The sequence below is a fragment of the Callorhinchus milii genome, unplaced genomic scaffold (assembly GCF_018977255.1).
Source record: "Callorhinchus milii isolate IMCB2004 unplaced genomic scaffold, IMCB_Cmil_1.0 Scaffold5, whole genome shotgun sequence".
Taxonomy (NCBI): domain Eukaryota; kingdom Metazoa; phylum Chordata; class Chondrichthyes; order Chimaeriformes; family Callorhinchidae; genus Callorhinchus; species Callorhinchus milii.
This window is the reverse complement of record NW_024704746.1, coordinates 51987861-52108465: the sequence shown is the minus strand read 5'-3', so window position 1 is coordinate 52108465 and position 120605 is coordinate 51987861. Positions and strand designations below refer to the sequence as shown.

The window sequence follows — 120605 nt, the reverse complement described above, 5'->3', positions numbered from 1 at the left end:
CCCCCACACACACACACACACACTGCCCCTCGTGGGCCGTGTTTTACTGGAGGCCCAACCCGCAGCCTCCCCTCCCAGACACCACCATCAGCACCGCTGCTCCCCCCACCCCACCCCACCCCAGGGCTGCTCCCCCCCCCCCCCACCCCCAGGGCTGCTCCCCCCCCCACCCCACCCCCAGGGCTGCTCCCCCCCCACCCCCACCCCCAGGGCTGCTCCCCCCCCCCCCCCCACCCCCAGGGCTGCTCCCCCCCCCCCACCCCCAGGGCTGCTCCCCCCCCCACCCCCACCCCCAGGGCTGCTCCCCCCCCACCCCCACCCCCAGGGCTGCTCCCCCCCCCCCCCACCCCCAGGGCTGCTCCCCCCTCACACCCCCAGGGCTGCTCCCCCCCCCACCCCACCCCCAGGGCTGCTCCCCCCCCCACCCCCAGGGCTGCTCCCCCCCCACCACCTCCCCACCCCCAGGGCTGCTCCCCCCCCCCCCCACCCCCAGGGCTGCTCCCCCCCCCCCCACCCCCAGGGCTGCTCCCCCCCCCCACCCCAGGGCTGCTCCCCCCCCCCCACCCCCAGGGCTGCTCCCCCCCCCCCCCCCCCCCACCCCCAGGGCTGCTCCCCCCCCCCCCACCCCCAGGGCTGCTCCCCCCCACCCCCAGGGCTGCTCCCCCCCCCCCCCCCCCACCCCCAGGGCTGCTCCCCCCCCCCACCCCCAGGGCTGCTCCCCCCCCCCCACCCCAGGGCTGCTCCCCCCCCCCCCCCCCAGGGCTGCTCCCCCCCCCCCTCACACCCCCAGGGCTGCTCCCCCCCCCACCCCACCCCAGGGCTGCTCCCCCCCCCCACCCCCAGGGCTGCTCCCCCCCCCCCCACCCCCAGGGCTGCTCCCCCCCCCCCCACCCCCAGGGCTGCTCCCCCCCCCACCCCCAGGGCTGCTCCCCCCCCCACCCCCAGGGCTGCTCCCCCCCACCCCCAGGGCTGCTCCCCCCCCCCCCACCCCCAGGGCTGCTCCCCCCCCCCCACCCCCAGGGCTGCTCCCCCCCCCCCCACCCCCCCCACCCCCAGGGCTGCTCCCCCCCCCCACCCCCAGGGCTGCTCCCCCCCACCCACCCCCACGGCTGCTCTCCCCCCCCCCAGGGCTGCTCCCCCCCACCCACCCCCAGGGCTGCTCCCCCCACCCACCCCCAGGGCTGCTCCCCCCACCCCCAGGGCTGCTCCCCCCACCCCCAGGGCTGCTCCCCCCCCCCACCCCCAGGGCTGCTCCCCCCCCCACCCCCAGGGCTGCTCCCCCCACCCCCACCCCCAGGGCTGCTCCCCCCCCCCACCCCCAGGGCTGCTCCCCCCCCCCCCAGGGCTGCTCCCTCCCCACTGCCCTGAGGACACTCACAACAGGTCTCCTGATCATCAGTAAGTTGGCAGCATTCCAGCCGCCCCGTGTCAGTGCCGGTGCACAGGGACATCAGTGCCTGCCTTAATAACAGCAATTCTTGCATTCAATACAGCACCTTATCGCGTCGCTGAGACATCTCAAAACGCTTCACAGGATATACTACAAAGCGAATTGACTGCGTTTTGTGGGCAAAGGTTCGGCACTGGCTGATACAGGAGGCATTGTCACCTACAGACGCAGGGTTTCGGTGCCTGGATCTGTTAGAAACCCTGTTCTGGTTTTGTGACGATGCATCCTGTATCTGCGGGGGGTCCCAGTTGAGTGACACAGTTGTAGACTGGTGGGAATGAATCCTGTGTCTGGATAGTTACTGATTATGTCAGGCACATCTCTGATCTGACCATCACAGAGAAGGTCATTTCGGATGAGGCCATTTCCTCATCTCCCTCTCCTTCATCTCCCTCTCCTGCACCACTCTCCCTTCTTCCTAGCTCTCAACCATCTTTTTGTGATCTTGGATAAAGCTTCCACCTACGTCCCTCACAAACTTCCTCGGATCTCCTCTCTCGGGACTTCCACCCGGAGCGATCAAGCTGCTAAAGGGATTCTTTCCCCCGTAAAGTGATCTGCCAATCAACTAACAACCGGGTTTCTACTTCCTGCTAGGTAAACAGGCGTGTGGAGTAAGGAAACTTGCCTGCGGTATCATCCCGAACGGGAGTCAAACCCAGGTCCTCTCGCTTGCAATGCAAGCACGTTAACCACTATGCCACGGGATTCCAAGCTTAACAAGAACCAAGGCTCGGAGATGGCAGAGTTTAACCAGTTTGTCATTGTGGAGGACTGGTCAACTTTCCATTGCTTCTCGAACAAAGACTATATGGTAAGGCTTTAGTTTGCAGGGTTAACCAGAGCCGAGTGGGAAGCCCGGAGTCCAATCCCTGCCGACATGCATGCCAGGACAGTTAGTCATCAGCAGTGCTTTGAAGTACTGTGAAACCTGACGTTTACCTATCCAAAAAATCCAAATGTACAAGCTGTCTCCATCAGTGCTTCAAAGCGAAGCCAAAATGGCTGACTTCTAAGTTATTTACAGTGACATTACATTACATTTCCTGCGTAATGACCTGGGCCAATAGAAAAGCACAGATATTTTTGGAAAAAAAATGCGGAGCTCTTTGGGGAAATTGTGGGAGTCTGCTTAGTTTTCCACGAAAATTGCGGGTTTGATTGTGCTGTTGAGGTATATTTGAGGTACACAGAGAGACGCATACACAGATACAGAGAGAGAGAGACAGACACAGAGAGAGACACACAGACATAGACACGTTCTCAGAGAGAGAGAGAGAGACACTCATAGACACAAAGAGACATACACGCACAGACACTCATAAACACACACACATATAGAAGAGACATAGACAGACTCACATCGAGACACACACAGACAATCACAACAGCGGGGCCTCCGAGTGTAGCCCATTTGCCACTTGCGCCGCATTGCGCATGTTGTAGTGGAAAAGGTGTGGCTGCACTTTTCTATTGGCCCAGGTGATGACCTGATGAAGGGGAAGTTGGCCTCTTTGGCTTCCCATGAAATGGATGATGTTTTGAAGCGTTGACGGAGCAGTCTTTAGACATGAATGAGCTGACTGGCCAATACGGCTCAAGCTGTTGTTGGGATTTTATGGATCCACAACTTCCGTGTTATAATTAGCCTCTCCTGTAGTAGGTCAATGAACAGCTGACAGATGGAGGTTTGAATCCTCATTGGGTGGATGGCAGGTGCCAGCAACCTCTCATAAGTTGCAAGATGGCGTGGAACAAAGGCGTGGAATACACCAAATTTCGGCCACAAAATCATTTTGTCCATAAAATACAGTCAATCCACTTTGCAGTGTATCCTGCGAAGCACTTTGAGGCGTCTCAACGACATGACAAAACACCATATCAAATTCAAGGATTATTATTATGCATGAGCAGGAAGGCGTGTGTGCGCAGACATGCACTCTCTTGTGTGGGTGGGTGCTTACAATGTTCCTGTTTACACAAACACCCTGAGCTGGTTCTCTTCCTCAGAGCTGCAGACAGATGGGTGGTTCGGCTCGGGAATCCCTCCTGGTTGGGAATAACGAGGAGACTCCTTCAGGTAAATCCCTGTTTTGACTGGAAAGTGCTGCTGAGCTTCTTGCTTCCTGAAGCTGGACCGTGAACAGTGGGTTCATCATTCCTGAACAAGAAGCATTTAATTATCTAATTACGCCTCTGTTTATCTAGCAGTAAGTTGGAACCCTTGTTGGTTGATTGGCGAATCGCTTTCCATGGTAATATTCCCTCAATAAAAATTGGTCACTGAAACCACAACTGTTTGTGGAACTGCTGTGCGCAATTGGCTGCCATGTTTTGCCCTCAAAATGTATAGCCAATTCACTTTACAATATATTCTGTGAAGTGTTTTGAGACGTATCAACGATGTGATATCAATTGCAAGGATTATTATTAATATAAATATATATTTCAGCATGAATGAGATGTACCTGAGCCCGATCGGCATGGATCCACTCAGTACTTCCTCCGTCAGCAACAGCCTCCCTGTTACTGGCAGTCACCTGGGTCTGACCTCACCCACCCACAACCCTCTCCCTACTCCGGGTAAGAATGGCATGACCAGTACAGGGTGTTCATAAAGTCCTTTTATCCCCAGTATTTTTTTCTTCTCTACAATGCTTTACAACTGAATCATTTGGAAAAATGATGATAATTGTATTTAGAAGTACTTAATTGTATTCATGACAAGTTTTTAACTATTTCGATGTCCAATGGATCAGTGTGAGTGAGCACCATCATTTTCATGGCAGATAATTGAAGGCATGTTAGGTGTGACATTTTCTGTAACATGGATGGAGTGACCAGGACGTTACTGGTATCAGACATTCGACTCTTCTGCAACAGAAAATAAAATATTCATTGTAAGAAAAAAAGAGGGTAACAGAACTTTGTGAACACCCTGTACAGTAACCTTGCAATCTGAGTGCGCACACACACAACCTGCACTGACATACCCCAAACATCAGGCATCTGAAGTCCAACAACATTCTCTATATCACCTCAGGAATGAGTTACAGCAGCGGAACTCCAGCCGGTTGATCACCGCTAGGTGGCGTCTCGCATAGACTCCTAACAACAAGAGGAAGGAGTGATATTTACCACAGTTTAAAGTTTGTATTTTTTTATTTTGAGATGCATGAAATAATTTGTGAGTCTGGCTTTGTTTTCAGTTGGACTCGTCCTTCGTATGAGACATTAAACTGAGGTCCCGTCTGCCTGTTCAGGTGGGCGTTAAAGATTCCATGGCACGATTTGAAAAGGGAAGGGAGTTTCGCCCTCCCAGTGTCCTGGCCAACAATCCCCCCAAATAAAAATTGGTCACTCACTCCATGACTGTTTATAGGATATTGCCGTGAGTTATGTGCTGCCACTTCTGTCTACTAATACACCTTCACTCCATTTCACAGCAATTCCTGTGAAGTATCCTTCTGGCGTGAAAAGGCACTATACCAAATGCAAGGATTATAATTTTCAGATCAATGCAGTTGATGCTGCAAGATGCTCCTTCCTCATCTTTTTGATCATTCAAGAGTGCTGCCTTTGCCTTGTAACGATCGCCTGGTTAGACACCACTGAGTTATAGGCTTGAATCTGATCCATGCGTTCGGGAGTTATGGGCTGGAACCTTAGCCCGGGATGATGGGGAAGCACCTTGCGAGAACCCGTGTGCTGCTGATTTTCTTTCTTTCTGATTTTTGATTTAATTAACTGCAGGAATGCCAGTCGCAATCCCGAACCTCAGCGCCTCCTTGGGCTCTCTCCCATCCGCTCTTTCCTTGATGCTGCCGATGAGCATTGGAGAGCGTGGAGTGATGTGCAGCATTCCTGAACGGAACTATCCGCTCCCTCCTCCCCCTTACCCACACCTCGAGAACAGCTACTTCCGACACATACTGCCCGGTAAGTGATCACCTCTCGTGACCGACTGTCAGAAATGTGTCTCCCTGCCCACCGACCCCCCCCCCCCACCCGTCTCCCTGGTCCTCCCTGCCCACCCCTCTCCTTCTCCACTGGTACTGTTCCCACCCCTCTAAAAACAGCTGTCATCAGCCCCATCCTCAAAAAACCTTCTCTGGAGTCATCACTACACTCCAGCTAACACCCCATTACCAACCTACCTTTCCTCTCCAAGGCCCTGGAATGAGTCATTGCATCCCAGCTTCGCTCTTTCCTCTCCCGCCATCTCCCTTCCATTCGGGTTTCCATTGGAAGGGTACCCGCAGACGGGGTCAGGGAGACAGCATCACACTTCGTGGATGCACTCTACACCTCACGGAGCCAATATGGAACCTCGGCCTCCTGTTCGTCCCTCAACTAACCTTCATCCTCCACATCCGTGCCATGACTCCATCTTTCCCCACGTCTGCAACATTGCCCAACTCTGCCACTGTCTCACCGCAGGCCGCCGAGACCCTTATCCACGCATTCATCACATCCACATCCGACTATGCAAATTTCCTGCTTGTCGGCCTCCCCAACTCCTCCCTCCACAGGCTGCAGATCATCCAGAACTCTGCAGACTGTGTCCTCTCCCACACCAGGCTCCGCGACCCTATCCCCCCAAACCTCGCCCAACTCCACTGGCTCCCCATCACTCAGAGGATACAGTTCAATATTCTGGTCCTCACCTTCAAAGCCCTCCATAGCCTCCCTCCTCCCTACCTCTGTGACCTCCTAACCCCCTACCAATCTGTCTGCTTCCTCCGCTCAGTGGACTCAAGGCTCCTTCACGTCCTCTGCCTTGCCCGCCCCACCATTGACGGATGGGCCTTCAGTCTCTCTGCCCCCAGCCTTTGGAACTCCATCCTACAATCCCTCCGCCTCCCCCCCCTCTTTTGCCTCCTTCAAGATCCAACTCAAGACCCTCCTCTTTGACCGTGTCTCCTAACTCTACCCTGCCCGCCCTCCACTTCTCCTGATCCCAACTACCAGCTCAGGTACGGACCCCTGACTGTCCAGCGCCTTGGGACGTCCTGCTGATATGGAAGGTGCTATACAAATGTAATTTGTTGTTGTTATTGCTGGAATACCTGTCCCCTCCGATACCCAGAGCTCTGCAGCCCGTGTCCTTTCCTGCACCAGGCTCTGAGCTTATCACCCCCCCCACCCTCCTTGCTCAGGTCCTGGCCTGCTTCACCCCCCTACCGGATCTGCCCTGCTGAGACAGCTCTCTGCCTTCACTTTCTGGAACCTCTGCCTTTGCCTCAGCTACTCATTTCTCAGCTTTAAAGCTCGCCTGAAGACCAATCTTTTCAATCTTGCTGTCAGTTGCCTTTACCCTCCCATCCTTCTCAACTCCCCCCCACCCTCCCCAAACCCCCACTTCCCATACACACATCTCAGGCACCTAGTCAGCTGTGTAAAGCACTTCGAGACATTCTTCCAACATGAAAGACACTGTATAAATGTAAATTGTTGTTGTGTAGTTAAATATATATGTGTATGGGTCGAATAGAGTGGGAATGGGTATTATGCTTCTGGGTGTGGGCATAGGTGTTTGTGTGTGCAAGATGGAGTGTGTGTGCATGTGTGGGGGGATGTTTGTGTGTGGGGGCATCGGTGTGTGTGGGCATCGGTGTGTGTGTAAGAGTGGGAGTGCGCATCTGCTTGTGTGTGCAAACGATTATGGGATAGAATAATAAAATTAGGCTGTTCTCCATGTGCAAGTAATGGGTTGTACTGTTGCTCCTTGCAGGCATATTATCGTACCTTGCGGACAGACCACCTCCCCAGTACATCCACCCGAGTGCCATCAGTGTGGACGGGAGCCCTGCTCTGCCCATGCCCAGCACACCAGCTCCTCACGACCACTACGAGCCCAGTGGGTCAGTGGGCCTGGAGGCCAGCATTGTCTCCATCAACTCTAGGCAGGTGAGCACTCACAGCTCCCAAAATCTACGTCAGACCAGCAACCAGGATGGTCCTATGGACACGGACATCTCCATGGAAACAGTTTCCAGAGTAACCAGCCCCATTGCCACCCAGGGGATCAGTGAAGAGCTGACTATGGAGAGGGTAACTGCAGAGCCACAGCCATTGACATCCGGCTCAAGAAACCACAAAGCCATGGTCGTAGACTCGGTGGGAAATAACCTGGAAGCTGAGGCAGTGGTGGGGCAGAGCACGGTGGTCATGCCGATTCACACCAGCTCCCTCGAGCTACCTGTGGTCATGCAAACGGAGCCAATGAGCAACATCTCGGACAATCCCCTGAGTGATTCCATCCACGCGGGTGCGCTGACCGCCAACCCTGTCCCCGTGGCCCTCTCGTCCTCCCACACATTGCCTTCACTGGATCCCGGGCCTCTTCATGGATCCGGCATCGGCCTGGACCCAGTGTCCGTGTCCACCATCACTACTGAGGTCCCCGTGGACTCCAGCCAGGTTGCTGTCTCCTCAGAGAACCTCTCGTTCGTGACGGCGGCGTTGCAGATGGAGGATTCCAGCTCCAACAAAGAAAACCTCTCCGAGTCATTCACAATCTGTAAGTGCCAGGTGCAAACCTTAGACCAGCGTCTTGGGACGTTCTCCCGACATGAAAGCTATTATACGAATGTGAACTGGAGTCTCATAGGATAGTGGTTAGCACGCTTGCCTTGCAAGTGAAAGGACCCAGGTTTGATTCCTGGGCAGGACGAAACCTAATGCAAGTTTCCTTACTCTACAAGCCTTTATTTACCTAGTAGTAAGTTGGAACCCAGTTGTTTGTCGATTGGCGGATTGCTTTCCAAGGGTAATAATCTCTCAAAATAAAATCCACAACTGTTTGTGGGACACAGCTGTGTGCAATTGGCTGTCATGTTTTGCCCACAAAATTGTACAGTCGATTCACTTTACAATATATTCTGTGAAGTGTTTAAGACGTCTCATCGAGTGATAAGGCGTTATATCAAATGCAAGTGCTATTATTATAATCTGGCACTCCCGTGTCAGGTAGAGCATGGGTTAGCTACAACATCAACAACAAATTACATTTATACTGTGCCTTTCATATTGGTAGGACGTCCCAAGGCTCTGGACAGTCAAAGGTTTGCACCCAAACTGGAGTCAGGAGGAGTGGAGGGCAAAGGTGGTAGAAGAGCCGGTACAGACACGATGGGCCGAATGGCCTCCTTCTGTGCTGTATCATTCTATGATTCTATGATACTCCCAAGTCAAGTAAGGCACAGAATGAACAATAATGAGAATAATTATTAATGAGAATTCCATGCACCCCACCTACAAATGGAAATTACAGAGATATATTGTTGGAATGAAATGTGCACTCTCTCCCTGGTGCCTGCCCAGAGTGACACCTCCAGCACTTGCCTGGTACCTGCTGTGCTAATCTGGTTCATTCTAGATTTGTATTTCCAGTGTTTCACCGGGTGACCCAGTGTAATGTAAGTTCTCTCTCCTGTGTTTCAGGGTGTACACTGTGCGACAGGGCTTACAGTTCAGACTGTCCAGAACACGGCGCGGTCACTTTCATTCAGGATACTCCTGTCGAGAGTCGAGCGAGGATGTCCATCCCCAGGCAGCTGAGCCTCCGGTCCTCGGAGACAGGAGCTGACGTGGGTGAGTAACACAGGAGTCTTTTAAACAACCATAAAAAACAAATTGCATTGATACAGCGCCTTTCACATCAGGAAGACATCCTAACACGCTGGACAGATGAGGGTTTGCTTTTTTTTTTGGTAAGCCATGTCTAACACAGGCGGAAACCCATCACCATGACAGTTCTGTGCTCCCAATCCAAACATGGATATTTATGTGTTTTGAAATAGAATATGCAGTCTCTCTCTGGAGGGACACATCTTGCTTACCTAATTCAAGAGAGTATCAGGTGCATGTTGGCATGAGCCAGTGTTTGGGGATCCCAGAGTGTGCATTGGAGGTAACTAATGGAGTCTAACCATCTTAAAACTGCATAGTTTCCCTTTGATATCACTATCCGGCAAGCTTTCCCGCTGTCCGGCAAGCTTACCCGCTGTCCGGCAAGCTTACCCGCTGTCCGGCAAGCTTTCCCGCTGTCCGGCAAGCTTTCCAGATAGCTAGAGCTTTGGCTTGCAGGGTTAACAGGAGTGAAAAGAATCCCCATTTGATAATGAGCCAGGCTGACTATGCTGTCAACAGCAGTGCCCTGTAATTCTAGCCAGGCTCAGGAGCTGGATGACCAAGACTGTCATTGAAGTGGGCTCAATTCTGACATTCCTTTGCCAAGCACATCACCTGGGATACAATTCAGCTCTAGGGAGACCCAGCTCTACCCTTCCCCACTCCAGGATAGTCATATGCCCTACCTGCTTCACCATCGGCGGGCAGTTTTTCAGCCTTTCAATTCCTGTTCCCTGGAACTCATTCTCCCGACTCCCTCCCTCAACTTCCTCTTTCACTTCCTTCAAGGTCCATTTCAAGGGCAACCTCTTTCAACGGTTATCTTTCTCTTCCCCGCCCACTCCCTCAGCTCCTCAGCTCCAACATCCTGCCCCTCAGCTCCCACCCCCCCATGGCCGCTCAGCTCCTACCCCCAGGTCGGGTGCCCAGCCCGTACTGTTAAACACTTTGGGATGTCATCCTGACGTGAAAGGCGCTGTATAAATGTAAGTTTGTAGTGTATCATGTCCCAATCTCACTCACAGTGATTCTCATTTGGCAGGAGTGTGGTGTCAGGAAACTATTCCTGTACGGGCCTGCTTTGGACCACTGATTGGACAGCAGAGTGATCCTGCTGATGTTCCTGATTGGTCAAACAAGAACAGTCCTGACGTTTGGCAGGTGAGAACGTGTTGAGGAACCTGCTCCTGACCAGCTCTCTGATCATCCAGCTCCTCACTCGCACTGTGGGGCTCATTAACTTCTAATACTCTTACCCCAACCTATCTCTGTAACTGTCTAAAACCCTATCAATCTGTCTGCTCCCTCTGCTCGGTAGATACTGGCCTGCTTCACGTCCCATCCCGTCCCACCATCGGGGGTTGGGCCTTCAGTCTTTTTGCCACCATCCTCTGGAACTGCATCCCATCGTCCCTTTGCCTTGAACCCGTCCTTCAAGACCTTCGTCTTTGACCATTGCTTTGGTTATTTTCCCAATCCATCTCCCCCTGAATCCAATCCCCAGCTTGGCAGCAAGCCCTCAACTGTCCAGCTCCTTGGAAGTCCTCCGGACACAAAAGGTGATGAATAAATTTAATTTGTTGATGTTGATCAGAACCCTAATAATCCAGGTCCTCACTCGCACTATGCAACAACAACAACAACAAGATTCCATTTATTGAGCACCTTTCACGTCGGGAGGACGTCCCAAGGCGCTGTACAGTTGGGTCAGGACCCGAGCAGGGGGGAAATGGTCAGGGTGAGGGGAGGGAAGGGAGGGAGCGAGGAGGGGGTAGAGAGTCGAGAGGGGAGCTGAAGGCACGGTCAAAGAGAAAGGTCTTGAGACCAGCCTTGAAGGAGGAAAGGGAGGAGGCGGCGAAGGCACTAGGGGATAGAGTTCCAGAGCCTCGGGGCTGAGAGGCTGAAGGCCCGGCCACCGATAGTAGGGCGGTTGGGGCGGGGGATGTGGAGCAGACCGGAGCCAGAGGAACGGAGGGTACGGGCGGGTAGGTAGGGGGATAGTAGGTCGGAGAGGTAGGAGGGAGCAAGGCCGTGAATGGCAGTTCAGTAAGTAGTGTAAAATCTGAATCTAGATGCAATAGTTTCCACCTACTTCCTAAACTTTTGTGGCTTATCTCTCTAACTCACTGGATCAATGTGCAACCTTGGTTTCTAGTTTGACCTTCAGTTCTCTTTCTTCCCTCACATCCAGTCCCACGACCATCATTTCTGCATCCTTGGAACATTGGCAATTTCTATCTGACCACCCCCCACTCCCCTCAATAATACCAAAACTCTTATTCATGCCTTCGTTGCCATCAGACTTCAAATTTCACACGTTCTCCTCACCATCCTACTCAGCTCCACCATCCACAAGCCCCATCTCATTCAAAAATCTGCGCTCTCATCTTTACTCGCAGAAAACTGGGTGCCATCACTTCCGCCCTTGCCAGGCTTCACTGTCTCCCAGCGGAGTTACTTGAAGATACTCACTTGCTTTCACAAGCACTCCATGCCATTGTACATCCTTACATTTGTTATCTTCTCCAGCTTCACTCTTCCACTTGTCCTCTCTGTTTTACAAACCCGAGCCCTCTCAGGCCCACCTTTGGCGTCCGAACCTTCACTGTACCTTTCACCCTCTGGAACCCACTCCTCAAACCCTCCGTCTCGCCCACTCTCTTTCAGTTTTCAAAAGCTGCTTTTATGTGTATTTTTTAGCCCATGATGTTATTTCCCTGTAGCAAATGTTACTCTTCTGTACAAAAAGCGGGGCAGAAGAATAAATCCAGGAACTACAGGCCAGTCTGCCAAACATCAGTAGTTAAGAAACTTCTAGAGACGATAATCTGGGACAAAATACATTTTGCACTCAGAAAAATATGGGTAAATAAAGGATTTGTTAAAGGCAAATCATGTCTGGCAAACCTGATAGTCTTTGATGAAGTAATGGAAAGGGTGGATGAAGGTAGTGCAGGTGATGTAGTTTATATGCATTTTCAAAAGGCCAATGTAAACCCTGTCCTCTGTACAGGTATTGACCACTGTTAGGAAGTAGACGATTGATTGGGTTGTACTTGTCCATTCATCTCCCCCTCCAGCTAGTCGAGCTGAAATTTAATGTGAAGATCAGCTTTGTGGGAGGGGGGGTAAGCAAAATATAAGTCGTCCCAGAAGAAGTCGCTGGAAGGAAAGAGACCTCCGTAGGGTGTAACAAGCTATTGTCAGTATCTGTAGGCATAAAGTGAAATCTCCGTTTCTTTAAACACTTTAGTTGGTTAATATGATTGCAGTAAAGTTGGTGACCATCATGTGAAGTGGGAATAGAAATTTAATCTATTTGTGCTACTGCCTCAAAATACTTGCATTACCGGCTTTACCAGGGATTCATTTGTAGCTTGGACATGATCATCAGCTGCAAAAACAGTTTCACTTTATGTAGAAACCAAAGGGTTAACTCCCTCTGATCAGCCTGTGCTGGTCAGCATGAAGCAGTGTCCGTTTGTTTACACAAACCAGGGTGCGAGCAGTCAGTGAATTTAAACTACTCACAGTCAGTGGCTACAGTCAGTGATTTTTAAAGTTGCTGTGCTGTATAAATTTCTTTTCTCTTGTTTTTTTTAATGAACCCATCCTACTCTCTCTCTGTCAACTTTTATTAATCTCTTTACTTGAGAGCATTTTGACCTTTCCTGACTGCTCACAAGTATCAAGCAGACTAAACTGTTTGAGGGCTTTCAGATTAGCCAATAAGTCATCTCCCTGTCTGGTCTGGAGGCATATCGGTGAGACATAAGGATCTATACATTGCTCAATCAGTTGTCTCATTGCTTTTAACTCCTTCTGTAATCTTTCAAATTCAGAAGTAATCTTTGTCCTAATCTTTCTTCCAAATTTGACTCTTTAGTACCTTTCTTAGTTTCACCTTTACAATCCTTAGGTATTGGTGGTGTTGTCATTGGATTTAAGTTTATCTCTTTACCTTTGCCCCTTTTTCCTGCAGAATTAATTTGTCTTGTTTTGTCTTTTAAAACTTGCAGTGAACCCTTGTTTTCCTGCACTTTTTCAGTTTTTTCCTCCACTAAGGCTGCTACTTGTGCTTTAAATCTGGCCACTTCATCTTTCTCATGTTTAATTCTATCAATTTTGTTTCTTGCTTCATCTCGTTCTGAGTTAAACTTCTCAGATTCATGTTTAGCTCTTCTTAACATTTCTCTTTCACATTTAAGTTATTCCTCCAACTACAGTACCTTTTTGTGACACTGCATATGTGACACAGGACATCCTGTCTAGATTCCATGGCCATACCTGCCTGTGTTTTTACAGTAGCTTTTAAGGGTAAGGAACTGGAGGTTTTACTGATTTGAGGACCGCCTCCAGTCGCCTGCTGGAGGGTTAATAATGCAATCAATTTATCCAATTTTTGGTCCGTGGGAGAAGGTTTAGAGGTGACATAGGGGAAATTTTCAATTTGGTTAGATCCTGGTTGTGGCTCGCTCGGACAATCACGAGCAAAGTGCCCTCTACCCCCACATTTATAGCATTCGCTAGAGGCATTGCTCCAATTACTACCTCTTCCTCTTCGTCCTCCGTAAGTACCTCGTCCGTATCCTCTTAATTGACCAGGCCATAAACCTCCCTGCCTAGCGCCTTCTACTTCATCATCATCATCATCCTCATATCTGTAACTCCCGTCTGTCACCGTGCAAATCATCGCACGATCGGTTCGCAACTTCTGTTTCAGCTTTTGTATTTCTAACTGACACCGACGATGATCACATCCTTTTTCTTTTCGTTCTTAACGTATTCTCGGATCGCACCACGCGCATCCTCGGGTTCTGTTTCTAATTGTTTATTTTTTGCTCTTGCCTGTTTTAGCATACTGAGACGCTCCTCGTGATTAATCCTTTCTGCCTGAGCTAGGTTTACCGCTTTGGTTTGCTGGTCTAACATGATCCCTAACTTCCTGATTTTATCCTCATATTTGCTCCCTCTTTCACTCTCAGCATATAGTTCCATTTTATGATTGCTAGATTCGCTTTCTTTCTCCTCTAATGTCTGTTTTAACTGGATTGTTTCTACTTCATGCCTTTCCCTTTCTCCCTTTAATTAATTCTCCTTTTTTTCTAACAGAGTCTTTTCCATTTCATGTCTCTCTCTCTCCCTTTAATTCATCCTCTTTTTCTGCTAGGGTTTTTTCTAGCTCTTTAATCCTTTTCTGAGTCCCCAAACATCCTCTCCACTTCATTACTTCATTAACGATCTACAATTCTTTCCCCCTGTCTTTATTTCTCCTTGTACTACCTGATCCTCGATCCATGTTAAGCCTTGCTCAGATGTCTTGATGACCCCTGGATGTCCAAGTGGTCAGCTCTCTGTCCCACATTCTTGCACAAGTCTTTCTCATATTTCTGTACCCATTTCTTAAACATTTCCCTTATAATTGTTTCTTTTGATTTGTCCATTGTTTTAAAAAAAACTCCCCGAGTCTTTTATCTTGTAGGTCTCCCTGAGCCTACACTGGTAAGTTTTACTTTTATCCTGACTTTCCTTGGCTCTCTGAGCCTCTTACTACGTAGATCTCCCCAGCTCTACTCTTAAATTAAACTCCCTGAGTTTTATGCTTACGACTCCCCGAGTCCGGTCTGGAAGACCTTCCTTGGTTTATACTCAACTTAAACTTCCCGAATTTATTCTTATAGCTCCCTAAGGCTCTATCTCGCAGATTTCCCGGAGTCTGCACTCATAAAACTCCCTGAGTTTTATTCTTACCACTCCCTGAGTCGCTGCTTATTTCATCTGTTGGCCCCGGCCTTTCTTAGTTGCTGATGACAAAAAATCTCTTATCACTTGTCGGGGATTTCCGATCCCAAGGTTCAAATAATGACCCGACAATCCAATTAAGGTGTAATAGAGATTTATTAATACAAAACTAGTAAAATAATACTTCCGCTACAAGTAATAAAACTTATACTACCAGTTTTGGAGCAGTCAGTCAGTTGCGATGGTTTCAGCACACCTTCTCTCCGGTGGTTCGGCTGCCCTCTTTGTCTGGCTGGATCTGCTGCCTTACTTGCCTAAAGTCAGGGTAGTTATACTTTTTCCATCAAGGGATCTTCCCCCCTTCTTCTCCAATCAAGCATCTTAGCACGTACCCAACGTACTCGACCCTTGCACGTCCTTGTACCCATATCTTTTAGATAAGCAGACCCTTTTGAGACAAAGCAGCTTGCTTATTATTCTTCAACACATGACATTTTGCTTCGCCCTTCCAAGGCCGGAGCCTGTCTCTATCTGGTAGAAACATTTAATGTGATCGGCATGTGTTCACAGAAAACTGAGCAGCTTTACTTAGGTGCTCTCATGGAATGCAGATTTCTTGTACCCTTCTTGAAGCCTGTTCTATGCCTTCTCTCACCATCACGTTGACCTTTTAGAACCAGGATGGCTCATTCTGCAAATTCTTAAAATGTTAGGAAAACAGTTTCTAATTACAGCTAATAGTTTCTTTCTCCCCCTGTTTGCTACCGTCACACATGTATGTGTATTGATATACATCTATAGATATATGTATTTATTATTAATTCTTCTATTACTCTTCTTACAAATTATAGTAAAATCAACCTAATAGTAGAATCAAAAAAAATTAAAGACAAATACCCTCACCTGATAATGCAAGGATTATTGTTGTTATTATTACCCATCACGGCTTTGGCTTGCAGGGTTAACAGGAAGTGCCTCTAGTGTTCAATCTGCCCTTCCAAGTCCTGCTGCTGATGACCTGTGCAGTCATCACCAGTGCCCTGGAGTACTGCGAGTCCGCCATGCTCTGAAACCAAATTTCCAAGACTGCCACAGGGGGCTGGCTCAGTTCCAATATTCCATTGCCCGACATGTCACTTTGGAGACAGTTCAGCTCCAAGGAGACCGTGCTAACCTCTCATCCCTTGCCCCCCCACCTCCGGAGGATAGTCTCACATTGTAGCCGAGCTGTAACTGCTTTTGATCAATGCTGTGCTGCATCTCAGTGTACGTTTTCCTCGCTTTACTCCAGATTTTTGGTAACTACGTGCTGGAGTCGCTGCTGCTGGTGGCGGATGAGAATGTGTGTAACTGGATGATGTTCGTGCGTAAAGCCAGGTGAGCAGAGCAGAGATTCTCAATTCAATGCAGCTTATAAGTGAGTATGTGATGATGGGTCAAGAGTACATTTCCCATGATTCAATACAGCCAGTAGTGCGGGAGTAATGGAGGGTGGGGGATCAGTGCTCTGAGTTAGGAGGTGATTAGTATGAGTAAAGAAATCTAAATGGCTTTGATAAGAAACTGAATGGGACTCGGTAAATGTACGACTTAGGCGATTATAAAGATAAGACTTATGCAAGTTTTACTGCATTATAATAACAATTATAATACAATATTATACAATATGGTGAACAAAATATCAAACCCCTGCAAAAATTAGTTATTTTAGGAAGCTCAAACAAACTAAGAAAAGTAACATTCATTCATATGTAATTGTTATTGGTCAGGCTAACCTGACACTGAAAAACACTTAGATACTACTGCTATGGAGTGATTTAAAATAATAATTAATAATCCTTATATTTAGGATGTCTCAAAGTACTTCACAGGTTAAATTGTAAATTGAAGTCACTGTTTTTGTGGGTGAATGTGGCAACCAATTTGCACATAGCAATGTTCCACAAACAACCATGGACTCTTTTCGAATCATGTCATGGGATCTTTAATGTCCACTTGGAAAGGTGGACATTAAAGATCCCAATGTCTTATCCAAAAGCCAGCAACTCAAACAATGAGCAGACACTCAGCATTGCAGAGAATGTCAGCCTAGATTAAATGAGTTCCAAGTCCCTGTGTGGGGTTTGAACCAATGACCTTCTGATTCAGAGGTGAGCGTGCTACTATCTGGGTTTACTCACGGCCAATTAAATGTCAGAGTAGTACTTACATGTCAATAAGAATAAATGTGCATTTTTTAGCGCCTTATTGCGTTGAAAGATCTCACTGTAATTACTGTGAAGTAGTGATTTTTTNATATATAATTTCTGCAACAATTTTGCACACAAGCATTGTCCCACAAACACTATGTGCTGAATGCTCAATCTTATCTGGGGAATTGCTAGCCAATATAATGGGCGAAATTCCCTTCTCTTTTCGAACAGTGTAAGGGACCTTTAACATCCACCTGAACAGGTAGGTGGGACTTTGGTTTAACTTCTGATCCAAAGGGCAGCACCTCTGACAATGCACCCCTAATTTCAGCTAAGATTGAGCTCAAGTCCTAATTTGGGGCACAAATCAACAACCTGACCCAGATTCTACCGCTATGGAGTTGAGGGTGCTACCGACTAAGCCAGACTGACATCATTTGAGATTCTTCCCATGGGGACCCTGAACACATCTTAATAATAATAAAATAATAATAATAATCCTTGCATTTGATATAGCGCTTTTCAAGTCGGGAGGACGTCCCAAAGCGCTTCACAGAACACACTGTAAAGTGAATTGACTGTATATTTGTGGGCGAACGCAGCAGCCAATTGCGCACAGCAATGTCCCACAAACAGTCGTAGATTGAAAATGACCAAGTTATTATTGTTTTTGGTTTTGGAGGGATTATTATTAGGCGTGTGGAGTAAGGAAACTTGCCCAAGGTTTCGCCCTCTGCCTGGAATTGAACTCAGGTCTCTCACTTGCAAAGCGAGTGCTCTAACCACTGAGCTACAGGACTCCACAATTGTCAAATCAATGTTCGATTATGTCAAACAGCAGCACGGACTCAATTTATCAGTCCCATCCTGCTGGGCGGGGCGGGGCGAAACCTTAGGCAAGTTACCTTACTCCACACTTCTGTTTACTTAACAGTAAGTAGGAACCCGGTTGTTAATCGATTGGCGGATCGCTTTCTAGTAATAACCTCGCCGATTTTTTTTTTATTTGATCACTCAATCTATGACTGTTTGTGGGATACTGCTGTTCACAATTGGCTGCCATGTTTTGCCCTCAAAATAGTCAGTCCACTTTACGATATATTCTATAATGTGCTTTGAGACGTCTGAACGATGTGATAAGGCGCTGTATCAAATGCGAGGATTATTATTGTGACTTGCTGCAAGGTAAAAGACATTTGATTCTGATGAGTTTTCTTTCTTGTTGGAGCAGAACTCAGGAAGAGCAGAATCTTGTGGCTTATCCTCATGATGGGAAGATTTACTTCTGCACCTCCAGGGAGATCCCTGCAAATCAGGAGCTACTATTTTACTATACCAGGGACTATGCCAGGCAGCTTGGTAAGTGGCACCTGGGACTGTCAGGAATGTGTGATAAGGATTGTCAGGTATGTGTGATATTGTAAAGTGGATTGACTGTATTTTGTGAGCAAAACACAACAGCCAGTTGCGCACAGCAGTGTCCCACAGACAATCATGGATTGAGTGACCTATTTTTTTAAAAATTGGAGGGATTATTACCCCGGAAAAAAATCCACCAATCGATTAACAACCGGGTTCCTACTTACTTCTGTGCACATTAGCTCCCGTGCATGCTTGCCCTCTACACATTTTTCACCCACAAATATACAGTCTATTCACTTCACTGTCCCTCAGGGCTCTGTCTTCGGTCCCCTCCTTTTCACCCTCTATATGCTCCCCCTTGGCATCATCCGCAGACATGGGGTTAACTTCCACATGTATGCGGATGACACCCAACTCTACCTTTCCTCCTCTACCCTCAACTCCACGACCACCGATGTCCTGACAACCTGCCTGTCCGACATCGAGTCCTGGACGAGAGACAACTTTCTCCAGCTCAACTTGCGCAAAACTGAGGCCCTCCTGATTGGCTCACGTCAGCGCCTCCGCACCTCAGGCGCTAACACCATCAGCATCCAAGGCTGCACTCTCCACCTCTCAAAGCCAGTCAGGAACCTCGGGGTACTGTTCGACCCTGAGCTGTCCTTTCTCCCTCATATCCGCGCCACAACTGGCACTGCCTTCCATCACCTCCGGAATGTCGCCAGACTACAGCACTACCTCACCCCTCACGCAGCTGAAACTCTGGTCCACGCCTTTATCACCTCAAGGCTGGACTACGGGATCTCTCTCCTCGCCGGCCTTCCCGGCACCTCCCTCCACAAGCTGCAGGTCATTCAGAACTCTGCAGCTCGTGTACTGTCCCGCACCAGGCTTCGCGACCACATCACTCCCACCCTCGCTCGCCTCCACTGGCTCCCCATCCCCCAGAGGATCGAATTCAAGATCCTCATCCTCACCTACAAGGCCATTCACGGCCTTGCTCTCCCCTACCTTTCCGACCTACTATCTCCCTACCTACCTGCCCGTACCCTCCGTTCCTCTGGCTCCGGTCTCCTCCACATACCCCGCCCCAACTGCCCTACCATTGGTGGCCGGGCCTTCAACCTCTCAGCGCCGAGGCTCTGGAACTCCATCCCCCAGTGCCTTCGCCGCCTCCTCCCTTTCCTCCTTCAAGGCCGGTCTCAAGACCTTTCTCTTTGACCGTGCCTTCAGCTCCCCTCTCGACTCTCTACCCCCTCCTCGCTCCCTCCCTTCCCTCCCCTCACCCTGACCATTTCCCCCCTCCTCGCTCCCTCCCCTTACCCTGACCATTTCCCCCCTGCTCGGGTCCTGACCCAACTGTACAGCGCCTTGGGACGTCCTCCTGACGTGAAAGGCGCTCTATAAATGGAATCTTGTTGTTGTTGTTGTTTACAGTCTATTCTGTGAAGTGCTTTGAGACATCGAGAAGATGTGAAAAGCGCTACATCAGATGCAGTGATTATTATTATTATTTTGTGTCAGCTTGGCTCAGTGGTAGTGCTCTCGCCTCTGATTCAGAAGGTTGTAGATTCAAGCCTCATGTCAAGACTTAGAATCACATTGTTTAAGCTGACACTCCAGTGCAGGAGTGCGGACTGTTGCATTGTTGGAGGTGCCATCCTTTGGATGAGACATTAAACAAAGGTCTGCCTGTTCAGGTGGACATTAAAGATCCCATGGCACTATTCAAAAAGAGATGGAGTTTCTCTCTCCCGGTATCCCGGCCAATAAATCCCCCAAATAAAATTTGTCCATGGGGCTGCTTGTGGGACATTGCTGTGCACAATTGGCTGCCGAGCTTCACTCACAAAATACAGTCAATCTACTTTGCAGTATATATATATATATCCATCCTATGAAGCACTTGAGATGTCTCAACAAGGTGATAAGGCGCTATATCAAATGCAAGGTGTATTCTTATATTTACCTGCGAAGTGTCGGTTCACCCTCGTCGGCAGTGATCTCAGAACTCCTGATGGCCCAAATTGCTTGGCATGGCCCAGCCCAGCACCTTCCAGCCAAGCTTTATCTTGACATTCATCAGCCCAGTCCAGCCAGATCCTGGTCAGCCTGAGCGAGTCATGATGACTGTATTTTGTTGCAGGAGCTGCAGAGCAGCCGCAGGGGCACGTGTGTCACTGTGGGAAGTCATGCAGGAGTCTAAGCGAGCTCAAGTCGCACCTGAGCAGCCATGGGCCAAGCCGGGAGAGGAAGTGGCAGTGCTCCATCTGCCCGCGGGCCTTCACCTCCTCTACAAAGCTCAACGTCCACGTCATGGGCCACATGGGCATGAAACCCCACAAATGTGATTTCTGCAGCAAGGCTTTCAGTGACCCCAGCAACCTCCGGACACACCTCAAGATTCACACAGGTGAGTGTGACAGTCACAATCCCTGCATTTGATAAGATTGCCAGAAACTTAGCCAAGTACTTCACAGGGAACTGTTGTCCAGACCCTCTCTGCCCTCCACCCCTCCTGATCCAAGCCCCAGCTCGGGTGCAAATCTTTGATTGTCCAGCATTTTGGGACATCCTGCCGATGTAAAAGGTGCTTGGCAAATGTAATTTCCTTGCAGGTGGTCAACGGAAGTGCCCACGTATCAGTTTTACACTGCATCTTGTTGAACTGCAATTATTATACAGGGAACGTTGGAATTTGCTGCTGTTTGGTGGGGCGAAGGAGAAAGAGTTTGGGTGGGACCCTGCAGCGGTTGTGTTTTTTTTTAATTTAAAAAAAAATGGTCACTCAATTCAAGACTGTTTGTGGAATACTGCTATGTGCAATTGGCTGCCGAATTTTGCCTTCAAAATATAGTCATTCCACTTTACAGTATATTCTGTGAAGCTCTTTGAGATGTCTGGATGACATGGTAAGGCACTTTATCAAATGTAAGGGTTACAAAAGGGAAGTCTTGCTTGACTAACCTTTTAGAATTTTTTGAGGATGTATCCAGCAGGTTGGATAAGGGGGAACCAGTAGATGTGGTATATTTGGATTTTAGGAAGGCATTTGACAAGGTGCCACACAAAAGGCTGTTACTCAAGATCAAGGCCCACGGGATTAATGGGAAAATATTAACATGGATAGAAGAGTGGCTATCGGGTAGAAAGCAGAGTAGTGATAAACGGATCATTCTCGAATTGGCAGGATGTAACTAGTGGAGTGCCACAAGGATCAGTGCTTGGGCCTCAGCTATTTACCATTTACATCAATGATCTGGACGAGGACATTGAATGTAATGTGTCTAAATTCGCGGATGATACTAAACTAGGTAGCAGAGTGAGCTCTCAGGATGATGCAAAAAGATTGCAACAAGATATAGATAGGCTCGGGGAGTGGGCAAGTAGGTGGCAGATGGAATTCAATGTTAGCAAGTGTGAAATTATTCACCTTGGTAGCAAGAATAAAAGAACAGATTATTTTCTGGAAGGGGAGAAGTTAGATAGTGTTAGTATTCAAAGGGATTTGGGTGTCCTTGTACACCAGTCCCAAAAAGTTAGTTTGCAGGTGCAGCAAGCAACTAAGAAGGCGAACGGCATGTTAGCGTTCATTTCGAAAGGTTTAGAATATAAGAGTAGGGAAGTCTTGCTGCAACTGTATAGGGCTTTGGTGAGACCGCACCTAGAGTATTGTGTGCAGTTTTGGTCTCCTTATTTAAAAAAGGACATACTTGCCCTAGAGGGGGTGCAGCGTAGATTCACTCGGTTAGTTCCTGGGATGAGGGGACTGACCTATGAGGATAGGCGGAATAAACTAGGGCTGTATTCTCTAGAGTACAGAAGAATTAGGGGAGATCTTATTGAAACTTATAAGATTCTTAAAGGGCTGATAAAGTAGACACTGAGGGACTGTTTCCCCTGATAGGAGAATCTATAACCAGGGGTCAGTCTTAAAATTAAGGGTCAGCCTTTTAGAACAGAGTTGAGGAAACATTTCTTCACTCAGAGGATAGTGAACTTATAGAATTCACTACCCCAGAAGGCTGTAGATGCTCAGTCCTTGAACATTTTCAAGGCTGAGACTGATAGATTCTTGAAAAATAGAGGGATTAGGGGATATGGGGATAGGGCAGGTAATCAGAGTTAGGTGAGAAGATCAGCCATGATCTTATTGAATGGCGGAGCAGGCACGAAGGGCCGAATGGCCTACTCCTGCTCCTGATTATTATGTTCTTATGTTAGTATATTCTAGGGGGTGCGTAGGCGGTATGGAGTTGGGGTGAGGTGTTGGAGGGGGTTGGATTCCAACTTTGAAGACTGCTCTTTCAGTCACCCACCTACCCCCACCTTCCCTAGCCTCCACCCATCCTGATCCCAAACCCCCAACTTGGGTGCAAATCCTTGACTGTGTAGGGCTTTGGGCAGTCCCCCCAATGTGAAAGGTGCTATACAACTGTAAGTTGTTGTTGCTGTTGTTGGAGTGTGGTGCGGGGGTGGTGGGAATGCATATTGTGTTGATTCTAGTGGGTTTGGTGTGTGTTTGTGGGTAGGTGGGGGGTGCTTGTTGGATGCTAGGGTGACTTGTTTGTTGCTCAGGGTGACTTGTGCTGTTGCTGACACAGGTCAAAAGAACTATCGGTGCGAGATGTGTGACCGCTCCTTTACCCAGAAGGCTCACCTGGCATCACACATGATCATCCACACGGGGGCCAAGAACCTCAAGTGCGATTATTGTGACAAGATGTTCATGAGGCGGCAGGACTTGCGGCAGCACATACTAACCCACACACAGTAAGGCACACGAGTGAAGCAATGTCACGCGCGCTCCATCCCATCGACAAGCTGTGGTGTCAAGGTCTCAGGCAATCGGCAATCATCCTGTAAAGTAAGGGTTACCGCAATTGTCTCGCAAGCGAGAGGTCCTGGGTTCGATTCCCGGGTGAGGCAAAACCTTAAGGCAAGTTTCCTTACTCCACACGCCTGTTTATCTAGCAGTAAGTAGGAACCTGCTTGGCAGTCAATTGGTGACGTTCTGGAGGTAATAATCCCTCCAACTCTCCCCATCCCAAAAATTTGGTAACTCACTCCACGACTGCTTGTGAGACACTGCTGTGTTCAATTGGCTGCTGAGTTTTTCCCACAAAATACACAATCAATCTGCTTTACAATATTCTGTGAAGCGCTTTGAGATGTCTCAATGGCGTGATAAAGTGCTATATCAAATGCAATGATTATTTTTATGCTTATTCTCCCTCTGTCTCGTGTGCACTACATGGCTATTGACCAGTGACATGCTGACAGTCAATATTTCTCATGTTTCAGTCCCTCTAACCCACCATCAGCGGTCGGACCTTCAGCCTTTCCGCCACCACCCTTTGGAACTCCATCCCACAGTCCCTTCGCCTCACCAACTCCCTTGCCTCCTACAAGGCCCGTCTCAGGACCTTCCTCTTTGAACGCACCTTCGGCCACCCTCCTACCCCCACCCTCCCTGCCCTCCAGCACTCCTGATCCCAACCCTCAGCTCATGTGCAAATCCTGGACTGTCCAGCGCCATGGGACTTCCACCCGATGTGAATGGCACTATACAAATGTTGTTGTTGTTTGTTGTTTCTAACTGAGCCAGGCTGTCGCTTTGTATTATCATTATAACACCATCAATTTCATTCAGCAGTCTTCCTTTTCAATTGGTTTTATGCAGAGAACGGCAGATCAAGTGCCCGAATTGTGACAAGCTTTTCTGGCGTTCTACCCACTTAAGGAAGCACCTGAACTCACACGAAGGAAGGAGGGATTTCATCTGTGAGAAGTGCTCCAAGGCTTTCCTCACCAAGTACCACCTCACCAGACACCTCAAGATCTGCAAAGGCTCCAAGGTATCCCTGCCCACACGTGAACTGGGTGAAGAGGAAGAGGAGATGGACAGTGAAGAAGATGGGCTGTTGCAGTCGAGTGATGCAGTTTGCCGGCTGAATGATGGAGCATACACCACAGCAGATGGCTCACAGTAGACTCGTTGGTTTAAGTACACATAGTTCAGTGTTGGGACATCTTCATTCAGCATTCTCTCTCTGGCAGAGTAAGTGACTGACCAGCAGATGCCACTGTATCAGAGGTCCTCAAAATCCAGAATATTGTTGCTGCAATGTGCTGAGTCTAACAAATGGGGAGAGAAGCACCCTCAATGAAGTGCCGGTGCAGATTTTGCAGGGTGCAGTGACTGCTGATCATTTCTGGTGAATTTCATAATGAATATGCCTGGCCAGTGTCAATCCAAGCCAAGTAATACGTATTACATGTGTGTGCATATATCTCAAGATATTTGTGTGTATTCCCCAAATATAAAGGATGTGGAATTGGGGTGTGGGGGAGGTACCTGGTGGGTATATGTGGGTAAAAGCAAAGAATTGGAGTGGACGAATGCTGTGTATCCCTCTCCCACTAATTTCCAATCCATGTACTGCAGGGCAGTCACATTCTTACCCTTCCACGTGTTCTGGGTATCTTTATTTTATCTGAATATCTCCCCAGTAAATATCTCCCCAGTAAAATTCCCGTTCCATATTTTCTTAACTCCATCTGAAATGTGAGCAACTAGAGCAGGGGACGTGTGCATTACTGACTACCGACCCAAAGCAGAGTCATCGAGTTCTGGTCATTGATTGAGAGCTACAGGGGGAGTCTGCGCTGTGGTCAGGGAGCTCTGGGAGTTCCCAATAAGGACAGAGGGCCTTGGGAGAATCTGTTATGTACGGGACTGAGTGAGAGCTGGATGCAGATCTTGGGTTCTGGGAATGTTGGAGAAACAGGAAGCTCCAGGAGGCCTGATGTGGAGCTGCCTCGGGCCCTTTGATATTTATGTCATTTTAAGTGAAATTTAAATTTTTTTAAAATCATGTGGGAAGGAAAGGGAAGGATTTAGGCAGCAAACTGCATACTTCCATGTAATATTTGTAAATATGGTATTCTCTTAATATACCTTTCCCTTCTCCATAATAAAGGCTGATTGGAAGCCCAGGGTTCTTACGATGAAACCAGTATTTTTGTTTTTTTGGTCAGCTGTCCATCTGACGTGCAGCAATCTGTTGTTGTGATCAAGAATGTCCAAACCAGAAAAAGTTAAAACAGAAATTGGGAACTATGGATGTTTATAACACAAGAGGCTTTTCAGACTATGTCTTTGCCGGACATGGCAATTTCCTTGTGTTTTAAATGGAAGATACTTAAAAAGGAAAACTTTGCAGGGCTATGAGGTAAAAGCGGGGGAGTGGGATTAGTTGGAGGTTCTTTCAAAGAGTTGGCACAAACATGATGGGCCGAATGGCCTCCTTCTGTGCTTTAACACACTATGGTTCCTTGAATGTGTACTCTCTCCCTTGAGGGGCACACCCCACTTCCCTAATTTCTGAGAAGATGAGGTGCAAGTTGGTAAGAGTCAAGGATTGGGAACCTCCAGAGTGTTTAACGTTTTATTTGAGTATCTTGGCCTCAACCTTCCTCCAAAAAACACATTCCTGTTGTAAATTACTCTATAAAGAAATAATTTGTGTTTTTGATTTCATAACCTTAATAATATTAATTCTTGAATGTGATATAGTGCTTTATCACGTCTTCGAGATATCTCAAAGCGCTTCACAGTTTAAAGTGTACTGTAAAGTGAACTGTTTATATATTTTTATATCTTAAGGATGCAATTTTTGCAAGTCACAAGCAATTCTGCGTGAGGCTGAAGCCCAGGAACAGATGCACGTGTGATCATGATCTGTGTAATAGACGTTTATTTACACCAATTTACTTTCCATATAATTAATCAGGTGGACTTGCAGGTATGCACACAGAGAAGACCCTATGAAAAAAAAGACAAAAGCTTATGTCAAGGATTTCATTTCACAAGGTACATCTTAAAATCACCACACTGAATGAGGCACAGAAGTGGCTGCAGTGCAATTGAGCCACATACACTAAAAGAACAAGTTCAAAATCTAGACAGCTCAGACGCACCAACAGTTCGGGATACAAAACCTATGAGGCCTTCACCCACCTCAAGTTTAAGATAATTCAAAGATAGGTGGAAGTGTAGGTAATAATAATTAATAATACTTGCATTTGATATCGCGCCTTATCCAATTGCGTACAGCAGTTGTGGATTGAGTAATCAAATTATTCTAATTATTACGTATTATAATAATCCTAGACATCTCAAAGCATAATATGAAGCTCTTCCCATTTTGCTCACATACGTTTTGCAAGTTGAGAGCAGAAACAAAGAGAATTGGACCTGGACACCCAGACTGTCAGCTGCACTTCATGGGTTTGTTTCCCGGTAGGGCGAAACGTTGGGCAGGTTTCCTTACTCCACACGCCTCTGTTTACCTAGCAGTAAGTAGGAACCTGGTTGTTAGTCGTTTGGTGCACCACTTTTCCAGGGGTAATAAATAATTCCTTAAAAAAAACTAATAATAAATTGGTCACTCAATTCACAACAGTTTGTGGGACACTGCTGTGCGCAATTGGCTGCCACATTTCGCCCATAAAATATAGTCAATTCACTTTACAGTATATTCTGTGAAGCACTTTGAGAAGTCTCGAAGACATGATAAGGCGCTATAGCAAATGCAAGATTATTATTATATCACATCATATAGTCACTGGCATTAGGGCAATGTGCAGTGTAAGGGAAGGCTGGTGTGAAAGGCAAAGTCTTTTTACTGTTTTTTTTACTGTTTCAACCCCAACCAAGCAAGCACAGTTACACAGCCTTACTCTGAGTACAGCAGTTGCCTGTAAATAAATGACTTATTCTTCTTCATCCCAAGATCAGATTGCGAGCTTGTGAAAAGGAACGTGTTGGGATGGAAGGAGAGAGAGCGCGAGGGAAAGCGAGTGTGAGAGAAGTGAAAAAAAGAGGGAAGGAGAGAGCAAGCACGTGGTAGGTATGGGTAGGGTGATGAAGCTCATCTTTAGAGCTTTAGACAACACAGTGAGCCAGCAAAGATTGCTAACACCTCTCATGCCTACTGAACAGTCAGTATCTTGAGAAAAGATAGAAACTTGAGAAACAGATCCAGTTATTTATGAGGTAAGTCCTCATCATTGTTCCATACCTCTGAACAAGAATAATTTTTAAAAAGCCCTGAGAATGAAAGGGAGGAAGTATTGGGAGTAAAATAAGTGTTGTGGAAAAGTCCAGCAACCTCCAAACATCCATTGTACTTACTGCATCAGATCCTAGTTATTCTTCATCTAGGGGAGGGATACCCAGCTCCTCATCGGTCCATTTGGAAGGATCAGGATAAGGGAAGTGCCCCTGTCAGAAAAACAAATTACAGCTTTTAGAGGAACTCATGTAACACTCTCACTCCCACCACACTCTCATCACACTGTCAGCATGGAATAAATATACTGTAAAGCTTCCAATACAGCTTTGATTCAAACACTCCCAGGGCTGCAGCATATTTCAGATTCAAAGTTCCACCTTTCCAGTCAGTACTCCCAGAATATTTGCACCATAGGTTAGATAAGGAAATGTTATAGCCTATGTTACAGCTAAACATTTTACAGTAATTTGTGCTAAGTTTAGTTTTCCTTGCAGGCAACCGTAACAGCCATTTTGGATACAATATCCCACGAACCATGAGGTGGATGACAAATGTAGCTGGAGGATTGTTGGCCAGGTACTGGGAGGAACTCCCTCTCTTTCCCTACAGCTTCATCTTCGCTGTCCATCTTAAATCAAACGGGTAGGACCTCAGTTTATGTTAAATATGTAAGGTATCAGATTGGCTCAGTTGGCAATAATACTTGCATTTGATAGCACCTTATCACATTGTTGAGATTTCTCAAAGCCCTTCAAAGGATATACTGTAAAGTGTATTATAATAATAATAATAATCCTTGCATTTGATATAGCGTTTTTCACGTCGGGAGGACGTCCCAAAGCGCTCCACAGAACACCCTGTAAACTGAATTGGCTGTATATTTGTGGGCGAACGCGGCAGCCAATTGCGCACAGCAATGTCCCACAAACAGTCGTAGATTGAAAATGACCAATTTATTATTGTTTTTGTTTTTTGGAGGGATTATTATTAGGCTCTGTGTGGAGTAAGGAAACTTGCCCGAGGTATCGCTCTGCCTGGAATTAAATTCAGGTCTCTCACTTGCAAAGCGAGTGCTCTAACCACTGAGCTACAGGACTCCACAATAGTATTAACTATTTTGTAGGCAAATATAGGACACTGAGTCAGATTATGGGATCTACTCATTCACAAACTGCAACTCATCTGAAACTCCACTGCACACATCCTCGCCTGTACCAAATCTTTCACACCAATCACCCCAGTCCTTGCCAGGCTCCACTCTCTCCCAGAGGATCTTGTTAAAATCTATCACCCTCACCTACACGTCCATCCATTCTGTGGCCTACTATCTCTGCAATCATCTCTGACTCTACTCCTCAGCTAACTCTGGTTGGCTGCACCCCACCCCCCACTACCCTTCCCGCTCCACCATCAGCTGAGCCTTCCGTTGCTGCGTCCCGATCCTCTGGAACTCTCCCTTTACCGTTCCGCTATGATTCCTCTTTCTGCCTTTCAGACCCTACACAAATCAAACGTTTCAAATGTACTTATGACCACCACCACCCACTTGTGCCAACTCCTTTGCTCAGGATCCAACCCATCTTTGTAAAGTGATCCTATGTGAATATAAATGCAAGTTGTTGTTCAAGATCCACTTCGGGACTTTGTACACCAAGGCAATGTTGACAATGCAGTGGTGGGTGAGCAGCTACACATTTTTAATTTACCCCATACATTGGGACATTGCTGAACGCAAAGTGGTTCCCACATTGGCCTACAAATTGTCACTTCACATATAAATCTATAGCTCTTAGAGATTGGAACGTGATAAAGCACGAGATGAAATGATTTTATTATATTCCTGTATAGTTATTTTATCATAAAGATGGCACCTCCAGAAATGCAACACAAGTTATTGGCGCTACAATTCAACATGTGATATCACCTTGCAGGAGAAAAGGGAATAAAGTTACAGGAATTTTGTTTATAAACAGCTTCCATTAACCATGATTAACCATTAATAGCTGATGATATTACAGAAGAAGATAAGAGAGCTAGAAAAGATTGGAACAAGTTCCCTACTTAAGATTCCTGGTCGCCAAACAAAGTGTCAATTATGAGGTAACAGTAGGGCTCTGAGCTTGACTTACAAAGACTGCATCAGGGTTGTGCCACAGGTGCCAGAGAATCCAGAACCACATGAAACTGCTGAGAAACTGTGACTGCCACACCTGAGTCTTGGTTACTTCTGGATACTGTCTGTATCGGGACTCAATGTGGACATCACCACCAGCTCTGCGATAGAAGAAAAAATAAATGTGAAAGGTAGAATTAAATCAATCTGCAGGGTAACAATAGAAATTCAGTCATTTTAACTTTTATAAAAAGACAAACTGGCTTTTATACTTTGGGAAAAATGGCAGGAGATTAACTTTATCAGGCAGCCACAGATCAGTAATTCATGCAGGATTCTTGCATTTCTGAATTGAGGAAGGGTGTTCCAGAGTTTCAGGGCATAGTGGCTGAAAGCAAGGCCACCGATAGTCAAATGGAGGGCATGAGGGACTTACAAGAGGCAGGAGCCAGTCGAGAGGAGGCAGCTGGTAGTGGGTGGTTTGTAAGGTAGGACCTGAACCAGGCTAATGCGGTCCCACTAAGGTGAATGAGAGAGGAGAGGTGGTGGATGAGGATGGCATAGTCAATTGTGTTGAATGCGGCGGAGAGTTCCAGGTGGACGAGGAGGCAGAGGGAGCCCTGGTCACAGACAGTGTGGGTCGTTTGTGACCTTGACAAGCACCGTCTCTGTGCTATGGGCAGGGCAGAAACCAGACTGGAGGGACTTGAGGAGGCAGTGAAGGGAGAAGTGAGAGGAAAGCTGGTTAGCGGCAATGCATTCCAGAGTTTTGGCAAGGAAAGGCAGGTTGGAAATGGGATGGTATTTTGTAAAGTTGGAAGGGTCGCGGTCGGATTTTTTGAGGAGGGGAGTGATGACAGCAGTTTTAAGGGGGAGAGGAACAGAACCTGAGGAGAGCGACTGGTTAACTGTGATGACCAGCAGCAGGGAGCAGAGTGGCTGTTATAACGGGGTGCGGGTAGATTTGGAGCCAGACCTGGATTTCAGGGGGCAAGGTAGTTGAGGGTTGCAGTGAGACGATGGTTTTACAGCTTGATGGCTGCATCAGGGCAGCTGCAGGTGGAAGTCCGGAGGGAGAAGACATCTAAGGGACTCGGGTGGAAGCGTATTCTAAGGTCAGAAAAGATGGTGCAGGGCTTGGCAGAAGGGAGAGGGATGCGGGAGGAGAGATGAGAATATGGTTTGTTGCCACAAAGCGCTGTATCAAATGCAAGGATTCTTATCATCTCAAGACTGCATCCGACTCGCTCGCTCTCTCTCTCGCTCCCTCTCTCGCTCAAGGCCCATCTCAAAAACCTCCCTCTGACAAAGCTTTCGGTCACCCAGCCCCCCCCCCCCCGGCTCGGGGTGCACAGCCAGTGCGGTTGATAGCACTTTGAAACGTTGTCCCTACAGGAAGGCGCCTTCCCCCGTACACTGTCTTGTTAAGGGTTGACCTCCGCTTCACAGCGCGTTCACCTTGTCATGTAAACAGAGGCCATTCCCCCCACACTTTAATTTCTTCCCTACAACCCACACACATAACAGTCACACACCTCCTCAGTGGGGCCTGTCCTCGGCCCACTCCCGGGCCGGAGAAGCGCAACGCCCCCACTCCTCTATACAGTGCCGCTCCGACGGCTCTCAGCGCGGCCATAGTGTCAGCGCCGCCGACCCTTCGCCTCAGCAGCAACCACAGCGCCTCCCATTGGACAACCTCAAAGGCTGTACCTTCAAGCAACAGCACTCCCCATTGGACAGTCCGGAGCACGCGCTGACTCTGGCTCTGACAGTCGGGCTCGCGCCTCGGCGGTTGGCGGCTCTGCGCAGCTCCAGGAGTTTGTTGATTTGTAGCCCCGAATTCAACCAAACAGCGGCGGCGGCGGCCATCAGTACAAGTCCCTGTGACGGCAGCAGGTCATCCCAGGCCCAGGCCAGGCCAGGCCAGGCCCAGGGATCCGCACCCGAGCTGGTGGTTGGAATCAGGACGGGGGCGGTGGGTTGGAGGGTGACCAAAGGCACGGTCACAGTGGAGGGTTTAGCCGGTCTCGGAGGGGCGGTGGGATGGCGTTCCAGAGGCTGAAGACCCACAAACAGACATGGATTAAAGTGACATATTATTTTTAACGCACAGTACAGTACAAACCAATTAAAACACCCAATCTGGCAACATTGCCCTTCGCCGGCAATCACAGCGCCTCACAATGCACAGCCCCCGAGGCCCTCCTTTTGTGTGTGATAAACCCGGCTTTGGGCATTTGCTTTTTTTTATTTAAATCTGCAAAACTTTTTTGACTTTTCTTTGAAGAACTTTTTCTGACACGGTTTCAGAAGCACTAAATCTAAAGTGGTTTCAGAAGCACTAAATCTAAAGTGGCCAATTTGCTTCTCCATATAAGAGGCAACACAGAATTTTGGGCAAAAATCATATTTTTAATTTCTGGGAATCCTAGGAGGGAGGAACAAACAAAAGACATCTTGGTTTACTGCTGCCGATTCAACATGCTCTGACAGCAGGTGGATTGTTTTTGTCTGAAAGGCTGCCTGGCCCTGAAATACCCGCAAAGTCCAGGAGAGAAGCCAGCAAAAGGCTCTGCAAAAAGTTTCTCACCCAATAAGGGGCACAACATGGTAAGAGAGGGCCAAGAATCTGGGGTCTTTTAATAGGAGACATCCATCCAAGTGTGAGGGAAATCACTTGAGTGAGAAGGAAAATTGTCTGAGGAGGAAATGGTTTGAGCATGATTGGGCTGAGAGTCATGGTTTGGGTCTGAGAAGGGAATGGTGCTGTGAGTGGTGTGAAAAGGGCATTTTAGCTTTATGTGAAGCAATGGTGTGGTGGGTGAGGGATGTGAAGCAGGCTGGAGCCCGTTGAGCAGAGGGAGCGAATTGGTTGGTTGGGGGTTAGGAGGTCATGGAGGTAGGAAGAAGCAAACCTTCATGTGCCACAATGTCATCCACTCAATGCAGATCCCTGCCAAACTGTGGGAGTTCACCTGCAAATGCAGTCACTACACTTTACATTATATGTATGCTGTGTCATGCTTTGAGATGTCCTCCCAATGTGAAAGGTTATATATCAAACAAGAATTATTATCACCCTCAATTTGGTTTACATGTTCCCTGTTCTTTGCAACTCCCTGTCCTTCAAAGCCACAGTTTGGTCTCTTCAGCAAATTTAAGACTACTTTGTTTCTGTCAACATTACAATATTATGGGACTTCAATTTGCAGTCCATGTCCAGGTCAGCTGGGTGGGTGAGGTGTGGAAATTTGCCATGTTTCAAGAGTATGCAAACAGAGATCCACATCTCTCTTGTCTCCTACAAATAAAAAATTCCCTGTGTCTGGAATTGTGTATTCTGAGAATGTTACCCTGTGTGGAGGGCGCTATACAAGTACAAGTTGTTGCTGTTCTCTCTACTTGGAGATGCACACCCCATTTACTTAATTCCAGAGAACACCAGGTGCAAAGCAAAGGCTTGAGAACCCAAGAGTGTGTTTTGAGGAGCCAGCTAAAACTGTCAAAAGTGGAACATTAATCAGGTCTACTCTAGCCTCTCAGTGGTTAGAGCACTCGCCTTGCAAGCGAGACACCTGGGTTCAATTCCAGGCAGGGCGAAACCCTGGGCAAGTTTCCTTACTCCACACACCTAATAATAATCCCTCCAAAAAACAAAAACAGTAATAAATTGGTCATTTTCAATCTACGACTGTTTGTGGGACACTGCTGTGCGCAATTGGCTGTCGTGTTTCACCCACAAATATACAGTCAATTCACTTTACAGCTTATTCTGTGAAGCGTTTTGAGACGTCTAGAAGATGTGAAAAGCACTATATCAAATGCAAGGATTATTATTGTGACCTGCATCAAATGCAAGCTATTGAAACAATAGTTGGTTGTGGAACCTTGTGCATAAAATGGCTGCTGCATTTTTCCCTGCAAAGTTAGCACTGACATAGGTGCTAGTAAATGCAAGGATTACTGACTTATTTATTGTCCACAGAAACTCCTCCCAAGGGCGATTTGAACAGAATGAAGCCAGCGAAGAAAATTCAACAAGCTAATTTTCTCAGCACCAAGTAGGAATGGCAGGAGGACAAGAACTTTGATGAATAATGATGGATGGCTCAGATTAGCGATGCCGCCATAACTCATTAAACTCTGGAACAGCGTTGGGACCCAAGATTCTGGAACTCGGGTGTTGAATTCTGCACTCATCAGTTTGCTGCTGGAATCCAGGAGTTAGGTGTGTGATTAGTTGAGCATCACTGATAGTTTCTTACCCTCCCCGAAGGGCTCTGTAAGATTATATTTGTGATGCTTAATGTTTTTTAAGGCTCTTAATTTTAAGGTTTAAGGCTTTTATATACTATTAGAATGTAAACTTCCCATAATCCTTTCATAAGGTTGTTTGCTTTAATGACTAGCTTACGGCCCCTGAGTGGGTACATCTGCTAATTAGCATTAGCGAAGGTAGAGATACATTGGCTTTACCTGGCTGAGGTCAGTTTCTGATTATATTTCATATTTTCCTGGGAAGATGTTCACTCCTCTGAGATTTGAATAATCAGGTCCTGGAGCACAGATGTGGGAACAAACAACCTCAGAAAAAAAAGGCTACAGTCCCATCCACCTGCTTATCTCAAGACTGAGAAGCTTGCAAGCTGCAGAAGGCTGGCCAAAAGTTGTCCATCTCTCTCTGCAAAACAGCCTGGTCACTGGCAGCTTAAGGGTGGAGCTACACCTTCATTTTCTCAGGAAAAACTAGAAACAAAAGCAGGGAAACTTACAAATCTGATTCAAGGGGAGGCAGAGTTAAAAACACTTAAAAGAGAGATGCAACATCAGAAAGGTCGGAGTCGATGTAGAAGGTTAATGCATCTATGGTCTCAGAATAAGCTAGGCTAGTTTGAGTTTCTGGCCTTTTGTATTATTTAATAAATTATTGGATTATTACACAACTGTATTGGTCGTCTCTATCCAAATGTCTTACAGCTCTTTGAACTCTCGTATTGAATAAATCATAGGGATGGATGGATACAGTCAAGCCCAATCTTGTCCTTACACACTGGATAGATATCAGGATTTGAGCCATTGGTTGATATTTCTTCTCTCTATCAAAGCCTGTAGGCTCAACTGCTGCATTCATTTCCTTGTTCATTTCCCCAGGTATTTCAACATTCCAGATTGCAACGTGAAAACCATTGTGCAATAAACAGCACCACTTCACTCCTCATGGGCACGGTCAATAATGTGCCTGTCTCTTGGTCAACAATCTGATGATCATTACTGTAAAGCAGGTATGTCCTGGGTTTTCTCATTCAGAGAAAGTCTTCAAGGACAATGGTTGGACGTGCATTACTCAAATCAACGTGAAACAAAGCACAAGCCTGGACTAAAATGACACACTCAATGTGTCCATCTTGCTTGGCAGTTTGTTCAAGCCTCAACTCAGAATTTGAGCTTGTAATTGAGGTTGATACTCCAGTGCAGTTCATTGCAGAAATGTTAAGTCAATGTTAAATCCTGCCTTACCGTTGGGCAGATGTTGAAGATTCCCTGGTACTGTGCAGAAAAGATGAATTATACTGGTGTTCTTGCCAATAGTCTTCATTCAAATTCAATGAAATACAACAAGTGAAACATTGCTCACAAGATATGAGTTACAACATTTCATTTTAGCAGATTCCAAAGCAATTTTGCACTGTTTTAGGTATTGAGTGCAAGATCTTTTACAAGTATTTTATTACTCATGTATTTGGAGTCATCCAGTTTTACAAGTTATGTCTATTCTGAATATTAAACCCTTAAAGATCAATAGGTAATGTAGGTAACTATACAGAACAGCAATATAATAGATGTACAATAACATTTATAAACACTTACATTTATATAGTGCCTTTCATGTCAGGAGGACGTACCAAAGCGCTTAACAATACTAGCCACACACAGTTCAGTCCTCACATGGGTATATGTTGAGGCCACAGGCAACCAGCAATAAAGCCGATACATTGAATATCCAGCTCAGTTTTGAAGTGATTCACAGATTAGAAGTCACAGTGGTGCTTCTCTCTCCTTCAGGTACCTTGAAATACCCAAATTAAAATTGTGGAGTGATTTTAAGGTCCTCACTCTCTTGTATTAAACCCTTCATGCCATGGTATCCCCTTATCTCTCTGAGACACCACCCTGCATGGAGGGTGCTATATAAGTGCAAATTGTTGTTGATCTTAGACCCCACTCCTCTGATCACCCACTGCCTGACTTGCGTTTCTTGAGCATTCTCCAAAAGCCCCCACTCTTCCTCTCGCCACACCTCCATCAGCCTTCAGATTCTTATCCTTTACCTCTGACTCTTATTCCCTCTCTGATCTGTCCATGTACTGCTAAGAAACCAATCTCTTTTACTATACCTTTGGTCACCTCTTCCTTGCTGGGCATCCAACGATGTCTTTGCAAAGTTCTCCGAGAACTGAACCTACATTATGAAAAGCACTATATAAATGGAAGTTGTTGTTGTCTTGTAGCAATAGTCAAAATGCAAGGAATAGTTACAATTCACCTGAAGTGTGCTTACTGGTGAGATCACCTCACCCTTCCAACTCTTGCACCTACCACTTCAGGTAGGCTCTTAAATTTACATTATTTGTTGAAAAAAAGGAGACAAAACAAGATGAGCCCAGCACCACAAGGCACCATCAAAGCACAGCAATACAGCATTGCCACAGCACCACACAGCATCACCACCACAGCAGTCACACACAACACCATCACAGCACTACACGGCATCACCATCAACACCACATGGCACCACCACAGACCGTAACACATGGCATCACCAGAGCACAGCAATACATGGCATTATCACCAAAGCACAGTGACACACGGCATCACCACCAGAGCACAGCACCACATGGCAACACCGCCAGAGCAGTGTTCTAGTGTATCCTGATAACCCCTTGCCAATCCAAAGTATCAGTTCAATTGGCCTATGCTAATCATAGAATCATATAATATTACAGCACAGAAGGAGGCCATTTGGCCCATCATGCCTGTCCCGGCTCTTTGCAAGAGCTACCAACTAGTCCCACTCTCCCGCTCTTTCCCTATATCCTTCCAAATTTTTACTTTTCAAGTGCCTATCTAATTCCCATTTGAAAGTTGTTACTGAATCTGTTTCCATCACTCTTTCAGGCAGTGCCATTCCAAACCATAACTCTCTATATTAAAAATTTTTTCTTCATATCCCCTCTGGTTCTTTTGCTTATTATCTTAAATGTGCCCCGATTACTGACCCACTTGCCAGTGGAAACAATTTCTCCCTATCTACTCTTATCAAAACCCCTCATAATTTTGAATATATCTATTATATCTCCCATTAATCTTCTCTGCTCTAAGAACAATCCAAGCTTTTCTAGTCTCTCCATATAACCAAAGTCCCTCATTCCTGGTACCATTCTGGTAAATTTCCTCTGCACCCTCTCCAAGGTCTCGATATCCTTCCTAAAGTATGCTGTCCAGAATCGGACACAATACTCCAGCCGAGGCCTAACCATAATAATAAAAGGATAGCAGAACTTCCTTCATTTTGTATTCTCTAAAGCCAGGGATCCCAAATACTGCTTTTTTAAAAAAAACACACAGCTCTATCAAGCTGTCCCGCCACCTTCAAAGACAAGATGAGCGCAGCCACAGGTATGTGAACCCCAGGCCTCTCTGCTCCTGTAGCCCCTTTAAAACGGTACCATTTATTGTATATTGCTTCTCCTCATTCTTCCTCCCAAAATGCATCACCTCACACTTCTCTGCATTAAACCTCATCTGCCGATGTCTGCCCGTTTCACCAGTCTGTCTTTGTCCCCCTGCAGTCTACTACCATCCACCTCACTGTTTACCACGTTCCCAGGTTTTGTGTCATCTGCAAACTTTAAAATTTTGCTCTTTATACCCAAGTCCAAGTCATTCATATGTATCAAAAAGAGCAGTGGACCTTATACCGACCACTAGTGTCCCCACTGTATACTGCCCTCCAGTCTGAAAAACAACCATTCTGCTTTCTGACTCCCAGCCAATTTTGTATCCAGGCTGCCACTGTTCCTTTTATTCCATGGGCTTCAATTTTGCTAACTAGTCTGTTATGTGTCACCTTATCAAATGCCTTCTGAAAGTCCATATACACTACATCAACTGTACTACCATCATAAATCCTCTTCATTATATCAACAAAGAACTCAGTTAAGTTTGTCAGACACAATTTGCCTTTAACAAATCTGTGTTGACTGTCATTAATTAACTTACGTTTTTCTGAGTGAAAATTAATTTTGTCCCAAATTATGGTCTCTAGATGTTTCCCACCACCGAAGTTAGGCTGACTGGGCTGCAGTTACCAGGTTTACCCCTCTCCCCTTTTTGAACATTTGCAACCCTCCAGTCCTGAGGCATTACTCCCATATCCAAGGAGGATTGAAAGATTGTGACCAGAGCCTCCGCTGTTTCCACCCGAACTTTCTTCAGCAATCGAGGATGCATCCCATCCAGACCGGGTCACTTTTCCACTGAGACAGGAGGTTCTTAAAAGATTAGCAGCACTCAATCTATTTTTATCCTATCCAATTTCTCTACCACCTCCTCCTCCTTTACTGTGTCAAAGAGGTGGCATCCTCTTTTGTGAAGACAGATGCAAGGTACCTATGCATTCAGTACCTCAGCCATGCCCTCTGCCTCCACAAGAAGTTCCTTTTTTGGTCCCTAATCAGCCCCAACCTTGCTTTGACCATCCTTTTACTCTTTATGTGTTTATAGAAGACTTTAGTGTTCCTTTTTATGTTACCTGCTAATCTTTTCTTATACACTCTCCTTGCCACTCATTCCCCTTTTCAGTTTTCCTCTGCACTTTCTGTATTCTGCTCGATTCTCAAATGTATTTTGAATCTGACATTTATCATAAACCTCCTTTTTCTGTTTCATCTTCATGCCAATATCCTTAAGTCATCCAGGGAGCTCTAGCTTTGGATGCCCTACTTTACCCCATCATGGGAATGTGTTTGATCTGTACTCCAACTATCTCCTCCTTGAAGGCCTCCTATTGCTTGTTTACCATTTTATATAATAATAATCCTTGCATTTGATATAGCGCTTTTCACGTCTGGAGGACGTCCCAAAGCGCTTCACAGAACACACTGTAAAGTGAATTGACTGTATATTTGTGGGCGAACGCGGCAGCCAATTGCACACAGCAATGTCCCACAAACAGTCGTAGATTGAAAATGACCAATATATTATTGTTTTGGGTTTTTGGAGGGATTATTATTAGGCGTGTGGAGTAAGGAAACTTGCCCAAGGTTTTGCCCTGCCTGGAATTGAACTCGGGTCTCTCACTTGCAAAGCGAGTGCTCTAACCACTGAGTTACAGGACTCCACATTTTACCCATCAATCTTTGTTTCCATTCCACCTGGGTCAGATCCCTTTTCAACTCATTGAAATTAGCCCATTTCCAATTGAGTATCTTCATCTTTGATTGTTCCTTCTCCCTTTCTAATACTACTCTAAATCTAATGATATTGTGATCACTGCTATCCAGATGCTCTCCCACTGAAACCCACTCCACTTGCCCCATTTCATTCCCCAGGACTTAAATCCAGCATTGCTTCCTTCCTTGTTGGGTTGGAAACATACTGATTGAGAAATTTCTCTTGTACACATTTTAGGAATTTCCCCCCCTCCATGCTCTTTACACTGTTTTCTTCCCAATGCTATGTTTGGATGATTGAAGTTCCCATTATCACGACTCTATTGTTTCTACATTTTTCTGAAATTTACTTGGGAGATTTGCTCCTCTGTCTCCTTCCCACTATTTGATGGTCTATACACCCAACAGCGTAACAGCTCCTCTTCTGCTCCTTAACTCTAATCCAGTAATCCAGAGATTACCACATTTGAGGTCCTCATCTTTAGTCTTCCTCCTAGTGCCTCAAACTCTGCCTATAAAATCTCTACCCTTTTCTTTCCTACGTTGTTGGTTCCAATATGGACCACAACTTCTGGCAGTTCCCCTTTCCCCCACAGAATGTTCTGCACCTGTTCCGTGACATCCTCCACCCTGACACCAGGGAAGCACCACACCATTCCAGACTCACGTCTTTGGTTGCAGAAACACCTGTTTATCCCCAATTGTTGAATCCTCAATGACAATAGCATCGCTATACTTCCCTGTAGCCCCTGTGGAGTCGTTTACCCCATTGTGGCATTGATTTCCTAAAATTGCTCTTCTCCTGTTGTCTATTACAAGAGAACCATCCTGGAGTTCCCACATGGCACACAATGTGCATGCAACAGGTCTTTGTTGTTCTGCCATATTCCTAGAATATATATAAGCACCTCCTTCCACTCTGCACAGAATTTGCAATCTCACCAAATTCCTTCATCAAGTCTCACTGTTCCCACTTCCTCCATTCACAACTCACTACATTGAGGTCTGTGCTTGAGTGAGGCTCCCACAAGCCTCCATTTTAAATACCCCTGTATCACACAGAACCAGTTTCAACTGGTCAGCTAACAATTAACTATCAACTGCCTTGTTGTTAAGTTAAATGTTTTAATTCCCATTTGTAAACAAGGAATTCCCACTCTCACCAAATTCCTTCATCAAGTCACACTCTGTTCTCACTTCACTCGGTTCATAGCTCATTCCGTTAGGCTCTCTACTCCTCTCTGAAGGCCAGTTTTCTCTCCTATAATATAATGGTCAGAACGGTGTTCAGTACGGTAGGTGGGGCTGGACCACAGCTTTGTACAACTTTAGTAAAAATTATTTTGAAAGGGAGAGAAAAAAATCAAATGCAGATGTATACTCAATTCAAGTCGTTGTTCACAAAAAAAACTGCCAACCAATTGATGATAGTGTCAAGAGTCAAGGATTGGCTGAGTGTTGAGACTAGAAATGGATAGAGCTTTCCAGCAGCAGCGGTCTGACCAAATCCAGCATGTCCAGCTTAGGATCCAGAGACTTTCCCAGACTCTCCACAACCATGAGAGTGATAATGATGACGGCAGCATTACTCTCCATCTTAACCTAGATTTGGAGAAGTCAAAACAGACAATCAGTGATAGCAACAGCAACAACTCAACCAAATTTGGGCAACTCAATTCTGTACTGTACCTTGTGGGTCTTCAGCAAATGCAAGACTTGAGCCAAGAAATCTCCTACCTGCACCTGAACAGAGAGGAAACAAGAAAGAACGCCAGCTACAGCAGAGAATAGGCCTGACAATGCAGATTGCACCAATAGAACATTGAGCCATTCCTCTACAGTGGTCTTGGAGGTCTAATACTCGAGTCAGACAGGTTCGCAGTAATAATACCACATTATTGTTGGAAAGGCCAGCCTAATTTTGAAGCCAAAGCCCTGATGGGGTAAGGTGGTCTTTGATGGACAGGCAGTGGGAATATTGCCACTGTTTATAGTGGTAAGCTGTTTAATTTTAGCTGGTTAAGCTCCAGATCTACTCCAGTGCACACTCTTGGGTCTCGGCAACCTGCGGCCAAACTCTCCAAAAGTAGGGAGCCCTTCCCTCTGGCGAGAGAGCATGCACTCCATTAGAATTGGAAACTCTTTAAGCCTGGTGTAGGTTTCCATCCTAGTCAGATTACTGTCCTACCAGAAAAACAGCCCTGATATTGCAACACTATCAGCTCTGATTCTGACAACTCCAGCTTTCTATCACTGAGCTCATATGCTAATCCTGTGAATTCAGGAGCTACTTGAATGTGCTGCTGGAAGCCTGTAATTATCTAATTGTCTGTTAGGCATCAAGTCCTGGATGAGAGCCAACTTCCTTCAGCTGAATGTTGGCAAGACAGAGGCCCTCTTACTTCGCTTCCATCAGTGCCTGCTCACCTCAGACACTGACATGGTTGCATTCTACACTTCACTGAACCAATACAGAACCTTGGTGTCCTCTTCAACCCTCAGCTATCCTTCAAACCCTACATTCGTGCCATGACCCCTTCCGTCTTCCCCCACCTCCGTAACATTGCCTGCCTCCGCCACTGCCTCTCACCACAGGCCGCCGAGACACTGATCCAGTCTTTCATCACGTCTTGGTTTGACTACACCAACTGCCTGCTCGCTGGACTTCCCAACTCTTCCCTCCACAAGCTGTAGATTATTAAAAACTCTGCTGCTCGTGTCCCTTCCCACACCAGGCTCCGCAAACCATCATCCCCGATCTTGCCAACTTCAGACTCCCCATCTCTCAAAGAAGTGAATACAAACCCTTGTTCCCACCTTCAATGACTTCCACAGACTTGCTCCCTCTTACCTCTCCGACCTACTAACTCCATATCAGCTTGTCCGTTCCCTCCCCTCGGTGGACACTGGCCTGCTTCAGGTCCCCCACACTTCTCTCCCTACCATTGGTGGTTGGGCATTCAGCATCTCTGCCCCCACACTCTGGAACTCTATCCTGCAATCTCTCCGCCTCACCCACTCTCCTTCAAGTCCTGTCTAAAGACCTTGCTCTTCAACCGTGCCTTTGGCCATCCTGCCACCCCCACCCCATCTGCCCTCCTCCCTATCAGACCCCAACTCCCTGTTGTTGTTGTAGTACCTTTCCAAGTGATATAGCACTCTTCCTGGTCTCCATGACCAGTTGCACCATTTCAGATTTCAAATGCTGCGTATTCCAGCCTTCACTGGCCCTGGCGTGAGCGAGAAATAGCTCTGCGATCCACTCCTCCTAAACACAAAAACAGGAACTAAAAATCAAAGCCAGGTAATTGAATAGCAACCTCGTCCTTCCAGCTTACATCATGAAGGGCCTAAAGTGCCAGCCCAGTGTCAGCTCCCCACACCATGTGCCAAAGTGCAAGTCAGTGCACTTCCTGACGTGCTGATTATCTCATTGCAGACTGGTCAAAAGCTGATTGGTGAAAGCCAAACCTCAGCCTGGCGGGCAGCAGGGTTGAGCACACTGAGCAAGATAGTCTCGAGTCAAGGAGCCAAACTCCTGTTCTCCCAGTGTCCACTGAGTGTCATTACTGCAGACAACTTCAGTGGGCACCCTCCTTGGTTGTGAAGTGTGGAACAGTGGGTAGCATGTGACCCCTCAATAAACTAAAATGATTCTGACCTGCGTCTCTATGATAGCGTTGAAGGTGGCCTTGATATTGTCTGGAGGAGGAGGCTGTAGCTGGGCCACAATGTCTGCACCTAGAAACACAAGCTTGAATGGGCAGCAGGAGGGCTGCACGTTAACGACAAGTGTGTCACACATGTCCACAAGGGATGTTTTTTCCTCGCAACGCAGGTCAAGTTGACCAGCCCCTTGAACCCGGAGCTTTCCCAGGTGAAGGTCTCCATGAACAAAGTTGTCCACTAAAATCTACAGAGACCGAGAGAATGGCACATCAGCAAGGCTGTTCCACAACTCCAAATTCAGAGGAACTCCCTTCCTCCCCTTCCTCCCCCAACCCACTCTCTCCCCCCTTCCTCCCCCAACCCACTCTCCCCCCACCCACTCTCCCCCCCTCCCTCCCCCTTCTCTCCCTCCCCCCCCCCTTCCTCCCCCCCCACTCTCTCCCCCCTTCCTCCCCCCACCCCCACTCTCTCCCCCTTCCCCCCCACCCCCACTCTCTCCCCTTCACTCCATTCTCAGGCTCTTTGTCATTTACCATTTTCAACAGCATCTTCACTCCCATCCTTGCCAGCCATTGCTTGAGCCCATTGTGCTCATGCTCCTTCAAATACTGAGAGATTGGTTCACTATCCTACAAACAAGGGACAGAGCTGTAGTTAGTGATGACAAAGTTACCTTCCCCTCCTTGCATGGTGGTAGTGAAGGAGATTGAAGCCCCTTTATTTTTAGTACACCAAGGATTCTCCAGGTCCACCACTCTCTTGCCACTTAGTTTCATTATTTGCTGACCTCATGGGTCATGATGACTGAACACTTACAAAACTGGGATCTTACTAGAGATCAGATGATTGTTAAAGATAGTTTTTTTTGATGAAGTAACGGAGAGGGTGGATGAAGGTAGTGCAGTTGATGGAGTCTATATGGATTTTCAAGAGGCGTTTGATAAAGTGCCACATAAGAGACTTGTAAGCAAAATAGAAGCCCATGGTATTGAAGGGACAGTGGCAGCATGGATACAGAACTGGCTGGGAGACAGAAAGCAGAGAATGGTGTTGAACAGTTAGATTTCTGACTGGAGGGAAGTTTACAATAGTATCACCCAGGGGTCGGTATTGGGACCACTGCTCTTTTTGATCTCTATATAAATGACCTGGACTTGGGTATAGGGAGTGCAATTTCTAAGTTTGCAGATGATACTAAGCTAGGAAAAGTAGTAAACAGTGAGGAGGATAGTAGCAGACTGCAAGAGGACATAGATAGACTGGTAAGATGGGCAGACACGTGGCAGATGAAGTTTAATGTGGAGAAATGCAAAGTGATGCATTTTGGGAGGAAGAATGAGGAGGCAATATAAGCTGATGGTACAATCATAAAGGGGGTGAAGGAACAGAGAGACTTGGGGGGGTCATGTAAGTAAATCTTTGAAGGTGGCATACTAGGGTTTATAAATAGTCAGGAAGTTATGATGAACCTTTATAAAAAAACTGGTTAGGCTCAGCTAGAGTACTGGGTCCAGTTCTGGGCACCGCACTTTAGGAAGGATATCAGAGCATTGGAGAGGGTGCAATGGATATTACCAGGATTGTACCAGGAATGAGAGACTTCAGTTATCAGGAGAGGCTGGAGAAGCTAGGATTATTGTCCTTGGAGCAGAGAAGGTTAAGAGGAGACTTAATAGAAGTTTTCAAAATTATGAGGGGATTTGATAGGATGAACAAGGAGAAACTATTTCCACTGATGGGTGGTTCGTTAACCCTAGGGCTCCGATTTAAAATAGTTAGAAACAGAGGGGAAGTGAAGAAAAATGTTTTTGCACATTGAGTTGTTCGGATCTGGAATGCTTTGCCTGAAAGGGTGGTGGAAGCCGATTCTATAACAACTTTTGAGAAGTAGATAATTATTTGGGGAGGACAAGTTTGCAGGGCTATGGGGAGAGAGCAGCGGAGTGGGATTGATTTGGATAGCTCTCTTCAAAGAGCCGGCACAGACACGATGGGCCGAATGGCCTCCTTCTGTGCTGTATAATTGTATGATTCTACATTACCTCCTGCTGTCCTGTAAAATTTAAAACAAATAATTGAAAATGAAAAATATTAAGCGCATGAAAAAAAATGCAAGGGAGGAGGGAACTACATGGATAGCTCTTTTAGAGTACGAGCACAGGCACAATAGTCCCAATCACTTACCTGTGGTGCAAAATTCAGCACTAATTTTATATCGAAGATAAAAATGCCACATACTGAAAAATCACAACAGTTAAACTAAACCTTTCTTTAATCAGCAGTTAGCGTTAACCTGCTCTTGACTACTGTTAAAATTAAATTAAAAATTAAATCCTTGCATTTGATATAGCGCTTTTCACGTCGGCAAGACGTCCCAAAGCGCTTCACAGAACACACTGTAAAGTGAATTGACTGTATATTTGTGGGCGAACGTGGCAGCCAATTGCGCACAGCAGTGTCCCACAAACAGTCGTAGATTGAAAATGACCAATTTGTTATTGTTTTTTGTTTTGGAGGGATTATTATTAGGCGTGTGGAGTAAGGAAACTGCCCAAGGTTTCGCCCTGACCTGCCTGGAACTGAACCCAGGTCTCTCACTCGCAAAGCGAGTGCTCTAATCACTGAGCTACAGGACTCCAAGTATAACAAGAATCTATGAATGTACAGGACAAGACTTTTGTGGCTGGGCCCTCATTACTTGGTACTTGCTGTGGTTGGCATTCACTCTGAGTGTAAGGAAGTGGCTTCTGGTGACAGTCCGAGGCTGATGGGGATTTGCTTCACGTATATAAATTCAGTGCTATTCAGTCGGTGTGCACAAGCTGCTACAATGATCCACCCACACAATAATAAGCTCAAAATTAAGATAGATTCACTTAATGTGATAGCACTTGGTGTGATACCATACTTTCTGGGGCTCAAGGCCCCCCATGACAAGGCTACCTCGCACCACTTCCTCATCTCCTTCTCCTCTCACATCCCTCTCTCTTCCACCAAGCCCTCAACCGTACTTTACCGCCCGTGGAAAAGGCTACCCCCTGAGACCCTCACAAAGGTCCTCACATCCTCAAATATCCTATCGCTCTGGCCTTCCACCCGCAGAGATCCTGAAGCCTCCATCCAGCTCCTCCATGATCTCCTCTCCTCCACCTTCAACTCCCTTGTCCCCATAAAATCCAGGACCATCTCCAAACCCACCCGATCCCCCTGGTATAACAATCATTTCCGCTCCCTAAAAACCCAAACCCGGCTGCTCAAGCGCAGATGGCAGAAAACTGGCCTGACAGTTCGTCACCAACTGTGGCTCGAGCATCTCCACAGCTGCCGCCGTTCTTTAACGTGCATGAAAACGATCTTCTACTCCAACATCATCTTGGAGGCAAAACACAATCCCAAAGTCCTTTTTTCCCCCCACCACCCACTACCTCCTCCGTGTGTCCCCTCAGGCCTCCTCAATCTTCACATCCAATGCCAAGTGCGAGGAGGTCATGGACTTCCTTTCATTCAAAATACATAACTTCCGCCAGACAGCCTCATCCTCCTGCCTCTTGTCCCCCACCACCACACTCCCTCCGTTCCCTTCACCCTCATCAGCTCCTACCATGACCTCCATCCCCATCTCTCCCTCCTCCCTCTCACCCACCATCACCTCAATGAAACCTGCTGCCTCGACACCCTCCCACCAATTTTCTGGTCACCCAGCTCCCACTCTTCTGCCCACTACTGGCTGATGTCATCAACCAGTCCCTCTCCTCTGGATCAGTCCCTGCCCCCCTCAAGTCTACTGTCATCACCCCACTCCTCAAAAAACCTTCCCTGGATCTCTCAAACCCCAGCCACTACCACCCTATTTCAAACCTGCCCTTCCTCGCAAAAGTCCTAGAACGCGTTGTTGCCAATCAACTCCGCTCACACCTCTCCTCCCACTTCGCACCCCTCCCTCCGGTTTCCGCCAGGTCCACAGTACAGAGACTGCCTTGTGAAAGTCACAAACAACATCCTCTATCTATGACCAGGGCTCCCTCTGCCTCCTTGTCCTCCTGGACCTCTCCGCTGCTTTCAACACAGTCGATCATGTCATCCTCCTCCACCGCCTTTCCTCCGTCATCCACCTCAGTGGGACTGCATTCGCCTGGTTCGAGTCCTACCTCCCAAACCGCCAGCAGCGCATCTGCACAAACGGCTTTTCCTCCCGCTCTCACCCGGTTACCTGTGGGGTAGCCCAAGAATCCATCCTTGGTCCCCTCCTCTTTCTGATCTACATTAATGTCTAAAATCACACGGTCCTCACCTCCTCCACCTACCCGACCTCCCACTAAAACTCTCCAAACCTGTATGTAACCTAGGCGTCAGGTTTGACCCCCAATTATACATCCTTCCCCACATCCGGTCCCTCACCAGCACCGCCTTCTTCCACCTCCGATGCATCGCCAGTCTCTGCCAATACCTCATTCCAAAAGCCGTTGAAACCTTGGTCCATGCCTTTGTCACCTCTCGGCTGGACTATTCAAATGCCCTCCTCGCCGGTCTCCCCTCCACTACCATCCATAAAATCCAGATCATTCAAAACTCTGCCGCCCGCATTCCTACCCGCACCAAACTCCCGATTACCCCAGTCCTTGCCAGACTGCACTGGCTGCCTGTCCCAGAGAAGATCGATTTTAAGATCTTCACCCTTGTCTTCAAATCCCTCCACTCCTCTGCACCCCCCTACCTCTCTGACCTCCTCTCTCCACACAACAGTGCCCGTTGCCTTCGCTCCACCGGGTCTGGCCTCCTCCTTGTCCCCCGAATTCTCCGCTCCTCTCTCGGCGGCCGCGCCTTCAGCCACTATGCCCCGAGACTATGGCACTCCCTTCCCCACTCCCTTCGCCTCGCCCCCTCTCTTCCTATTTTCAGGTCTCGGCTGAAGACCTTTCTCTTCAACCACGCCTTTGGTCACCTTCTTCCCCCTCCCCATGGCTCGGCCCTGGGATCCGTTACTGTGAAGCACTCTGAGACGCCGTCCGGCGTGGAAAGCGCTATACAAATCCAAGTTGTTGTTGTAAGAATCCTGACTGAGGATCTCAACTCAGACTGCACGGGCTTTCTGAGGGCAGCGAGCATGGCCACTCGGAGGGCACAAGCCCTCTTGGCTCCAGCTCAGAATGGCATTATTCCACAGACACTAACTGGAATTGTACAACCTGACAACGTGCTTGGAGCCTGTTCCGTATCGGATCAACTGTACTGCAAGTTACTGTATGCAGTACTGTTACTGTAGAGCCTGCCTTTCAGCTGAGTGCTGGTCATAAGGATTCTTGGGGAGATCAGAGCTCACCAAATCCTGCCTTCTCTGGGGGTACTCATCGGGGGATTATCCAAAGGACCAGCTCCGTCCTCTGCAGAATGAGTTCCTCTACCTTGTGCCCAAGCATCTCCAAGTTACCCATCAGCAACAACAACAAAATTACATTTGTATAGCGCCTTTCATGTCGGGAGGATTTTCCAAGGCACTGGACAATCAGTGTTTCGGACCTGAGCTGGAGGTCGAGATCAGGGAGGGTGGGGGGCAAAGAGGGTGACTGAAGGCACGGTCAAAGAAGAGTGTTTTGAATTGGGTCTTGAAGGAGGCAAGGGAGGGGGCGAGGCAGAGGGACTGCGGGTTCCTGAGGATGGGGGCAGAGTGGCTGAAGGCCATCAGGATCTTGAACTATATCCTCTGTGTGATGGGAAAACAGTGGAGTCGGGCGAGAACAGGGGTGATAGGGTCATGGAGCCTGGTGCAGGAGAGGACACGGGCTGCAGAGTTCTGGATGATCTGCAGCCTACGGAGGGAGGAGTTGGGGAGGCCGACAAGCAGGGAGTTTGCGTAGTCGAGCCTGGATGTTATGAATATGTGTATGAGGGTCTTCGTGGCCTGCAGAGTGAGACAATGGCAGAGCCGAACAATGTTGCAGAGGTGGGGAAAGGCGGAACAGGTCATGGCACGGATGTGGATTATGAAGGACAGTTGAGGGTCGAACAAGATGCTGCGGTTCGGTATTGGTTCCGTGAGATGTAGAGTGCATCCATTGAAGGAGATACTGTCAGTGCCCGAGGTATGGAGGCGCTGTTGGGAGCTAAGCAGGAGGGCCTCGGTCTTGTTGACATTCAACTGCAGGAAGTTAGCTCTCATCCAGGACTTGATGTCTGTTACTCAGCACCACAAAAGGCTGCCCTGAAATACTTTGAACTCGAACCATGACCCCATAGGAGCCTGGCTTGGCCTTGCTGGTACATAATTCCCCATGGTTGACAGCGTTGAGGAGGTAGCCTTTCTCATCTGCCCCTTGTGCTGTGGGGGCTTCTGTAGCCCAACAAGGCTTCTGTAGCCTTAGCACTCACTGCTGCCCCCAATGTGTCTCGCAGCTCCATGGCCCTCCTGAAACCATCTCCCAAAGCGACAGCAGATACCAGTTTGGGAACCAATTTGGCACTTTCATCCCAGTATCGCACCAATCTTACAATGGAAATTTTACTGAACACATGATGTACAGAAAATATGTACCTCAAAAGTTTCAACCAGAACCCTTTTCGTCACAAATGGTCTGAGAGGCATCGGAAACCTGACACTTTCCACATCCTTAAAATTTTCTCGGAAGCGTTCCAAGTTCTCTGCCTCATATCGTAAGTCAATCTGTAGGACAACAGCAAACAGGAAACATCAGTCGAGATCTTATCTCAGGGATATGCTGAGAGAGCCTACTACTCACTGTTCATTCCAATCATTTCAAAATGAGATGTAGTAGCTAAGGATGTGACAAAGAGCTCTGTTGGGTCACTGTGTAAATTCACTCACTGGCATGGTACTAAACTAAATCATGCAAAAGGGTCCCAGCTGAGTTTTTGATCTCAGTTTGGGCTGATGTTGGCACCGCAACCAGCTTCAGTGCCACTTGTTGATGAGGAAAACAAGATCAGTATTCCTATTGCTGATTCCTTCTGGAAGGTGCATATGTGGATGAGAATAGCTTTGATTTGTCTTTCGATTATTCTGCCAGCACTCATCGTCAAGCCTCATGTGAAGAAAGGCTTCTTGAATGAGGAAGCCTCGAGTCCTACATAAACAGTTATTGCCTTCAAAAAGAGAAGAAATATTGGGGGGAAGGAAAGCTATATTTTTAAAACTTTATTTTGCCTCAGTGCATTGGAAGACAGCTGCTGCCAGCCCACCATGGGGCTTGGGTGAGGGTGACAGAGCAATTCCAACAGTCAGGCACTACTGATGGATATTCAGTGACACCAACTGCTTGGACAGGGCAAAATCCAGTCGAGTAACACATTGGAAATAAGGCTGTAATTAACACTGTTAATTATGATTATATTGTAAGTAACACTTGGAAAAAATAGGCAGCTCAGCCAGCCTTTGACAAGGATATGCAAAGGTTAGTGGAAATCTGGAACCTAAGCTCAGGGCATGCTGATGTTTGTGAGGTATGGGAAACCAGCACAGTTGGATGCCTCATCCTTTCCGCAACAAATACAGTGACATTACAAGATCTCTAAAGTAAGAGTGGACGCAATCTCAACTGAGAACACTTACTTTCTCACCTGTCTTCTCATGAGGATTTCAAACTCTTCGATCACCTCAGGCAGTCGCAACCACTTCAGCTTTGGCAGGAGGCTGAGGAGCCAGCTCCCGGCTTTCATTATTATGAGATCCAGAGCGACCTGATGCTCTATCCCAGGGTGCAGCACCTACAAAAATACAATGTCTGTATCTGAGCTGGGAGTGCTGGAAAGCTTGGGACCTTTTACTGATTTTCACCAATACCCCTTTTTTAGTTATTTTTTCAAATATTTTCTTAGAAAGTTCTCCACCTTTTTTGGATGTGTGTGCATCACTGTTCTGCCAATTTGACCTATAAACCCTGCAATATCGCACACGTGACTTCAGCCAGCAATGTGCAAGTGAAGCAGCTGTGTGCAACTCTACTATGAAAATGCTGTTGTGTTCTCTGATTATCTTTAACCTGAACAGAATATGCAAATCAGTATCAGATTTCTCACCTTTTTCTAGCTTCCTGTCTGAATTCACCCAATTTTTGGGGTCAAATTTATTTTGCTGGATGTGATTTATGTTTAGAATATAGCTCAATAAATACCTGAGTTTTTTATCTATATGGAAAAAAAATTACTTTAATGGACCTTATGCACAATGCAAAGGGAGCTGTGGTATCTCGTAGCATAGTGGTTAGCAGGTCTACCTCGCAAGCGAGGGAATCTGGGTTTGATTCCCAGGCGGGGCGAAATCTTAGGCAAGTTTCCTTACTCCGCAATCCTCTATGTAACTTGCAGTAAGTAGGAACCCGGTTGTTAATTAATTGGCTGATTACTTCTTGGGGTGGGGGGTAATAATCCCTCAAAAAAAACTATTTGGTCACTCAATACAAGACTCTTTTTGGGACACTACTCTCTGCTGTATTTCACCCACACAACACAGTCAATTCACTTTACAATATATTCTGTGAAGTGCTTTGAGAAATCTCAATGTCATCAAATGCGTGGATTATTATTACTCTGTGTCTCACCTATGGCATCAATACTTTACCAGAAATCCTGGATGTTGATTGTGGACAGTAACTATTAAATGATTCCTTCCTCCAGCACTGACATACCCTCCCCACAAAACAGGACAACTGCTTCACTCCCCCTACATATGAAAACAAGTGTTGCCCCCCACCCACCCTGTCAGAAAAGTCTGTTCTTAATGTTCTTATTTTCCCAAAATAACTTTTCTGGTGGTGGTGGTTAGGGGGAAAAGAGAAGCAGATTACCTTTATCGCCACTGGAATGCAATGGAGTTGCTTGCCTGGACCATTATATTCTTCCACAGGTTGAAGCCTATGGGGGCCATTAAAACCCTCCTTATGACTTTGGTGTAGAAAAGTCTCCCGTCTGTCACCAAAGAGGTGTTGAAATATCCCTTTAAGTCTGAAGATCTCCCAGGCTTCAAACAGATCCTCCTTTTCAAAGTCCTCTACTAGTTTCTGAAATTCAAGGTTATTAATATTTCTTGGATCAGTGTAAGCTCTGTAAACTTGGGTGAGGCAGCCCAAACCCATGGGATCTTTACTTTCCATCTTAAATATTTCTTTCCAGCTGGCTCCGAAAGCACTTCTGAAGCAGTGCTTGGTGTAGTCCCAGGTGTGTGGAATAACATGGACATGGAGTTTAGAGAACATGTCACAAATCTGTGTTGAGAAGAGGTCCTGTCTGGTGCTGAACCATTGCCCTAGCTTTATGAAAGTTGGCCCCGAAGTCTCTGTGGCCTTCAGCAGCTGGTCTCTCCAGATCGCCGCAAAACCAGTTGACATGAAACAAATTGGATAGAGCACTAACAGAGGTCCAAACCGTAGCATAAGTATCAAGGCTCGGAGTCCCAAGTGGACAGCAAAACAAAGTTTCCAGAGCAGATAATTCAAATAGAGGTGATCGGCTCTACACTTGGAGTATGGTAGTGGTCTTGTATCAGTGAGTGTTGTCTTCTTCTGACAGCTTGCTACATGCAGTGAGGCTTCCCTGAATCCCAAGCAAATAAAAGCTAATTTGGGTAAGACCTTTAACCTAAGGGTTCCTTTCAGCGTGGAGGTACCAAATCTCAATACAGGTGACCTAAAAAGCAAAGGCCTAAATGCTGAAAAACAAATCCTACCATTCAAGAGAAAGGCAGACATCTTTGATTGTGTTGAACTGCTCTGGACAGAGGTATACTTGGTGTAATTAAATGCCCTATTCATCCATTCAGAACATGTCAACAACAACTTACATTTATATAGTATCCTTCACGCAGGGTAGAGTTTCAGAGTGCTTAATGTGCCATCAAACAAAAGCTAATGCAGAGGATCCTGACTCCATTTTTGGTAGAAATTAGTGAGAAGCTGCTGTCCTCCTGCAGCATCATACAGAGTGTCGTCATTCAGCTGCGCTCCTCACCTGGAGATCAATCACTGGTCTATCATTTCCATTCACACGTCGATTATAAGCACAGCCTCAGCGAGTTCTCTCTCCCCAAGTCGGTGCTTGTGCCATTGCGGCTGCGGCTGCTGCCCGGTCTCTGTACCGTCTCCTGGATTCTCACGAGATGCTCAGTCACTGCCTGTGCATTGCTCCCGGCGGCTCACGAGCTGCTGATCATTCCGGGTGTATGACAACCGACAACTCAGGATCTGCCACCCCATCCCCTGCTCTCCCCACCCACTGCCGGCGCCCACACTGGTCACTCATCTCTCATTGGTCACTCATCTCTCATTGGTCACTGGTCACTGATCGCTCATTGGTCACTGGTCACTGATCTCTCATTGGTCACTGGTCACTGATCTCTCATTGGTCACTGATCTCTGATCTCTGATTGGTCAGTGATTGCTCTCACGCCGGGAGGTGGGTGGCCTCCCGGGGAGGACTCTGTTGCTGATTGGTTGCAGGTGATGAGGCAGAACACAAATAAATGAAGTCTGAACAGCTGCAAACCCTTAGTATTGTGGCGAGAACCATAGTTCTCATCCTGAATTGGTCAGAGAGGGACCCACTCTTCCTCTTTCTCAGCTCTTGGGAGGAGTGGATAGAGGGATTTCTCTGCTTTTCCCAGAAACAGTTGTCGGAGTTGGGATAGTGACTGTGTCTGCAATCCCTGAGAGGAAGGGAATTGTTGTCAATTTAGGGATTTGGTCCCTAGATCGAGCGGTTTAAATATACATCTTATATAAAAGAGGAGGGTTGGTTTAAAGAAAAATTCCAGTACAGTGGTATCAATATCAATGCAATTTTAAAATCTAATGGACGGGCAGCCAAACACCAGCCCACGGTGACATCCCCGCTCTAGGAAACCCAACTGCCCGAAACTCTCTGCGAGAAAGAAAGCTTTCTCCTCCAAAATGCTGGAGAGACGGGGACCTTCCCTCCTGGAACTGTGGAGGGAGGGTCACTTCTCCCCCTACCACATCAAATATGGAGAGAGGAACACCTCACCACTTCCCTTGGAACTGAGGGGAGAAGTCCAAACTCTCTCCTCCTTCTCCCCAAACCCCACCTCCCCCAACTGAGGAGTGCACCCGATCCCCCAGACCTGTGGAGTGAGTTGCTTATCCAATCCTTTTCCAAAAGTATGGCGATGGCACCCCCCACCCCCACCCCCGGGGACTAGTGGGAGAGGACCACAAACCCTGGGAATTGGAGAGAGAAGGATCCTCCTCCCCCAGCCCCGAACTGGAGAGAGACACACACACACACACACACAGGGGGGGGGGAAGAGGAGACACACACACACACACACGGGGGGAGGAGACACACACACACACACACGGGGGGGGAGGAGACACACACACACACACACAGGGGGGGAGGAGACACACACACACACACACACAGGGGGGGGGGAGGAGACACACACACACACACACAGGGGGGGAGGGGAGGAGACACACACACACACCACGGGGGGAGGAGACACACACACACACAGGGGGGGGGGAGGAGACACACACACACGGGGGGAGGAGACACACACACACACACACACAGGGGGGGGGGAGGAGACACACACACACACACACAGGGGGGAGGAGACACACACACACACACACAGTGGGGGAGGAGACACACACACGGGGGGGGGAGGAGACACACACACACACACGGGGGGAGGAGACACACACACACACACAGTGGGGGAGGAGACACACACACGGGGGGGGAGGAGACACACACACACACACACAGGGGGGGAGGGGAGGAGACACACACACACACACGGGGGGGGAGGAGACACACACACACACGGGGGGAGGAGACACACACACACACACACGGGGGGAGTGGTGGGTGACCGAAAGACACACACAAAGACAACGGGGCCTCGGGGCAGAGAGAGCTACACATAGTGAGAGAGAGAGAGAGAGAGAGAGAGAGCGGTGTGTGGGAGTCGGGGATAGATTGAGGACAACGGCGGATTGTATTTATATAGAGAGCCTTTGACATCTGGAAGACGTCCCCAGACGCTGGAAATTGACCCGGAAAATGGAAAGAGTGAGAAAGAGGCAGAAAACCAGAAAGACAGCGTGAGAACCGGGAGCCCAACCGCACAGATACCCCGAGCGGGTGACCCGCCCGCAGAGAGCAGTGCGAGAGAGCAGCGGAACAAGTCAAATCGAGTGCAAAGGAGACATCCATGGATCAGGTCAGTCAGCAGCTGTCTGTGCAATTCATGAAATCAGAGCAGCCTTTCAAAGTCCGTTGCTATGGTGTTCAGCAGTTCAGATATATTAATTGTACAGCAGATTGTTGTATTTAATTTCGCCCACAATATACAGTCAGTTCGCTTTACAGTCTATTCCGTGAAGCGCTTTGAGACGCCGAGAAGACGTGAAAAGCGCGATATCAAATGCGAGGATCATTCTTATTATGACTGCGTGATTTTAATTAAACGCAAGACATTCAACTTTTTGCGAGGTTGTAACTTGGATCATTTGAAAAGGAAAGGAAAGGAAAGGCGGGAAGGGAGCAGCTGTTTTCTGAAGCATTATGAAGGGTTGTCTCTGTTAAGATTGGTTGCCTTTCTGAATCGGTTGAAACAGGTGCAGACTGCATCGTGGAGTCCTGTGGCTCAGTGGTTAGAGCACTCGCTTTGCAAGTGAGAGACCTGAGTTCAATTCCAGGCAGAGGGCGAAACCTTGGGCAAGTTTCCTTACTCCACACAGAGCCTAATAATAATCCCTCCAAAACCCCAAACAATAATAAATTGGTCATTTTCAATCTACGACTGTTTGTGGGACATTGCTGTGCGCAATTGGCTGCCGCGTTCGCCCACAAATATACAGTCAATTCACTTTACAGTGTGTTCTGTGAAGCGCTTTGGGACGTCCTCCCGACGTGAAAAGCGCTATATCAAATGCAAGGATTATTATCGTGTGCGTAATGAACATCACCGACCTTGTGTCTGGCTGCAAGTAAGGTCTTATCCGTGCACTTCGTGCACCTATTTCATATCCAGGAGAGATGGTAAGGAACAGCAAAGATTTGCACTGTTGCGTCAGATGCAGGAATCAGTATTTAACAATAACAATCCCTGTATTTGATACAGCGCTTTTCGCGTCGGGAGGACGTCCTAAAGCGCTCCGTTTCAGATAAATCCCCTTCTGGAGAGGGAAGACTTTTCCTGGAAACTAAGTCCTTGCCGGGAAGAGCAAGACCTTCCTTTGAATTATCTCCTCGGATGAGACAAATGAATTGCTTCCTCAGCACAATATGTTTTTACATTTTTCATATATAAATAAAACTCCCCCATAGGGGGAGTTTTATTTATATATGAAAAATGTAAAAACATATTGTGCTGCAAAGCTCAATGGAAAGAATCCCCCCCAGTTCTGAGGGTCGTTGCCCCATTAACCGCACTGCCTGCAGCTGGAGGTCCCTATGGGGGAGTTTTATTTATATATGAAAAATGTAAAAGCATATTGTGCTGCAAAGCTCAATGGAAAGAATCCCCCCCTCAGTTCTGAGGGTCGTTGCCCCATTAACCGCACTGCCCGCAGCTGGAGGTCGCTCGCGTTTATGGAGAGAGTCCGGCAGAGTTGGAGCCGGGACAGACAGGGGTTGCCATGGCGATGGGCTGCTGGGAGGCAGCTGGTGATCAGCTCAGTGGAAAGAAGTCGAGGAGGAGGAGGAGGAGGAGGTCAGGACAGGAGGTGTGGGAATCCAGAGCGGGCGGTCCACCGCTGACGTCAGAGGAGGAGAGAGAGAGAGAGAGAGAGAAGTTGAGGAGACGCTGAGAAGAGAGTTGGAGCAACTCGAGTTGTGGGAGAGACCCCGAGTCAGACCCCCGGCGGCTCTTCGGGAGGAAAATTCAGACCAAATGCTGCAGAATTGGGCTTCAGACCGGAAACCCGAAGCCGTCCTCCAGAGAGGTCCACCGGCAAAGGCAGTGGGCGAGGAAGGGTCGCTGATCGCGGGCTTTGTTCCTCCCATTCCCCAACTCTGGAAGGTAACTCAATGACTCAGACACTGGCAGAGGGGTGGGTCGGTGGGTGGGTGGGTGGGTGGCCGACGAGGGGGGAGGTGTGAGAGGACAGCAATGCTCGGGTGTTTTCATCTTACATTTCGATTCAAGCCCTGTTGGGGGGTCCACTGTTGGATGCAGCCATTATTGGAGCAACTTCAGGAGAATTTGTACACGGTGTGTTTGTGAGGCTGACTCGCTGTAGGGTACCACTCATCCTCAAGGCTGGTCTTTGAGGTTGGACCTCTCTCCTGTCTGGATGCTTGGATTTCTTGAGCTGTTCAGTCATCCATCCTCAACTTGTAAGATTCTGTATAGGTGCAAGTTGTTTTGTTGGTCACTGTTGAATCAACACAAAAGAATCCTTCCAGGCCTCCAGCGACAGAGCCACTACTTTTCCAGGGTCTCGCAGAGCACTGCTGGGACTCTTCCTCACAGAGCACCACAAGGCTCCTCGCTGATGGGCAGCACCATTTCTGCCCCCCCATGGGCTGCCATTGCCTCCCCAGACATTTTTGCGTACTGTTATGCTGGCTCGTTGCATCTGAAAGTATTGAACTTTCTCAATCCCACTTAAAATCTTATGTACCTCTAAAGCATCTCCTTTGAGGACTGAAGAGCCCCACATCGTTTAATTGTTTCTCGTAGCAAAATTGATGCATACATTCATTGATCCTTCAGCCCATTTGGTCTCATTCTTCCCATCCTACTACCTTCCCTGTGGAGTCCTGTAGCTTAATGGTTGGAGCACTCGACTCGCAAGCGAGAGGACCCAGGTTTGATTCCCGGGCAGGGCAAAATATTGGGCAAATTTCCTTACTCCAAACACCTCTGTTTACCCAGTGGTAAGTAGGAACCCAGTTGTTAGTCGATTGGCAGATCCCTTTTCTCGGGGATAATAATACCTTCAAAAAAAATGATAAGAATTTGGTCACTCAACCCACGATTGCTGGTGGGACACTGCTGTGCACAATTGGCTGCTGTGTTTCGCCTACAAAATATACAGTTAATTCACTTTACAGTATATTCCGTGAAGCGCTTTGAGCCACCTTGAAGACGTGATAAAGCACTATATCAAATGCAGGGATTATTATTATTCCCGTCACAGTATTAAGCTTATTTTTAATGAATCCAGTGTCCTGGCCCCAACCACCCTTACTGGCAATCTGTTTCAATCGTTAATTTCTCTCTTGGTAAAGAAGGACTCCTCTGAGTCTTCTTCTATTGAGACTGAAGAGGCCTAGGTTGTCTAATTGCTGCTCATAATCAGGGCCAATAGCAAATTGTGGACATATTTACCAAAAATTGCAGGGAATTTTGGCGAATTTTGTGGGAAGTTGATTGGTGCTATTGAGAGGTACATTTTACTGCCATCTACATTTTTACACTTTATTGATTAAAAGATAAATGGGAAGAAATAACACAGGCAATATTAGATGCAAAACAAATTCTTAATGCTTTCCTTAACAAACCTGGGTGACCTACTTCGGTGGGGGGGGGGGGGGAGAGAATTAGTCCTGACTGAGGGGATCCAAGAGGTTACTAAACTCCTGACTCTCGGAGCCTGCCACCGCACACATGGACACGCACACGGATATGCACACGCACAGGGACACGGACACACACGCACGCAGACACACACGCAGAGACAGACGCATGGAAATACACATGTGCGGGGACACACACGTGGAGACACACAGGCATGTGCAGGGAGAACACATATACGCTCTCGGCGGCACGCGCGCGAAGACCCATGTGCGCAGAGACGCGCGCAGAGCCACGCGGAGTCAGACACACACACAGAAATACACGCACGGAGACACGCATGGAGACTCACACGTGCGGAAAAACATGCACGTGGAGACACACAAACACCCGGAGACACACACACGTATGCAGAGATACACATGCTCGGAGACACGCATGCACGGAGACACATGCGCGTGGACACGCACGCGGAAACACACACACACACACACACACACAGGGACACACACACAAAGGGACACACACACACAGGGCCACACACACGCCCGGAGACACACATACATGCAAACACATACACACAACGAGAGAGATACACACGGATAAACACACACACACGAAGACACACACACACACACGGAGGCAAACACTCACACATATGCAGAGACACACGGACACACACGGATGAATACATACACACGGCGACACACACACAAGCAGACACACACATGCGGAGACACACACATGCAGACACACTCACACGGAGACACACCCTCAGACACATATGCGGAGATGTACACACGGAGACACACACACGTGGAGAAACACACACACACATGGAGACACACACAGACACACATACGACTAAAGACAGAGACACACACACAGGAAGACACGCACGGACACACACACACACGAGTGGATAAACACAGAGACACACACAGGGAGACATCCGCGAGGACGCACACACACACACACATGGATAAATGCACACACGCGGAGACACACACACACACGGATAAATACACACGCGCGGGGACACACACATGGAGAGACACACCCACACACGGAGACGCACCCACACACGGAGACGCACACACACATGTAGAGGCACACACCCACATGGGGAGGCACACAGCCACACGCGAAGATACACAAAACCACACGCGGAGATGCGCACGCGTGGCGGAGACACACACGTGTGGCGGAGACACATACATGTGGCGGAGACACACACGTGCTCGGAGATATGCGCGGGAAGGCACACACATCTGTGGTGACACACACACACGTGCAGACACACACATGCATGGAAACACATACACGCACGTGGAGATGCACACACACGGATAAACACGAAGACACGCACAGGGAGACATGCACACACATGGAGACACACACACGGAAACATGGACACACAAACACACGTGGACACCCACATGCGCATGAAGACACATGCGCGGAGCCACACATGTGCGGAGACACACACACGTGTGGAGACATACGTGCACGGAGACACACGTGCGCGGAGACACACACCCGTGTGGAGACATATGTGCGTGGAGACACATGTGCGTGGAGACATGTGGAGACATACGTGTGGAAACACATGCGCGGATACACAAACACGCGTGGAGACACTAACATGCGCTCGGAGACACACACGCGCTCGGGGACACACACAGGCGGACGGGCGGACAGAGATAGATCGATGGACAGAGAGAGACAGACGAATAGAGAGAGAGACGACAGAGAGAGAAGAAAAGTTATTTGCAGAAATGTAGTGCTGGCGGTTTGTAAGTTAGGATTCGAACCAAGTGAGTGCAATCCCACTGAGGTGGATGATGACAGACAGGAGGTGGAGGAGGATGGTGTGGAGAGGTCCAAGAGGACGAGGAGGCAGAGGGAGAACCTGGTCACAGATAGAGAGGATGTCGTTTGTACTGGACTGGAGGGGTTTGAGTAGGGTGTGGAGGGAGAGGTGTGCACGAAGTTGGTTGGCAACGTGTTCCAGAGCTTTGGCAAGGAAGGGCAGGTTTGAAATAGGGCGGTAGTGGCTGAGGTTGGAGGGATCGAGGGTAGGTTTTTTAAGGAGGGGAATGATAACCACAGTTTTGAGGGGGAGTGGACTGATCCTGAGGAGAGAGACAGGTTAATAGTGGCTGCCAGCAGTGGGCAGAGGAGGGGGAGCTGGGTGATCAGCAGTGGGGTGGGGAGGGGAGGTCGAGGCAGTAGGTGGTGGGTTTCATTGTGGTGATGGTGGATGAGGAAGGAAGGAGAGATGGGGACAAATGAATGTAGGATGGGGGCCGTGGTAGGAGCTGAGGGCAGGGTGGGTGAGAGAGACGGAATGGGGGTGGTGGTAGGCGCGACGGGGCAGAAAGATGAAGCTGCCATTATATATATATATATATAGGCCTATATTCTCTAGACTATAGAAGAATTAGAGGTGATCTGATAGAAACCTATAAGATTCTTAAGGGTCTTGACAGGGTAGACAGTGTGAAACTGTTATCCCTGGTTGCAGAATCTAAAACTAGGGGTCATAGTCTCAGGATTAAAGGTCAGCCTTTCTAGAACTGAGTTGAGAAACATTTCTTCACTCAGAGGCAGTGAATTTATGGAATTCTCTACCCCAGAAAGTTGTGGGTGCTCAGTCATTGAAAATATTCAAGACTGAGATCGATAGATTATTAAAAACTAAAGGGATTAAAGGATATGGGTAGGGCGAGTAAATGGAATTAGGTTAGAAGATCAGCTATGATCTTATTAAATGGCGGGGCTTTCTTATGTTCTAATGCCAGGTGGATGTTGTCAATTTTAGCGGTAAGGAAGTCCATGACCTCTTCGCACCAGGCGTTAGATGTGATGATTGACGTTGCTTGAGGTGCCGCACGGAGGAGGTGGTGAATGGTGGAGAACAGGATTTTGGAGTTATTGTTGGCCTCCAGTATGATGTTTGAGTAGTGCGCAGTTTTTGCTTGCGAGGGTACGATGGTAGCCATAGCTATGGTGAACCGTGAGGCTGGTTTTCTGCCACCTGTGCTCAAGCAGCCAGGTTTGCGATTTTAGGGAGCGGCGATGGCTGTTGTACCAGGGGGAGCGGATGGGTTTGGAGATGGTCCTGGATTTCAGGGGGACGAGGGAGTTGAAGGTGGAGGAGAAGCGATCATGGAGCAGCTTGACGGCTGCTTCAGGATCACTGCGGGTGGAAGGCCAGAGGGATAGGAGATCTGAGGATGAGAGGGGCTTTGTGAGGATCTCAGGGGAAGCCTTTTCCAAGGGTAGAAAAGTATGGTTGAGGGCTTGATGGAGGAGAGAGGGATGTGAGAGAAGGAGATGAGGAAATGGTCCGAGGTGGCCTTGATGCACAGGTCAGAAATGTCAAGGCCATGTGCGATGACGAGGTTGAGGGATAGCCATGGTTGTGGGTTGGCGAGTTGATATGGAGGATGAAGTTTAGGGAGGAGAGGAGGCCAGTGAGATCTGAGGATGTGGTTCAAGGGGAGTTTAGGTGGAGGTTGAAGTCGCTCATTATGAGCAGGAGTTCTGAGCAGCGGGAGGAGAGGAAAGCGGAGATATTGGAGAAGAAGGAACCAGGGGCTTTTGGGGGGGCAGTAAACCAGGACACAGACAGAGAGAGATACCCACACACGAAGAGAGATGTGCGCACACTGAGAGATATGCGCACACTGAGAGACGCGTGCACAAAAGGACCGCACGCGTGCCCAGAGGGGGGCATGCACAGAAGGGGGCGCGCGCGCATGCACAGGGGGGCACTCTATGTCATAGATGGACACACACAAAGACACATGGACAGACACACACACACAGGTGCACGCATGCACACACAGGCAAATGCACAGACAGACAGAAACAGACACACACACATACTTCGCAATAGCGGTGTTGAATAAACAGTTGGAAGCAGCACGAGAGGCCCCCAAGCTCACTGTGTTTGTACAGGTTTGTAGCCGAGGGGGTTGTTTGTAGCCGAAGGGGGTGTTTGTAGTGGATTCTGCTGAAAAACTGCGGATATACTTTTCCTCATTCCTCGAACACTAAGGATCTTACTCAGCGCTCTCCTCTCTGCTGCACTGCCTCAAGGGCCTGGGCAGCTCCTTATGTCGCCTGGCCAGCTCCTTATGTCAGGCGTGACAATAAGTGTATTCCAAGTGTGGCCTGACGATAGCATTGTACTGTTTGAGTATGTGGTCCAGGGATCTGAACTTAACTGACAGTATAACTCACCATTCTGTTTGCTTTGTTTATTGCTACCATGCACTGTTTTGGCATGGTGATCGATGAGTCAATAAGACCCATCAATCTCTTTCAGTGGGATGTTCTGTCCTAACAATGTGCATTTGTGCTTCTTTTCTTACTTCATATATGCAGCACCTTGCATAGGTGTAAGCCTGGCTCACCTCTGAGTCAGAAGATTGTAGGTTCAATTCCCACAGCGAGACACGGCCTAGTCTTAGCTGACTCTTGAATACTGTGATGGGGGGAGCGAGCACTCCATTGTTGGAGGTGCCATCCTTTGAATGAAACTTTGAAGTCCTGTCTGCCTATTCAGGTCAAAGATTCTATGATGCTATTTGAAAAGATGCTTTGGCTAATAATTCTCCGGATGAAATTAGTCATTCACTCCTTGGCTGTGTGCAAATTCACTGTCCTGTCTGTTTGCAAAAATGCTTGTGGACCATGTTTAACATACCCTGACGAGAGGTTGCTCGGGAAACACTCGTCTCTGTTAGAACTTCACCCCTGCACATGTTTCTCAGCACATTCAATGTATCTATTCCTGTCCCAGCACGGTGAATATGCCCACATTGACCAGTCGGACTTTGAAACCAGCATCTGCTAGTCCAGTCTGTAGAACTGTGGAGTTCCAAGTGCTTAGGCTGAAAAAATGAGGAAATTTCTCCACATGTTTTGGCTAACAATTCTCCAGATTAAATTAATCATTCACTCCTTGGCTGTTTGTGTGACATCACTGTATTCTGATCCCTTGATTTGGCACCTGCAGAGCCTGGCATTGAGGAGTCAGGAACGTATAAAGCCTCCTCAAATGGTGAAGATTTGGTGGGATGGAGGGGAAATATGTTCCTTCCCAATGACTACTATTAATGAGGAGTGTCTACTGTGATTTGTTGCGGTTAGGTTCAACAACAATAACAACAGCAAATTACATTTGTATAGCGCCTTTCATGTCGGGAGGCTGTCCCAAGGCCCTAGACAGACAGTCAAGGATTTGCACCCGAGTTGGGGGTTGGGATCAGGAGGGGTGAAGGGCAGGGAGGGAGGGGGCAGGAGGGTGACCAAAGGCACAATCGAAGAGGAAGGTCTTGGGACAGGTCTTGAAGGAGGCAAGGGAGAGGCAACGGGATTGTGGAATGATGTGGAGCAGATCAGAGTCCGCTGAGTGGAGGAAATAGAGGTCAGTATGGGGTTAGCAGGTCACAGATATAGAGAAGAGTAAGGCCATGGAGGGCTTTGAAGATGAGTACAAGGATTTTGAACTCTATCCTCTGGGCGATGGGGAGCCACTCGAGCCAGGCGAGTGTGAGGGTGATAGGGTCATGGAGTTTGGTGCGGGAGAGAACACGAGCTGCTGAGTTCTGAATAATCTGCAGCTTGTGAAGGGAAGAGATCAGAACACTGACACGCAGGGAGGTAACATAATCGAGCCTGGATGTGATGAATGGATTAATTAGATAGTTCAGACAGAGAAAGGAGAGAAAAACTGTAAAATGCAGGAAAAAAAGTCATTCGTCAGTGACAACCTTTGACGTACTCTCAGCTTCCTGTTGATTATCTCTTGCCTCCAGCTCAGTCAGGAACTGATGTGGTTTGAGCTGCCTTTCTTGGATTCCAGCCTACTCTTTTCTCAAGCAAACAGATGCCTTGTGTTGTGTGAGTCGCATCCCTGCTCAGGGGCTCAGAGTGAGATTGTCCACAGTGTGAGCAACGGTGTGGTGGGATTGTTTGATGGTCAATGATGGTATGACACTGATGATTGGTGCTCATTCACTTTTGTGCTTGCAAGCAAAATAAATGAAGCAATTCCTATAACCTGTGGAAGATTGCATTGTATGCTGGTCTTGCTTGTGTTTTCTACAAAACAGACATGTTAGTGAAGTCCTGTAGCTCAGTGGTTAGAGCACTCGCTTTGCAAGCGAGAGACCTGAGTTTAATTCCAGGCAGGGTGAAACCTTGGGCAAGTTTCCTTACTCCACACGTCTAATAATAATCCCTCCAAAAACCAAAGACAATAATAAATTGGTCATTTTCAATCTACGACTGTTTGTGGGACATTGCTGTGCGCAATTGGCTGCTGTGTTCACCCACAAATATACAGTTAATTCACTTTACAGTGTGTTTGAAGTGCTTTGGGACGTCCTCTCGACGTGAAAAGCGCTATATCAAATGCAAGGATTATTATTATTATTAGGTAAGAGGTGATACATAGCCTGGGAATCAGAATACATGATCGTGACCTCACAGACAGGAATGAATGTCAAGTTCAATTCCATGACATGGGGTGAATGTAGAAGGTTAATCTCTGATGTTGGTAGATGTTAGCGCTACACTTGTGGGGCAAGGCAAGCAGCACAGGACAGCTGGAGCTCTGTCTGTGTGAGGCTGAACTTTAACCAGTCTCCTTGTTATGAGGGTGAGGGGTGGGGTTCCACTTTTGCTCCATTCCATAACAAAGTCATTGCTGGCAGTGAGTCAAATCTAGAATGACTTTCTGCCTATTTGACATTTATTGGGTCACCTGAGTTTGACATTTATTGGGTCACCTGAGATTGTTGGTGAGTAGCTGAAACCTGGTCACCTAACATGAAGACTTGAAATGGGTGTTGCTGGCAAGAAAACATGACTCTTCAGGTATAGGGATCAGGGGGTGATTCTGACAGATTTCTCCAGCTACCCGTTTATTTATGTCTACTATTGTTACCTTATTCCGGAGAGGTTTAGGTACACGTTGATCACAGCCATGGCTTGGGGACCCCAGCGTGTACATTGGTTTATGGCTGGGGTTTAACCAGCCATAGCTTGCCATTGAGAGTCTTGTTTGGCAAGCTTCCCACTACTTGTCCATATTGGACCACCCTGCCCATTAGGGCCTTGGTTCATATGGTTAACACAACTAAGTGGAAAGAATACTTGCTCCCAGTGACTGGGACAGACATTTTTTCCCTCCACAACTACCAGCCCTGTTGTTGTTATTATATTAACCAGCACCAGTGGCCTCAAGTCATTAGATTGATAGACTAGATTGAGCTACAAATGCATTGTCTTTGGGGCTGAGTGAAAATGCTTAAACCAAGGCCTGAGTCCAGCTCAGCCTACCCTGGCCAGATTTCCCACTGCTAGTATGGGTGCCAAGCCAGGACTCTCAAGCGTCTTGGGTTGTCCTCCCGATGTGAAAGGTGCTATGTAAATGTAAGTCTATTATATTCTTTGCGAACCAAGTCTGGAGCTCACTAGTCCTCATGGATTCAGGGAAAAGATCTACGAACAGTCAGTCAGCTGCTCACAGGCCCTGCTTCCTGGGTGTGACACTCTGCTCTATGTGTAACTGGAACTGTATGAATCATGGACTGCCCCTGCCCATACATGTCTGCAGAGGACTGTACACAAATAGCCATTGTGACTAGCTCTAATAATTGCAGTGCAAATCTAAATGATAACGAGCCAGAAACCTATCCTACAAAACAGTCTGTCCTGCTTTTAGGGTGTCTTGTATCCAGCCTGAAATGTAATCTTACCTGTAACTTATAATCCAACCTCACTTCACCTGGTTGTGCTGGATAGGACAATGTGGAGGAGACCTTTACTCTGTAACTAACCTGTGCTGTCACTGACTTGAGAGTCCTGGATGGGACAGTGTAGAGTTACCTTTGCTCTCCATCTAACCTGGACTGCACCTGATCTGGATGTTTGCTGATATTTTAAATGTGCTTACCATGCATTGCTCTGCATAATGTTTTTGAAGGATGATGCTATTTATCCTCTACTGAAAGGCACTATATTAAATTTAAAGATTTTTAAAACTGATTTCCCCATGGCTATTGGCTCCTATCATACAGAGCATACAAGATAAAGGACATACCCAAATGCTGCAGAAGTAAATTGAACAAAAATACACCAATAGGAAAAAAAAGGGAGTAAGGAGTGACCATTGGGCTGAACATCAGTTTCCAAAAATTAGAATGCATTAGAATATACAGCACAGAAACAGGCCATTCGGCCCAACTGGTCTATGCCGGTGTTTATGCTCCACATGAGCCTCCTCCTGCCCTTCCTCAACTAAGCCTTCAAGCATAACCTTCTATTCCTTTCTCCCTCATGTACCTGTCTAGTTTTCCCTTAAATACATCTATGCTATTTGCCTCAACAACTCCTTGTGGTAGCATGTTCCACATTCCCACTACTCGCTGTGTGAAGAAATTTCTTCTAACTTACCTATTTGATCTATTTGTGACTGTTTTATATTCATGGCCCCTTTTTTGGTCTCCCTCACGTGGAAGCATCTTCCCTATGTCACACTATCAAAACCTTTCATCATTTTAAAGACCTCTATCAGGTCACCCCTTACCCTCCTCTTTTCAAGAGAAAAGAGTCCAAGTATGTTCAGCCTTTCCTGATAGGTATAGCCTCTCACTTCTGGGATCATCCTTGTGAATCTCCTTTGCACCCTCTCCAGTGCCTCTACATCCCTTCTATAATGTGGGGACCTGAACTGCACACAGTATTCTAAGTGTGGTCTAACCAAGGTTCTATACAAGTTTACCATAACTTCCCTGCTTTTCATTTCTATCCCTCTAGAAATGAATCCCAATGGCTGGTTTGCCTTTTTTATGTCCTTATTAACCTGCGTTGCTACTTTTGTGTATATGTACCCCTAGGTCCCTTTGCTCCTGTACTCCATTTAGGTTTTTATTTTTCAGGATGTATGTGAGTTCCTTATTCCTTCTACCAAAATGTACCACCTCACACTTTTCTGCATTGAAATGCATTTGCCTTAATGTCTTAATAAAGGGAGCGGGTGAGGTGGAGGGACTGCAATGGTGGGGCGGGCGAGGCGGGGTACGTGAATCAGGCCGGAGCCCGCTGAGCAAGGAAAGGCAGAGCAGGTCATGGCACGGATATGGGTAGAAAGGATAGTTGAGGATCAAACAAGAAGCCAAGGTTTCGGACTGGCTCAGTGAAGTGGAGGTGCATTCTTGGATGGTGATGCTGTCAATCCTTGAGGTGTGGAGGCGTTGATGGGAGCCAATCAGGAGAGCCTCGGTCTTGTTGATGTTCAGCTGTAAAAAGTTAGCTCTCATCTACAACTTGATGTCTGACAGACATTCTGTCAGGACAGCAGTGGTCCTGGAATCGAGGGTGGAGGCAGAGGGATAGAGTTGGGAGTCATCCGCATACATGTGGAAGTTGATCTCATGTTTGCGGATAATGTCACCAAGAGGGAGCATATAGATATTGAAAACGAGGGGATCGCAGACAGAGCCCTGAACAACGTCGCACGAGACGGTGCAGGTGCTAGAGGAGAAACCGTTATGGTGAAGAAGTGGAGACGGTGTGAGAGGTAGGATCTGCACCATTCAAGGACAGAACCATGAAGGTTGAGGTGGTGGAAGAGGATAGAGTGGTCAATGGTATCGAACCACAGCAGAGTGGACGAGGAGGCAGAGGGAGCCTTAGTCACAGATGGACAAAATGTCATTGTCACTTTGACCAAAGCTGTTTCTGGGCTCTGGGTGGCACGGAAGTCTGATTGGAGAGGTTTGTGAAAGGAGTGGTAGGAGAGGAAGGAGTGAAGCTGGGAGGCAACCACTCGTTCCAGGACCTTGGAAAGGAAAAGGAGGTTGGAGATGGGGCGGTAAATTGAGAGCAGAGATGGGTCCTGGGAGGGTTTTTTTTAATGATAGGAGTGATGATGGACATTTATAAATGGGTGGGAACACTGCCAGTGGACAGGGAGAGATGTGAGTAGAGGAGCAAAGAGGTGGACCTGGGATGTAAGGCGAGGGATTCAAGGAATGACCTTCGAGAAACTATTTGTTAGCCTTGAAAAGAGATGTCTCACAGGGGACTTTATAGAGGTGTATTATATTTTAAATGGGAATATAATAATCCTTGCATTTGATATAGCGCTTTTCCCATCTAGACATCTCAAAGCGCTTCACAGAATAGACTAAAGTGAATTGACTATTTATTTGTGGACGAAATGCGGCAGCCAATTGTGCACAGCAGTGTCCCACAAACAGTCGTGGATTGAAAGGACCAATTTATTATTGTTTTTTTGAGGGATTATTATCAGGCGTGTGGAGTAAGAAAACTTGCCCAAGGTTTTGCCCTGCCGGGAATCGAACCCAGGTCTCTCACTTGCAAAACGAGTGATCTAACCACTGAGCTACAGGACTCCACAAGAAAGGATTGAGGAAGTAAACTGAAAAATATATTTTTAGGTAGTTGCAGTGACTTCATCCCCCTTGGGGAGTGAGGCTGTGGCAACTCACAGGAAGTCAGAAACCTAATCAGTGCTAGAGATGTCTTCACTCGCTCAAATGTCTGAGTGGTCTTTCCCATGTTACTACTTTGTTTCATTCCTGGGATGTTGAATAAATGTGCATATTCTGCATTAGTTATTCAAACCACTGGTCAGAGTGGTGGTGAGCAAGCAAGCTAGGAACGTACCTGAGAGTGATGGGGAACTACAAATGGGTGAACTGAGAGAGTTCGGCAAACAGTGTGTTCCCACACTGGTGGGTGGTGGTGGAGGATTCAATGGATGGTGTGAGGGAAAGAGGTGGCTTACAACACACTGTTTGGAGGGAGGTGGTGTACAGCAGATCAGGGTTGGAACATCTGGTCTTTTTTGTTCTTTTCAAATAGCGCCAGACAGTACCTCTGACAGTGCAGTGATTCCACCTGAACTGCATTGGAGTGTCAACAACAACAACAACAAGATTCCATTTATAAAGCGCCTTTCACGTCAGGAGGACGTCCCAAGGCGCTGCACAGTTGGGTCAGCCTGGATTGTGAGTTCAAAGTCCCAATTTATAGCTTTAACCCACAATCTTCTGAGCCAGAGAAAAGAGTGCTACCAACTGAGCCAAGCTGATATATAAACAGTTAGAAAAAAGTTGGAAGAGATAGAAACACTGTTCTCTCGTCTGCATACTTCAGATTACTTCCAGGAAAAATACTGGATGTCAGTAGCTGTTTGTCTGTGTCTAGGGCCAGCTTTGGAGAGGCCAGACTGGGGGTCTGTATGAAGAGCGCAGTCGTTGGGACTGTGAGTCTCTGCACTCTGTAACCTACTATAAGCCAGACTCCAACCAACCATTGCGAATCATGGCCTTCATGAAATTTTCTTGACCAAATTTAGTCAGAAGATTGGCGTATCTCTGTGTGTATGTGTGTCTGTTGAGTTTGGTTAGTGGAGTATAAATAAAAGAATGCAGGAGCAGTTAATATTCTTTCCAGCCCTGGGCCTGCTGCCAGATCCCAGAGCAGTGTCTGGAGGAGCAAGGCTCTGATAGTCTGAGAATGGTTTATTATTTGACTGGCAATGGTGTCTTCCTGTTGTTTGCAAGCTATGGGTTGCCATAGTTACTCTCTGTGTACAGTGAAGCCTTCACATCCAAGATGGGATTGGCAGGCAGAGCCTCACAGGCGGCTAAGATCCTGGAGTGGCCTAACAGAGTGGCGATGAAAGAGCAACAGTGTGAGCTGCCCCTCACTGGCCTCAAAAAGTAAAGTGACATTCAGTGATCAGTGAGGGGCTGGAGGGAGCAGTTCGCCCCCTCCACTCCCCAAACATTCTCTCTCAGCATTGCCTCCTTCATACAACTGCATGGTTCACTGAGTTGTGTACTAGCTGTTGAGCCAGGCTAGATATGCTGCAGTTAACCCGAAACATGGTGTTCACCCTCAAAACACAGTCACTACATTTTACAATATATCCTGTGAAACACTTTGAGATGTCCTTCCAATGTGAAAGGCGCTGTATAAAATGTAAGTATTTTTAAGCACTTGTGGCAAACAGGCAGGTGAATTGGGTTCATAGGCCATTCTGGAAAGGTTTCTTATGGTGATGAGCTAATCACACAATCAGCCTTGGGGTAATTGTTCCCAGCCAGTCCCCTCAGTGCAGCTCCTCATATCGTCACCCTTGCACTTGAGTTACAAAGGGTGATGCAGTGAGTTCTAAATTGTTGTCACTTTCTTTGTGAAGAAATTAATCCTAAACTCCCTATTTGATGAACAATGAGCTATCATATTTATGCTCTCAAGTCTTCTTTAAGTCTTCTGGTCCTTGACCAAGTCTACTTTGCCCTTATTCTCTGGCACTCTGTCACCAAAGCTCTCTATCTCGCGTTCTCCACTATGTTTTCAAAACTTTTTTTTAAAAAAAAACTCTCTCTGTTTGGTCATCTCCCTCCAACTTCCACCAGCTTGGGCTCCACCTTCTACTCTATTAAGCACTTTTAGATGTCTTCTATTTGAAAGGTGCTATATTTTTGTTTATACATCAAGTCCGACTATTACAGTATAAGTTGTTGTCAGACTGCATTGATTAATATTAATACTGTAATAGTTAGACTTGATGTATAAACAAAAATATTAACAATGGTATGTTAAGAATGGAATGATGGTAAGTGTATTACTATATTTTATAACATAAGTACTTTTGAATGTAGAAGATTAATGTGCCTTCAGTGGTTTAGTGGATATAAAGTCTGAGTTCCTGGTCTGGCTTCCACAGGAACAGGAACTAACTCTGTGCTGAGTTATTTGATCTCAGCTGAAGCTACAATGGGTGTCGGGCTCCGTCACTGTTAAGCGCTCGAGATGCTGCACTAGAAATGCATGTTGTTGGTGGTGGTGATGGAGTCAGGATTGGCCTTGGATCTTATGCTTTTGTAGTTGAAAACTCTGAACACTTTCACTCTAAGTTTACACACATAGAACAACCGCTTGCCTCAGTTAGCAGCACTCCTATCTCAAGGTGAATGTTCAATGCCCATGTTGGAACTTGAGTTCACAATCTGGGCTGACGCTCCAATGCAATAATGGGGAACTTTGTAGTGTCAGAGGTGTAGTCTTTTGAATTGTGATGTTAAATCAAAATCCATGTACCTGTCCTCCAGTGGATGTTCGCCAACAAAATACAGTCAATCTACTTTACAGTATATCATTTTGAGAAGTCTTTATTATTATGTTAAAGAACCCGTGACATTGTTCATCCGGTATTTTGGCAAACAATTCTTCAGATAAAATGGTTCATTCACACAATATCTGTTCATGGGATTTTGTTATGTGCAATATCTCATTTGGCCACGTGCAAATTGAAATAGTGAGGAACAGATTAGGAAAGTTAACACATAGCTAAAGGATTGGTGTGGGAAAGAAGAGTTCCACTTCATGGGACACTGATACCAATACTGGGATAGGAAGGAGCAGTACAAATGGTTCGGGCTCCACCTGAACCAGAAAGGGACCAAAGTCCTAGCGGAAACGGTAAATAGGGCTGGAGCAAAGGCTTTAAACTGGTAAACGGCAGGAAGGGATCAGAAGGAAATGACTCAAGCCAAACAAAAGTAAGAAATAAGGAGAATATAAGTGGTCAGGGAATTAATATAATTATAGAACAGAAGTGTGAAAACACTGTCAAAAATAAAATTAGAGGAAAATTAATAATAATGAATTAAACTGTCTCTTCAGCAATGTACACAGCATCCAAAATAAACAGGAGAACTGGAGGCAATAACTCGTAGTGAGGAACCAGATATAATTGGGATTACTGAAACGTGGCTACAAAAGGGACAGGACTGACAGCTAAACATTGCAGGGTGTAACGTATTTAGAAAGTATAGAGATGGGAAAAAGGACGGTGGAGTAGCTGCACTCGTTAGGGATAACATCATGGCAGTAGAAAAAAGGGACATAGCCAACAGTGACTCCACACGCTCTGACCTTATTCATTAGTCTACAGAAACAGAATTAGGATGGATAGAGATAAAAGATAAGAAGGGATCAATAACACAAATAAGGCTACTCTACAGACCTCCTAACAGTGGAAGGGAGGTAGAGGAAGAAATATGCAAGCAAATTAGGGAAATGAGTAAAAGACACAGAGTAATAATCATGGGGGATTTCACCTAACCCCAAATAAATTGGCTAGAAAAGGTAGGTAAAATGGATAAGGGAATGGAGTTCCTTCAATATGTACAGGACTCCTTTCTTACCCAGTATGTAAGGGGCCCAACAAGGGGGAAATCCCTGCTGGATTTAGTAATGGGAAATGAACCAGAGCAGATAAGAGAAGTAGGAGTAGTGGAATAACTAGGCAATAGCCATTATAACTTAATAAGGTTTAAGATAAAGATTGAGAAGGCCACGAGTAAGACAAAGACCAGGGTAATAGATTGGGAAAAGCTGATTTTGAGGAGATGAGAATGGAAGTTGGGAAAATAAACTGGAAAACAATACTGGAAAACAAAGAGATAGAGCAGCAGTGGGAAACATTTAAAATAGTGATCAATAGAGTCCAGGAGAAATATATTTCGCTAAAAAGCAAGACAAAGCTAAATAATAATGAGACACCATGGATTAATAAAGACTAAGGGCAAAGTTGAGACTCAGGAAAGAGGTGTTCACTAAGTATGTAAACAACAAGGGAGAGCGTGACAAAAAAGAATATGAAGAGGTCAGGAAAATAGTCAAAAAAACAATTAGGAAGGCAAAGAGGAATGAATTATTAAATTATCAAGGAATATAAAAAGAAATAGTAAAATATTCTACAGACAAATAAATAACAAAAGGAAAATCAAAATAGGAATAGGGCCACTAAGGGATCGACAAGGTAAGCTCACAGGCTGCGAGAGTGAAATGGCAGAAATATTAAACAATTACTTTGCCTGAGCTGTCCTTTCTCCCTCACATCCTCACCACAACTGGCACCGCCTTCCATCACCTCCGGAACATTGCCAGACTACGGCATTACTCACTGTACGACTACCCCTCACGCTGCTGAAACCCTGGTCCACGCCTTTGTCACTTCAAGGCTGGACTACGGGAACTCTCTCCTCGCCGGCCTTCCCGCCACTTCCCTCCACAAGCTGCAGGTCATTCAGAACTCTGCAGCTCGTGTACTGTCCCGCACCAGGCTTCGGACCACATCACTCCCACCCTCGCTCGCTTCCACTGGCTCCCCATCCCCCAGAGGATTGATTTCAAGATCCTCATCCTCACCTACAAGGCCATTCACGACCTTGCTCCCTCCTACCTCTCCAACCTACTATCCCCCTACCTACCTGCCCGTACCCTCCGTTCCTCTGGCTCCGGTCTGCTCCACGTCCCCCGCCCCAACTGCCCTACTATCGGTGGCCGGGCCTTCAGCCTCTCAGCCCCGAGGCTCTGGAACTCTATCCCCCAGTGCCTTCGCTGCCTCCTCCCTCTCCTCCTTCAAGGCCGGTCTCAAAACCTTTCTCTTTGACCGAGCCTTCAGCTCCCCTCTCGACTCTCTTCCCCCTCCTCGCTCCCTTCCTTCCCTCCCCTCACCCTGACCATTTCCCCCCTCCTCGCTCCCTCCCTTCCCTCCCCTCACCCTGACCATTTCCCCCCTGCTCGGGTCATGACCCAACTGTGCAGCGCCTTGGGACGTCCTCCTGACGTGAAAGGCGCTTTATAAATGGAATCTTGTTGTTGTTGTTGTTGCCTCAGTATTCACCAGGGAGACGGATCAGGTGGATATGACAGTAGAAGAAGAGAGCAAAAATAATATAATACATTTAAGGTACAAAGGGGAGATATAATTGAAAAACTAACGAAACTCAGAGAAGATAAAACCCCTGGTCCAGATGGATTATATCGGTGTATATTAAAAGAATCGAGGAAAGAAATAGCAGAGGTACTATTACACATATATAATAACTCATTAGAAAAGGGAGTAGTGCCAGAGGACTGGAGAATAGCGAATGTTATACCTACATTTAAAAAAGGAGATAGAACAAGCCCAGGGAACTATAGACCTGTCAGCTTAACATCGGTAGTAGGAAAGATAATGGAATCCTTACTGAAGGAGGTAATAGAAAAAACATCTAGAAACGATAAATATAATAAAGAATAGTCAGCATGGATTTCAAAAAGGAAGGTCATGCTTGACCAACCTCATTGAATTCTTTGAAGGGATAACAGAAAGAGTAGACAAACGTAATGGGATAGATGTAATATATTTAGATTTCCAAAAGACATTCGATAAGATGCCACATAATAGACTAATGAATAAGGTCAGAGCATGTGGAGTCAGGGGAAAAATAGCAGAATGAATAGCAAGCTGGCTGCAAAATAGAAAACAGAAAGTAGAGGTAAAGGGTATTCTAAATGGCTGTCTACAAAAAAATCACAAAAGATTACAGAAAATAGTGTGAAGGACTTTGAGAAATTTCAATATAGGAGACAATATAAAATGCCATTTCTTTGATTTGCACATGGCGAAGCACTGGTGGATGCCTGTGAATTCCCCTATCCTATGCCTTTCCTGATAGCTGCAATAATAATTCCTAAATAATTCCTATTCTGAAGTGGAATAGACTTAGTATGTTCTGTTCTCTCTATCTCTCGCAGGTGAAGAAAGATGCCTTTCGCCGACATAATGATTGCTGATAAGACTGCATTGTTGAGCTGGACAGTAGCCTGCAATTTGAAGCCCTCTGACCGGTGAGGTAACCCTGCCCTTAAAGCGACAAGCCGTCCTGGTGGAGTGACTTGCACATCTCTTTTGCCTGGTTTGAGTACAGAAGTAGGTAATATTGGGACTTGATGGTTCCCTGATGACCTTGTTCAAGTGTTTACTGAACAGTTTCCCAAAGCCGGTGGAGTCCGGTGGTGCTTCCCCGTGCAGTGGAGGTGCAGTTTCTGCTGTGCTGCCCCTAGGCCCTGGCAGCGCAGAGTGTGGGATTTTGGGATCAGGCTGTGGCTTGTGTTTGCAGGATCAAATTTCCTGGTTGCTTCCGGAAAAGCGTGGTTTTAAAGTAATGCCATTTAATGGGCAGATGCTGGCACCATCCAAGTGTCTAAATGTTGTGTTATGTTGGCGGTTGTAAAATATGAAATCATTGCTGTTGGCACCTCACCAGTTGGATCTGTCCTTCACTCCAAATTGCAGTTCTTACAGTCAGTGCTTTATCCCCACAAACCACAGACTGACAAATCTATTGTTTTTGCCAAATCATAGAAATTACAGCACAGAACGTCCATTCAAACCATTTAGTCTTGTTAATGCTTTTCTCCGCATGAGCCACTTCATTTTTTTCCACTCTCCTTACCTTTAGATATTCTTCTTTCTCAAGCAAATCATGGCACATGCAACGAACAAACCGCTGCTGTCCTGGCTGGCATGGGAGAGGGTAAAGGTGATATGCCTGAAATCCCCCCTCACACACACACAAATTCTGTGAGAAAAATTCCTCCAGTTTTGCTGGAGGGTTGTGGGAGCAAACAGTGACAGCCTTCATCTTAGCGTTGAATGTCACCGGTTGCCTTTTAGAAACTGAACTTACTCATTCACAAGATTGTTTTGGATGAAGATCCCTTTTCGGCTCATCCTATTTTATCTTTCCAGAACATCCACCCATCACAGCATCAAGCTGCTTTTTCAATGAGTCCAGTGTCCTGGCCTCAATCACCTTTTCTAGCAATCTGTTTCAGTCGTTGAACACCCTTAGAGAAAAGAAAAACTTCCTGGTATCTGTTCTGAAGTTGCTTTTTACAACTCTAAACCTATGTCCTCTTGTTCTGCTGTCTTAATTATTAATCTGGCTTTACTTTTTCAATCCCATTTAAGTGCCATATAGCTCTATAATACAATAATGATACTAATAATAATCCTTGCATTTGATATAGCGCCTTATCGTGTCATTGAGACGTCTCAAAGCGCTTCACAGAATATACTGTAAAGTGAATTAACTGTATATTTTGTGGGCGAAATGCGTAAGCCAGTTGCACACAGCAGTGTCCAACAAACAGTTGTGGATCGAGGTAACCAATTTTTTTTAAAGAAATTATTACACCCAGAAAAGCGATCCGCGATTCGACTAACAACTGGATTCCTACTTACTGCTAGGTAAACAGAGCCGTGTGGAGTAAGGAAACTTGCCCAACATTTCACTCTGCAGGGAATTGAATCCAGGTCACTCGCTTGCGAGGCGAGTGCTCTAACCACTCTATGAGGTCACCTCTGAGTCTCAAGACTGGAGAGCTCTAACTTGTCAAATTGTTGCTCATTTCCTGGCCAATAGAAAAGTGCGTCTGCACTTTTTCCGTGGAATCTGCAACAAACCCACTATAACTGTCGTTTCTGGCCTGTGGGCCGCTCGCGCTGTTTACCTGAGGGGCTACACTCAGAGCTCAGCTGTTGTGATTGTCTTGTATCTCTGTGTTTGTGAGTGTGTGAGTGTGTCTGTGTGTGTCTGTGTCTTTGTGTCTGGGTGTGTGTGTCTCTTTCTGTGAGAATGCATCTCTCTGTGTATGTGAATGTGTGCCTCTCTGTCTCTTAAGTGTGTGTGTATTTCTCTGACAATGTGTGTCTGTGTGTATGTGTCTCTCCCAGTGTCTGTGAGTGAGTGAGTGTGTGTGTCTCTGTGTCTCTGAGTGTGTGTGCGTCTCTTTCTGTGCCTGTGTGTGTCAGGCTTGGGGACAGCAGAGTGGGTCTTGGTGTACTGCTGGAGTCTAACCAGATAAAACCCAATAGCTTGCCATTGATGTTGCTATCCGGCAAGCTTTCCCGGTTCAGCTAGGTCCACCCTACCCGTTAGGGCTTTGGCTTGCATGGTTAACAAGAGCTGAGTGGGATGTCTCCCTGTCTCCAGTAACTGGTCTGCCCTTCCAGGTTCTGTGCTGTTATCAGCCATGTCCTGGAATTCTATGGACCCGCCAGGCTCAGGAACTGGACTACTGAGACCCTGGGGTACAGTTTATCTGACCCATGAGATTTAGTTTTAAGCCCCGAGCCTATTCAGAATTTCAACCTCACTTATGTTAAAGTCCTGGTGCTCAAACAATGTTTGCTGGCTGTTTAGTGTCCTCCTGATTTAATATATAAAAAAAACCTCTGGTAAGTAGTCATTTGAGTTCCTTAGGGTTTTAATGTCTTTCTTGACTACCTTCTTTCTGTTGTAATATTGAAAGAATTTTGGGGGTTATATTTTGGATTTGCTGCTATGTCCCCTTCCTCTTCATTCTTGGCTTCCCTAATCTCTTTTTTAACCTCTCTGTATAGTCTTGTATTCATCCTAATGGTCACCCTCTCCTTTTATAAGATTTATAAATCTTCCTTTTATTCTTTATCTCACTTTTTATTTTCCTATTGATCCTTGTTGATTTTGTTTGTTTTGCCTCTGCTGTGTCTGGGTATCTACTTGTCCTACGTGCACTGCATAATGTTCAAATGGAAAGTTCATTTATCCTCAACTAATTTGACCTTGAGTAACGCCTTCCAGTCAACGTCTCTTAACTCAGCTCTAATCCTCTTGAAGTTTGCCCACTGAGTATGGTTATGTACTCATGCTGTTTGTTTCCCAACAACAACAACAACAACGAGATTCCATTTATAGAGCGCCTTTCACGTCGGGGGGACGTCCCAAGGCGCTGTACAGTTGGGTCAGGATCCGAGCAGGGGGGAAATGGTCAGGGTAAGGGGAGGGAAGGGAGGGAGCGAGGAGGGGGGAAATGGTCAGGGTAAGGGGAGGGAAGGGAGGGAGCGAGGAGGGGGAAATGGTCAGGGTGAGGGGAGGGAAGGGAGGGAGCGAGGAGGGGGTAGAGAGTCGAGAGGGGAGCTGAAGGCACGGTCAAAGAGAAAGGTCTTGAGACCGGCCTTGAAGGAGGAAAGGGAGGAGGCGGCGAAGGCACTGGGGGATAGAGTTCCAGAGCCTCGGGGCTGAGAGGCTGAAGGCCCGGCCACCAATGGTAGGGCGGTTCGGGCAGGGGATGTGCAGCAGACCGGAGCCAGAGGAACTGAGGGTACGGGCAGGTAAGTAGGGGGATAGTAGGTCAGAGAGGTAGGAGGGAGCAAGGCCGTGAATGGCCTTGTAGGTGAGGATGAGGATCTTGAATTCGATCCTCTGGGGGATGGGGAGCCAGTGGAGGTGAGCGAGGGTGGGAGTGATGTGTTCCCGAAGCCTGGTGCGGGACAGTACACGAGCTGCAGAGTTCTGAATGACCTGCAGCTTGTGGAGGGAGGTGCCGGGAAGGCCGGCGAGGAGAGAGTTCCCATAGTCCAGCCTTGAGGTGAGAAAGGCATGGACCAGAGTTTCAGCAGCGTGAGGGGTGAGGTAATGCTGTAGTCTGGCGATATTCCGGAGGTGATGGAAGGCGGTGCCAGTTGTGGTGCGGAGCGGATATGAGGGAGAAAGAACAGCTCAGGGTCGAACAGAACACCGAGGTTCCTGACCGGCTTTGAGAGGTGGAGAGTGCAGCCTTGAATGCTGATGCTGTCAGTGCCTGAGGTGCGGAGGCGCTGACGTGAGCCAATCAGGAGGGCCTCAGTTTTACGCACATTGAGCTGAAGAAAGTTGTCTCTCGTCCAGGACTCGATGTCAGACAGGCAGCTGTCAGGACATCGGGGGTCGTGGAGTTGAGGGTAGAGGAGGAAAGGTAGAGTTGGGTGTCATCCGCATACATGTGGAAGTTAACCCCATATCTGTCCCCTTCTGGTATCCATCACACACAGAATACAGTTCAAGATCCTGGTTCTCACCTTCAAGCCCTCCGTAGTCTTGCTCCCCCCTACCTCTAATCCCCTGCCATCCTGCTCGCTCACTCTGCTCAACGGGCTCCAGCCTGCTTCACGCCCTCTGCCTCGCTCACCCCCTATTGGCGGGCGGGCCTTCTGCCACTCTGCCCCACCCTCTGGAATTCCATCCCGCAGTCCCTCCGCCTTGCCCCCTCGCCTCCTTCAAGACCCATCTCAAGACCGTCCGCTTTGGCCGTGCTTTTAATCACCCTGCTTCCCCACTGGCCCTCCATCCTCCCCGATCCCGCCCCCCAGCTCGGGTCCAAAACTCTGACTGTCCAGTGCCTTGGGACGTCCTCCCGACTTGGAAGGCGCCATACAAATGTAATGTTGTTGTTTTTGTTGTTGTACCTGGCACACTGAGTCAGGCATGCACTAGGTTTACAAGATCAGAGTCTTGCAAGGTTAACAGGAACTGAGTGGGATGACTCCCTGCCTCCAGTAACTGATCTGCCCTTCCAGGTCTTGTGCTGTCATCAGCAGTGCCCTGGAATACTATGGACCCGAAGCACGGGTGGGAGGGTGGCCGAAAGCACAGTCAAAGGAGAAAGTCTTGAGATGGGCCTTAAAAGATCCAAGGCAGCAGTCAAGGCGGAGAGATTCCAGGATGGAATTCCAGAGGGTGGTGCAGAAAAACTGAAAGCCAATGATGGGGCAGGCAGGACGGGGGACACCGAACAGGCCAATGCCCGCCTAGTGGGGATAGCATGATAATATCTGCAGGAGTGTTATTTCCAGTAAACAATGTGATAATATCTGCAGGAGTGTAACATTCTGTAAATACAGAATTATATAAACAGCTCCCCTCTCGACTCTCTTCCTCCTCCTCGCTCCCTCCCTTCCCTCCCCTCACCCTGACCATTTCCCCCCTCCTCGCTCCCTCCCTTCCCTCCCCCTGACCATTTCCCCCCTGCTCGGGTCCTGACCCAACTGTACAGCGCCTTGGGACGTCCTCCTGACGTGAAAGGCGCTTTATAAATGGAATCTTGTTGTTGTTGTATAATATCTGCAGAAGTATTACACTCTGTAAACATAACATGCATTAATAAAATGCCCTTTATGCAATATAGTGACTCGGAATGCAGTGTGAGTGTTGCATGATGTATATATATATAGTGATAATGCATCACTCTGGGAGTGTTTTTTCCAGAAACATGCTGTTAGATATGCAGGAGGGCAATACATCAAGGTCATCAGTCACCGCTGATGTCACTTCATACTTTCCCAATGGATAATGGGAAGTGACGTCACAGATGGCCTGCTGACCCAGAAATAGGCCATTTTTTTGTTTTAGCTTGGGAACTGGACAGTTCAGGGCAGCCGGTTACACAGTAAATCCACTGTTGTGCCTCAAAATAACAAGGCATGGGGTTTTACGGATTCCGAACATGTTAAACACCAAAATTCTAAAACAAAGCTGCACTGCACATACAGTAGCATATATACCCAAAAGCATATTATGTCTTAAATACAGGAGTGTTATATCAGTATGACGTGCGTATACAATTTTAACAGGTTTAAAATGCAATCATCAATCAAGGAGTTGTGCTGGTGTGTTCTCCCTGTAAATGCCTCAGTTTTGTGTAGGTTGGCTCTTTTTCGACGTTCTCAAAAAACGGTGTTTGTTCAGAACATTTAGTTTAAGCACAGGCTCCTGAGATCAATCAGTGGTTTTGCAGGACTTAACCACAGCATTTGGCTGCGGTTTTCGTCTGAGTAAAGGAAACACACAGCAGTGAATTCAGAAACAGCTGTGGTTTTACTTAGTCCTTTCCTAAATGTGTTTGTGTTTTAAAGAATCTCTCTGGTTTGCCAATTTTGAATTAAGTGTTGGTCACATAATGATCTATGGTGTTTCTTACTCCCTTATGATCAGCTGAATATTCTTCCCTTTAAGAATTGGTTTCAGGAGCGATGAGCTCTCTGCTTGATTTAGAAAAGCTGAAATATGTCCGGAAATAGGAAAAGCAGATATGTTTTGTTGTTTGAAGGTGCACTACCCTGATTTTCAGTTTACAGTTTATAAATTGTTACCAGCCATATGTTAGTTAATAATTAATAGATGGTATCTCAGGTGAGGCCTCGTTGGGGTTCAGTGGAACTGTTCCATGTCCTGTGACTAAAATATCAATGAAAAGAGCAGGGTATAGGCAAGGCCATAATTAATACAATATACAGTTACTCTTTCAGAATCTTTAACAGAGTATGTAGAAGTGCCCTTGTTTCATTTACTCCCCCTCCCAGCCCTGAATAAAAGGTGCCACGGGGTCGAGAAGGGATAAATACAGATAGAAAAAGCGATTTTCTTGACATTTCCTCACGCACGTATTTTCATACTCTTCCTTCTGAAATGGTGGGGGGTGGGGGGGGAGGAGAAGAAAGAGGAAAAAAAACAAGGCACAGAAAGTGTGAGTGGTTGTGTTTTCCCCCCCTTCCCCACTCTGATTTGAAGGTTGAAGGTGTTGTAGAATCGGTGGTGGGGGGTTGTTCTCCATGGATTGCAACACAATGGCAGCCACTGTGGAGGGGTTTGGAATTCCAGGTCTCAGTTGTTTTCGTCTCCCCTCCCACAGGATTCCCAGCTTTTTAACTCCCAACAGCGTTTTACACTTGGGTAGCATCTTTCATGTTTGGAGAACATCTCTAAGTGCAGAACAGTGCTCAAAGACTGAACAGAACTTAGGATGGGTGTGGGGAGGAGGTGGCTGAAGGTCCAGTCAAGGAGATAAGTCTTCCGGTGGGATTTGAGAGAAGGGGCAAAATGAAGGGATTACAGACAAACTTTTCAGAAGTAGGGGTCGAAACAGCTTGTGGCTTGTATACTGATGGTGGATTGGAGCATTCGAGATGCGTGAAGCAGGCTGCAGGTTGGAGGGAGTTGTCAAGTGAATTGAGTTGCTGGATATCGAACACATAAGGTGGTGCAAGGTTGAAGAGGCATTTGAAGGAGAGGTCGAGTCTCTTAAAAATTGGCATGAATTTTTGCCTCTCTGTGCTGTTCTGCTAGGCATATAATAAATAATAACGTGTCTTGTGCAACTTGAGAAGCAGATTCTGTCAGAACTGAGCTGTGCTTTCTGTCCAGCTCCAGCTTTAAACCTCCAGGGACACATTGCTTGTGTTGTACAATGATATAGGAATTTCCAGTGACTCATCCAGGAATTGAATTGAATTGCTAATATTACTGTGTTACCAGTTCCCCACTTCTTTTTTGAAATGCTGGAAGGTTCTGGATTCCCAGAAAGAATATGCATGAAGATGTTCGTCAGTTAAAGAGCAACCAATAGCAATTTGCTACAGTTCTAGGACTGTACACGAGCATGAGGTGGTGAATGACACACAAGATTGTTGCACGGCACACAAATAAATCAGTGTGTGGAGTTTTGCACTAACGCAACAACAAGATTACATTTGCATAGCGCCTTTCACGTCGGGAGGACGTCCCAAGGCGCTGGACAGAGTACAGCATTTCAGATCCGAGCTGGGGTCGGGGGGTGACCGATAGCATAGGAGGGTCTTGAGGTGGGACTTGAAGGAGGCTAAGGAGGGGGCGAGGCGGAGTGACTGGGGGATGGAATTCCAGAGGTTGGGGGCAGAGTGGCTAAAGGTTCTCCCGCCAATGGTGGGACGTGGAGCAGGCCAGAGCCGACTGAGCAGAGGGAACAGGCAGGTTGGTAGGGGTTAGGAGGTCACAGAGGTTGGGTGGGGCGAGGCCATGGAGGGCTTTGTATGTGAGGAACCAGGATCTTGAACTGGATCCTCTGAAGGATAGGGAGCTAATAGAGTCAGGCAAGAGTGGGGGAGATGGGGTCATGGAGTTTGGTGTGGGAGAGGACACGGGCTGCAGAGTTCTGGATTATCTACAGCCTGTGGAGGGAGGAGTTGGGAAGGCCGACAAGCAGGACGTTTGCATAGTCGAACCTGGAGGTGATGAAGGCATGAACAAGAGTTTCAGTGGCCTGAGGGGTGAGGTAGTGGCGGAATCGGGCGACGTTACGGAGTTGAGGGAAGGCAGAGCAGGTCATGGCTTGAATGTGAGGGAGAAAAGACAGTTGAGGGTCGAACAAGACACCAAGGTTCCTGACTGGCTTGGTGAGGTGTAGTGTGCAACCATGGAGGTTGATGCTGCCAGAGTCTGAGGTGCAGAGGCGCTGACGCGAGCCATCAGGAGGGCCTCAATCTTGTTCACACTCAACTGTAGGAAATTTGCCCTCATCCAGGACTTGATGTCCGACAGACAGTCTGTCAGGACAGCAGTGATCCTGGAAATGAGGGTGGAGGCAGAACGATAGAGTTGGGTGTCATCCGCATACATGTGGAAGTTGACCCCATGTCTGCGGATGATGTCACCAAGGGGGAGCATGTAGATATTAAAGAGGAGAGGGCCAAGGACAGAGTCCTGGGGGACGCCAGATGTGACAGTGCGGGGGCTGGAGGAGAAACAGTTAGAGGCAACAAAGTGGAGACGGTGAGAGAGATAGGAATTGAACCAGGCAAGGGCAGGTCCGTGAAGATTGAGTAAAGTGGAGAGGCGATGTATGAGGATGAAGTGGTCGACAGTTTCGAAGGTGGCAGAGAGGTCGAGGAGGACAAGGAGGCAGAGGGAGCCCTGATCATAGATGTTCAGAATGTCATTAGTGACTTTGACCAGGGCTGTTTCCGTGCTGTGGGTAGCGCGGGAACTGGATTGGAGGGGTTCAAAGAGGGAACGGCGAGAGAGAAGAGAGCGGAGATGGGACGCGACGACTTGTTCCAGGTCCTTGGAGAGGAATGGGAGGTTAGAGATGGGGCGGTAGCTGGAGAGGAGGGATGGATCCAGGGAAGGTTTTTTTCAAGACGGGGGTGATGACGGCTGTTTTTAGGGGGGTGGGAACTAAACTGGTGGACAAAGAGAGGTTGATGACATCGGACAAGAGGGGGGGCCAGAAGATGGAGCTGGGAGACCAGGAGGGAGATGGGGATGGGATCGAGGGAGCAGGTGGTGGGTTTGAGTTTGTGGATAGTTGTGGTGAGGGAGGAGGGAGAGATAGGGTCGAAGGAGTATAGGGGGGGATGGGTGGGGGTGGGTCATGAGGGAGACATAATGTGGGGGTGGCTGTGGAGGGGGCTGAGGTGGCTGAACATATCCCCTCGATTTTAGATTCAAGTAAGACCAGCATCTCCTCACAGTTGGAGTTTGAGGAGAGGATGGACAAGGTATGGGAAGGTGGATGGAGGAGACTGTTAGTGGTGGAAACTTGGGGTTGTCCTTTGCCTCCAAGATAACCTTACTCTATTATGGAATCGTAGTCATTGTCCATTATGTCATTGACAATGATCATAAAGTCATTCTCCATTATGACCGGGAATAGCTCAACACCTGTGCCCTGATGAACAGAAATCAAACACTTGGAGCAGCAGAACCCACTCAGAACCTCACCCCATCTTGCTTTACTCCATTAAATCCTCATTTCATTTCCTTGACACTGCTTTCTTCTTTACTCCTTCAGAATCTAACAGATTTGCCAATTCAGCACACAAAATATTCCTCTGAAGGAGAGATTTCTAGAAAATAGCCTTACAGCTCATTCCCTCCCCTCACCCTAAAGGAGTTTCTCTCTCTAGGACCATGTCAATGTGATTGCCTTTACTTTCAGCAGTATTCTCTTACGCAATCATTCATAATAAACTTGGCATCACCAGCCACAATTTCTCCATTGATTTTTCCTGCAGCTTGCCACCCTCAGCTCTGTACTCTTAATTAATGACACAGGTTCTGGAAGGGATGTGCAGCTTCACTTCAAATTATAGATTATTACAGTCTATACACCTGCCAAATAAAAGTCCATTAAGCCTCATGGGTCACTTACCAGCAGAAGACACTTTCCCACTCCAGTTGTTCTTGCTCAAGCTGCTCTTGCCTTTCTCTTTCCCTTGTCTTTCTTTTTCCAGATTCTCTCGTTCCTGGCGTTGTTGTTCCATCCGAATTGTGGCGAGGTGCACAATACATGAAAAGCAGGAGAATGAAGTGCTGTACTGTACATGAGAGATTGGGAGCATGGAGTGGTGCTCTATACATGAGAGGGCAGATACATGTGTTGGCAGGCATGTTGACCATAAGAGGGTAGGAGTGTAGAGGAGTGAACTCTACATGAGAGGGTTGGAGTGTGAAATAGTACATTAAAAATGAGATGGCAGGATCTTAGCCATTGTAGTTTGGAACATTCTCTCAGGCCTCGGTAGTTCTGCAGCTCATTTGTGTAAGTAATTGACCATCTAGGTTACTTCATACTGTGATCTCTAAGTCCCTATCAGTGGACAGAGTTTCTGCACAAAACCAGTGATTGTGCTTCATCACACCATGAATCAGATCTTTTTCTTGATGAATGAAAGTCCATTAAAGATTATGAATATGCTGCTTTGCTCTGCTGGCCTGTACTGTCAGAATAACCCATGTCTTTTTAATTTCTAGGGTTAATCCGAGGTCTGAAAGTATCCTGAAGAAGGACCAGAGCTTAGCCACAAAAGGTACACTGGCATTCAACAACATAAAGGTGAAGTGTTCAGTGAAGCCCATCAATAGCTGCTTGGACACAACACGACTGACCAGCCTGGAGCAGAAGATGTTAAATCAACAACTGATCATTAGTGACCCAGCGCTGGATATTAACAGCATCTCGGAAAAGGGACATTGCCTAAGAAGGAGGAATGCATTTGGGCAGAGTTTGTCTTTAAACAAAGCCGGTATTCGAGGTCGGAATCCAAGTATCAGACAGAAGATCTCTGAATGGGAGGGCAAGAGTGAGTTGACTTCTTTAGCAGATAGACAGCAATGGGAAAAAAAGGATGCAACAGAAGTTGGCAGTGTGCTTGATCCATTGGGAAGGCCAGAGGATATCTTTGACAGGAAAACTGAGCCCAAACTGTCGGTCATGTTGCAACTAGACATTGAGGGTGTTGGGAAAGAAAATGAATGCCAACTCGATGATGAGAAGGCCAAGGGATTGGCAACCGAGCACAGGCTGGTTGTGGGTAAGGAGAATGGCATGTCTAAGCCCGATTCATCAAAGCTTGATTTGGCACAGCCACTTATTACGAGGATGAAAGAGGCTGCCTGCACCAAACTTAGCACGTCACAGTCCAACAAAAGAAATAAGTCATCAGTATTGTGCCACATAGAGAAGCTGGAGGAAGTTTTGAAGGACAGTCCGAAGCATGGTGGACTCCAGTTGCCAGGCAGTTGCTACATCCCACAGAGGCAGGAGGAGGCAGACAGAGGCCGGGAGACTCCAGTACCCCAGGAGGAGAAGGATGAGAGCTGCAGCTCAGAGCTCAAACGAAAGCACCTACGTTCCAATTCAGAATCTGAGGCAAGTGAGCCTATCTTTGGGACTGCAGATAGCATCAAGGTGTGCTGGGCAAGCTGCAAAGTGCGAAATGTGGAGAATGTCTATTCCGAACCTGGAGCCCAGGATCAGGAAACTCCTGTGAATCCAGTACCCAAACCCAAGAGGACCTTCAGATATGGGCCAGAACAAATAGCAGCAAGGAAGAGTGGCCGGAGACTTCCGGATTTACCACCGGTTCCTCCCCCGCTGCCTTCTTCACCTCCCCCTGCAGTCAGCACTTCAGCTCTAGGTGGGAGATCAAGGAGCAAAGACCTCCGGTGAGTGCGCTTGTGTTGTTTTCTAGAGCTGTCTGAAGCTGTTCCAGGAGAGTGGATAAAGTTTTCCTCTTTATACAATGGAACTGCATTGCATATTACAGCCGCAAGGTATGCCTGAATTCTGGTCTCCTTCCTCAGATAATCACTGAGGAGTTGAACTAGAAGAATGTCCTAAGCAGGGGAGATTTATCAAGATTGAGAGTCAGTTCCTTTGCTGGCACAGAGCTCCCACCCCACCTCTAGGAGTTTTTCTTTGTACCTGACTTAGGAGTGCTGGATGGAAAATGGAGGGGAATTACTCTGGATCAAAGTCATGTTGAATCTGCCCTCAATGGGACAGTTTGGATGGGTTTCATCCTCTGTGCAGTGGCAAGCAGGATCTTTTTGTGGCTTAGTTGCCTCCAAGGTGATGTAGCTGGCTCCAAGGTTACGTACCTGGCAATTGGAATGGAGTCGATCCTCTGAGGTGGTTTCAGTCTTCTGGAATCCGAGTCCGGCAAAACTCCAAGCCACTGTTGACGACAGATCATCCAGCCTTACTCGTCAGCAAGACTTGGTGAGGCCAGTTGTTAGGGTCAGGGATTGTCCCCATTTGGCTCCTGTTAACCCTGCTAGCCAAAGCCTGAATAGTTTGGCTGTTCCTAGCTTGACAAGCAGCAGGCAGCTTGCCAGACAGTATCATAATGGCAAGCTACGTGGTTTTAGTTGGTTAAACTCCAGCCTAATTTCATTGCACACTCGATTCTCCAAGTCTGTACCTACAACTCTCCGGAATTAGTTAAACACTTTCCCTCCTGGGAAAGAATGCGTATTCCATTTCCACACATTCCATTTTCTTTGTACTTGATCTGGAACCAAATGGGGAATACTCATTCCATTCCCACACAGGAAAATTTCCATATGTATGCAGCGTGCACATTTGGTGCTCTTGATTTTTGGTTTGGATATTCTTAAGCTTGCCAATGGTATCTCTGTGTCTCTCATACACCCAGATGACCAAAAAAANGTGGGGAAACTTTACTCTGTCCCGAACTAAAGTGTTGTCTAACTTAGAATTGCTGGATGGGCCAGTGTAAAGGGAGCATTACTCTGTATCTACCCCATACTGTACTTAACCTAGGAGTACTTACTGAAACATGGTGAGTAATGTATGGAAGTGATGCGTATATTGAATCATTAACAGCAAATGATTGTGTTCTTGTGCAGGCGAAAGTCCTTTGAGTTTGAAGACATGAAATGTTTGCAGATGCTGCAGTTGTCCAGTCTCTTAAGGCAACGGCAGTTGGATGGGAGCGCTGTGTCCAGTCAGGCTCTGAACTCCACTGTGTCGGAGGAGAACATATACGAGGATATTGTAGGTAAGATGCTGGGCAGTGGGAATTGACGATTATGTGTTTGTTTTTGATTCTCTCTCACTTTGGAAGAGAGGAGAGAGAGCACACATGGTGATGTAGGAAAGGAGGAACGTGGAAGGAAGTATATTCTGTCTCTTGCTGGTGCACATAGGTTCATCAGAGATGTGGCGAAGGATGAATTCACAATTGGCGGCTATCTCCAGTAGAGCACATGGCAGAACATAGCCTGGAGATGTTGTACATACTGGACCTTACGCTAACCCAGTCTGTCTGACAGATTAGTATATGTGTTCTTCAGTGAATTCCTGTAGCTCAGTGGTTAGAGCCTCACAAGCGAGAGACCTGGGTTCAATTCCCGGCAGGGCGAAACCTTGGACAAGTTTCCTTACTCCACACGCCTGATAATAATCCTTCAAGAAAAAAAAACAATAATAATAATTTGGTCACTCAATTCACGACTGTTTGTGGGACACTGCTGTGCGCAATTGGCTGCCCTGTTTCGCCCACAACATATATAGTCAAGTCACTTTACAGTATATTCTGTCTAGAAGACATGAAAAGCACTATAGCAAATGCAAGAATTATTATTATTATCTGGAGGATAAACCAAGTTCTCTTTTCAAATTGTGTTGCGGGATCTTTAACGTCCAACTGAGCAGGCAGATGGGACTTTGTTTTTGTCCGAGGGATAGCGACTCTTAACAATGCAGCCAGTACAGCCTTGAGTGTACGTCCTGACTGGCTATATTAATCCACAAAAGGCATGCAGGCACTCAACAACATAGAGGTGAAGTGCCATCACCAGCTGCTTGGCCTCTCCCAGGACATGGGAGGCCTGGGTTTGAATGTCAGGAGTTTGAATTAGTGAGTCCTTCTGTAGAGAGTTATGGGCTTTATTTTTATTAAATTCTTATTCAGTTAACTAACGTCTTGGCTGGTGTGTGCTGCATCATTGTACTTCCTGGATTGGTGGTGGGGTGGGGGGAGGTCAAGTGACGAATATATTTATTCTTATTCTATTTCTGCTTGGTGTTTAAGATCCCCCCAAGGAAAACCTGTACGAGGATATCGAGACAGCAGATAGGCGCTTCACAGGAAAGCATTGTGTCCGTGTTCGTCCTTCATCAGCTGGGACCACACCCAAAGCAAGTTCTCCATCAGGAAGCAGGCCAGGGACTCCGACTAAGGTACAATCAACCTTAGCTCATGGGTCTGCCAGGAAGGGTTTTGTTGGTTTTATGCTTAGAATTAGAATGCATCATTTTTCATTCCTGCGTAATCCCAGCGCGACCATTGCCAGAGTCTTGAGCTTGAACAGACAATTCAGCCGACAACATATCTTATGAATCAGCAAGTGATTTCAATCAGGCTTCCCAGTGAATCAAGGCTTGTGCAGAAAATGAGGCATCCCTGAGCTTCCAGATTGGCAGGAGTAAAGCAGAAGCTTACTGACTGCCAAGATGGGAATGTACATGGGTATGCTGACATGATGAAATATTTATTTTATATGTATGCAACCCACACATGGAAATTTCCCTGTGTCTGGAATGGGATGCATACTCTCTCCCTGGAGGGATATACCCTGCTTTACCCAATTCCAGAGAGCTTTTGGTACAGCTTTGTCAGTGCCAAAGCTTGGGGACCTCAGAGTGCATTGGGGTACTGCTTAACTAACCGGATAACTTGCATCCAAGGATCCTTAAGGAACTAAGGGAGGAAATTGCAGGAACTCTGGCACAAGTCATTCAGCAATCACTGGATATTGGAGAGGTGCCTGGGAAATGGAGAAAGGCAGATGTTACTCCTTTTTTTTAAGAAAGTAGCAAAAGTGACCCAGGAAACTACAGACAAAGGAGCTTGACAAGGGTAAGGAGGCTCTAACTGTTGTATATCTGGATTTCAATACAGTTCCTCGTGAAAGACTGGTACTGAAAATAAAGAAAGCAAGAATCAGAGGAAGTATCTTGCAATGGATATGCAATTGGCTGACCTATAGAACCCAGAGGGTGGTGGTACAGGAAATGTCATCAGACTGGGAGAATGTTACCAGTGGAGTTCCACAGGGATCTGTTTTGGGACCTCGTTTATTTAACATCTTCATAATCCACCCGGAGCTAGGAGTCACAAGCACAGTGGCTAAATTTGCAGATGACACAAAGCTAATGAAGATAGTAGACTGCAAAGATGAACAGGATAGGTTACAGGAGGACTTGAACATTCTTGGGAATTAGGCAGATCGATGGCAGCTGAAATTTAATGTAGAAATTTTGAACAGGACCTGATTGATAATAAAATGAAACTATCCCAACAGTACTTGGTAGCAGTGAGTAAGGCAAACCAGATGCTGGGCTGTATTAAAAAGGCAATATTGAGCGAAATAGTGGGATAATCCTGCCACTTTACAAATCACTGGTGCAACCACACTTGGAAACTCTGTGCAATTCTTTTCACCGCAATATAAACAGGATATTGCAGTGATTGAGAGGATACAGAGGAAGGTAACCAAAATGTTTGAGGGTTGCAGAGACTGGACTACTAAGAGCAATTCGATAAACTTGGCATGTTCACACTGGAGAAGAGAAGGTTGAGAGGTGATATGATTATGGTCTTTAAGATTCTGAAGGGAATGGATAATATAAACCATTACAAGTTGTTTCATCTCGTACTGAACAGTAGAACCAAAGGACATGGCCTTCGACCGCAAGGGGGGTAAATTCAGAACAAATCTGCATAAACACTACTTTAGTAAGTGAGTAGCAAACATATGGGACAGACTCCCTAGGGAGACAGTGGAAGCAGAAAATGTCATTTGTTTCAAGAACAAATTAGATAGATTTCTGTTGGAAAATAATATCTTGGGATATAGTGTATATTTTGGCACACAACATGTCAAGCAACTGCCAGGATGGTGGAAGGCAAACTAAATGGACCTTGGTCTTCTTTCGCAAAGCAAATTCTTATGTTCTTAATGAGAGCACTGTCTGGCAAGCTTCCCACTGCTTGTCCCGATAGAATATCCCTGTACATCAGTTCTTGGGCTTGCAGGGTGTTGGGTTCTTTCTTATCATGATTGGATCCTCCCCATTAACCAATAAAGGTCTGAACACAGAGTTGTACAATCAAGACAGTTGATTCAACAATGTAACAGAATATACTACCAGATAAGCAGTCTTGCCTGATGACTAGCACTTACTCAGCAACCTGTAGTTCTTACTCTGTGGAGCTCACTTTTTCTTTGTGTGTCTGTTGTATATATACCCAGCTAGTTGGTGTACCCATGATCTGCTCGTGATGGTACTTTTCCACTATGTGCCCTGCTGAGACTAGTTTTCCTCCTTATCTAGCTCCTTGTCCGTACTCCCTGTTCTTTCTCAATCAGTATGTTTCATAATCTTGCATTCCAGTCTCTGGTCTCTAGTCAGGGGCCCTGCTCACAGGTCGCTGCATATGAGCCATCTATTCTGTTAACCTTTTCTTATACTAACAAGGGTTAACAGGAGCCAATTGGGAAGAATCCCTGTCCCTCCCAAGTTCTGCTAATGCAGGCTGATCTGTCATCATTAATGCCTTGGAGTACTGTGCAAAGGAGTACTGGAGTTTTGACTCGATTCCAACTTCATGTTGCCAAACTTCATGTTGCCAAACAGATCACCTTGGAATCAGCTGAGCTCCAGAGAAACTCTGTTTACCTATCTTCCCCACCCCTCCCCCCCTCCAAATTACGAGTTGGTCATTTGAGACAAATGCACAGATTTGAGATCTGACAAATGCACAGATTTGAGATCTGACAAACGCAGGTTTGAGCCTTCACTTGGTTGATAGCAGGAACTCCTTGCCAGCTTCTTGGTGAGCAGCACAGCTCAGCATTATAAGAGTGCTCCCCTTGGGTTATGGAAGTGTGCTGCTGGGTTAGGAGATGTACCCAACCTTTGAAAGGTCTAACGTGCTGCCCAAAATCACGAGGTACCCACTCTGAATCATCATGTGCTACCCTGCATCATGAGTTGCTCGGTTTGAATGAAAATTTATAGATGGAGATACGTTTCCTCTCAATAAATTCGCTCTCTGCACTCTCTGTGTCTCTTGATCATGATCACAATTTTGAATGGTTCAGTGATATCCATTCAGTCATCATTTATTCATGTTCTGGGTTGCTTAGTTGTTAGCTTTTATTGACCTTACCAAATTCATTGTTTATTTAAGAGACTTCATATTTTTACAGCTCCCCCTGAAGACTCCTGGTCTATTCAGGCATTCCTCAGAGAGGAGAAGCTTCAAGCTACTGGACTTAAGGAAAAGCAACAAAGATGGTGTAAGCTCACCATCAAAAGCAAGTCCACCATCCACTCCTAGCAGCCCTGATGAAACGCTTAGCTTACCAGGAGATTCGCAGCAATCGAGGAGAAGAAAAAAAATTCCAAAGGTATATCTTCCCTCACAGCAACATTGATTTTTTTTCATCAGTTTGAGCAGTGACCCCTTCTATGGGTTAGGTTTGATGATTCATTGGTTCAAGTTTATTTTGCCAATGTAGCAATGCCAGTCCATTGACTGGAAACAGTAATATCATTTGATTGACTTCTAGCAGTCATGCAGTCCCTTGACCTTTTGCTCTAATGCAAAAATGCCAATCAATTGAATGGGTTAGGGTTAGTTCAATCAATTGATCCTAATCTCTAATGTAACAATACTCGTCCATTGATCCTGATGTCTTAATGCAGCAATACCAGTCCCGAGTCCAAAGGCATCTGTGCCAGTCCATGGATTTTGAGCTCTGATACATTAATGTCAGCCCATTGTACCCTAGTTTAATGCAGCAATACCACTTTTCTTACCCATACTGTGACATAAGAACATAAGAACATAAGAATTAGAAGCAGGAGTAGGCCATTCGGCCCCTCGAGCCTGCCCCGCCATTCGATGAGATCATGGCTGATCTTCAGACCTAACTCTAATTACCTACCCTCTCCCCATATTCCCCTGATCCCTCTATTTTTTAAAAATCAATCAGTCTCAGCCTTGAAGATGTTCAAGGACTGAGCATCTACAGCCTTCTGGGGTAGTGAATTCCATAAATTCACTACCCTCTGAGTGAAGAAATGTTTCCTCAACTCTGTTCTAAAAGGCTGACCCTTAATTTTAAGACTGTGACCCCTGGTTATAGATTCTCCTACCAGGGGAAACAGTCCCTCAGTGTCTACTTTATCCAGCCCTTTAAGAATCTTATATGTTTCAATAACCTCTGTGGAGTGCTGGCAATTGTTCCTCTTTGCCTTTTAATGCAGGTGGTGTTGAAAATTAATGCAATATACGAGGCCAGAAGGGGCAAAAAGAAAGTGAAGAGGATCTCTCAGTCTTTGGAGACCAGCACAGGAAGAGGTAACTATAGATTATTCAAATCGGACGTAAAGTCTAACTCGGCACAGGAGGTGTACGGTATATAGTGCTGGGTCAGGTGGTATAACAGCCATTGTTAACCTCTAAAATCAATTTTAGCTGGTGTTATTTGAGGAATTCTTCAATAAGTTTCTTGTGAAATCATGTGATGGGGGAGAGCAGTCTTTTCACGTTCTCTCAGGCTGTTGCAAATTCCTAATAAGATTCTTTTCACTGATTTAGTTACAGATGAAAACAGTGAGACTGACAGTGAGACCGAGGAGAAACTCAAAGGTAAGATAAACCATCGTTGAATCCAGTTCATGAGAGAGATTTCTTTCAATAACTTTGAACAGCGAATCACAGGATTTACATAGATTTACATAGAATGTAAATTTGGTCCAGCGTGTCTTCGCTGAATCCATTTAATTAATTAATTAATTAATTAAGTATATCGGGAACAGTAACAGTCCTTACATTGACCCCTGTGGAACCCATTTCCTACCTATTCCACATGAGTCCCCATCCACTCCTTACTCCATCCCATACCCTCAGTTCCCTTCTCCCTCATGTGTATATCAATCTTCCTTTTAAATGCATCTATGCTATCTGATTGAACCAAAGCTTTGGGCAGCAAGTTCCAAATTCTCCCTACTCTCTTCGTGAAGTAATTCCTTAGTTCCTCCTAAATTCTCTTTTAGGTTCTCAAGGCACTCTCTTATACTTGTGTCCCCGGTTACTGACATTCCAACAAGTGGGAACAATTTATGTTAGCATAAATTTTGAACTCGTCTTTTGGTCCCCACTTCAACATCTTCTCCAGCCAAAAAAGGCTGAATGTATCCAGTCTATCCTGATAGCAGTAACCCTGCCAGTTCTAGTATCATCCTAGCAAAACTCCGCTCCGCTCTTTACATTGACACAGAACTCCAAATGTGGTATAACCAGGGTTTTATATAAATTCAACATTACTTCCTCACATTTATACTCTATCCCTCTGGATATAAAGCCCAAGTTGGCCTTTTTTATGACCTTATCTACGTGTATTGTTACATTTAGAAATTTGTGGATCTGAATCCCCAGATCTCTTTTCTCCTTTATTCCTCTTAGATTCTTAACAACTAGTCTATAGTTGGCTGCTTTATTTTTTCTGCCTAAGTAAATTACTTACATTTTTCTATGTTACTTCACTCACTATCTATCTACCTATTCTGAAAGCCTGTTGCCTGCATTCTTCTCCATTTACCATGCCTCCAATTTGGGATCATTGCAAAATTTTGACACCAGGCCTCCTCTTCCTGAATACAATTCATTAAGTGTATGGGGAACAGTAGCAGTCCTTACACTAACCCCCGTGGACCACCATTTCCTACCTCTTGCCAGCCTGAGAAGAAGCCTCTTTGCTTTCGGTTTTCTAACCAAGTAGCAGAATACATTCTGCTACTTGGTTACACATTCCCTGATGGTTAAGAGGAGAATCAGAGGATCACATCTCCTAAAGGACCAGCTATTTGAGTCTGGGAATATTCAGGCTGAAGTTATGTTGAAAGATTTAAAAACTGAGACTTTATTGACTGGAGTAGAGGGGTTTAAGTGGGGTTTCAATGGCAATCTTCAAAAGCACCAATCAAGACACAATCGGGAAAGACGAGGTAAACGGGATTAGAAGAGAGCTCCACTGTGGGCATGAGAATAGAGAGCTCCACTGTGGGCATGAGAATAGAGAGCTCCACTGTGGGCATGAGAATAGAGCTCCACTGTGGGCATGAGAATAGAGAGCTCCACTGTGGGCATGAGAATAGAGAGCTCCACTGTGGGCATGAGAATAGAGAGCTCCACTGTGGGCATGAGAATAGAGAGCTCCACTGTGGGCATGAGAATAGCGAGCTCCACTGTGGGCATGAGAATAGAGAGCTCCACTGTGGGCATGAGAATAGAGTGCTCCACTGTGGGCATGAGAATAGAGAGCTCCACTGTGGGCATTAGAATAGGAACTTGCACTAACACACATTGTCGATAAGTCAGTTAAGTTGTTAAAATGGAATCAGATAAATACTTGAATCACACACACACAGCTCCAGTGAACTGAAACCATCAGGAATGGGATTAGAGTATATAGATGTAGTGGGGAAGCTCTCACCAGCACAGACAAGAGGGGAAAAGAGAAGAGTAATGGGATAATAGAAGAGAGCCTCAGTGGGAACCTAGTTTCAGTGCCAAATGGCTGTCTGTGTTTTGAATTTTCTGTAAGCAGGAAAAAGCAACTAAAATCAAATATTAGGAAAAAACAAGGATGGAAAAGGACCCTTTCAAACTGCTGTGTTGATGTTGCTGCCTGCATAATCTCACCTGGTGTGCTGTTTCAATGTGTTACTTTGAGCAAAGGTGATTTTGCTCAGCTCTGCTTCAAATGGATTTCCCTGCTACAATTCAAAAGGTCTTTCAGAATTTTCCTTGGTTTAAGGTAAATATGCAGTTCACACAACCAGTTGACCACCTATGACTAGACCAGCCCCTGTATAGCACTTATCTCAATTATGTCAACTTTCTGCACCAACAACCGTCCTCTATTTTTAATACATTTCACAAAATCACAGGCTCTGTTTCCAGTCCCCGGGCTCTGGTTTTGCTCGGATCCCTGGCTTCACTTTCATCACCAGCTCTATTCACCATCTCCAGGCCCAGTATCAGCTCCTGGGTTTCAGCTATACATCCGGTCTCTTTCAAAAGTGGGAAGAAACACAAGCTGCTGCATGCTTTTCCCAATTAAATCAAAGTAAGTTTATTTGCAGGAGAGAGTGTTAAATAAATATTAAAGTCATATGATGAGCATAGATCCTGCACACAAAGAAAAGTAATGATCTTAGAGGAACCTTGCGTATGAAATTGCAAAAGTTGATTGAAGGGGAGATTTCATGAAGATGGTGGATGTATTTCATGATTGCCCAGTCATGGTGATGGGCTGTGTGACCCAAGCTTACCAAACCTGAAAACCACTCACATTTGTCTCTAATAAATTGAAGAATATTAGAATTGGGCTTCCTTCGATTTTAACAGTTTTTCTTTGATATTGAGCCATAGCAGCTCAATGTGTCATTGTAAGAAAAATCTTCTTTCATCTGCAAAATGAGTTCAGTATTCCATTTCAGGGTGAACCCCTCAATTTTATTAATAATAATAATCCTTGCATTTGATATTGCGCTTTTCACGTCTGCTAGACGTCTCAAAGCATTTCACAGAATATGCTGTAAAGTGAATTGACCGTATATTTGTGGGTGAAACGCGGCAGCCAATTGCACACAGCAGTGTCCCACAAACAGTTGTGGATTGAAAATGACCAATTTATTATTGTTTTGTTTTGGAGGGATTATCATTAGGCGTGTGGAGTAAGGAAACTTGCCCAAGGTTTCGCCCTGTCTGGAATTGAATCCAGGTCTCTCGCTTGCAAAGCGAGTGCTCTAACCACTGAGCTACAGGACTCCATGCATTTGTTCCAAATGCAGTATGAGCTCAGATTGATCTCCTGCTGCGGGTGGGTCCTACCCAACCTCTGCCCAGCTGTTGTTACACTGGTGTCAGGCTTTGTGATCCATGTATTCAAGCAGACCCTGTGACTACAGAATGGGACTTCTCATTACCCTTTGCAGAGAGTCAGCAAAGTGTTTCATAGCGATTTACAGATAGTTGCTGACAAGTGTAACGACCGTCTTTGTGGCATCCAGTGTAAACCCAGCAATGTTCCACGACATCCATGAAGTGAATAGCCAATTTATCTTTCTGAATGGTTCATGGAAAAAAAAACTTGTTCACCTCAACAGGCAGATTGGACTTTGGCTTGAAGTCTCATACAGAGGACCATCAACAGTAGATTAAATTTGTATAGCACCTTTCATGTGAGGGGGTCGTTCCAAGGTCCTGAATAGTTAGGGATCCACACCCAAGCTCAAGAGGGGTGGAAGGCAGGGAGGGTAGGGGTAGTAGGGTGATTGAAGGCACGGTCGAAGCGGAGGTTCTTGAGACAGATTTTGAAGGAGGCCAGAGTGGGGGTGAGGCAGAAGGACTGAGATGGAGTTCCAGAGGGTGGGGGTGGAGGCTGAAGGCTTGCCCGCCATTGGTGAGGCGGGTAAGGTGGGGGAAGTGAAGCAGCCCGGAGTCCGCTGAACCACACCTCAAACAATGCAGCACACCCCCAGTTTTGTGGGTGAACTATGGCAGCCAATTATACATTGCAGTGCCCCACAAACAGTCGTGGATTGAGTGACCAAGTTATTATTATTTTTAAAAATGTATTTATTGTTTTGAAGGGATTATTACTGCCGGTAAAGCGATCCGCCAATCAACTAAAAAAGCTCAAAGTCCCAGTTTGCAGTTTGAATCTAGAACCTTTTGATCCAGTGTGTTGCAAACTGAGCCAAGCTGACACTGAAGCCCCCTTCCCTCCAAAAAAAAATTAAGTAGTGTAGAACATGTGAACTGATGTGTTTAAACATGTATTAAATGCTCCCAAATCATTGTGCTCTGCCCACAGCTCACAGCCAGCGCCTGGTGCAGATCCAGTCCATGCTAAAGCAGACAGGCCGCTATCGAACCTTGGAGAGGGATCTGATGGAGTTGCAGGAGTGGCGGCTGTTTGAGTTTTTTGTGGTGGTGGCTTTGCATGTAAGGAAGGAAGGCGGTGCTTATGTACCCGAGGTCACCCAGCAGTTCCCACTCAAGGTAAAAAGTTGCCAGGACACAGGCCCCAATCAAGCATGTCAAAGTCCGAGCTGCCTGAAAATATTGAATGCAATGTTGGAGGGTTAGGACAGTTGCCAAATTATGAATCTTTGTGAGAAGACAAGGATGGACATTGGATGGGTGTTCCTTATCATACCTCTCAACTTCAAACTTTCTCCATGGCCACCTTACATATCTCTGTATTACATCAATCCTTTTCTGAATATTGTTGTGCTAAACTTTCTTCTCTGGCCCCTTCCTCTTTCTTTCTCTTCTCCCCCATCTCCACTCCAAACACACCGTTTGATCCATCTTTCTTCACTCTGCACATTCTCAATGTGTTGAACTTGGGACTCATTGCACAGTCTCCTCCAATTCATTTTCTAATTCATTCTTTTCCAGGGCTTGACCTCCTATCCTTCTCTAACTCTAATTCCAATGCAAATACAGGAATTAAATAAGAAATCCCAACACAACAACAACAAACTTACATTTGTATAGCACTTTTCACGTTGGAAGGACATCCCAAGGCACTGAAAATGCGTGTGAAATTTTCAAATCCCAAGCCTGGTACCAAACCACTAGCAATTTAACTTCGAGGATTGTTGCCTTTTCTTTTTAATTGGTGCCTTGGGAACTTTATTGTTCAGCTGAAACGGCAGACAGGTCCTTGGTTTAATGTCTCATCCAGAAGACAGCGTGGCTGACAATGCAGTGCTTGAACAGCACTGACCTGGTGGTTCAACCCAGTATGTGAGCTCAGAGTTCTGACATGAAACTTGAGCCCATAACATTCTGACTTAGAGATGAGAGTGCTACCAACTGAGCTAGACATAACTGTATCACAAGACCTCAGAGAAGGTACACCCCAAGTTGGTTCACATTGAAGATTGCAGAGGTGAGGTATTCTGGTTGAGAATGAGCTTGAAGAATTGTATGGTGTGGTTGGAACAAGGAGATTAAGTGGGAATTGATTCTAATGAATGTCTCAAAAAGGCTGAAAAGTTTTTCAAAGATAAACAGTGTAAGATTATTCCCATTCATTATTGTGTATTCCCATTCAATATTGTGGGTTATTTGATCTGTTAACTAGGGGGCATGAGTTTATGATTGATGCTGGAAGAGGGAGATTAGAAGAAACATTTTCACACAAGTTATTGTTGAAAGATAGAAAGTTTTGCACAAATATATATTGAGGCAGAAACTATACCACCACTTGAAAAGGAATTGCATAAATATCTGGAAAAGCACAATATAAAAGAGTTTGAGGATAAAGCAGTGAATTGAATGAGAATAGATAGATCCAGTGGGAAATTAATACCAAGTTAGCTGCAATAGACCCAATGACTGGCTCCTGTGTAAATGTGATTCTACTTTTTATTTGGTCAGCTGGGTTTGTGAAACAAATGGAACCCATCACTATGTTTATGAGTATCCAATCAGACTGAGAGATTCATGTCACGTCTGGAATGGAATGCAAATTCTTTCCCCAGAGGGATGCACCATGCTTATCTGTTTGTGTGTCAACCTGGCTCAGTTGGTAGCATTTTCACCCCTGAGTTGCCTCTTTGTTGTTTCAAGCCGCACATCAGGACTTTGCAATCGCATAGGTGCTGTGGTGGGGAAGGGGATTTGCGTTGTCAAAAGTCCCTTTTTTCAGATGAGGTCCTGTCTACCCGTTTGGGTGAATGTTGAAAATGCCATGGCATTCTTCGAAAAGAGAATGGAGTTTCTCCCATTGTCCAAGCCAACAGTGCGTCAAAGAAATTTTTTTTCATCACTTCATCACATTCATCACATTCACTTCATCGCTGTTTGTATGACACTACCGAGTGCAAAATGGACTGTTGTGTTCACCTACAAATACAGTCCCTACACGTTATAGTAAATCCTGTCAAGCGCCTTGAGGCATCCTCCAAATGTGAAAGGTGCAATACTAAAATGCAAGGTTTATTATTATTATTTCCGAAGAGCAATTGGCACAGTTTAGCAAGATTAACAGGAGCTGAGTAGGAAGAATCCCTATCCCTCCAAGTTCTGCTGATGAGCCAGGCTAGCTGATCTGTCCATCGTGAATGCCTTGGAGTACTGGGGGACCAAACTCGTTGGTCTATCCAGACTGCCAAGGCTTTTGAGTTGATGCCAAATTTCTGTTGCCAAGAATTGGAACCTGGTGAAGGTGATATTTGGCAGACTTTGAAGTTGTATGATTTCTGTTTTTTTTTGCATCCAGTTGGATAAGCAGTTCAAGTTCATGCGGGAGACAGAGGATCAGTTAAAAGCCATCCCAAAATTTTGCTTCCCTGATGCCAGAGACTGGAATCACATTTGTCAGTTCACCAGGTAAAAATGCTCGAAGCTAGTACCTTTGCTTAGCTGAAGCGAGAAAGGTCTACAAGCACTGGGTACCTCTGAACTAATCTAATGTGCAATGTCATAAAGATTTACATGAAACATCTTAATTAGGAGAGTACATGGTACAGACTATGTTATCGTAAGAGGTGTAGGATACATCAGAGAGCATTACAATGAGGGTTTAATTGAGAGGTTTGGGGGGTATTAGAGATTTAAATTGGGGGATTTGGGGTTTATAACATGATTGTATCCTGTGTCCTTCATTGGCACACTAATTATTGCTGTGAGGATTGTGGGATGTGTGAGAAAGTCAGTGGGAGGATGGGATTACGAGGAGCAAGTGGGAGAATAATATTACACAGAGATAGTTGGAGGGCAGGGTTATTCTGTGTTGTAGATTATTCTAACAGCTTATCCTTGTTTTCCTGAACAGTGAAACTTTCTCATTCGTCCTGACTGGAGAAGATGGGAGCAGACGTTTTGGATATTGCCGTCGCCTCCTGGTAGGAACTTGACAAACTCTAAATCACAGGCCCTTTCAAACACCAGTGGAATTGTTTGCAATACATCCAATGGCTTTCTCTTCTTCTCTTAGCCCTCAGGGAAAGGCAGGTGTTTGCCTGAAGTTTATTGTATCGTGAGTCGCTTAGGCTGCTTCAATCTCTTCTCCAAGGTATGATCACATTCATCTGCTTTAAAAGTGCTGATAATGCAGAGCCTCTCAATTGGGTCTAGATTCATTCCATTAACATCACATTTCAGAGCAGCCAGAATTTGTCAAATTATTCAACACAGTCTTTAACTTTAATCTTTACAGTCTTGAATCTTTCATTTTGAAGGTGGTTTTCTGTAAGTTCTTTTAATAACTGCAGAAAACAGGCCACAAAGTTAAACCTGATTTCAAGAATTTGCCAAATTCTGCAGTCCGAAATGCTACATTAACAGAAAAAATCTAGTTTCAGGTAAAATTTTACTGCAATAGATGGTCTCATTGATTCTTCTTGGTCATCTTCCCATTGCTTGCTGATAATGCAGATCCTCACACTGTTGGTCTGAGTGGCTCCTCAGCCAGTCCTCTGTGCTGGTAATATAATAAACCTTGTATTTGACATTATTATGTCAAAAACACCTCAAAACACTTCAGAGCTTTCTGTAAAGTGCCAGTAACTGTGTATTTGTAGTCAAACACAACAGCCAATGAAGTGAATGATATTTTTCTTTGTTTGGTGGATTTTTGGCCACAGTCAATGCTGACTCTGCTAGAAGGACATTGCATTATCAGAGGTGCCGTCCTTCAGGTGAGACATTAAAGGAAAGGTCTGCTTGTTTAGGTGAACGTTAAGGTTCCCACACCACAATTTGAAAATAAAAGATTTTTTTTTACAGTGTTCTGGCCAATAATCTTGCCTTTGCAATTGTTCAATGCCTATATTGTTTTCTGGAGATTATCCTTAATAATGCTTACATTTTGGTATAATATCTTTCATGATGGGAGAACGTCCCAAAGCACTTCATACCATTCACCATAAAGGGCAGTGACTGTTTTATGGGCAAAGGTCAATTTGCGCACAGCAATGTCCCACAAACGGGCATGAAGTGAATGACCAATTTTATATGGAGATTGTTGATCAGGACACTAGGAGAAACTCACTTGTCTTTTCAAATTGTGGCATTGAATCTTTAACCCCCACGTGAATAAGCAGACAATTACCAAAAGACAGTACTTCCAACAATGCAGCATATCTCAGCATTGCATTAGAGTGTCAGCTTACACAATATGGGTTCCAAGTCCTGATGTGAGGCCTGAACCTGCAACCTTCTGATTAGAGGTGAGAGTGTTACTGACTGAGCCAAGCTGATTGAGAATAGCCTGTGTTCTTTTGCTGCAGATTCTGGATGAGGTGGAGAAGCGACGAATGATTTCACCTGCCCTGGTTCAGCCATTTATGAGAAGTATCATGGAGGCGCCTTTCCCTGCTCCGGGACGAACGATTACTGTGAAGAACTTTGTGCCAGGCTCAGGGAACGAGGTAAACAGAAACCTTCCACTTTCTGCTATTCCACATAACTGCTGCTGATTAAGCTTTTCTATTGTCACAGAGCAAACAGTTAATAAACATGAAATATCCTATTTTCAGAGGAGCTTCCAATGTGCTGCCATTCTTGGTCATGGTTACAGAGGATGTTTCCATGTGCTGACACACTTGGCTGTGCTTACAGAGTTGCTTTTCATGTGCTGGAACTCTTACAGTGCTTACAGTGAAGTTTCCCTTGTGTCAGCACTCTGTGTCTATGTCTCGATTATGTTCTTGACCATTTCCCATTTGAACATTCCATAAAATCTTAGAAGTGGCAGTTGTGTGTATTGGTGCAGCAGGTTGAGAATATTGTTGGCAAACTAGATCTTTTAAGATCGTATTCTCTCCGATAAGACAATATTCTCTCCTATAAGACAGTATCAGCGGGATCTCATTGGAGCTGAACTCGCTCCAAGGTGACATCATAATAATCCTTGCATTCGATATAGCGCCTTATCACATCATTGAGACGTCTCAAAGAGCTTCACAGGATATACTGTAAAGTGTGGTTGACTGCGTTTTGCGGGCGAAACATGGCAGCCAGTTTGCACAGAGAATAGAATGAGTGAGCAAGGTTATTTGTTTTTTTTTGGTCAGAACACCGCAAGAAACACCCTTCTGTGTTTAAATAGTGCCATGGGATCTTTAACGTTCACCCGAACAGGCAGATGGGACCTCGGTTTCACATAAGAATATAAGAAATGCCAGACGATAAAAAAACAAGGTCCATCGAGTTCGCCTTCCACTCTTCCTGGCGGTCGCATGCACATATGTCCCAAACTACCTATGTACTATATCCCATGATATTATTTCCTAAAAGAAAACTATCTAATTTGTTTTTGAAAGAGTCAACACTTCCTGCTTCAACCGTCTCCCTAGGGAACCTGTTCCACAGGTTCACTATTCGCTCATTGAAATAGTGTTTGCATAGATTTGTTCTGAATTTACCCCCTTCAATTGCAGGCCGTGCCCTCTGGTTTTACTCTTCTGGACAAGTTGAAAAGCCTATTATGATCTATATTGTCTTGTCCATTTAGAATCTTGAAGACAGCAATCATGTCGCCACTCAATCTTCTCTTTTCCAGTGTGAACATGCCCAATTTACTTAGTAGCTCCTCATAGTCCAATCCTTCCATTCCCTCAATCATTTTGGTTTCCCTTCCTCTGTATCTTCTCGATTTCTCCAATATCCTTTTTGTACTGTGGCAACCAGAACTGTACACAGTACTCTAAGTATGATCTCACCAATGATTTATACAGTGGCAGGATTACCCCACTATTTTGCCTTGCTATTGATCTTTTGGTACATCTCAACATCTGGTTTGCTTTACTCACTGCCACAGAACATTGTTGGGAGAGCTTCAATTTATTGTCAATCAGGACCCCCCAGGTCCTCTTCATTTTCCATATATATTAGTTTACTTCTGTTCAAATAATAGTCCCTTCCAGGATTTTTTGTCCCCATGTGAAGTACTTTACATTTCTCCACATTGAAATTCATCTGCTACCGATCTGCCCAATTCCCAGGTATGTTCAAAGCCTCCTGTACGTATATTGTTCAGCTTCTCAATCTACCACCTTCATTAGCTTGGTGTCATCTGCAAACTTAGGCACTGTGCTTGCAACTCCTAGTTCCAGATCATTTATAAAAATATTAAACAAAAGAGGTTCCCAAAACAGACCCTTGAGGAACTCCACAGGTAAAATTTTCCCAGTCTGATGACATTTCCTGTACCACCACCCTCTGGGTTCTTCTGGTCAATCAATTGCATATCCATTGTAATATACCTCCACTGATTTCCGCCTTCTTTACTTTCAGTATCAGCCTCTCAAGTGGAACTGTATCAAAGGCCTTACTGAAATCCAGATATACAACATCCACAGCCTTACCCTTATCAAGCTCCCTTGTCACACAGTCAAAGAAAACCAGTAAATTAAATTGGCAAGACTTTCCCTTCATGAACCCATAATTATCCTTAATAAGGATAAAATTATTATGTCTCCGCAGACATGGGGTAAATTTCCACATGTATGCGGATGACACCCAAGACCGAGGCCCTCCTGATTGGCTCGCGCCAGCCCCTCGGCACCTCAGGCACTGGCAGCATCAGCCTCCACGGCTGCACACTCGACCCTCACTAAGCCAGTCAGGAACCTGGGTGTCTTGTTTGATCCTGAACTGTCCTTTCTCCCCCACGTCCACGCCATGACCAGCACTGCCTACCACCACCTCCACAACATTGCCAGACTCCGCCACTGCCTCACCCCTCAGGCTGCCGAAACCCTCACCCACGTATTCGTCACATCAAGGCTCGATTATGGAAAGTCTTTTCATCGGCCTTCCCAACTCTTCACAAACTGTAGATCCCCAAAACTCTGCAGCTCGTGTACTCTCGCGTACCAGCTCCATGACCCCATCACTCCCACCCTCGCCTGACTCCACTGGCTCCCCATCTCTTAGAGGATCGAATTCAAGATCCTAGTCCTCACTTTCAAGGTCATCCATGGCCTTGCCCCCTCCTACCTCTCTGACCTGCTGACTCCCTAGCAATCTGCCTACTCCCTCCGTTCAGCGAGCTCCAGCCTGCTCCATGTCTCCCGCCCGACTCGCCCTACCATCGGTGTCCAGGCTTTCAGCCTCTCTGCCCCCACACTCTGGAACTCCATCCCACAGTCCCTTCACCTCGCTTCCTCCCTTGCCTCCTTCAAGGCCAATCTCAAGACCCTCATCTTCGATCGTGCCTTCAGTCGCCCTCCCACCTCTCTGGCTTCCCTCATCCCTACCCCACTGCTCCTCCATGCTCGGGTCCTGACCCCTGACTGTCCAGCACCTTGTGACGTCCTCCCGACGTGAAGGACGAGCTATAAATATAATTTTGTTGTTGTTGTTAATAAGAGTCTCCATAATTTTACCAACAATGGACGTCGAACTTACTGGTCTGTAGTTTCCTGGGTCACTTTTGTTACATTTCTTAAAAATAGGAGTAACATCTACCTTTCTCCAGTCCCCCGGCACCTCTCCAGTATTCAGTTATTTTTGAAAGATTTGTACCAACATTTCTGCGACTTCCTCCCTTAGTTTCTTAAGGATTCTTGGATGAATTTATGATCTGTGATCTGTTTACCTTAAGTTTACGCAGCTGTTTGGCAACGATGCTGGTAGTGAGATGAATAGTGTTGCAACTTTTCTCTGCGACATCCTTGAGTTCTCTTTCCAGATCAGATAGGTTTCCAGTCTCCTCCTTGGTAAAGACTGATGCAAAAAACTTATTTAGTACTATTGCAGCCTGTGCAGCATTATTTGTCATATTGACTCCCGAACCCACCTTCAAGTGGCCCTATTCCATTGCTTGTTTTTCTTCTACTCTTAATGTAACTAAAACACTTTTTGTTATTATCCTTCACATCTCTTGCCATGTTCAATTCAAAACTTTTCTTTGCAGTCCTTGCATGCCTTCTGGTATTGAGTCCCAACTTATTTCCATGCCATTTTCCTTCATGGCCTTAAATGCTTTTTTTTCCCCCTCTTTATGATTTGCTTTGTAGCCCCGACCAACCAGGCAGGAGTGCCTTTAAGCTTGGTACCTTTGCTTCCCATGGGTACACATTATTCCATTGCCTTCATAATCACTTCTTTGAAGGAATTCCATAGGTCCTCCACTCCCATTGCCATATTTAAGCCTGCTATGCCGACTCTGCCTAGACAGTCCTCTTGAAATTTGACAGTTTTGTCAAATGTGACTGCATTGTGATCGTTATTGCTTAATGCTTCTCCCATCTTTATATTGGAGATTTGGTCGTCTTATCTGAAGTATGGCACCTCCGACAGTGAAACACACCCCAGCACAGCATTGGAATGTCAGTTTAGATGATATGATTCCAAATACTGACATGGGGCTTGAACCCACAACCTTCTGACTCGAGAGCATTACCATTGCACCAGGCTGACATGTTTAGAATGAAATGTCAGAATTGAGCCAACCAGCTGTGCGTAGTCCAGATAGTCTGCAGTACTCCAGGGCACTGCTGATGAAAACCTAAGCCTGCTTGGCTCATCAGCAGGACTTGGAAGGGCAGATCAGTCAATGGACAGGGTTTCTTCCCATTCACCTCCTGTTAAACTTGCAAACCAAAGCCCGCATGGTTAACAACAACAACAAAATTACATTTATAGAGCGCGCTTCACGTCGGGAGGACGTCCCAAAGTGCTGAACAGTCAGGTGTCGGGGCCCGAGCATGGAGGAAGGGAGGTGTAGGAGTGAGGGAAGGCAGAGAGGTTGGAAGGCGACCAAAGGCACGATCGAAGAGAAGGGTCTTGAGACCGGCCTTGAAGGAGACAAGGGAGGAAGTGAAAGGTCCATGGGATGGAGTTCCAGAGTGTGGGGCAGCGAGGCTGAAAGCCTGGCTACTGATAGTAGGGCGAGTCGGGCGGGATACATGGAGCAGGCTGGAGCCCACTGAACAGAGGGAGCGGGCAGATTGGTAGAGTGTCCGCAAGTCAGAGAGGTGAGGTTAGGCTGGTCAAGGAGCTGGCCAAGAAGTGAGAAAGCTTGCCAGACAGCGATGACAATGACAAGCTGTGAGATTTTAGCTGGTTGGACTCCAGCAGTACCTCAACGCATATACTGGGGTCCCCAAGCCTTGGCTCTTGCCAATTTATTCCCAATACTCTCTGGAATTAGATAAGCAGGATGCATCCCTCCTGTGTCACAGAGCTTGGCATTTTATACCCAATGCCCTAGTGATTAGAGTTGGGGCTTTTCAAGTCGGGAGGATAAAACCACTATCCCATTTATATTAACAAATTTAAAATACGCACTTCTCAAATTAAATTTAAAATATTTAATGGACACAACCATATATTCTGACTGCACCCCAAACCCTTAAATTAAATCAGTCGCAATCCATAAAATGTTGGCAGTTATGGTTTGTGCAAGGAAACGAGCTGACCCACTTCTTAGCAGTCCCTCCAAGGTGCAACTAGTGTTTTATCCCCTTGCTCCCATAATAATAATCTTTGCATTTGATATAGCGCTTTTCACGCCTTCCAGACGTCTCAAAGCGCTTCACAGAATATACTGTAAAGTGAATTGACTGTATACTTGTGAGCGAAACTCTCACACTAACAAAATACACATTTTTACAGACAATGAGTTTTCATGCAAATCAGGCTCCCTTCAAACAACAACATCCTTTAACTGAGACAGTGCAAGCCAGTTCACATTCCTACTAATTGAGACAGTGAGATAGTTCCTGCTACCTGTGGGATGTAAATGACCGAAAGAATACCATTGCAACATTCTAACAGAAATTGAGTCTTCATTCAAACGAGTACTCAATTGAGTTTGCAGGTTCTCTGGTCATGACGTCACCACCGCCACACCAGGGATAGAGTGCGCTTTCCATTGCAATGATTGCCTTGGTAATTTCCATGTGTAGGTGGGATGCATGGAATTCTCAGTTTGGTTTGGATACCAAATCCATATTGTGATGGATAGACACCTGGCTGACCCGAAAAAGGCAATATTCTGCTTTCAACAATGAAATTAAATGAAAAAAAGATACTTTCAGCTGAATGTAAATTTGAGGCAAAGCATTTCTTATGCTAAGATATCTAAACTGTCACACAGTAACTAGAGTGGAACACTGCTCCAGGTGGGCTCCAAAACAGAGGTTTGACCTTTAATGTAAAGATGCCTGAGCTTCATGAGGGTATTTTTGCTTTAAATTACTTAGAAAATTACACACAGAACCAAGCCATTCGTCTCAACCAATCGGCACATGGTGTTTATACTCCGCAAGAGACTCCAATCCGTGAACCCCCTCTCCTAAACTCCTCTATTCCCTTGAGAAGACGTATAATACTTGAGAAGATATTTGTATCTTCACAGTGCTCCAATGCTTTAGCTACTTGGGCTGAAATTAGCTGATTATTAAACTGACATTTGCTCACTTTGGCAGGTGATTCACTTGTGCCGGCCCCTGGATTCCCGGCTGGAGCACGTGGATTTCCATTGCCTCTTCTCATGTTTGAGCGTTCGTCAGCTGATTAAGGTGTTTGCGTCTCTGCTGCTGGAGAGGAGGGTGATCTTCACTGCCGATAGACTCAGGTCAGCTTCCAACAATCGTGACTGTGAACTGGAACATTATACCTAAGCATGTGTACCATGTTCCTAGGAGTATTTGTGTGTGATTTTTCCAAGAGTTGAACATATTATGTTCTTTGGAGTGTCTGTCTGCATGAGATCTTCCTGTGATCGTACGTTCCCAGGAGTGCCTGCGTACAACGCTCCCTGAAGTGCCTGGGTGCGAGCTTACCAGGGGATGCAACCCTGCGTAATGTAAGTTGTTATTGTTGAGATCTATTATTCACAGGTTCCGAATGTTAATTGTCTCTCTCTTCCAGCACCCTTTCCCAGTGCTGTCATGCAGTTGTAGCTCTGCTCTACCCCTTCACCTGGCAGCACACCTACATCCCAGTGCTGCCTCCATCCATGATCGACATAGTCTGCTCTCCCACACCATTCCTGATAGGACTACTCTCTAGTTCTCTACCCAAGCTACGAGATCTGCCCATCGAGGAGGTAAGGCTATTTTTCATTCCTGAACTTGTGAAGATCAGTGGGTTTGTAACTTCTGAGTATTACATGTTGTCCGACACACATGAATAGGGAGGGGAGGGGGTGTGGAGTTGAGTGGAGAACAATCAGGTAAAGGATCCGTGGATTGTGTTCTCCTTCCTCCCTGGAGGGAGATACCTATATCAGTGCAGCTTACTCCACACAATGGGTGAGTGCATGAACTAACAGTTTTTTGATGAGATTTAATAGTTATAATCCTTACCTTTGATATGCAAGGATTATAACTATTATGCACCTTTCACATTAAAAAACGTCATAGTAATTGCTGTCAAGTGTAGTGACTATGTATTTGTTGACAATTCATGTGTAGTAAATCCCACAGCCATGGAGTAAACAAGCAATTTAGCTAAGACACCGGGAGTGGAGAACTCTTCTCATTTGGAAAAGTACAGTAGAATCTTCAATGTTCACCTGAATGGATAGTTGGGACCTTGATATTAATGTCTCATCTGAAGACCACCACCTGAAAGAAATGTCAGGAAATGACCGGCTTCTCTTCATCCTTGCAGGTGCTGGTACTTAATCTGGGAGCAAACAAATTCTTCCGGCAGGTGGGTCCCTTTTCTCTACATCTTCCATATTGTGATCAGTGTAGCTCAGCCCTGCAGTAAAATACTCTGGTAAGTTGGATGCTATGTGGAGGAAATTTGCACCATTTTCAAATGTTGCCTGCTCACAGTGAGCCTGTCACTCCTGATAATTAGATTAACTGCTCAATTTACTCCCATTACATGGAAGTTAACCCACTTCTGCGGGTGACAGATCTACTTTGCCTCCCACCAAACGCTGCTGAAACCCTCTCATTCACAGCTTTCACACCACCTCACCTCACCTGCTCCAAACTCCAGATGCCTGTCATCCCAGTCCTCACCAAGCTTCACTGCCTCCCTGTCACTCAGTAGATCGACTTTGAGATCCTCATCTATAAACCTCTTCACACCCAAGAAACTCCCCATTTACGTGATCTTCTCTAACCCCACAATTCTGCTTACTCCGTCTACTTGGCCAAATCAGACCCAAATCATCCTGCTATAAAGATGCCGGTTGTTACCCTGGCATCTTTCCAATACCCCTTCCAGCGGCCCTGACCTCATCCTCTTGAACCCCAATGTCATTGGCACAGTCTCATTGTATTTGGATGTGGTGGACACATTCTGGGTGCTCTCTGCCTCTCACAGTCTCTGTTCTTTGCATTAGGTGGATGACGAAGACTGCATTCTACCACGGAAGCTGCAGGTAGCACTCGAACAAGTCCTTGAGCAACGAAATGAGTTAGCCAATCAGGAAGAAGAGGAGGGTCCTCTGGACAGTAAGTGCTGCCACCACATCCGGGGCCAGAAAAACTGCTCAAAGCCAGGAGCAAAACCAACAGGAGACCAAGAACAGGGGTATCTCTGCAATGCACAATCAACATTAGACCAAAAAATGAAACTAGGAGTTTGAAAGCTCAATTGTTTGATGATGCCAAGTCTTTGTGGTCACTCATGACAAAGATTCCAGGCAGGGCATGTGGCTCTTCACGAGGTGAGAAAGTGAAATGTTGTGCCACTGACTGGGAAAGAGGAGCTTAGAACCCTTCAGATAAGGTGATTGTGGAGGAATAGTGAGAGCGGTACAGTCCCAAAGGAGGAAACGCACACTGAGTCTTTTATCCTCTTCTCCAGGGTCTGCTTTCCTCGACATGGTGGTATCTGAGGCTTTTGTTCGTTTCTTTGTGGAGGTGGTGGGTCACTACTCACTATACATGACTTACAATGAGAAAGAGGAGAGGAGCTTCTTATGGGAGGCATTCCGCAAATCTGTCAGATCTAAAAGCCTCCGCCGCTTCCTGGAAATCTTCATGGAGACCCAGATGTTCAGGGGATTCGTTCAGGAACGAGAGATGAGAAAACTTGGAATTAAAGGTAAGGACATGGCTATGGGCTGAAGTCCAGTTCAGGCATTGAGGGAATTGATTGCAACATACAAGGGGCATCAGTCCCAATTGTTGATTCTCGTTGGTACCTCAGGGTCGTGGTGGACCCGAAGGACTGCGCTGAGAAGGGGCGAAGGGCACTCTGGTCATGCTCGTCCCTCTTCAAGGACAGCAAGGTCCCAATGCAGGTCAAGCTTGTGGCTTACAAGACCTCATAGAATCATACAGCACAGAAAGAGGTCATTCAGTCCATTGTGTCTGCGCCAGCTCCTAAAAAGAGCAATCCAACTCAATCCCACTGGCCCGCTTTCTCTCCATAGCCCTGCAATCTTATCCTCCCCAAATACTCATCTACTTCTCTCTTAAAAGTTGTTATTGAATCGGCTTCCACTACCCTTTCAGGTAATGCATTCCAGTTCCGAACAACTCACTGGGTAAAAAAANTGTTCCTAACCTCCCCTCTGTTTCTTTTAACAACTAACTTAAATCGGTATCCTCGGGTTACTGACCCACAAGACAGTGGAAACAGTTTTTCCCGGTTCAACCTATCAAATCCTCTCATGATCTCAAAAACCTCTATTAAATCCCCTCTTAATCTTCTCTGCTCGAGGGAGAATAATCCTAGTTTTGCTAACCTCTCCTCATAACTAAGGTCCTTCATTCCTGGTACCATCCTGGTAAACCTCCTTTGCACCCTCTCCAATGCCCTAACATCTTTCCTAAAGTGCGGTGCTCAGAACTGAACACAGTACTCCAACTGAGGCCAAACCAGCATTTTATAAATATTCAACATAACCTCCTGACTTTTGAACTCTGCCCATATTTATAAAACCTAGTATCCTGTATGCTTTTTTAACAGCTTTATCTACCTGTCCTAGCTTAGCATCGTCTGTAAATTTGGAAATTGTGTTCCCTATATCCAGGTCCAGATCATTAATATAGATCAGAAAGAGCAGTGGTCCCAATACCGACCCCTGAGAGACACCACTACATACCTCCCTCCAGTCAGAAAAGCAACCAATTACTACCACTCTGTGCTTTCTGTCTCCCGGCCAGTTCTGGATCCATGTTGCCACAGTCCCTTTAATACCATGGGGTTCTATTTTGTTTATAAGTCTCTTTGTCAAATGCCTTTTGAAAATCTAGATAAACTATGTCTACTGCACTACCTTCATCCACCCTCTCAGTCACTTCATCAAAAAATTCTATTAGGTTTGTCAGACATGATCTGCCTTTAACAAATCCGTGTTGACTGTCCTTTATTAAACCATATTTTCTAAGTGAGAATTTATATTGTCCTGGATTATAGTCTCCAGAAGTTTCTCTACTACTGATGTTAGGCTGATTGGCCTGTAGTTCTCAGGTTTATCCTTCTGCCCCTTTTTGTACAGGAGAGTAACATTTGCAACCCTCCAGTCCTCTGGCACCACTCCAGTGTCCAAAGAGGATTGAAAGATTGTGGCCAGAGCCTCCGGTGTTTCCACCCTTATTTCCCTCAGTAACCTAGGATGCATCCCGTCCGGATCAGGTGACTTATCTATGTTAAGCACTGACAGCCTTTTTAGTATCTCCTCTCTGTTGATTTTTATCGTATCCAATTTATGTTCACACGCCTGTGATATTGTGGCATTGGTCATTGTCTTTTGTGAAGACAGTTGCAAAGTACTTATTTAGTACATCAGCCATGCCCTCTGCCTCGACAAGAAGATTTCCACTTGGGTCCCTAATTGGACCCACCATACCTTTAACTAACCTGTTACTCTTGATATGCTTATAAAATACCTTAGGGTTCCTTTTTATATTTCCTGCTAATCTTTTCTTGTACAATCTCTTCATCCTTCTTATTTCCCTTTTCACTTCTCCTCTGTACTTCCTATATTCCCTTTGATTATCTTGTGTGTTTTGGACCTGACCATTGTCATAAGCCTCCTTTTTTGTTTTATTTTAAACCCAATTTCCTTAGTCATCCAGGGAGGTTTGACTGTCCTACCTTTCCCCTATATGGAAATGTATTTACTCTGTGCCCGAACTATTTCTTCCTTAAAGGCATTGTTCGTTTGCTGTCTTACCCATTGTTCGTTTGCTCTCTAACGGATTTTCACTTCCCCCTGTAATATATTTTGCACCCGTTCCGTGACGTCATGCACCCTGGCCCCAGGGAGGCAGCATACCAGCATACCAGGCACAAGTCCTGTCTGTCTATCCCTTTAATTGTTGTATCCCCGATAACAACAGGGTTGGCGTTTTTCCCCTTGGCCCCCTGAACATCTATTACCTTTTGACTCTTCTCGCCAGAGGCGTCATCAGTACTGAGAACCGGTTTGTGAGTGTCACACTCTTACAGGATTTCTGTACTGCCTGTTCTTTTTTTGCTCTGCATCGGATGGTCACCCACTCACCCTTCTTCTGAGCCCTCTGTAGCTGGGGTGACCACCTCCTGAACTCTCTGTGGCTGTGGGGTGACCACCTCCTGAACTCTCTGTGGCTGTGGGGTGACCACCTCCTGAACACTCTGTGGCTGAGGGGTGACCACCTCCTGAAAAGTTCAATCCATAAATTCTTCAGCCTCCTGTATCCTATGTAGTGATTGTAGCCTCTCCTCAGGCTCAGCGACCCTGAATTCAAGCTCAAGCAGCAGGAGGCACTTCCTCCACACATGTTTGTCCAGAACACATGAACCATCCTGGAGTTCCCACATGGCACACAATGTGGTTGGAATGGGTCTCAGCTGCCCTGCCAGGTTTTCGGACATGTTTTGTAATATATATCAACAGTTTTGGTGTAAATAGGTAAAAACAAGTAATTTCACACCTTTTATTCCCTTGCTCACACTCCTTATATATTGAACGCCTACTCAACACCTACCACCACAGGAATGTGACCTTTTGTGCAGGCTCTTGGTGGTTTGTTTCTTCTTTACAAGTTCTCACCTGCACCGAATTCCCACTCTCACCTAATTACCAAACAGAATTCTCACTCTGTTCCTCCTCAATCTGTTGCCTCCTCATGCTCCTGGGCTCTCTGCTTGAGTGCAAACCTGTGTGCAAACAGTCTCCTACAAGTATCTGATCTCCTGGAGAAACAGTGAATAGGCTTTTTCCGTAAAGTCCAGGATCAAGCAGTGAGGTGGATTTGTGGCAAATATGGGAAGTGGCTATAGGGAGGGAGGGCACTGGCCCACACTGACCTGTTACTAAGAACCCTGGAGGCGGTGGTGGCTTTACAGCAGGCATGTCTATTTGCCAAGGACCTTCGCATGAAGAGCTGGATTAAGCAGCTGGCACTGAATAAGCCTGTACGCGTTATTGGGCCTCAAGAACATCGAGGTGGCTGGAACCTCACAAGCTGACCTGTAAAGGTCCTCCCACTGCGCTGAAGGCAGATGCCCGCCAAAGAGCTGATAAGGAAACTCTGAGGCTTGGGATGACAGCTGCTAGAAGGCGTTATTTGGAGTCCTGAGTTTGTGAACACATGTTTGTACGTCCATCGCCTGGAATCCAGCTCGACTACCTGCAGAGAAGCAGGCAGCTGCTGCTTAAATTCCACACCTCCGATTGGTGGAACCATTGCTCAATGGGAAGGGATGTCTACCCAAGCTGTGGGTCGGAAGACAGTGGTAATGCTCTCACACATTTCATGCTGAGCTGTGATGCCCACAAGGAAGCTCTCAGGGAGTTCCTGGTACCTACCATCCACCTAGTGAGGGCTCCAACCTACACTTGTCAGATGTCAAATGACCAATTAGTGACAATCTTCTGGTGGGGCGCAGAACAGGGTCTCCTTGGCGCTGACCTGGCTCCAAGGTGATATATTTGGCAACAGAATGTTGGAATCGAGCCAGCCCTCTGTGGCAATCTCGGTAGTCTGGTTCCTGAGACGGATGGGTTCACAGTATTCCAGGGCACCGCTGTTGACAGCACATCCAGCCTGGCTCATTGGCAAGACCTGGTAGGGCAGACCATCACTGGGGTCAGGAATCCTCCCGCTCAGCTCACGTTAACCCTGCAAGCCAAAGCCCTAATGGGTAGGGACAAGCAGCGGGAAAGCTTACCAGATAGTGCTATCGATGGCAAACTATGTGATTTTAGCTGGTTAGACCTGACCAGTACCCCAACACACACTCTGTGATCCTCATGTCTTGGCTCTTACCAACCAGTGCCTAATACTTGCCAGAATTAAGTAAGCAGGATGTGTCCCTCCAGGGAGAAAGTGCGCATTCCATTCCAACAATCTCTCTGGAATTTCCATGTGTCATTGAGATTCATGGAATTCTCTGTGTGGTTTGGATATTCATATGCATGGTGATGGGTTTCCACGTGTCAGATACCTGGCTGGCCAAAAAATCAGTGAATGTCCCAATTATTAGACTCTGCCAGATGAGTAAATAACACTTTGTTCTCATCCATAGGGCTATTTGAGGTTCGTGCACAGGACTACCTTGACTCCCTCCCGGGAAGTGAACAAGGAGGGATGAACAGATTCCTCCGAGGCCTTGGTAAGACAAGATAATGCTTCTGCCATTGCAGCTTAGGTTCTGGCAATTTAAACTTTGTCTAACCCTCTCTTGTCATTTTTGTGGTATATTTTTTATATAGCGCCTTTCATATTGGAAGGATGTCCTGAGTTGTTGGACAGTCAAGGGTGGTCAAAGAGAAGGTCTTGGGATTTAGGGTTGTTTATTCTTTAATTTAGGATTGTTGAATATATTCAGATGTGGATCCAGTTCTGTATTTTTGTTGTTTTGCCTGCAGGCAGTAAAATGAAATTCCTTCAGAAGAAATAAGCTCCTGTTGAACGCAGCTCAGTGGCTGTGCCGGCCCAATTAACAACAAAGTGGGTAAATTCCAGGGAGGCTGTTCCTCCGCTGTATTCACTGCGAAGCTGAAGTAACTCGGAGAAAGAATATCGTGACTGACACCAGGCTGACATCTGATCCCTATTTCCTTGGGCTTCTGTCATCATTGAAGACTTTAACTGGTGAAATGTCCTGGGCTGGTGGGTGGAGAAAGAGAGATCAGAATGTGTCCTGTGGTCCGTGTTACCACAGACTGAATGAAATCGCATATAGATGGGAGGTGGAGAGAAAAAAGCAAAACCTGTGGACGTTTGTAAACTTGTTAAAAAAAATACTGTAGGTTGAATATAACATACTCTTATGCCAATTTGTTGGAGAGGGAGGAAAGAGGAGGCAGTTTCTACTGTATTTATCTGGGAACTGGACTCACCTTCAAACACTAAGCATGACTTTCCTATAGTAGACCATTGTAATACAGCCAATTATTGAAGGGAGGGAACTGGCAATCCTCTGGGATGGATCGTTCAGCTTCTGATTTACTGAGGAAAGTTTCACTCAGTACCTGGCAGGATTCAAACACAGCAATTACATTTACAAATGATGAGCAGCGGGGATTGAATATAGGTTTGAATAGAGACTATAAAAGACCACAATATATAAAGATTATGCCCTTCAAAGGCAACTGTCCTTAACTGCCTGCTGAGGCTTAACTCTGCCCTTCTAAGACCACTGGGATCATTCCACATAATTTAAGAAAATTCTATTTATTTTAGTCCTATGTTTGTCAGAAGCTGTTGCCCATTTGTCCTTTGTCTTTGAGAAATCCTGCTGGTTAAACCAAAATCCAATAAATTCATATTTAAAATGTTTTAGAATTTTTTTCTTGCAAAAGTTAAAGGACTTGAAAGTTACACCAGCACAATTTAAAAGTTGTGCACACACACACACACCTTTTGAAGGGTGAGAAACAACAACAACAAGATTACAAGACGTCAGGAGGACGTCCCAAGGCGCTGGACAGAATACAGCATTTCAGACCCGAGCTGGGGTCGGGGGGGAGAAAGAAGGGGAGGGGAAGGGGGGTGACCAATGGCTTGGTGAAAGAGGAGGGTCTTGAGGCGTGACTTGAAGGAGGCTAAGGAGGGGGTGAGGCGGAATGACTGGAGGATGGAATTCCAAAGGTTGGGGGCAGAGTGGCTGAAGGCTCTCCCGCCAATGGTGGGGCAGGTAGGTCAGGGAATATGGAGCAGGCCAGAGCTGGCTGAGCGGAGGGAATGGGTGGGTTAGTAGGGGGTTAGGAGGTTGCAGAGGCAGGGTGGGGTGAGGCCATGGAGGGGTTTGTAGATGAAGACCAGGATCTTGAACTCGATCCTCTGAAGCAGATGCAATCCTTAAGAGGTAAGGAATGTACATTCGCACACAAGTAAGTCTCGTTTCCAAGAATACTGAATGCCAGAGTATAGACAGGTGTTTTTAATCTCCTGTGTAAGGGGTACTGATAATCTCAGTTTAGTGCATCTCAAAATACACAGCACAGTTAAATGTCAGGTATTGGCTTCGGTGTTGTTAACACCAACAATGCAGAATATTAAGGAGGAGTGAGTGCTGAGGAAGCCTTCCGTACCCTGAGAGACGCAGCGGGATCAGTCAGCCACTTACTTGACTCTATTCCGAAACTTTCTCAGACACTCTATAGATAGTCGGATCTAAAGTATGGCTATTTCTGATGGAATTTCTTGCTAAAGGCTCATTTTGGGCATAGATATCAACCAGTGCGAATTTCGCTCCAAAAGAGATTGTGTCTAAAGACTTCCCTGTGAGTCTGCATGACATATTTCCTGTTTCCTCAATTCAGGAATCCAGTTGTGCTTTGGAGCCCAATGTTACCTGTGAAGTCAGGCAGAGGTGAGACACCTAACTTAAATATCCCAAATTGGAATAGCTGTTTGTGTAAACTTTCTACTTCACTTAATGCTTTTCTGTCAACCTCTTTCCCCCAACAGATCACTGAGCACTTCCTTGGGGAAGTGAAGATGAGAGCCCAGAATGCAACAACGAAATGAGGAATGGGATCAGTGTGGAAAATCCTTTCAGCATCTGATCTGCAAATACTCGAAGAAATAATGCATAGAAATTCATGTATGGCACGAATGCTCTATTATGGACGAATCAAGATGTTTGGGCTTCCCACATACCTCAATGAGAGAACACTTGAACCAGGAAGGACCAATTTGGATCCCTGGTCTGCACTGAAACAGATGACTTCACTCAAAGTAACAGCCATGATATCTGGTATGTCCGGTGGGGGATGGGACCTTTGGGCTTCTTACTCTAATTCAGTAACCCTGTGGGAGGTACCTGGAGGGGAGCATCAGGTGCTGTATATTTATAAAATATTGGTATTCATGGTGGGTGAGAAGTCCTGTAGCATGATGGTTAGTGTGCTCATCTTGCAGATGAGAGGACCTGGGTTTGATTCCTGGGGCCAAACTTTAGGCATATTTCCTTACTCCACATACCTCTGTTTACCTAGCAGTAAGTCAATTAGTCGATTGGCAGATCACTTTCTGGGGGTAATGGTTTCTGTCAGTGCAGTTGGCAAGTGTTTTGGTCTTCTCGGATATTCCTTAACACCAGGTTACAATGCTTGCTATCTAAGAAGGTGGTTGCTATGTTGGCAGCAACTTCTCCACTAAACAAATTCACATGAGTTGCTTTGAGACATCTCAATGTGATAAGGTGCTATGATATATAAGTATCTAACTGTACCCATTGCAGCTATGCAACCAGTTTCATTTAATTGACCTTCTCACTTTCGTCTGGCATATGTATGTCCTTGAAAGGCTTGATCTTTGCTTCTTAGGCCTCTTTATCCCTTAAGATTAAGAAAATGTGCTATTGAACCCGTTAGCATCCCTTGTTCACATATTTGCACACATATCTTTTTGGGAGGACTTGTGACACAGACAAACATTTTGTCTTTATTAGTATAGATGTATCTTTCTAGTGTGATGTCTATCGCTACTTTGCTGCAGAATACCATGCGTACCTTTTTGGGGGCTTAATTTTTAATTTGTTTTAATATAGTTCATCAGCGATAGGAGATCCCTGAAAATATATATGCCCATGACACTCCCCCATGAAAGACCTTTCCTATGAGGTATAAATCATGTCTCAATGTTAATCAATTATTGGGTTCTTGGCAGAAAGACAGACATTTTGTCTTTATGTATATAAGATATCTTACTATGAAGCTAATTGTTTCCTTTTCCTGAACTACACAAAGTAAGATTGTTGAAGCAAGTAAACAATGGAACCTGTCCCTCTGAGCTGTAAGAAGCCATGCTTCTGGGTTGCAATGTAAGCCTTGTGCCTCTGCCTGAAATATTGTTTGTCCTCACCAGCATGTGTTAGCTTAAATGTTGAACACTGCATAGATAGATTTAAAGCATGAAAACAGGCACATATTCCTATTTTGAGGAACAAGTTTGCCTATGTGTTACATCTTAATTGTTTATTTACAAAGAATGTACAGCACAAACAGTCCACTCAGCCCAACCTGTCCATTGCTGGTGTTTACTGAACCACATGAGTCTCCACCCATTCCTTTACTCCTTCCCGTACTCTTCTATTCTTCTCTCTTATGTGAAGGTCCAGCTTCCTCTTGAATGCATCTACAATATCTGATTCAACCACTGCTTTAGGCAATGAGTTCCACAATCTCACAATCCATTGCCTGAAGTTGTTTCTCTTTTTGATCCCCTGGTCACTATTTTATGTTTGTGTCCTTTGATTACAGAATCCTTAACCAGTAGAAACAGCCTATTCATGATAATTCCAAAACTGCTGTCATCACGCCCCTCCTCAAAAAACTCAGCCTCGATCCCTCTAACCTCTCATACTACCATCCCAGTTGCAACCTACCCTTTCTTGCCAAAGCCCTGGAATGCACTGTTGCAGGTCAACTTTGATCACACTTCTGACTCCTCGAGCCCCTGCAGTCTGGTTTTCGCCCTGTCCACAGCACAGAGACAACACTTGTCAATGTCACAAACGATATCGTCTCTATCTGTGACCAGGGCTCCCTCTGCCTCCTCGTCCTCCTGGATCTCACTGCCGCACCATCCTCCTCCACCGCCTCTCCTCCCTCCCTTCGGGGGACCGCACTCGCATGGTTTGAGTCCTACTGAACCAACCGCCTCCATTTCATCTCAGCAAATGGTTTCTCCTCCCTCCCCCGCCCGGCCACTTGCGGGATACCCCAGGGCTCCATCCTTGGCCCTCTTCTTTTACTTATCTATATGCTCCCCCTGGGCGATGTCATCCGCAGACACGGGGTAAACTTCCACATGTATGCAACTGATCTACTTTGCCTCTTCCAGTACCAACTCCAGGGCCACTGATGGTCTATCAGCTTGTCTGGCAGATATCAGGGCCTGAATGAGTGCAAACTTCCTACAGCTGAATGTGGAGAAGACAGAAGCCATTCTCCATGGCTCCCGTCAATGTCTTCACTCCTGCGGATCTGAACTCCTCAACCTTCCTGGGTTCTCCCTCAGACTCAACGAACCAGTACGTAATCTAGGCATCCGGTTCTACCCCCAGCTGTCCTTCCTCCCCCACATCCGGTCCCTGACCAAGACCGCCTTCCTCCACCTCCACCACATTGCCCACCTCCAACAGTACCTTACCCCAAATGCAGCTGAAACCTTTGTGCGTG

At 46.3% G+C, this 120605-nt stretch overlaps 4 protein-coding genes and 1 long non-coding RNA gene across 8 annotated transcripts; 3 read left to right on the top strand and 2 right to left on the bottom strand.

Annotated features, from left to right (window-relative positions):
* The first annotated feature begins 2079 nt into the window (after nucleotides 1-2079).
* Nucleotides 2080-25397, top strand: prdm4 (PR domain containing 4). 3 transcript variants are annotated; one of them, XM_007905100.2, is made up of 12 exons: nucleotides 2080-2264; nucleotides 3461-3530; nucleotides 3903-4033; nucleotides 5204-5389; nucleotides 7185-7973; nucleotides 8897-9046; nucleotides 10128-10246; nucleotides 16119-16204; nucleotides 18251-18378; nucleotides 20528-20794; nucleotides 22986-23154; nucleotides 24065-25397. In XM_007905100.2, the coding sequence occupies exons 3-12, from the start codon at nucleotides 3904-3906 to the stop codon at nucleotides 24372-24374; spliced, it is 2334 nt and encodes a 777-aa protein (XP_007903291.1). In that variant the 5' UTR covers nucleotides 2080-2264; nucleotides 3461-3530; nucleotide 3903; the 3' UTR covers nucleotides 24375-25397. The 3 variants fall into 3 exon arrangements, with proteins under 3 accessions (XP_007903291.1, XP_042191520.1, XP_007903292.1); XM_042335586.1 differs by having other exon boundaries at nucleotides 24054-24185; XM_007905101.2 differs by lacking the exon at nucleotides 22986-23154 and having other exon boundaries at nucleotides 24065-24185.
* Nucleotides 25398-25818: 421 nt separating this feature from the next.
* Nucleotides 25819-31233, bottom strand: ndufb2 (NADH:ubiquinone oxidoreductase subunit B2). Its single transcript, NM_001292248.1, is given in 4 exon segments — nucleotides 25819-26209; nucleotides 27581-27670; nucleotides 29591-29735; nucleotides 31110-31233. Coding segments are annotated over 3 exon segments (321 nt in total). The 5' UTR covers nucleotides 31211-31233; the 3' UTR covers nucleotides 25819-26209; nucleotides 27581-27595.
* Nucleotides 31234-31542: 309 nt separating this feature from the next.
* LOC103186217 lies at nucleotides 31543-33665 on the top strand. Its single transcript, XR_488721.2, has 2 exons — nucleotides 31543-32184; nucleotides 33560-33665. It is a non-coding gene; the product is annotated as an uncharacterized LOC103186217 (long non-coding RNA).
* A 5740-nt stretch (nucleotides 33666-39405) lies between these two features.
* On the bottom strand, nucleotides 39406-52922 carry adck2 (aarF domain containing kinase 2). Of its 2 annotated transcripts, XM_007905097.2 has the most exons (9): nucleotides 51494-52922; nucleotides 50268-50414; nucleotides 49225-49353; nucleotides 43229-43324; nucleotides 42688-42939; nucleotides 42166-42294; nucleotides 40716-40769; nucleotides 40445-40628; nucleotides 39406-40287 (listed from the first exon to the last, which is right to left on the bottom strand). In XM_007905097.2, exons 1-8 carry the CDS (start codon nucleotides 52454-52456, stop codon nucleotides 40491-40493), a joined length of 1908 nt encoding a protein of 635 aa, XP_007903288.1. In that variant the 5' UTR covers nucleotides 52457-52922; the 3' UTR covers nucleotides 39406-40287; nucleotides 40445-40490. The 2 variants fall into 2 exon arrangements, with proteins under 2 accessions (XP_007903288.1, XP_007903289.1); XM_007905098.2 differs by lacking the exons at nucleotides 42688-42939; nucleotides 43229-43324.
* A 3388-nt stretch (nucleotides 52923-56310) lies between these two features.
* On the top strand, nucleotides 56311-116753 carry LOC103186214 (DENN domain-containing protein 2A). Its single transcript, XM_007905096.2, has 20 exons — nucleotides 56311-56694; nucleotides 74845-74937; nucleotides 85461-86654; nucleotides 87861-88012; nucleotides 89048-89196; nucleotides 92232-92432; nucleotides 93295-93388; nucleotides 93629-93679; nucleotides 97914-98101; nucleotides 100335-100444; nucleotides 100890-100959; nucleotides 101052-101129; nucleotides 102346-102486; nucleotides 108496-108644; nucleotides 108941-109118; nucleotides 109685-109726; nucleotides 110373-110484; nucleotides 110840-111079; nucleotides 115499-115585; nucleotides 115842-116753. Exons 2-20 carry the CDS (start codon nucleotides 74855-74857, stop codon nucleotides 115871-115873), a joined length of 3351 nt encoding a protein of 1116 aa, XP_007903287.1. The 5' UTR covers nucleotides 56311-56694; nucleotides 74845-74854; the 3' UTR covers nucleotides 115874-116753.
* The last annotated feature ends 3852 nt before the right edge of the window (nucleotides 116754-120605 follow it).

Excerpts from the sequence above, each read along its gene's own strand:
- prdm4 (XM_007905100.2), top strand. The coding sequence starts at position 3,904 with ATGAATGAGATGTACCTGAGCCCGATCGGCATGGATCCACTCAGTACT. Across the intron at positions 7,974-8,896 it reads CTCCGAGTCATTCACAATCT|GGTGTACACTGTGCGACAGG; the intron begins GTAAGTGCCAGG and ends CCTGTGTTTCAG. Across the intron at positions 23,155-24,064 it reads CACATACTAACCCACACACA|AGAACGGCAGATCAAGTGCC; the intron begins GTAAGGCACACG and ends GGTTTTATGCAG.
- adck2 (XM_007905097.2), bottom strand. The coding sequence starts at position 52,456 with ATGAATAGGGCATTTAATTACACCAAGTATACCTCTGTCCAGAGCAGT. Across the intron at positions 49,354-50,267 it reads AAATCCTCATGAGAAGACAG|ATTGACTTACGATATGAGGC; the intron begins GTGAGAAAGTAA and ends GTTGTCCTACAG. Across the intron at positions 40,770-42,165 it reads GTGCTATATCACTTGGAAAG|GTGCAGGTAGGAGATTTCTT; the intron begins GTACTACAACAA and ends CTCTCTGTTCAG.
- LOC103186214 (XM_007905096.2), top strand. The coding sequence starts at position 74,855 with ATGCCTTTCGCCGACATAATGATTGCTGATAAGACTGCATTGTTGAGC. Across the intron at positions 93,680-97,913 it reads GACCGAGGAGAAACTCAAAG|CTCACAGCCAGCGCCTGGTG; the intron begins GTAAGATAAACC and ends CTCTGCCCACAG. Across the intron at positions 111,080-115,498 it reads GAGAAAACTTGGAATTAAAG|GGCTATTTGAGGTTCGTGCA; the intron begins GTAAGGACATGG and ends TCTCATCCATAG.